Genomic DNA, 144179 nt, shown 5'->3' with positions numbered 1-144179 from the left:
GCCTCGATCCGAGGTCCAGTAGGTGGAAATCCCTTACCTGATACTTGGTTATGCCCCTCGATCGAGTCCACGCTCAACGGATCTACCTAACGAAAACACAAGGGTTTTAAACGACGATACTAGTAAAAGTCACCCTTTTAAATCATTCGAAAAAACAAATGTCGGCTTACCCAAGTAAAGGGAGCTATCCCCAAATGAACTTGCCGTGGGACCCGAAAACTGGAGCGTCAAATCCCTAATACCTTCAAGGAGTGAAGGATAGAACCAAGTCTTACTCCAATATTCAAACTCGAAACGGTTATAGCAACATTGGGTAAATTACCAAAATAATCCTTACCGAAGACTCACCGTGACCCGAAGTGGAAGGAGAAAAAAATGGCTTAGATGGCTCGACTCAGCTCGGCTCGGCTCACGACTCATGGCTCACGACTCAACTCGGCTTGACTCGGCTCGACTCAGCTCGCGGCTAGGCTCGCGGCTCGACTCAGTGTTCGGCTCGCGGCTCGGCTTGGCTGGGACTCACGACTCGGCTCGAAACACCCAACGCACAACGCGAACGGCTGTCCTTGGCAGCGCGCGACAACGACGGTGACGGTCTGCTGCTTAGCCCGGGTCTTCGGGGCTGCACTGGATGACACACGGAGGAGGGGATGCCACTTGCGGTAGGGACGGAGGTGGCCGACTGATTTATTGTTGTGTGAGGTCGAAAAGAGATCAGAAATGGATGGGGCTGCGGCGGACGAGCGGTGGAGCTGTGAAGTTGCCGACGATGGAGACGGAAACGGATGTGGAGACGGAGACCAGGCGGAGACGCGAACGGAGGAGGAAGATGAGGACGGGCGACGGCGGCGTGAACACGAGGAAGAAGAAGACGAAGGGATGAAGGGGGGCGCGCGCGTTCTTTAGGGTTTGAATAATAAAAAAAATTATTATTATTATATATATATTAAATAAAAATAAATAAAATAATAATATAAATAATATAAATAATAAAAATATTAAATAATAATAAAAATAAAAATAATATTAAATTATAACAATAAGAATAAATAAGAATAAATAATAATAATAATATAAATAATATTATATTATTATTATATCATTTCACAAAATATTAAGTTTAAAGAAATTCATAACCCTACATTTCTTTTTCTACCCTCTTCGAAGCCAACTAAGAATTTACTCCAAAATTTTAAATTTTCGAAAAAGAATTACATAAATGACAAAATTTACCTCGAAAATTTGGGACGTTACAGGTGCCCAATATACCAAAGCAATAAGCACTCAATTTTTGTTTTATCTCAACAAGAGAAAGATCCAACTAATGGCCTTTAGGGTTTTTGTAGAGGAAGAAAATAGTCATATTATAGCCATCAGTTTATAGTCATCATCAATTCAAAGAGATGGATTCTAGTATCAAATGGTATCAGAGCACGAATTTCATGTTAAATCGTGGGAATTTGTTTGTTTTCTATTGGGTTCTTAATTTAAGATTTGATTAAACATATTATGGTTTTAAGTTTAATTGATCTTGATTCAAGATTTGATTAATCTTGTAGTGATCATGTTGTAGTTTCAAGTTTTGATTAATCATATTGTGGTTTTAAGTTTAATTGATCTTGATTCGAGATTTGATTAATCATGTGTGATCATGTTGTAGTTTCAAGATTTGATTAATCATATTGTTGTTTTACGTTTAATTATTCTAGATTCAAGATTTGATTAAGATATTGTGGTTTTAAAGATTTGATTAATCATATCGTGGTTTTAAGTTTAATCATTCTAGATTCAAGATTTGATTAATCATATTAGGTTGTTTTTTAAGTTTATTTATTCTAGATTGAAAGATTTGATTAATTAATCATGTGTGAATTTAAGTTTGATTGATCATGTTGTAATTCAAGATTTGATTAATTATGATTATGTTGTGAATACAAGTTTAATCGTTCATGTTGTTAATTCAAGATTAACTAATCATCATGTGGATTAAACTTGAATGATGAATTTTGGGTACATTCACATGTTTATGTTGCATTAGTTAGTTGTATTTTATTGTACCCAATTATTGGGTGAACTTTAGTAAAGTTTATTTGGTGTTCTTCCTCCATTACTTTTTGCAATAATAAAATTATTATTATTGTATCTTATATTTTAGATTAAATTGGTCAAAATAATATGTTGTCAAAGTAGCCTATATTATCTAAATTAGTCTAATTCTAAAATATAGGACATGCATATTTATTGTTTTATAGAAATAATTATCAGCCTAAAAGAAGATAATTATCTGGACAAATTATGAGTATGCGTGTAGTAATGAGTAGTTGACAGTTATAAGGATTGCTCATGTGAAAAATAGTCGGTCCAAAGAAAGGCTAAATTTTTACAGAGTTTACCGTCAGTACTTTGATTACTACGTTGAGAGTACCGTTTACAGTTGATGTCTCTACCCAAAGGTTGAACATCAATGTTGTGTTAAGTATCTTATAAAAGGGGTCCACCATATATGTTAAATTATTTTGTCATATTTTATTTTATGACACCTATTAATTGTGAGTATATAATTTATTTGTTTTTTCTTTGTCCAGTTGGTCTTACTCAAATATCTGGTAATCTGAGTTTAATCCCTAAGCTAAATGGATCGAATTTTAAGATTCGGAAGGAAAGCCTGGAGATACTTCTCGAGTGTATGGATTTGGACCTTGCATTAAGGACCGGTAAACCTGCTGCTACAAAGGAACAATCTAATACTGCTGATGATTATTAAGCACTCCATTCCAGAGTCTGTTCAAGGTTCTATCACTGAAAGTGAAAATGACAAAAAGTTCATTATTGAAATTGAAAGATATTTTGCTAAAAATGAAAAAGGGGAAGCAAGTAGTCTTTTGACTACTTTAACTTCCATGAGGTATAAGAACAATGGAAACATCAGGGGGTATATTATGAAAATGTTCAATCTCGTTGGTAAACTAAAGGCACTTGATATCGAGATAAATGAAAAATTTACTCGTAACTTTGGTACTTATCTCTCTTCCTACACAATTCACTTAGTTTAAAATAAGTTATAATACTCAGAAGGATAAATGGAGTATTAATGAGCTTATCTCATGATGTGTGCAAGAAGAACATAGGATTAAGAGAGAAAGGATAGAAAGTGCTCACTTGGCAACTAACTTTCATGGTAAGAAGAAAAGGAAACCTACGGATGCTGTAAAAGGGACATCTCAGCAGAATAAGAAACAAGCTATGGAGAACCCTTGTTTCTTCTGCAAAAAGAAAAATCATCTCAAGAAAGATTGTCCCAAGTACGCCAAATGGCATGTAAAGAAGGGTAAACTTCTTACTTTGGTTTGTTCTGACATTAATTTAGCTTTGTACCTACAGATACTTGGTGGGTAGATTCTGGTGCTACTACTCACATAAATATATCTATGCAGGGTTGCCTTTGGAGTCGACCGCCAAATGATGCTGAAAGATTTATCTTTGTGGATGATGGCAAAGCAGTTAAAGTTGAAGCTATTGATAATTTTAGATTACATTTAAAAACTAGTTGTTTTTTAGATTTGAATGAGACTTTTATTGTACCGTCATTTAGACGGAACTTAGTTTCTATTTCACGTTTGGCAAATTTGGATTTTCTTGTTCTTTTGGAAATAATAAAGTTAGTCTTTTTTAAAACTCCAAGCTTATTAGTACCGATTCTTTAATTGATAACCTATATATGCTTGATTCTTATGTTTCATCTAACAAAGTCCTGTTGTCTAAATCATGTGGTATACAAAGCGTCAATTAAATCAAAATTCTGCTATGTTGTGGCACAAGCGTTTAGGTCACATCTCTAAACAGAGAATTCAGAGAGACTTGTGTCAGATGGTATTCTTGATTCCCTTGATTTAAGCAAATTTGATGTTTGTGTGAAATGTATTAAGGAAAAACAGACAAACATACTACAAGAGACGGGGGAACTCCCGACCCATGAAAACATCGAAAAAATGAAAAATACGTCACGAAAGGATATGTCGACGTATTTCACGGCATCGAAAAAATTGTCGGGAGAACTGAGTCGAGAGAGGCATTTCCGATGCCGTACCAACACGGCGTCAGGAGAGGCATTCCCGACGGACCTTATGCCAACGCAACGTATGGTGTCGATAATGCCTCTTTCGACGTCTGTTGTGTGTCGGGACACCCTTCCCCGACGTATCTTATGCGTCCTAGTCCCGACGTTTCATAGCGTCAGGAATTCCTATTTATATTTTTTTAATATTTAATTTCTAATTTTTTTCCTAAAATATTTCGCTCAAACATTCACAACGACATTTGAATTGCTCAAATATTTTTTCCGACGTTTTGGATTAAATTAAAATAAATTCAATATAAATTAATAAATTAAGAAATACAAACATAAATTAAAAAATATTTAAAATTAATAATACGAATAAGTTCACAAAATATTAGTAATTTTAATACAAAAAATGTAGTTTTCATAATACAAGAAAACGAAAGCATAACAAAAAGTCTCCCAACGAGGTGCGTACGTGTCATTCTACATCTTTGGTCCTAATATAAAAGTAACCAAGTTTAGTACATATATCCATATGTTCACTGTATACTATCATTGAAAAAACTTAAAAATAATGGAGACATATATACGTACCGCAAAGCTAGGGATCATGTGGTGGTCCCTATTGTGCACAAGTGAATTCTTCTATCAGCTTTTGCATTCGTTCCACTTGTGAAGCTAACGCTTGGTGATTTCTATCTTGGACTTCAATCTGTTCCGAAGCTTCATTAAGTTTAGCTTATAATTCAATCTCTTTTTGTGTGGACTGCGTACAAGATGTCAACGAACTGCTCACACTCGTTGTCCTGCGGGGCTTCGGCTTGGGTCCCCAACAAAGGCCTTTTGAGTAGCCTGGTCTTCTACCCAACACCTGATCGCATATCTCATCCTCAGAGATTGGCTGACTACCCTTTGGGGTAGACTAAAATTGGTGTTCCAGCATTTGATTCTGCAACAAATTTAAAAACTATGTTAGGTAACGCGCAAAAATATATAATGAAAGAGGATAATTAATAAGGGCATAACTTACATGTGCATCCTTTGCGGCCTGCGACACAAACGTCCTAGCTCGAACGTGTGTTTCCTGGAACAACTCCACACTATCGATCAACTCCTCTTTTCTCTCAGCGAGCTCGTACTATCGTTGTAGAAACGGCTTGGACCCTCTACTATGATTGTAAGGCTGCTTCTGTCTAGCAGCCTTGTTCGTCCGTGATTGCTCCTGCATGAAAAACAATTATGTTGTTTATTTCTTATACATATTAAAACTTGTTATCATAATTAATCATGAAAAATACCTGGAATGCACGGCCCATATAGTGGTCGTAGTGGAAGTGTCAATCCTCATGACGTCCAACCAATGCGTTTGGTGGGTTGGCACGAGCCTCCTCTTGGTCGCTGTACTTTTTGAAATGTCTGGGACAGTCGGCCCGGAACTCTTTAAAGGTCGTGAGCATATGATGCCCAACAAACCTATTCATTGCTTGATCATTGAAATCAAGTACAAACAATCGCTACACATTACAAACATAACACATTAGATTGGTTAAACTTAGATATGTTTGAAATGAAATCATAAATGTGTAGTGCACTTAATTACCTGGAGGTCGCCCTTGACTACCTCAATGTATTCTCTCCCAACGTCTGTCTACTTAAGGCAGCAGACAGGAAATGTCTTTCGCATGCACACGCCTATCGCCTGGCTGAAGCGAACGACATGTGGAGAAATAGGCTTCTCCGCTCCAGAGGCGATTGTCATCGAAATGCGTGCATTTATTGCAACGTGGTGCTTTAAGTCCAAGAGTCGAGACTTTGCACGTCTCCTATGAGTCGGAGTCATAGGTTGTTGAGAAGAAGACCCTACTTAATAAATCGATAATAACATATAATGTTAGAAAAAAGAACATGAAATAACCGTAAGTTAAAATGAAGAAAATTCTTAACTCACTCGTATTGTTACCCACAGACGACGACCCTTCCGCGATGTTATCTAAATCGTCCTCAAACTCGAGGAACATAGCGTCCGTCTCCATAAAATTATTTCCTTGATTTAACGGGGAGGATTCCCCTGAGGAGAAAGAAGGAGACCGCGGAGTGGGGTTAGTTATCACGGATAGTCTTAACGAATGCCAATAGGCTTGAGGCGCCTAAACCTTTCGTGGTCCGACCCGAATGCACCCAGCCCACGAAAGAAAGAAGGCCTTGGAATCAGGATGAAAGCAAGAGCTCAAACCGGAACTGCTGGAGCAAGGGCTCCTCCAATCCAATAGGTGCCCCAGAACGAACTGGCAAGATGGAAGTCCGTCCTCCGATCCTGGGTCCTATGCTCCTGGTCTCGCCCTTCGCCCTCTGACTTGTCCGGCTAAGGCTAATCGGTGGCTTCGCCCGGATATAACGATGACATAATGGTTGTGGACATAGAAAACAAACATTCAATAAGCAAATACGAATGCATAGCTAGAATAAAAATATATAAACTACATAAATATGTGGGTACGTGGTTTGTCACTATAATTCGTCCTTGCTTGCATGTGACAAGTGTTCATCCACATTGTCACTATTTTTCAGTAAACTAACTTCAAACTACAGAGGCTACCATAATTGCAAGATAGCCAACACAACCTAATTATTAACAACAAAATACTTCAAAATCTTTGCATCCTACAAACCCCTCCAAACTACAGAGGTTTCCATAATTGCAGGATAGCCAATACAACCAAATTATTAACAACAAAATACTTCAAGCTATTCTACTACCACCCCTTGAAACCATCCCAAACAGAAATAAATTCAAAACAAAAAAGGCTACCATAACTGCAGGATAGCCATCCCAAACATAAACAAATTCAAAATATAAAAGGCTACCATAACTGCAGGATAACCATCTCAAATCAACAACAAAAATATTCAACACAAACAGGCTACCATAACTGCAGCATAACTAAAACAAATCTTAAAACACATATTACATTTTCAATTTTCAATTTAACTATAACCACCCTCCCCCCCCCCCACCACAAAATTCAATTTTCAATTATAAACCCCCCCCCCCCCCCCCAAATTCAATTTTCAATTTAACTATAACCCCGTCCAATTCAATTTTCAATTTAAATATAAACCTCCTCTCTCAATTCAATTTTCAATTTAACTATAAACCCCTCTCCCTCCAATATAATTTTAAATTTAACTATGACGTTTCCCTCCAATTCAATTTTCAATTTAAATATGACCCCCCAATTCAATTTTAAATTTAACTATAACCCCCCTCCAATTCAATACAAAAATACATTTTACAAACAAAAAATCTATTTCAAAAGAAAATCTTAAAACAATTCTCTTAAAAAAAAACCCTAAAACATAAAGCTAAACAAAACAAACTTTATATTTAAACTTACCTAAGGTAGCAGACGGCGGCGGAACGGCGACGGACTGCAGCGAGCTACGGATGACGAAGGCTCTTCGTTTCTCTCTTCTCCTTTTCCCTTTCGTTTTAAGTTTTGTATAAAACAAAATTGAAACGTTTATAAAGGGGATTTCCCGACGCTGTCGTGCGTCGTCGGGAAATCCTCTATACGGCATCGGGAATAATGGTATTCTCGACGCTCATTAAAAGGGTTTTCTCGACGCCCTACGGTGTGTCGAGAAAACCCCTTATGCTCGACGTCGTTCCCAACGCACTCTGCATGGCGTCGGGAATAAGGTGTATTTTTAATTTAATTTGGCCTATTCTCGACGGTGGTTAGCCGACGCATGCTTCAGGCGTCGGGAATACCCTTATTCTGACGTTCTTTGTGTCGACGTCCTTTTTGGCGTCGGAAAATCTCCATTTTCTTGTAGTGATAAGAAAATTAGGTGGCAATAGATGTTCAAACGTGTTAAAACTAATACATACAAACATTTGTGGCCCATTCCCTACGACTTTTTGGAATGGACAACAATATTTTATTACGTTCATAAACGATTATTCAAGATATGGGTACCTATATTCAATCTATGAGAAGTCTTAATCTTTGGATGTTTTCAAGTCTTTTAAAGCTGAAGTTGAACTTCAACTTGGAAAGAAAATTAAGGTTGTCAAGTCCGATCGTGGTGGGGAATACTACGGTAGATATGATGGATCAGGTGAACAACGTCTAGGACCCTTTGTCAAATACCTAGAGGAATGTGGAATCGTCCCGTAATGCAGTATACAAGGGAAACCCAGCATGAACTGTGTAGCAGAAAGACGAAATAGAACACTTCAGGATATGGTAAGAAGTATGATTAGTCATTCTTCTTTACCAGAATCCCTCTGGGGTGAGACACTAAAGACTGCATCAATTCAAGGAGATGGATTCTGGTATGTAATTTATTCTTGACAATAGAATTTGGTATGTAACTTATTCCTGACAATTTGGCATGAATGATCTTAGGTTAATCTATTATATAGATTTAAAGTATTTTATTCTAACAACGACCTCATCTAATCAAACCTTAAATTACTTAAACGTCAAAATATAAAAAAATCACATGCATACATACAACTATACAACAACTTCAAACAACTTCTGCAAAATACCAACAATAAAAAATATTATAATATTAAAAAAATCAACTTGTATCAACAACTTGATACAAAATTTGTCCAACATCATTAACAAAATGAAAATAATAAACTTGTAATCAAAATTACTTAGACAACAACAACTATTCAAGTCTGAAACAGGTTCAAGTAACTCGTTCGAACTTGTCGTCATATATCTTGACGATTATATATTGTTTCTTTGTCCCTATTGATAAATGAATAAAACAAAATGTTATTATTATAATATAAATATAAAAACTAACAATATCACTTCAATTAAATTTGATAGCCAATTTAATTGAGAAAAGAAAGGTTAGACATAAATGCGATAGTAGAAAGTCTCAATTTACCTCTGAGGCACTTTCAACTCAAACTAAAAGAGAAAAAGAAGACATTGCCCTGTTATGTATCATAATAGTATATTATACTTATATAACATTATCAAGAAAATAGGAAAAATGAAGATAAAAGGATAGTAGCATAATACTATAATTCAATTATCTACTCTGCTCTCGAGTCCTTTGTGAGGACACTTTTTTAAAAAGTATAGGAAAAAATCCATAAAAAACTAAAAAACTAAAAAATTCAAGAATTCACTATTTAAATACAAAATTCTATTAAAAAAATATGGTGTGAAACCAAAGGAGTTGCTTGAATAAAAAGAATTGTAAGAATGCGATCAGTTGGCGGAGATCAAAGGAGAAAGTAAGTTCCAGTTGTAGATTATCACAACCTAAAATACATATTGTATCAACAATAAAAAAGAAGATTAGAAACTCTAATAAAAAATACTAAGAATCAAGATTACTATCATTACGAAACATAAATTGAATTAAGAAAATACAATTCAATAGAAAGTTGTAAACAAGAATTTGGTAAACCTATATGAAAGTATCAAGAACCTGGAGATGAAAATATTTTGGTGTTGAGAGAAATTGAATGCATGAAAAGAGGTAGGAAGAGAGAAAATTAAATCTAGGAAGAGGATAAGGGGAGCCAAAATAGTAGGTGTAAAATAGGGTGTTGTAGTAAACTATAGGTCTAAAACCAAGGTGTGGAAAGTTAGCATTTATCATTTACCTATTTTGTTAAAATTGTTAAAATATATATATATATATATAATTAAAAAATTTGAAGAGAACCGCTCTTTTTAAACTAAAATGGTAAATATCTTTTATGTAGAAAAAATGGTAATTAAGATTTTACTTTAATAATATAATATCAGTTTTTTTACTAGAAAAATAAAGTTACAAAGTATACTTAACACATAAAAGAAATTGTTACAACTAATGAATGGTATATATAATATAACATTTTTTTAAAATGTTATATTACTAAATAAAGGTATTTTTATTTATTTATTGTAACATTTTTAAACGTTATAAGTACTTGTTGCAATCGACTCTTGTAACGACCCAACTCTTCATACTAAGTCGAAGCCATTACTGATTTAAAAGATAAATAAGATTTGAAAAATTAAGATAAAAAAATAAAACAAAACCTCAAAATTTTCATTTAAAAGCATAAACTAAGTGATTAGAGATAAGTATAAAGATTAAAATCCTAACTCGGGCCGTATCTAATGTTAAAGAAATAAAATAGGAATAAAAAATTAAAATAAATAAAAAAATTTGAATACTGAAAGCCGACATGACATAAAGCGAAAGCAAAAGATCCCTATGGCTCGTCACGGTCACTTCTGGACTCTCGCCAGCTTGCTTTTGCTCTTACCTCTGCCCCTGCCTGAAAAATATAAATAGAAAGAGTGAGTATAAAGATATACTCAGTAAGGGACCCACTACTAGTCCTGCTAGGTGCCTGTCAACTTTCTATTAGAGTCTTGAAAATGGTATCCAAGAACTGGCACGTTCCCAAACACGTGTAACATGTGATCCCAAAGGAACGTAACTGGTCTTCGGTGATCCCAAAGGAACACCTCGGACAAACTGGTCTATAGTGTACCCGGAGGAAACACTAAGACAATCCGGTTGCGAGCAAACCCGTTGAATCACTCGAATCATGTCTATGTCAATGCCAGACTGGCAATCCCGTCGAACTACGCAGTCCTAAAAAGGTGGTGATCCCGAAGGACACCCATGCAGGTACGATTCTAATAAGATAAGCTAACATACACCCTAACCATAACATGCACATAACATATCATCATCACGTCATCAAGTCATATCATATCATCATGTCATATCATATCATCACTAATTGCCATTCCCTTAAGTTATCTAGTTGTCAATATGCACAACTAAAACTATATGCGATCTCTTAATTCCAGTCGTAGGTCTAGTAGTAGAATCTCTTACCTGGAGATTTGCTCAATCAAATTCTAAAACGACCAATTTACATAACTTAACCATCAAACGACCAGGGACCCAAGAATTCAGTTGAAATAACTTACCTGAGGTCGAGGTTGCAATAAATTAGCCCTTAACTGGAGAAATCCCACACTCCAAAATATTGGGTCCAACTGTCCTTTAAGAGAAATAATTTAATTTAATCTAAATCAAATTATTTAGGTCCAAAAATTAAATCTTTGTTGGATATGTCAAAAACCCAATCAACTTACCAAAAATAGGTGGGAAAAGAATCAAAAATAGGCTTGGCACCACAAAATGGTTGGCGGCTCGACTGGGAGTAAAGAGTTCGACTCGGGCAGACGCATACGGCTCAGGGCAATGCGCATGGCTCGCGCGCTTGCTCGACTTGGGGGACAGCTCGGCTTCCTCGTGTGTGGCTTGCAGGGACGCGCGTGCGGTTGACAGCTGGCGGCTCAGCTTCACGCAGCTTATGGAGGTGCACGGACGACCGGAGGCGCAAAACAGCTAGAGGCAGTACGGCTTGGATTTCTGAGTTTTTCCGTGGGTAAGTCGCAGCAAATGAACGGCGGTGGATGGGCAGCTACCGACGGTTGACGGCTCAGCGACTGAAATGCTGGCGAAGGAGAGACAGAGACGGACAGTGAAAAGTGGACGACGAATGGCGAATAGGCGCGACTGAAGTCGACGACTGTCGACTTGCTTAGGGACGGAACGGTGCAGACGACGACGAAATCAGCTCGGAGCTGCGAATGGAGGATGGTGTGGGGAAGGATGCGGCGGCCGACAGCGGCGGTGGAGTGGCAGCGGCGTTTAGGGTTTCTCTAAAAAAATTAGGGTTTCCTTTGTGCACGAGAACCAGTGCCTATTTAAACACAATTAATTAACCAATATTATTTTCTTTTTCCTTTTCCTTATATTATTTCAAAACAAACAAATCTTCTCTCTCCTTATTTAAATCTCACCAAATCTCCCTTTTATCTTCTTTTTATCTTTTCCCAAATAAAACACAATTATCTTTTACCAAATAATAATTATATTTTTCATTATATAATTATTATTTTAAATTTCATTATGTCTCTCCAAAATCTTCTCCAACACAGCTGAGCAACTTTCCACAAACACAACAATTGGATATTTTCCAATAAGATCCAATCTTCAAAAAATCAAATTAAAGCAACAAAGTAACACCCAAAATTACAACGATTTAAACTTAAGATAATTCAAGTAAATTACCTTAAATTTTGGGGCGTTACAATCTTCTCTCCTTTGAGGAACTTTCATCCTCGAAAGTTCTATTCCTCAAACAGCTCGGGGTACTGAGCTCTCATGTCGTCTTCTCTATCCCAAGTGGCCTTTTCCACTCCGTGGTTTCGCCAAAGAACTTTGATCGGTGCAATTCCTCGATTACGGAGTATCTTGACCTCCTTTACCAACATTTCAACAGGCTACTCCTTGTAACTCAAGTTCTCATTAATTTGCAATGGCTCGAAGTCAACTACATGCATCGGGTTTGCGACATACTTCCTCAACATGGAGACATGGAATACATCATGCACTGCAGAAAATGATGGGGGCAGCGTCAAACGATAGGCTACAGGGCCAATCCTCTCCAGTATCTCAAATGGTCTTACAAAACGTGGACTTAGCTTCCCCTTCTTCTCGAACCTCAGAACACCCTTCAAAGGTGCTACCTTTAGAAAAACCATGTCTCCCACATCAAACTCGAGATCCTTATGCCGTACATCAGCATAACTCTTCTGTCTGCACTGTGCTATCAACATACAAACTCTAATCTTCTGTATGGCTGTATTCGTGGTTTGCACTAACTTAGGGCCTAGCAGTCTCTACTCACCGACCTGTCCCCAACAAACAGGAGATCTACAACACCTACCATACAGAGCTTCAAACGGCGTCATGCCAATGGTGGCCTGATAAATGTTATTATAGGCGAACTCCATCAAATGTAAATGGGAGTCCCAACTCCCTGAAAACTCTAGCACACACGCTCGTAGCATATCCTCCAAAATCTGGTTCAACCTCTCTGTTTGACCATCAGTCTGAGGATGAAAAGTTGTGCTGAAGTCTAACCTCGTGCTCAAAGCAAGCTGAAGTCCTTTCCAGAACATCGATGTAAAACGAGCATTTCTGTCAGAAACGATGGATACAGGTACTCCATGCAGTCTCACTATCTCGGTCATATATAACTGTCCTCACTTACTGGCAGTGTAAGTGGATTTTCCAGGAACAAAGTGAGCTGACTTCGTGAGTCTGTCAACAACATCCCAAATGATTGTATAGCCCTTTAGAGACCTAGGCAGTCTTGTAATGAAGTCTATCGAAACGCTCTCCAACTTCCACCCTAGTACACTCAAGGGTTGCAATGACCCGGCTGACTTCTGCCTTGGTGCCTTCACCTGCTGACATACCAAGCACCTACTAACAAAGTCTGCCACTTCTCTCTTCGTATCTCTCCACCAATAAACACGTTTCAGGTCCTGGTACATCTTCGTACTTCCAGGGTGCATAGTAAATGGAGAACTGTGAGCCTCAGTTAAAAGCTCTACCTTGACTGCACTGTCTTCTGGCACGCACAAACGCCTATCAAATGTAAGGCCATCATCAGAGGATATGGAGAAATCCTCACCTTGCCCTACCTCAACCAAACGACGCTTCTCAACCAGATAAGGATCATTCAGCTGAGCAACAATAATCCTCTACCTCAAGGTCGGCTGCACTGACAACTGAGCCAACGGTGAGGTAACTTCCTCTACTGAGACTGCAATCTCGGCTCTCTCAAAATCCCTGAGCAAAGGAGCTTGCTTGGTGATAAGTGCTGTTGAATGTGCAATCTTTCTACTAAGCGCATCAGCTACTACATTTGCCTTACTTAGGTGATACAAAATCTCGCAGTCATAATCCTTCACCAACTCAAGAAATCTTCTCTGTCTCATGTTCAACTCCTTCTGGTGAAGAAGTACATTAGGCTCTTATGGTTTGTGAAAATTTGTATCTTCTCACCGTACAGGTAGTGTCTCATATCTTCAGTACAAAAACAACTGCTGCCAACTCTAGGTCATGGGTAGGATAGTTATGTTCATGACTCTTCAACTGACAGAAGGCATAAGCAACTACCTTACCTTGCTGCATCAAAACACAACTCAGTCCTTTCTTTGAGGCATCAATGTAGATCACGAAACTTCCAGATCCATCTGGCACTGTAAGGACTGGTGCAGACACAAGCTTCTACTCAAGCTCCTGGAAGCTACTCTCACAAGCTGGGCTTCAAACAAAAGGAGTCCCCTTCCTGCTTAACTGAGTCAAGGGACTGGCTATACGAGAGAAGTCTTCCACGAACCTCCTATAGTAACATGCTAAACCCAAGAAACTACGAACCTTGCTAACTGTAGACGATCGAGGCCAACTGGTAATCGCTTCGATCTTTGCTGGGTCCACAGAAACTCCCTCACTGAAAACCACATGGCTGAGAAAAGTCACCTTCTTCAACCAGAACTCACACTTGGAGAACTTGGCATACAACTTATTAGCTCGAAAAGTCTCCAAAACCTGATACAAATGCTCCTCATGCTTAGCCTCAGTCTTGGAGTAAATTAAAATGTCGTCAATGAAAACTATAACAAACGTGTCTAAGAAATCCTTAAACACCCTGTTCATCAAGTCCATGAATACCGCAGGAGCATTAGTCAAACCAAAGGACATCACAAGGAAGTCGTAATGCCCGTATCTGGAACGGAAAGCGATCTTATGAATATCACTATCCCTTATCCTCAACTGGTGGTAGCCTGATCGTAGGTCGATCTTAGAAAAGACGGTGGCTCCTTGCAACTGATCGAACAAATCATCAATCCTGGGCAAGGGATAGCGGTTCTTGACTGTCACCTTGTTTAGCTCTCTGTAGTCAATGCAAAGGCGCATTGACCCATCCTTCCTCTTCACGAACAACACCAGTGCTCCCCAAGGTGACACACTGGGTCGAATGAAACCCTTGTTCAACAACTCCTGCAACTGCACCTTCCACTCCTTTAGCTCAGCTGGAGCCATTCTGTAAGGGACCCTCGAAATAGGAGCAGTGTCTGGCTCCAACTCGATGGCGAAGTCTATCTCTCTAGGAGGTAGAAGTCCTGGAAGCTCGTCAAGGAATACATCAGGGTACTCCCTTACCACGAGTTCGGAGGTCAAGGAAACTTCTTGTTCTCTGGTATCTAATACGCTTGTCAAGATGCTCTAGGTACCCTGGCTGAGTAGTTTACTAGCCTTCATAGCCGAGATGACCTTGGATATACATACGATTCCAGCCCCCTTAAATTTGAAAGTAGCCCTAGAGGGAGGGTTAAAAATGACTTCCTTACGGAAATAATCTATACTTGCATGGTTAGTAAACAACCAATCCATGCCCAAGGATTACGTCAAAATCCTACATGTCTAACACTAGTAGGATCACATCTAACATTTGGTTTTCTATCTCTATCTGACATGCCTTTATCTTTTCTTTAGACAACAAAACCTCCCTAGATGGAGTAGAAACAGACAAAACACCACTAAACGATTCTACCTCTAAACAAACATGCTGAACAAACACAGAAGATATGAAGGAATGGGATGACCCAACGTCAAACAGCACAACAGCATAATGCCCCAAGATCGGGAGCGTACCTATCACCACTATACCAGCTCGCTCAACGTCCTGACGAGTAGTGGTAAAAACTTTTCCCTGTTGGGAAGCGGGATGCTGGTACGAGGTAGTCTCAATGTGTTTTTTAGGACAAGCATCAGCGGTATGCCCTGGTTGCCTGCACCTGAAGCAAACTCCACTCCCGGCCAAGCAACGACCTCCATGAACTTTTCTACAGCTATGACAAATAGGTAGCTCTCTCAAGGTTCTCCCGGAAGCTGCAAGCTCCCGACGATGCTGCTGGAAGATACCTCCTGACCTCAGATTTCGTTGCGGTGTCAAGTCAGGCTACGACTCAACCTTCCTATTCTGACCAAGGGCTAACCCTCTGCCGGAAGCCTTGGACGAATCAGCTCTCTCGTGCAGACTCAAGTCTAGTGCCAGGCGTAAAGCATCATGGGTAGTTAGTCTGAGGGCTCGAACGATACTCTGGAGATCTAGTCTGAGACCTTTGATGAATTTCTCGGTAATGGCCTTCTCATCCTTCACAACATCAGGGACAAAACGGGATAGCATGTCAAACTCAACGTCATACTGCTCCACCGTCATGTCGCCTTGCTCCAAGTTTAGGAACTTTTGTTGCTTCGCATACTTCACGTTGGAAGAAAAGAACTTAGCATAGAAGCTCTCCTTAAACTGCTCCTAGGTTATCTTGCTGACATCTCCACCCAGCATCCTCTCAGCAGTCTCCCACCACACGGTGCCTCTATCCTCCAGGAAGAAAACTGCACACTGAACCTTCTGGTCATTAAGGCATTTCATGTACCTGAAGATCTTCTCTATAGAGGTCAACCACATTTGGGCCATGGTAGGGTTGTCCATGCATCCGTCAAACGTTTTAGGATTGTACTTCTTAAAGTCTCTCAGATGTTTGGCCTATGCCGACAGTTGATCCAGCGCAGTCTGAGCTTCCACTAGGGCTGGAGGATGAGCGGTCTGGGCTTGTTGGACAACATAAAAAGGTGCTAAAGCAGCCTGTAGCATGTCCTGGTATCGTTGCTCCATCGCGGCGAGATTCGCCTGGGTGACAACTGCGGTAGGGTTGGCTTCCTGCACAGTAGGTTGCTCCTCCGACTGGGTACGTCAAGCTCCTCTACCTCTCCTACCCCCCCTTCGACGTGCACCTCTACGCGGCGACATTTTTTCCTAAATTTCACCAGTAGAAACTTTTCACCACACTAATCATAACGATCATACTATCTATTTTTATTCAGGCAAGGTTATGATCATAACATTAGCAAAGTCTTAAACATACCTTGCGAGTGACGAAGGACCGTATAGCCATAAGGGTAAAAACAAAACAAAGACTTACATTGTAAGTCAGTCTGCAGAACCTAAAACATAGGCTCTGACCCAACTCCTCATACTAAGTCGAAGCCATTACTAATTTAAAAGATAAATAAAATTTGTAAAATTATGATAAAAAAATAAAACAAAACCTCAAAATTTTCATTTAAAAGCATAAACAAGGTGATTAGAGATAAGTATAAAGATTAAAATCCTAACTCGGGCCCTATCTAATGTTAAAGAAATAAAATAGGAATAAAAAGTTAAAATAAAAAAAATGTGAATACTGAAGGTCGACATGACATAAAGCGGAAGCAAAAGATCCCTATGCCTCGCCACGGTCACTTCTGGTCGCTCACCAGCTTGCCTTTGCTCTTACCTCTGTCCCTGCCTGAAAAATAGAAATAGAAAGAGTGAGTATAAAGATATACTCAGTAAGGGACCCACTACTTGTCCTGCTAGGTACCTGTTAACTTTCTATTAGAGTCCTGAAAATGGTACCCAAGAACTAACACGTTTCCGAACACGTGCAACATGTGATCCGGGAGGAATATAATTAGTCTTCGGTGATTCCAAAGGAACACATAGGACAAACTAGTCTGTAGTGTACCCAGAGGAAACACTAAGACAATCGGGCTGCGAGCGATCCCGTTGAATCACTCGAATCATGTCTATGTCAATGCTAGACTGGCGGTCCCGTCGGACTACACAGTCATAAAAAGGTGGTGATCCCGAAGGACACCCATGCAGGTACAACACTAATAGGATAAGCTAACATACACCCTAACCATAAAATGCACATAACATATCATCATCACGTCATCAAGTCATATCATATCATAATTAATTGCCATGCCGTTATGCAATCTAGTTGTTAATATGCACAAGTAAAAATATATGCGATCTCTTAATTCCACTCGTAGGCCTAGTAGTAGAATCTCTTACCTGGAGATTTGCTCAATCAAATTCTAACAGTAAAATCACGCTTTCCAAGCAGCGAAGTCCTAAATAGCTAGAAACCACCAATTTCCATAACTTAACCATCAAACGACCAAGGACCCAAGAATTCAGTTGAAATAACTTACCCGAGGTCGACGTTGCAATAAATTATCCCTTAATTGGAGAAATCTCACGCTCCAAAATACTTGGTCGAATAGTCCTTTAAGAGAAATAATTTAATTTAATCCAAATTAAATTATTTAGGTCAAAAAATTAAATCTCTGTTGGGTATGTAAAAAATCTAATCAACTTACCAAAAATAGGTGGGAAAAGAACCAAAAATAGGATTGGCGGCTCAAAATGGTTGGCGGCTTTGCTGGGAGTAGAGAGTTCGGCTCGGGCAGACGCACACGAGGAAACGGGCACGGCTCGCGCGCTTGCCTGGTAGAGGGGACGGCTCGGCTTCCTCGTGCGTAACTTGCAGGAACGCACGTGCGGCTGGCAGCTGGCAGCTCGGCTTCACGCGACTTATGGAGGTGCACGGACAGCCGGTGGCACGTAACAGTAGGAGGTGGCGTGGCTCGAGTTTCTGGATTTTTCCATGGGTAAGTCGCGACAGACGAACGGCGGCGGATGGCAGCTATCGAAGGTCGACGACTCAGTGACAGAGATGCTGGCGTAGACGGGACGGAGACGGACGACAAAAAATGGGCGGCGGTTGGCGAATCAGCGCGGCTGAAGACGACGGTTGTCGACTTACCTTGTGACAGCGAGCAACGGGACGGCGCAAACGACAACGAAATCGGCTCGGAAATGCGAATGGAGAATGGTGCGGGGAAGGATGCGGCGACCGACGGCAGCGATGGAGTGGCGACGACATTTAAGGTTTCTCTAAAAAGAAATTAGGGTTTCCTTTGTGCACGGGTCCCAATGCCTATTTAAACACAATTAATAAACCAATATTATTTTCTCTTTCCTTTTCCTTATTTTATGTCAAAACAAACAAATCTTCTCTCTCCTCATTTAAATCTCACTAAATCTCCCTTTTATCTTCTTTTTATCTTTTCCCAAATAAAACACAATTATCTTTTACCAAATAATAATTATATTTTCCATTATATAATTATTATTTTAAATTTCATTCTCTCTCTCCAAAAACTTCTCCAACACAACTAAGCAACTTTCCACAAACACAACAATTGGATATTTTCCAATAAGATCCAATCTTCAAAAAATCCAATTAAAGCAACAAATAACACCTAAAATTACAACGATTTAAACTTAAGATAATTAAAGTAAATTACCTTAAATTTTGGGGCGTTACAACTCTATTGCAACCGTTGTTAAAATTCTTGCAACTTAAAATGTCAAACTTCGAAGATATATTGAGATATCGCCAGCAAACTTGAACTTTTTTGAAAAAACAAAATTGACAATACACTAGGCTTAACATGAGGGATGGACAATTACCAAACTTTAAATATTTTCTTTATTTTTTTAATTATTATTATTATTATTATTGTTATTTATTTATTTCATTTTATATTCAATATGCAAAATTGGTTTATGTCATAATTGTTCTTCACCAAAGAATGTAAAAAAAATGAAGTGGTTCAAAATTTTCCAACTCCGTTAAGAAAAGGAAATTTCCACAAACAAAAACTTTTATGAAAAATGATATTAATAAAATAACAAAATATATATGGCAAAAAGGAGGTGAAACAATTAATATAAATATTAGTATTAATTTTATATTTTTCTTAATGGTTTTTGCCCATGAACGAAGGAAACGAACATCAAGGAAGAGTTTTTGAAAGGTAGGCCTATCAACGAAATTCATTCCTTTGTCCGTCAAAGGAAACCAAATTGTTTTTCGACGATTTCTTGATGGAGAATGCCCATCAAATAATATGATATTTTTTATATGTGTTGTCCATCAAACAATGCTTTTCTTGATGGTTTTTTACCGTCAAAGAAACCACAACCCAAGAACTAAAGTATTTTACCATTTTTGCATATGCGTCCATAAAATACGGAATCTTTTCTTGATGGTTAGGACCGTCAAGATGACCATTGCATTAAGAAAAATATTTCTTTTTATGGTCTATTGCCATGACCATCAAGAAATAAAAATGTGTGTGCATCAAGAAAAGCCAAATTTGTAGTAGAGTGAATTTCAACTTTTATGCAATAATTTTTCCGATGGTTATAGCAAAATTTCATTATGAATGCAACATTATCCAGAAAAGGGAAAATTAATGCATTACATGCCGAATTCAAGAAGTTTAATTTTAGAACATCAGTGTCGATTGAAATGTGGAGGTGTATCTTAATTTTATATATGGTTAGTGCATTGTGCGTTGGCTATACTTTTCGTTTCTATAATGGCTGTTACCAATTATGTTTTATACATTGTTGAGCATGATCATTCAACCTTGAGTTATTTTGAATTTGTAGATTGTTTTCTTGTTTGGTTGATGACCTATCTTGGTCCGTATATTCAGTACTTTTCTACAGTAGTGACTATTTAGTTGATGATTTTCAATGCTTCAACTTTGTTGCTTATTGTGAGAAATTGGTGTTGGGTGGTTTGAAAGAGAGTTCCTATATATAAGTGGTGTGTATGTCTCATTCTACAAAATTGTGCTAAACAAGCGCTTGAATCTTTTAGTAGTCTCATTTACCTTGTTAGTCGAAAGGTGTTGATATTAGACTACAATTCTTTTTGTAAAACAATCTTTTCATATTATATATATTGACCTTTCTTCACATATTCTCACTTCAATTGATGTCATTGACTTCATTTTCACATATTTTAGCTTTAAAATTAACAACATCATCAAATTCCCCCCACTCCTCAATTAGCTGAAAACCTACAAAGTAGCCAAATGGAAACACTACAAGAAATTTGGCTTTTAATGTTGGGTGGAAAAAATGAAAAATGGGCTTTAATGTCGGTTTTCAAAAGGCAAACGTTTAATGTCGGTTTTAAACCGACATTAAAGAAGGAGCTTTAATGTCGGCTTAAAACTGACATTAAACGTCTGCCTTTTGAAAGCCGACATTAAAGCCCATTTGTAATTTTTTTAATTTTTTAATTTGGTAAAAAATCAAGTTTTCCTCTCTCTTACTTTACTATTCTTTCCCACGCATCTTTTCCTTTCTCTCTAGTTTTTCAATTTCCTTTCCTTCTCTTCTCAATTGCAGATCTCATGCCCTCTCTTCTCCGAATTAAATAGATGCGGCCACACCAATCGTGTCCAGACCTCGTGACCACCGTCCTCTTGTACAGTCCTCACCACCATCGTGCTCAGTCTTTACCACCATCCACGAATCTCCAACTCTGAAGACTACGACTACCAAGACCTGTCTAACCAAGTCGCGCGACCACCATTGCACCATCCCAAATCGTCCCAGATCTGGCGTTTCTTTGGTGCTCTGTTGTGTTTCTTTCGCAGATCTAGCTCCATCTTTTTCTCTATCGACCTCTCAAAGTTCATAGATCGATAAATCTAGTGTAGATCTTCACATTGATTGTGATAGTACAAGAGAAAGGGATGTATATATACATTCAGATTGCCCATAGAGAATGCTTGTCAATGATTTTTCCCCCATTTAGCTGATTCATATTTTTCCCCTAGAACTTTTCAATTTTTGTACCGTGTTTCACTTTGAATTTCTTTGTTTGTTTATTCACCAATAACTCAAAAATTCCTTTCATAAGCATGAAAACGATGATAAAGAGGATGAACAGTAGAAGCAATTACTTGAAGAATTTATTTTTGATGTTGAAGGAGGTTTGGTAGATGAGAAACGTTTTTTCTTTGCACAACAAGCACAGAAACGCAGAGGCAAGGATGGGCGGGCAAAAAATGTAATCTTTTTGTTGGACAAGGGACGATATATTAAACTAATGCTTCCAAAGGTTAGCCAACTTCCTAACCCTTTCATTCGAGATATGTGAATTTAATTTTGGTATTGAAGCACACTTTTCTATTGAGTGTCATATTTTGCAGAGGTCTGTTAAGAGGTTAACAGTTGATGAAACCCTTAGAGCAGCTGCTCCATATCAAAAGTTTTGAAAGGCAAATGATGTTTAAAATAATAGGAAAGTTTTTATTGAGAAGAGTGACATGAGAGCAAACCGAATGGCTAAAAAAGTAGGAGCATTCGTAATCAAACTTCAGTTTTTTATCAATTTGATCAATATATTTTAGAATAAGTATCATATAAGAAATTTAAGACATAGAATGAGCAGACATGAAATGATAGTTGTAGTTTTTATGGAGAAACATGAAAATTTAAAGCTTGCATTTGCTAAGGCAATTCTTCGACTATCTACGCAATGGGATGATAAGATACCATTAGTACCTTTCACTTAACCATAAAAACACCAGAGGAAAGTCCACAGAAAGTTTGTATTTCAAACTGCCATATTTTATCTTTTTAATTTCTTGATGTGGTCTAATTTCATATAAGGTAGTATGAGAACTTATTATTATCATCATCATGCTAAAGAAGAGGTTTATTTGTGAATCTAAGTTTAAATTGATGCTTTTGCATGTTCTGGTGTATTGTACATCACTTTTCCTCAAGCTGAGAAAGTATTCTTAAGCAAAATTCATCAATACATAAAAGACAGAATGTTGGATGCAAAATATGGATGAAAAATATGTTGTGGTTTTTTATTCTGTATTTGATTCTTAAACATATACTTCACAATTTTTCAGCTTTTTAACCTTCTCAATAGTGCTGTTCTTGGAAATTTATTGTAGGTTGGCATCCCAGTGTTTGTGACTGGGGGCATTGGAGGCGTTTATAAACATGGTGAACAAAGTAAAATACTTTTGTATGGATGAATGGCAAGCAATCCCTTTCAACAAACCCATGAATAACTTTTTTCTTGTGCTCTATTTGTTTTCAACTGCCTTTTTCAACAATGGATATATCTTCTGATCTCACAGAGCTAGGAAGAACCCTTGTAGTTGTCATCTCAGCTGGTGTAAAATCGATATTAGACATCTCTAGGACCCTTGAATATTTGGTACAGTCTTCTATTTTCCTTCAATAAACCTTTTTACACATCATGCAACTTTCTTTTTTTATTTATTCACTGGCCCAAAAATGTTATTAACACAGGAAACTCAAGGAGTATGTGTTGCAGCTTATAGAACGGCAAACGAATTTTCTGTTTTTTTTTCATAGAAACCAGTGGCTGCAAGGTAATGAATGCATAATTGCTTTTTGCCTTCTAGATCTCCACAAATATCTAATGGCTTGGTAATCTATTATATATCAAAGACAAAATGTTACTCCACTTTCTCTATTTAGTCTATATGGTACCAGGTATAGTTTCACTCATGTAATCTGCTTCTGTTTTTTTTTTAGAAGAAAAGTAGGAAGATAATGATTTTAATTGATTCCTTTTTTTGCAGCTCCTTATTCTTCGGTTATGGTGGTCGTTGAGCATATGGGAAATTATGGATTAGGTCTGCCACTTTTGAGAACAGTTTTAGAGTATTTTCTAATTTTACCAAACTAAATTTTTACGTGTTCTGAAGTCAAGAAGTGGAAATTGATTAAGGTGTTCTTTATTATCATTATTTTTTAGTTAGTTGTTTTATCCATTTTTCCTCGGCCAAAGCTAGGTATTTGCAAATGAATTTAACTTAATAGTAGCTAGTCAATCTAGTTTTGGAGGCTATAATTTACGAGTGTCGATCATCTTTTGTAATCAGGTCTCTTCTACAACTTGCTAAGAAGTTTGTTTTACAAATTTCATACATCGATGCTTCAGTTTCAGCCAAGTCTATGGAGGAGTGTTTCAAGCAATATTGCTTAAGGAAAGAAATATTGCTTGAAATACACATCATTACGGATTTTTAGATTAAAAAGTCTGAGGTAACATTAACTTTGATTATTAGATTCAACTTTGCAAAACCAAACCATGCGAACTGTAATAAATTATTTATTGGTAATTGAAATTTGTAACAAATTTAAATTTTATTTTAGAATTTCAGTTCATGTGTTCTTATTATACGTTTATATAAACATTATGTGTATGCATAATAGGTACCATGCATATTAGGGGTTAATTTATCATGATTTAGCGTTGGTGTTTCAACCCATGTTCATGCTTTGAATCACTGTTGGTGTTTCCCTTAGCGTTGTTTTCTCCTATTGGTTTATCACTGTCTCATCATTATTCTCTTTATTGGTTTGCCATTTTTTTCTTTTCCAACTCTTCAAATTTATGCATAACTATATGGTTTCTTCTTTTTTTGGTTGTTTAATTTGATTCACAGGGACTTTCTCAGGTCTTTCTTTTTCGAGGGAATTGAGATGTGGAAAGAATAAACCATTCTCAAGATTTTCTAATTGATTTTTTAGAAAAGTTATATCGCCTTGTTTGATAATTCTTTTGGTTCGATTCGGATAATTTGAATTCTTAGCTAAATAATCAAAATGAATAGGATAAAAGGAAAAAGGAAGATGGAGCTAGCTAAGAAATTGTTAATGTTTTGTGTGTGTGTGTGTGTGTTTTTTTTTTTTTTTTTTTTGTGGTTTTGCAGCATTGGTTGATGTTGAGGATGACCCACTGATTCTCGAAAAATAGAAAACAGAACTTCAAGTTGTGAAGGTCTCTTTCTGTATTTCTCTATGTTCTTTTAAGTTGTGAAGTTATTCATGAAATATGTTTATCAACTAAGACATAAATTATCATGTCTTTCACAGGGAGCTATCACTAAACAAATGACTGCAATAGAAGAAATCTACATTTGTGGAGCATCCTGACCGGTTATTCGTTGCAACTTTTGTTAATTTTTTTTGCAAAGGATGATCAATGTAATAAAACTTTTCACTTTCTTTGTGTTTGGAGCAAAGTTGTATATATAAAATATATACAATATTAAGATTTGATTTTGTATATATACAAGTAAAAGAGAAATATTATAGTTTCTAAAACACATATTGTTAGACATAACTCGAGACAAATAATATCAATTTTAAACAATTTGGCTACATAAAAAATGGATAATAATGCAAAAACTTTAATAAATATAAATTTGTAAAAATGGTCCCAAAAGACAACTTTAATGTCGGTTTTAAACGAACATAAAAGGTGTCTTTAATGTCGGTTTAAAAAACGACATTGAAGGCCTCTTTAATGTCGGTTTTAAACTGACATCAAAGACCAACTGACATTAAAGGTCTTCAATAACGCTATCAAAGATGTCGGTTTAAAACCGACATTGAGGGCCTTTAATGTCAGTTTTAAACTGACATTAAAGCCCAACTGACATTAAAGGCCTTTAATAACGCTCGTAAAGATGTCGGTTGCGAAGTGACATTAAAGCCCTTTAATTTCGGTTTTGCTACATTTCTTCTAGTGAAACGTAAAAAATTATAGAATGATCTTCAGTTAAGTTAGATTCGATAGCACATTTTCAATGCTATCTATATATATATATTTTGAGAATTAACATATGATAACTGTAACGACCCAACTCTTAATTTATACTAAGTTTAGGTCATTATTGAAAAGAAACAATAATAAGAGACACTTTCTTGAAAAGAGGAAGACTAAATTTTCATTAAAATCATAATACTGAAATACTGATACATAGACGCGGAAGCAAAATTGAGTCCCCGTATGTCTTGTCACGAATCCTTCTCTATCGCTCGCCAGCTTTCTTCTACATTTACCTTTGCTTTAAATATTAACCACGAAAAGAGTGAGTATAAACATATACTCAGTAAGGGACCCACTACTAATCCCGCTACGTGTCTGTTAACTTGCCACTAGAGTCCCGTAAGGAAGTACCCCTAAACTGGCGTATTCCCGAACACACGCAATCTATTGATGTCGTAGGAACACATCTGGTTTTCGGTGAACCTAAAGGAACACTTAGAACAAACTGGTCTTTAGTGAACTCGAAAGAAACACTAAGACAATCGGACTATGGGTAACCCCGTCGAGTCACTCGTATACATATCATCTCATACTAGACTGGTGATCCCGTCGAACTACACAGTCATAAAAAGATGGTGATCTCGAGGGACACCCATATGGGTACGACTCTAATAGACAAAGTTAACAGAACGTTTATCCATAGCATGTAATATATCATAAACATCAAAACATGGCATGAATATTAATCATAATGTCCTTAATCATGTGATTAATATATCATGCATCATCATCTACGTAAATCAATCATCAAAATAATATCAGTCATCATCATCAATCATCAATATCAACACATTATGCATCTTAGCTACATCAATGCATAATGGAAAAATTACATGCAAGCTCTTAATTTCAGGTCGAAGGTCTAATAGGAGAATCTCTTACTTTGAGATTTTAGCCAAATAAAGTACTCCCTAGCTGAGAGTAAAAATTCTCTAATTAATTTGGTCCTAATCATAAAAGGAAATTTCAATATCTTAATTAATAAAATTAGCAATTGACTTTCATCCAAAAAATTTCCTAAATTAGTTAACTTCCCAAAAAGAATACGATTGAAACCAATTCAACCTTGATTGGGAAAAATCCAAGATTTAAATCTTAAAAAATTAGTCAATTGAACTTTTAAAGAAACCCCAAATAGATCCAAAATTTAATTAATAATTAAATTAACAAATTATTAATTTAATTACCTTAGCTTATCAAGATTACTCAAATGGAAGTTGAAAAAAATTCCCTTATTCTTGATGAAAAAATTCATCACTTTTAATCTTCAAGCTTTGCCAAAGGAACCAATCATAACTAAAATTGGTGATACGGAGACAGCAGAGGGTTATCTTAGTGAAGAAGATGTAAAACCTTTTTATGTTTTCTTTTCTTTTGAACTTAAGCATTTCCAATACTATTTATAGGCCAAAATAATAACAATAATATTTATTGGTATTATTTCCTTTTCCTTTTAGGATATATATGTAATACCAAAATATACATATATATTTATTCTCATTATCTTTCTTGAAAAAATTCCTTAAATGCACAAAATCTTAAGCATTTATAACCATTAATAATAAAAATAATAATACTTATTTATTATTATCATTTTTCTCTCACCAAAATCTATAATAAACATATATATTTATTTAAATCATCATTCTTTCTCCTAAATAAATATATCTTTTCTCGTCCAATTAAATCAATCATCTCTCTCCTCATGGATTATCTTCTTTTCCAAATAAATATAATTGTATTCCGTTATATAATTAACTTCACTTTTTCATATTAATTATTAACACAAAACCAAATAATTAATAGGGGTCTTTTCAAAAATATAACAAAGCGGCAAAGTATTTACATAGAATAATTTTGAAAACGAAAAAATCCTAGAGACCCACCGTGTAAAATACCAAAAATGCCCCGTCAACCACGCCGTCAACAACGTGTGTGTAATATATTTGCTATAGTTTGATTTGGTTATTGTTTGGTATGCGATCGTTTAGATATGGTTATTGTTTTGTACGCGATCGTTTAGATATGACTACAATTTATTTTTTCAATTCTATCGTTTAATTTTGTTACACAATCGTTTAATTTGGTTATGTTTAAATTTGGTTATACAATCATTTAGATTTGGGGACCTAAATCTAAACGATTTTTTTTTTCAAAATTTGGTATACGATTTTTTTAATTCTTTTGGTACACAATCGTTTAGATTTCTCTAAACAATAATTTATTTTTTTACATGGTCGTTTACATTTGGCTACTCCAATCTAAATAATTTTTTTGAAAATTTTGTATACACGATTTTTTATTTTTTTTACACGATCTTTTACTTTTTTTACACGATCGTTTACTTTTTTTACACGATCGTTTACATTTGGCTACTCCGATCTAAATGATTTTTCTCAAGATTCTTTATACACAATCTTTTATTTTTTTCTACACGATTGTTTACATTCGGCTACTCCAATCTAAATGATTTTTTTCAAGATTCTTTATACACAATTTTTTATTTTTTTTACATGATAATTTACTTTTTTTAACATTATCGTTTACATTTGGCTACTCTAACCTAAATGATTTTTTCCAAATTATTTATACACGATTTTTATTTTTTTTACATGATCATTTACTTTTTTTACACGATCGTTTACATTTGGCTACTCCAATCTAAATGATTTTTTTAAAATTCTTTATATACGATCTTTTAGATTTTGCTATTTTTTTGTATATGGTCGTTTAAATTTGATTACCTAGATTTAGACGACGTAAAAAAAAAGAGAAAAAGAAGAAAGACGATGGAAAGAAGTCACAGCGAAAAAAAAAAAGATGAATAAATACGATGGAAAGATTAAACGATGTAAAAAAAGAATCAGAAAAGAAAAAAGACAATGGAAAGAAATCGCAAAACAAAAAAAAGAGAAAAAGAAGAAATATGATGGAATGTAATCGCAAGAGAAAAAAAAAGAAGAAAAAGAAAAAAGACGATAAAAGAAATGACACAAGGAAGACAATGAAAGAAATCGCAAGGAAGAAAAGAAAGATGGAAGGACAACCTTAAAATATTTAAAAAATGGCTAACTTTACGAGCTTTGTTACATGGGTCATAAATAATTTGTGTTTTGTTACCTTTATGAAAGTTTCCTAATTAATATCATATTCCACAAAAAAAAATCTAAATTATTAATTAAATATATATATTCATATATATATATACTCAATTAAATCCAATTCCACCAAAACCAATTTTTCCCTCCAAAATCTCAAATTAACTTAAATTCTCAATTCTTTTAATCAATCAAAACTTTTCTAATAAATCACTCATAACTTTCAACGTGAATTATCTTAACCCAACCATTAAATTCTAATTCCAATCTTTAATACAACATCCAAATAATTTAACATAAGTAATAAAAACTTCTTAAAATTTTGGGATGTTACGTTTCTATTCTCAATAATTATATTTCAAAATATAATTATCCATTTTTCCTTTTAATTAAATCCAATTCATTCTCTTTCCTTATTTACCCAATCATAACAACTTCTCTCCATAATCAAAATTTACGTTTCTCGAAAATAATTAATTATTTTTTACAATAATTAATTGTTATTTATCTTTCTTCAAAATAATTAATTTTCTTCCACAATAATTAATTATCATTTATCTTTCTCTAAAATAATTATCCTTTTACAGATAATTGTATTTTTCTAAAATATAATTATTTTCCTTTTTCTTCCTTAATAAATATCTTTTCTCCAAAATACAATTATCTTTTTTTAAAATAATTAGATTTCAATAAATATAATTATTTTTTTTTCACATAATAATTATATATATATTTTCACGTATACATATCATTATTAAATCTTCAATAAACACTCTACAATTTAATTAAACAAAATTAAGATAATTAACTTTAGGTTATCTTAATTTTTTGGACGTTACAATAAAAACAATAAAAATGTAGATATGACCCACATTCAAATGGGCCATATGGATTCGCATTAGTTATTAAACAAAAAGCCCATTATTACATTTTGAAGGGACTATTGTGTTTTGGGATTCTTGGAAAACACATATGCTTGGAGTTCATAATTCAAATTTCTGGCTTTCTTAATTTGAAGATAATATCTTATTAAATTAAAGGATCGAGGGGGTAAATGTCTTATCGAAAGATAGTATCTTAATTATATTTCTTGTGCACCAACTTCAAAGTTCAAAAGATTACGGATTTCTCAATTTTAAGTAGAGGAGAGGTTATAGATGGAGATTTTTTTTCTTCAATTTTAATTTCAGACAGGGGTTTTCTCTATAATTAAAGTACGTTTATAATTTAATTTATGTTAAATTATAAAAAATATTCTTAAACTTGATGATTTGGGTAAATAATGCCCTTAAATTTTTAAAAATAGTTAAAAAAAATGCTTACCGTTAGTTTTAGATGGAAACTATTAAAATTTTGTTTTGAAAATACGTCCGAACTATTGAAAAGTTTCATAAAAATCCTTAAACTTAAAAAAGATAAATAATTAAAAAAATTCTCTCATTACTCATACATTTACACCATATTTCTTATCAACCAAAATAAAAACTAAAAATTTAAGTTAAAACTATAGTTTTAAATTACCATCGATATCTCAATATTTCTATCAATATTTTCACATTTCTATGAAGTTCATGTAACACTCCAAAATAAGGTAATTTTTAATTTCATCATTTTGATTTAATTTTTAATTATGTTGGTTTTATTGGGGTGTTATTTTGAAATAATTTGAGAATTTATGGAAATTAGGATTTACTAACTATTTTGGGAGAATATTTAATGAGTTTGGGTATTTGGAATTTTTTGTGTCGTAAAGTTTTGATTTAAGTTGTTGGAGATTGGTGTTCACACGAGATTTCAGGAGAAATTTAATTCGTGGAATCGAAATTTGTTCACACGATTGTTCTATCGACTACACCGCATGGAGACGACGACGATTGTTCTATCGACTACACCGCATGGAGACGACGACGATTGTTATATCGACTACACCGCATGGAGACGACGACGATTGTTCTATCGACTAAACCGCATGGAGATGACGACGATTGTTATATCGACTACACCGCATGGAGACGACGACGATTGTTCTATCGACTACACCGCATGGAGACGACGACGATTGTTCTATCGACTACACCGCACGGAGACGACGACGATTGTTCTATCGACTACACCGCATGGAGACGACGACGATTGTTCTATCGACTACACCGCATGGAGACGACGACGATTGTTCTATCGACTACACCGCATGGAGACGACGACGATTGTTCTATCGACTACACCGCATGGAGACGACGAAGATTGTTTTATCGACTACACCGCATGGAGACGACGAAGATTGTTTTATCGACTACACCGCATGGAGACGACGACGATTTTTCTATCGACTACACCGCATGGAGACGACGACGATTTTTCTATCGACTACACCGCATGGAGACGACGATGATTATTCTGTAGACGACGATGATTTATCGAGTGTGCCGCATTGAAGAGGAGTTGATGATGAAGATCCTCTCGGTTGCAACATATGTGAGATGAAGATGATGATGAAGATCCTCTCGGCTGTAACATATGTGAGATGAAGATGATGATGAAGATCCTCTCGACTGCAATATATGTGAGATGAAGATGATGATGAAGATCCTCTCGGCTGCAACATATGTGAGAAGATGAACATGATGATGAAGATCCTCTCGGCTGCAACATATGTGAGAAGATGAAAATGATGATGAAGATCCTCTCGGCTACAACATATGTGAGAAGATGAAAATGAGATGATGATCCTCTTGACTGCAACATATGTGAGAAGATGAAAATGATGATGATGATCCTCTCGGCTGCAACATATATGAGAAGATGAAGATGATGATCCTCTCGGCTGCAACATATGTGAGATGAAGATGATGATGAAGATCCTCTCGGCTGCAACATATGTGAGATGAAGATGATGATGAAGATCCTCTCGGCTGCAACATATGTGAGATGAAGATGATGATGAAGATCTTCTCGACTGCAACATGTGTGAGAAGATGAAAATGATGATGATGATCCTCTCGGCTGCAACATATATGAGAAGATGAAGATGATGATCCTCTCGGCTGCAACATATGTGAGAAGATGAAGATGATGATTTTCTCGGCTGCAACATTTGTGAGAAGATGAAGTTGATGATTTCCTCCGCTACAACACATTGAAGATGAAGATGATGATCCTCTCTGTTGCAACACATTAAAGATGATGATGATGGTGAAGATCCTCCCAGCTGCAACATATGTGAGAAGATGAACATAATGATGAAGATCCTCTCGGCTGCAACATATGTGAGAAGATGAAAATGATGATGAAGATCCTCTCGACTGCAACATATGTGAGAAGATGAAAATGATGATGAAGATCCTCTCGACTGCAACATATGTGAGAAGATGAAAATGATGATGATGATCCTCTCGGCTGCAACATATGTGAGAAGATGAAGATGATGATTTTCTCGACTGTAACATTTGTGAGAAGATGAAGTTTAAGATCCTCTTGGTCGTAACGCATGGAAAGATCTTTGTCTGCAACACATCGAAGAGGAGTAGAGTTCGCTGGTCAACATTTTGGAGAAGAGGCGAACGCACCTTACGAAGGTAGACAATTAAACATCTCTGTTGTCACAAAAGAGGCCACCGAGGCGCTAGCTACGGTTCAAAAGAGCCTGAACGCTGCACGCGAAGAATTTAAGAACTTTAAGTGGAGGCTTTAACTTTGCCCCCTTTGCCCCCATTCTTTTTTTTTCTTTAGTTGTATTCTTGTAAATACAAGAATTTGTTGAATGGTGATGAGAATGTTCTTATTCTGGTGTGACTGCTCCTGAATTTCATTTTATATTGTTTACGCATCATCTACTATGCGCTTACATCATCACAATGAAGAATAATATTTTTTTTTTACGTGCGACTGAACTTAAAGTGAACTTTAAGCTGCCTACGTACCCTTTTTATAACATAGGGATCAAGTCATAACGTAGTTCAACTTTTTTTTTTTTTTTTTTTTTGCCATTCACCTTTTAATCTCTTGTGGGCTAGGAGCACCATGCAATTTAGGCTCTTGTGATAAGGAGCTTTACATATTTAACAGTTTTTATTTTCAACAAGAATTTGTTCATCTCCTTCGTTTGTAGGATTGGTGAAGATAATAAATCTTGGTTTCACAGTCAAGGAACCTTCTGTATTTATGTCAACAAACAACTTCCTCTTCATGCGTGACGGGACACAACTGTGAATCTTATCGTCATCATTTTCTTCACGAAATGGTTTTGCCTTCGAAGATTTCATCTCTCTTTGTTGTTGATCATTTGTCATCTTTAGACGATCAAAAGAAGATGTTGAAGGTCGATCTTTCTTCGATGTGGAGATACTCAGCCTTTTGAAAGTTGAAGTTCGAGTGTAAATAAACGTTGGACATTGGTTTTCCTCTTCTTTCGTGGCCATACTCAATCTTTGAAAGACTGAAGATCGAGTAGTTGAAGGCTTGATACGATCAAAGACAGAGGTCCTTTGATTAATTTCATTTGAATTGTTGACTTCTTTAGAAGATCCATAATTGTTGTCGACTTCTACTATGCTGGCAGCATGACATGCAGTGACTTCAAGTATTTCTTCTGGATGATCCTCAAGGGAACTTCTTGGGAGGAATTCTGCCAAAGTTATCGATCGTCGAAGTTGGAGGAAGTCTTCATCTTTTCCTTTTATGGGCTTAGGATTCCACATCTTCTTGTTCCTTCTTCCTTTCTTTTTATAGGAGATGCTTGCTTTTGCATACTTTTGATGGAATCGCGACTGCTTTTGAATGGAATTTGGTTGCCTCCCTTTTTGACGAGTGACTGCTATCCATCCTTCGCCATCATCTTTACCATGCGCTTCTTTATTTTGGGAGTTTATCGTCACGATCCTTTGTTGGAATAGAACAAGTATAGGTGCAGAAGTCCCAAATTGAATCAAGCTTTTTCTTTGATCATCAAGTTGTGTTAATGGCGGAACATTTGAAGTCATCTCGATCGCAACATGATTCGTCTGAGCTACTTCATCAATATCTAGCTCGATCTTCTTTTCACGAGCCAACTTTAGAATTAGCTCTTTCAACACGAAACACTTTTCAACAGGGTGACTAATGACCCGATGATACTTGCAGTAGTTAGGATCATCTACTTTTCCTGCTTGTTCTGGTCGTTTGCATTCTGGCAGCTGAATAAGTTGGTTCTCTAGCAACTGCTCTAACATGTCTGCAACATCAGAGTCAGGAAATGGATAAACTTTTTCCTGTCTTTCTTTAAGAGTTGACTGTCGCTTTTCATCGCCATCATGCTTTCTTTCAATTTTTGTTTCTTTTCTTTTAGAGAAAGATTTCAAAGGAGTTGCATGAACAACCATTGACTCTTTTATGACACTATTTGCAATCTTTTTAGTGTCATCAAGTTCATTCTTGTCACTCCTCGATTTTGGAATCAAGAAATCTTTTGCTCCTCTATTGGCGATACTCAATTCCATATCAGGGGCACGAGTCGCCAACTCTTCGAACGTGCGAGGTTTTATTCCCTGTAAAATATAAAGAAGTCCCCAATGCATGCCTTGGGTGCACATCTCCACTGCAGACAGTTCGGTGAGTCGATCCTTACAGTCAAGACTCAGAGCTCTCCATCGGTTGATGTAGTCGATGACTAGTTCTCCCTTTTGTTGTCTTGTGTTTGTCAACTCCATCATGCTGACGATACATCGGGTGCTATAGAAACGGTTGAGAAAGTCCCTCTCAAGTTGCTCCCAATTATCAATGGATTCAGGCTCCAGATCGATGTATCAGTCGAAGGCATTTCCTTTGAGAGTTCGAACGAACTGTTTCACCAATAAATCTCCTCGCGTACCAGCAGTTTCACATGTTTCGATGAAGTGAGCAACATGTTGTTTTGGGTTGCCTTTACCATCAAACTGTTGGAACTTGGGAGGTTGGTATCCATTCGGCATTCTGAGATTGTCGATCCTCTTCGTATATGGTTTGGAGTACAAGGAGAAAGTTTGAGCAGGTCCACCATATTGCGTTTTGATGGAGCTTGCAATCATCTCCTGTAATTGTTGAACAGACAACGATGCAATTGAGGTCAAATTTTGTGGTTGACTTTCTTGCATAACTGCCTTCCCTTTGTCAGTATTCTTGACAGTATGTTTATGACTTGATTCAGCAGCATCACGACTTTCAATGTGATTCTTTAGAAATGCAATCTCATAATCCCTTTCTTCCACCACCTTCGTGAGCATGTTCACCTTCTTTTCAAGCTCTGCCATTCTATTTTCACTTGTATCCACGTTAGTTACCATAACTGACATTATATTTGGGTGATGCATTTCCTCACTTGAGGGTTTAGAGGACGAGTAGTGTTTGTCAATCGCATGATTTTCTTTGATTACAATTCCACCTTTTGGTGGCTTGGAGATTTGCTCCCAAATATTCTTTGCAACTTCAAAAGGTGGCATATCTTCAGATGACTGAATCTCCCTTGAACGGCTACGAGTGTTTGGCCGTTTGCCGATGTCACTGAGAGCTTTGGAAGTGTTGCCTTGAGATGTCATGATTTGGATGTTCTTCAAAAAGAGAAAGAGATGAAAGGTAGAGATGGTCCCACCGGGCGTGCCAAATTGTTCACACGAGATTTCAGGAGAAATTTAATTCGTGGAATCGAACTTTGTATTGATTTATGTATTGTGGATACAATCTCTAATATTTACTCCTTTGATTCTTTCTCTCGAATACAAAAAAAATAAAATTTAGAACTTCGTGGTCTTCGATCTTCGAGAAGTTGTAACTACAAGTCAATTCAAGCTTCGATCTTCTGGAATTCAAGGAAAGTTTGATCTTCCAAGTCTTCGATCTTTCAGAAGGTTGATTTTGAGGTTGATGATAACTTGCGCGTCTTGAGAGTCTTCAGAAGTTTTTGTCTTCAATTCTTCAGAGCTTCGATTCTTCTCTTCAATCAAAGGTCCCCTCAAGATGAATGAGAAGGTCTCTATTTATAGAGAATCTCGATGGGCTTTAGGTGGGCTTGGGCCCATTTGCTTGTTGGGCGGGCTTAGGCCTGGGCCCATCTGCTTGTTGGGTTTGGGCTTGGACCCATCTGCTTGTTGGGCTTGAGCTTAGACCTGTTTTCTTGACAGGCTTGGGCTCGGACCCATTTGCTCGATCGATTTGGGTTGGATCCATTTGCTTGGTGGACTCGAACTCGGCCCACTTATTTGTGCAAGCTCGGGTCCATTATTTCTTTGGCGCAATTTTTTTTAGGGCCTTGAACTAGGTTGGGTATGAGAAAACTTGACTAACCAAATCCAATCAAATTATAATTATCTCAATTTTGCTGTGATGACGTGGCGTGATTTAATTGGTCAAAATTTCCTGTTCGACAATTGGTTAATTGGTGAGATTTATGTAATTAAATTAATTATATTTATATATAGATATATGGATATGTATATATAATTAATTTGAAAGGAATGATGGAATAATTATATTAAGTATAATATGATTATTAAAGATAAGTATATTATGGGATTTGGGAATATAAAAGTGATGATGTGATTGAGGAGAAAGAATATTTGATATTATTTTGGGAGAAAAGAAAAAGAAGATAAAAAGGAGATTTGATTTGTATTAAATGAAGAGAGAGAAAGTGTTTGGTTATTTTGAAAAGAATAAGGAAAAAAGAAAAAATAATAATTTTGTTATTATTATATTTCTTAAATAGATCTCGTTTAACCATGCATTACTATTCATTTCTTCCTCAAGAAAACTCTAATTTTTAGCTTCGCCAAAACCTTAGCGCCAATTAAGATTCGCCGCCATCCTTCTTCGACCACTGCCGCACACCAGGCGTCTCTAAATGCTCCCTTCACTGATAGCCACCGCGAGTGGATCCCTCCATTTGCAAGTCGTTGCACTTAGGTCCTCCGTTTTGCATGATCTTTGCCACAACGCTCTCCTCCAGTCGTTTCCACCACCGGCCACTGCATGAAGCTTTGTCACAAGCACCTGAGCTCCCTTGTGTGTGTAAGGTGAGTTGCGTCTTGCAGAGCCAATCGTCGCGCACTAGCCATCAGCAGCGAGCCGCCCTTCATCCCTTGTGAGCCACACACGAGCTACCACCCCTTTGTGAGCCGCACATGAGCCGTGCCCCGTTTCGAGCCAATTTCTTCTTCATTCGAGCCGCCTAGCCGTTTTCTATAGCCACCCGAGCCATTTTCCTTAAGTCGAGTCGCCAGCCTATGTTTTAGTCATTTTTTGACCTATTTTTGGACCTTTTAGTAAATTTTGGAGAAGTTATTTGAGAAATTTTGCCTGAATTTGTTTCAACCTCTTTCGTTGATAAGTTGGAAATCCTAATTAAATACTTGGTAGATATTGGTTAACAAAATTATTTATTTAATTTTGTTTGTATTTAGGACTTGATTGTTTGGGAAAGCTTGATGTTGCTGTTAGAAATATTTTGGTTATGCTAATCTAGAGGTAAGAGATTTTCTGACTAAACCATCGTATTTAAGTTAAGAGTTTGCATGTGATTTTTCTATTATGCATTGTTGAATGATAATGTATTGATAACGTACGTTGATGAATGATAGTATGACTGAGTTATGTTGATGATGATGGCTAATTATGTTAATGATGATGCATGAAATATTAATCTCATGATTAAGAACGTTATGAGTAATATTCACGTCATGTTTATGATGTTATGATGTGTTACATGCTATGGATAGGGTGTTTTGTTAACTTTATCTATTAAAGTCGTACCCATATGGGTGTCCCTTGGGATTACCACCTTTTTATGATTGTGTAGTCCAACAGGATCAGCAGTCTCATGAGATGTTATGTATATGAGTGGTTCGACAGGGTCACTTACAGCTCGATTATCCGTGTTCCTTCGGGTTCATTGAAGACCAGTTTTGTCTTAGATGTTCCTTTGGATTCACCGAAGACCAGAGATGTTCCTACAAGATCATTAGATTGCGTGTGTTGGGAACACGCCAATTTATGGGTACTTCTTTATAGGACTCTAATAAGAAGTTAACAGATACCTAATAGGACTAGTAGTAGGGCATTTACTGAGCGTATATCTTTCAGGTAGAGGTAGAGGTAAGGGTAGAGAAAAGCTGGCGAATGACAAGATGTGACCGTGACGTGCCATAGGAAAACTTTTTGCTTCCGCTTTTACTTTATAGTTATTATCTCGATATTTTTTATTCTTTGACTATTTTTCTTTAAAAGTAGATAGGACCCGTATTAAGAGTTTATTTTAGATTTATTTCTACATACATTTATTTATTTATAATTTTAATGAGCAATTGAGGTTTTCCGATAAATTTAGTGTTGTTTTCTCATTTTTTTAAGAAAGTGTTTATTTTCTTTTAGTAGTAATGATCTCAGCTTAGTATAAAGAGTTGAGTCGTTACAGTTCAATATCGATAGAAGGAGTGAATCGGTATTTCCTTTACATCTTTAAAGAATCCACGAAGCACAAAAAATAAATATCAAAATGACACTACTATAAATATAGTATAAATAATATACTTGTTTACTTATTATTAGAAAATAACAAAATACTTATTTAATAGTTTAAATTTATTTGTAATTTTTCTAGAAATATCCATTAATTGAAATCAACATTCCTGTAAAACTAAGACCCTTGTATATTCATCAACATCAATGTTTAAATATTGATTAAATATAAAATTATTCTATAAATTAAAGTCTCACACAAATCTAAAATAAAGATTTCTCCTTAAAACATACTAAAACAATAATTAGTCAAACAAAAGAAGTATCATACTGATAGATCTTTCAGATTCGTTGTGTGTTAATAGTCGTGAAATACATTTTTAAATTTATGTGACAATTAACCGTATGTTAATTCCAATAATAACTACAGAGGTTGGCTGTGTTCGTGATCTATCACTGTGTTTTAATAATTAAATAAATTTTAAGACTATGATTTTAACTTAAAACTTAGGTTTCTATTTCGGATTGTGAGAAAATTGGTGTAAATTTTAATTTGATGAGTATTTTTTTTAACTATTTTTAAACTCAAGGGTATATTTTGCGAAACTTTTTCAATAGTTCATGTGTATTTTTTAACAAAACTTCAATGATTTCCATCCAAAGCTGTATTTTTTTTTTTTGTCATTTTTTAAATGTTTAAGGATGATTTTTAACTTTTAAAAATTTAGGGATATTTTTTACCCAAACTACGAGTATTATTTGAAATTTAAACTTTAATTTAAAGCTACAATATGAAATATTATTATATTTGAGAAAGTGTATTCTTTTATAAAATTTATGTTTGTATTATTGAACACGTTGGATTTGATTTGTAACAGTAGTAGCTTCAAGAAAGCAACCGATCGTGTAAGAGAAATCTCAATTTTTTGTCATGTCACACACTTGTATTTTGGAAATAAAGACAAAATAAATTCTACGATCCTAATGCCAAAATAGAGTCATATTTTGTCTCATAGTTTTCAAACCAGATCATCTTTTTCACTATTTTTACGTTTTGTGATCTCATTTCCATTCTATCCTCGATTTCTCATATACTTCAATACTCTTTAGATCTTTAATAATCTTGACTATATTCTAGCCATGTGAACAAGTCCATTAATGTCTCTATTACTAGGAGTGGTTTAAAACGTTCAACCTTGCCAAACTAAAAAAAGTTCAATAAAATTAAAAAAAAAATCGATATAATTAGAAACCAAGATACTCATGTCAACATCAAATCCAACAAAGATACTCATTTCAATGTGGGCTTTGAACCTTTAAAATAGATTTAAATTTCAATGAGTTGTTAAACCAAAGTATAATGAGATCAATACCAATCTTTCTGCATTTGATTTAAGGAGACTTGGCTAATGATGAAATTTAACAACATAACACCACGTTTTTTATTTGGAAAAACCTTTCACTTTTACAGTAGGATTAAACAAATAATAATGATAATAATAACGGCGACAAGTATAAGGAAATAGAGAAAAAGTAACTGTATAAAATATTATTTTTATGAAAATAAATTGATTCAGGTCGGGTTTTTATTAATTGGGTGCAACCTGACTACATGAGAGATGGAAATAACTCGAATACAACCAAGTTTTTTTCGATAATTTAATTTGAACCCATGAAAATAAAAGGATTAACTTAAAATGAATCTAAACTTAATGAAATAAAATGATCATATTTTGAACTTATACATAAATTTCCTGGATGAGGGATATATATTCTCAAGTTTCAATTTAAAGTATTATAAGAAAATGAAGTTAAATATTAAATTAAACATTCCTTATAGATATGAATGTCGTACCATATAACAAGAACTCTCATACTCTCAGAGAGGAACAAAATTTCAAATAATTAAACTCTTATTTATTCTTTCATCATTAGTAAAACTGCATTTAAAGGGATGGTTCGTTCTTCTTTTATATTCTTCAAAGTATTGCACTAGCTCGATCAATGAAGGGCTTGTTCTTACTCATCCTGAGAAGAAAAAACAAAAAAAGAAGAAGAATAAATAATATAATCAAAGGAGAACTTGGTATATAAAATTTAAAATGAACAGTTTCTTATGCAATTTAAAAGTAAAGAAAAAATAATATAACAAACGAGATAAAGACATCGGAAAACAAAAAACTTTGGTTTTTATTGTTGCCATAAACCTTCTTCACAATTTTGAAAACACGTAATTTTTGAATAATGGAAAACAAGAAACCACAAGAAACCAAGAGCAGGTACAAAGTTTGTTTCATAGAGAGATTGAAAACCAGAAACGAGAAACATCATATCAAATAGGATGAAATTCAAACGACACCTCTTTTCCTCGGCAAATCATCATCGCTCGAGGTTGTTGGATAGGGAAAAGGGACATTGCCAGACTCGATATGTTTGACATCATGAAGGAGAAGTTGGTAATGCCTCTTGACTTCCTCTTCAGTTTTTTCACCAACAGCCTTAGCAACATTCACCCATCTTTCAGGAGTGTCTTGATCATACTCAGCCAAAGCCTTTTCAAACGTCTTGTTTTGCATTTTAGTCCATGCATTTGAGCCATGTGAGGACATTGAAGCCATTACTTTTGGTAATATTGAGCTTTGAATTGCCAAAACAAAACAAATGGGTTTTGAAAAGAGGACCAAAAATGGAAGAGTAATGTTTGTGTCAAAGAGTTGGGGAAGTGAGTGCAATTTATAAGAAAAATAAATGTAGGGTTTGTAGGTGTTGTGGCGGTTAATTTCCTATAGTTGGGGCAACGATATGAGAATTTTAGCGATTCGTATCTTTGAAAACTAAAAGGTGCACTAAGAACAAAAGAGATGGCACAAAGAATTTGGAATTATTTAGAGATGCAGAATCATCTCTCTCAAATTGTTTCTTCTTTTCCATTCCTCTAATAAACAAAAGAAGGAAATTGTAAATCTTACAAAATCAGAAAATGTCGAACTTTTTATTTATTTATTATATTTTGAAAAAAGAAAACCTTTTTCATCCCAAAGTTTTGGTTTCGTTTTCATTTTACCATTAGATTTTGAAATGATATACTTTTTTCATGATTTTTATATGTGATCCATTAGAAAAATGACAAAAAATATTTAAGAGCTTTTAAATGAATTTATCATTGAGGTAAAATTACAATTATTCTTCAATGACATTTTTGCAATGAATTAAACTTCTTCTTCTAGGTTATTAAAAGAAAAGAAAAGAAGAAGACTGTCAAGGAGGGGCAGGCGCACGCAAACACAGTAGAGAGAGAGACGACATATACCACTAGAGAGAGAGACATCGTTCGGCGGTGAATCTTCCCGTTTGGTGTTCGATGTGTTTTTGGTGAGGGCTCGGCACTTTTCCGGCTTCCTCGAGTTGTGGTTCTATGCGGCTTTTCGTGCGCGGGTTTAGAGTGGCGGCAGCGGGGTGGTTCTTCCAACGTCGTTTTGTGAGCGGTTACTGGCATTCATTGGCGGCGGTTTTAGCCGTGGTTGCTCTTCTCAACAGTTGGCTTCTCTTTGGTTTTTAGTGGGTACTAGACATGTGGGTCTCTGGTAAAAGGAGGGGATTTTCGGTTGGTTTTGGGTCTTGGTATTAGAGGCAACATTCGACACGTAGGTCTCTTAGTTTTTTGGTATTTGGTAGTCGGCAAAATTTACTTCGGCTGTAAAATTATAGATTGCATATTATTTTGTATATTGATATTGCTCTTAATAAAATCCCTTCAAGCTGGTTCTCAAAGTGGATGTAGACCGAATTGGTCAAACCACTATATATCTTTGTGTCATTTATTTTCTTTTATCGCTTACTTTATGGTTATATGGCTATTGCATTCTGGTTGATTTGGTAGTGTTCTCTAACTTAGTGCACAATTTCATAACAAATCCATATATTGCTAAAATATTACAGTGTCATTTTTTATTTTTATTTTTTGAGTTTTATCACAAAATTTATTACACTTTATTTTCTATGAAGTAGAAATATTTTGTTAAATATTGTATTTTTGACAATTTTCCTAAAGGAAACTACATGAAAGGAAAATAATCAAAAAGATGATTACTAATTAAGAAAAAAATCATAAACGAACCATACTTTTCTTAAACATAACCTGTGTTTGTGCATAATGGATTGAATTGACTTAATGATATAAATTGAAGCAAACTCCTAAATCAAATCACGACAGATTTAGGCTGGAGATGAAACCCAGAAAGAAATTAAAACAGAGAGAACTTTTGAGCTGGAGAGAGTAGCCACAAAGAACTTAAACTCATAGATAACTTTTGGGTTCGTTGAAAAGAGTACACATGAAGAACGTAACTAAAACACATACAACTATTGGGCTGGAAACAAAATCTCAAACTTTTGGATTGGAAATGGAGACCTACGTAATGGTCTTCCCACCAACTTTTGAGCTAAAAGATCTCCATAAAGATAAGAAAACAAAAACCACTAAATACTAATTAGATAACAAAATAGAAACATTGGACGAAGATCTAATTAAACACATAACAAAGGTGAAATTGAATCAACAACGGATTTCGTCGCCCAAATTTGTGCCAAATAATAAACTGAATCACACATCAAGGATTTAATGTACCAACCCGAACTTTTAAATTAAGCTAAGGTCATTACTCAAAAGATAAACATAATTTTTTTTTTTAATAGAGTATAACTAAAATCTTTATAAAATTGAACTGTGTCCCCATATGACATGTCACAAATCCTTTTTGTCGCTTGCTAGCTTTCCAGATCATCTACCTTTGCCTGAAATATTAAACATAGAAAAGAGTAACTATATAAATATACCAAGTAAGGGACCCACTATATGTCCCACTAGGTGATTTGTTAACTTCTCGTTAGGAACATAATCATAACATTATGTGTCAAATGGAGCACACCTGAGTGAGTGAGACCGTACGAACACCCCTAAATCGTGCGAGTGATCTCATGAGTACATTCCTAGTCGTGCGAGTGACTGAAAGTACACACTCCATAAACATATCTATAATACGTAGGTACACCCCTAATCGTGCAAGTGGTTTCGTTGGAACACCCTTAGTCGTGTGAGTGACCCCGTGTACACAATATACCCTTGAATCGTGCGAGTGGTCCCGTAGGAACACCCCGAGTCATGCGAGTGACACCATAGATAGGGTCACAATATAGGTGAGATAAGAAGAATAGACAAAGTTAACAGACACACCATAATCCAAAAACATGTCATATCATTATAAACATCATAAACATGACATGGATATTAATCATAACGTCCTTAAGCATGTGATTAATATATCATGTATCATAAACATCATAAACATATCAGTTATCATTATCAACATAATATAAATCATCATCTATAGCATTGTATTATGCATCTTAGCTACTATCAATACATAACCGTAAATTCATGTAGTCTCATATAAATTCAGTTCGAAGGTCCAATACTAGAATCTCTTACCTTGAGATTAGCTAAACTTACATCCAATTTGTCATAGTTAAAGCTTTCCAATAGGCAGAGCCTAAGCAGTAGAGAAGAAGTCAAATAACTTAATTAATAAGTAATGACAGTTTACTGTAGTCTTCAAAATCTCCAATTAATCAACTTACCCAAATTCGAGATTGAAACCAAAATTCGATCAAAGAAAATTCTATCGGTTAATTCCTCTAATTTAGCGAACTAAATTAAAAAAATAATCCAACTTTAAGAAAATAATTCAACTTAATCCCAAAAATTTATTTTAGTTAGACCAAGAATTAATATTTGATGGGCATACCTCAAACCCAATTAAAACTCACCAATAACTTATCCAAAATAGCTCAAATAGTTGTATGAAAGGCAGAAAACTAATTAATGGCTCAGCTTGGAAGGAAAACAACTAAGAAAAGGGAGTTGGACGACACAAGGATAGAAGCTGGGCTCACACTGAAAGTGGAAGAGGACTCAGCTCTCAATGTAACGCCCCAAAATTTAAGGTAATTTATTTTTATTATCTAAAGTTTACATTTTTGTAATTTTAGGTGTTATTTTGTTGATTTATTTAATTTATGAAGATTGAATTTTTTTAGATATTAGGAAAATATCTAATTGTTGTAATGTTTGGAGTTTATGAATTAATAGGTTGTATTTGAGAAAATTTGATTAATTATATATTTGATTGAATAATTAATTAAAATTTTGAAGGTAAAATAAGTATATTATGTGGATAATATAATTAGATAAGGATATTTATTTTTTGGGAAGATAAAGGTGTTTGGATTGGAGAGAGAGGGAAATTTGAGTTTAAAAAGGAGATTTTGTGGGTTTTAAATGAAGTGAGAGAAGATTTGTTTGGTTTAATTTGGAAAATAAGGAATAATAATAACAATAATAATAATAATAATAATAATAATAATATATTATTATTATTATTATTGTTATTATTATTAATAATAATAATAGTTTATTATTATTATTATCAATAGAGCCTCCAGAACATCAATCATCTTCTTCATTGAGAAAAGAAAAAAAACCCTAGCCATCCTCTTCCACCTCCGCCGCCGCCTCTCATCCCTCTGACTGCCGCCGCGTCCGTCACCTCCTCCGTCGTCGGCTGTCTCTGTCTCAATTCGCCATCGTCCATCGGCCCACAGTGGATCGCTTAGCCGCGCTTCGCATGTCGACCGAGTTGTGTCTTCAGCCGATCGCCCGACTTGAGCCGTTCTTCTCTTTCGTGCTCGCCGCTCGCCTTTCGCCAGTCGTCCGTCTCCGTCTCTGCCAGCATTTCTGTCACAAAGTCGTCGACCATCGGTAGCTGCCGTCTGTCATCGTTTTATCTGTCGTGAATCACACACGAAGCCCGAGTCGCGATCACCTAAACCCATGCCGTCGACTTTCGCTCCGAGCTACGTACGCGAGTCCACGCCCAATCGCGTTTCATCCTCAGCGCGCCCTTCAGCCGTCCTGCCGAGCCGAGCCGCACGTAAACCCTTACCCGAGCTGCCCCTACGTCCACGCGCCATCTGTGCCACTGTCTAGCTTAGCTTGAGCCGAGTCGAGCTGCCTGACCCTGTTTGGGCCGCCAAACCTATTTTGGCTATATTTTCCCTAAATTTTGGTAAGTTTGAGTGGGTATTAGTTATTGCCCAACAAATATTAATTTCGAACTCCAATTAGTTAATTATGGGATTAAATTGGCTAGATTTAACTAGAAACCGAGCTGGAAATTTTTCCAACTAAGTCTAAATCGAGTTCGGTCTCAATTTTTGGGTAAGTTAAATTAACTAGATTTTTGGATCCTTGAGCGACTGCGAGTTGAATTGTTTAAACTGAGTTAATTACCCTTGTGGCTTAGTATTCTTTCCCTTGAGAAGCTCGACCACGACTGTTAGAAAAATCTCGGTTTAACTAATCTTCAGATAAGAGATTCTACTACTAGACCTTCTATTGAAATTAAGAGACCGTATGTATTTATGGTTATGTATGGATTATAGTTAAATTGTATAACTCGATGCTATTGATGATGACTGACATTGTAATGATGATTGATGTTGATGACTGATGTTATGTTATGTCTAGTAGTATGTTGATGAGGACGACTGCGTCATGTTTATTATTAAGATATTTGATTAAGTATGCTATGATTGTTATGTTATGTCATGTATATGATAATGTTATGACACGTTACATGCTATGGATAGATTGCACTGTTAGTTTCATCTATTAGAGTCGTACCCACATGGGCGTTCCTCGGGATCACCACCTTTTATGACTGTGTAGTCCGACGAGATCACCAGTCCATTATGACATTGACATGATTATGAGTGATTCGACGGGGTCACTCACAACCTGATTGTCTTAATGTTTCCTTCGGGTACACTAAAGACCTGTTGTCCTAGGTGTTCCCTTGGGTTCACCGAAGAATAGATATGTTCCTACGGGATCACAGATTGAACGTGTTTGGGAATGTGCCAGTTTAGGGGTACCACTTTATAGGACTCTAATAGGAAGTTAACAGGTACCTAACGGGACTAGTAGTGGGTCCATAGCTGAGTATATTTTTTTACTCACTCTTTCTTGTTTAAATTTTACAGGCAGAAGTAGAGGTAAGAGGAGAGAGAAGCTGGCGACTGATAAGAAGTGACCATGGCAAGCCATAGGGATCACTTTGCTTCCGCATTATGTCATTTGATTTGATGCACTTTTTCTTTTATTTATTTATCTTTAATACTAGATATGACTCGAGTTAGGATTTTGTTTAATTTTATTTTTAAAACATTTGTTTATGAATTTAATAAGTATTTGAGGTTTTGTTTCATTTTCATATTTTTTTAAGGAATTTTATTATCTTCTTAATTAGTAATTACCTCAACTTAGTATAAGAAGTTACATCTTTACACTCAAACTGAAGTAGTGACTCGGGTCAACTAACGATCGTGTGCAGCTTGGCTTGTTCGGACTGGAGATGTTCAACACGGAGAAAAAGCCTCAGATTGGTCTTGGCTCGAAGATAGAGACGCTCAACTCAGCGGATCGGAGAATGCTTGAACGGACGATGAGAGACGCAGTCCGTGAACGAGTGGAGATCTATGCGCACGTGGCTTCACGATAGTTTGCGACTTGGAGTTGACAGACGGTTGGACTGTGATGATTGACGGTGAAGCTTTCAGCTGAGACAGTAAGATGAATAGAGAAAATGTTCTTTGGCAAGTGTGGTGGTTAGGGTTCAACCAAGGAAGAAGAAAGGTTGAAGATGAAGTGCACGAAGAACGAGGTAGTTTAAATATATTTAATAATAATATTATTATTATTATTATTATTAATATAATATCATTATTATTAATAATAATATCTTTCTTTTCCAAATGAAATAAAATATTCTCTTTCTTCATTTAAATCTCCTATCCAATCAAATTTTCTCTTTTCCATAATAATTATTTTATTACCAATAATTATAATTTCTAAAATCTAATTATTTTCCTTATCTTCTTATTTCTCAACAAATATCTTTTCTCCAATTAATTATCCTTCAACAATTTATTTATCTTTATTCTCTTTCCAAAACACAATATCTTTTCCTTAAATAATTATACTTCAACAAATATAATTATCTTTTCTTTTCTCATAATTATATATATATATATATACACACATATAATTATCAAATCTCTACAAAAATTTCCAATCCTCCAATTTAAATAAACAAAATTGTTTAATAAAATTTTAATTTCCACAAAACCTAATAATTTTTCATTAAATGAAGATAATGCCCAATAAATTAAATCTAATTAAACAAAACTAAGATAATTAACGTAGAAAAATTATCTAAAATTTTAGGGCGTTACATTTACTTTTAGTGGTAAATCTAGGTCGATCACATGAAGCACACTGAATTTTTCAAACAAATTAATTTACAACCGATGGGAACCAAAAGGAGGTTTTGAGTTAAAATTGTGCAAGTGCGTAAATTGCGAAGAAGAAAAGAAAAACGAAGAAAATTCTATTTTAAAAGAAGCCTAGCTTGGGTTATTCGATTTCTCCCTTATCTAAAGAAGTTATTCATTGAATTATCCTTACTTATTTTCATGCAATCTTCAACTAACCAATTTAATTGTAACGACCATTAAAATTGTCCTAAGGTTCTAATTGTTCTAACCTAATTACATGCAATATTGAATTTTCCAAAATGCATTAACTTCCAATTTAGGTGTAATGCCTAATTTTCCAACATCTAATTGACTTTCAATAGGTTCCATTCTAGGTTGGTTAGAATCATTGCTTGTCAAAAATAGATTAACATGCTAACATAGCCTATTGCTACTATGCAATTCTTACCTAAATGTCACAAATTCAAAGATTTAGTGTAAAGCGATAGTCATACGTTCCCCAATGTCCAACATATAACAAAATATCAATAACATTCAAAATTGAAACCAAAGATTACAATCCTTAAATATAAGTTCTCACAAACTCAATAGAATAAAAGGAGAGTCTAAGAAACCCAAGCTAAAAATGAGTACCTTAGCCTCTCTTTCACACGTTGGCTGATAAAGAGATGTTCAAGGACTAAAAGTACATGAAAAGACAAAGAAAATAGGGAGAATGCCGGAGAAACTCGATTGGAAATGAACTAGATTTAATGTTGGCGACACAACTATTACTATTTATAAAAAATGGCCCGACGGCCATTTACGCGAAAGGCATAATTCTTCTACCTTTTGGCCCTGCCTCTAGTGCCGTGGAGCGCCACACCACCAAGGTTCATGATGCCAAAGCTTCATATTTTGCTCTGTCAGGTTGATTCGGTTGATATCATATGACTCCAAATTGTTTAAATTAGCCTTGAAATGACATTAACTCCAAATCGATCTTATCCATGAGTTTTTCAAAAGCCTATTTCACAAGGAATTAAGACCATAAAATCACGAAACAAGCTAGCCTAAATTAAACAGAAATAGATAACACTATCACATACTTCCATGAACAAATTCTTTGGATAAGGGGGTCGTGACAACCCAAGCTAGATTGTTTCTCAATAGAATTTGTTTTGCTTTACTTTCCCTCGCTGCAGTTAACTTTTTTGTATCAATTTCAACTTAAATCTCCCCTTCGTTTACGTGGTTGAAAATTAGTTTGTTAGAGAATTAGCATGCTCCCTATGGTCGGCCATAATTATCACTAAAATTAGTGTTTAGTGAGTGAATTTGATTATTTATTTGACACGAATTTGTACGACGAAACCAAGCAACAAGCGATGGCAGCGTTCGTGCAAACAAATCTGAATGGCTCAGTGCAAGTGAGGTAGAGGAAATGTTGTACTGTGGTCTTTAAGGTTGTGCAAGATGATGTGGGCTTGGTGAATCTGATATGGGCAGAAGTCAGATGTTTATAAAGTGGTATGCGCCGAGGAGGAGGTTCGGCGGCGGAAGGGCTAGATCTAATCGACGATGTGTAGCGGGTCTGTGGCTGATCGTGCAGCTTGGTGGTGTGAAGTCAGTGACAGAACACAACTGATATGGGCACGATGACTCTATCTATGCATGGATCTCTCTTCGCTGACGGTCGTTCGACGGAGATAATGACCAGACAGTATTGTGGCCACTAGAGTTCGGTAAAACAAAATAACATGGAAATCATCGTCTAATTTCACTTTAATTTTGTGCACATTATTGAATAATTAGCTTTGATATGATAATCCTAATAAATAATTATGTATTAAGTAGACTGAAAAACCAATCAAAAAAAGAAAAATTATAATTTCGACAAAATATTTACGAAATATAGTAAATTTGATATCCTTGCATCCGTAATAGAATCCCAGCGTTCTACAATGATTTTTAAATATTTTAATTTATTTTACTATATTTAAAAATACTTCTAAACAAAACTATATATAGAAAATAATAGAAAAAGAAAAATAGTAACTACTAAAACAACAAAAATGGTAATTTTCTTAAAAGTCCAATTAAAAATGTTTTGAAATCTAAAAGACCAAATAAAAACTAACCTAAAAAATTTATGGACTAAAATAGAAAAAAAAAAAAAAGAAAAACCGAAAACTCAAGGATAAAAGTATAATAGTTTGAAATATTAGGGACTTTATATGAAAACTAGAATCTGATATCTAGGAATTAGAAACATATAGTAAACTATTTTAATAAGAGTAAGGTTTTAGATCTTGTGAGCTCGCTTTATTGTCATTTTCTTCTCCTACTTAATATTGATTTCACAAGTGATAAAAATATTAAAATGTTTATAATTAATTTACAGGTTTTTTAAAAAATATAACAAAACGACAAAATATTTATATTATATAGAATAATTTCGAAAACAAAAAAAATCCACGAGCTGCACACAATGGAAAATACAAAAAATGTCCCGTCAACCACGTCGCTAACAACGTGCGTAATATATTTGGTACATGATCATTTAGATTTGACTATTGTTTAGGGATCGTTTAGATTTGATTTCTTAGATTTGGATAGCCAAATCTAAACGATTTTTTTCAAGATTCTCTGTACACGACCGTTTAATTTGGTTACACGATCGTTTAGATTTGATTGTTTAAATTTGACTAAACGATTTTTTTCTAAATTCTTTTGGTACACGATCATTTATATTTGCCTACACGATCATTATTTATTTTTTTGTACACGATTGTTTAAATTTGGCTATCCAAATCTAAACGATTTTTTTAAGATTCTTTTATACACGATCGTTTAGATTTGACTATTCACTAGAAGAAATCTGGGCTTTAATGTCAGGTGGAAAAAATGAAAAATGAGCTTTAATGTCGCTTTTCAAAAGGTGGATGTTCAATGTCGGTTTAAAACCGACATTAAAGATCCACCTTTTGAAAAAGCGACATTAAAGCTTATTTTTAATTTTTTTTAATTTTGTAAAAAGTTAATGGTTTCTCTCTCTTACTTTACTCTTTTCTCTCCAAGCCATACGATCTTACAATCCCTCTCATTTTCTCAATTTCATTCCTATTTCTCTTAATCTTCATCTCATGCCTTCGATCCCTAATTCTACTCCGAACAACCGCTGCAAGAAATCCGTCAAGCCAACCCGTGCTCAGTCGTCGTTGAATCCAATACCGTCATCCGTTGTGCCCAGCCTTGTCGTCGTCGAACCACCACATGCCCAACCTTGTCGTCGTCTTTGTTATGAAAAAATTAATTAATTTTTTGCGCGCTCTACACTCTCTCCCATTCTCCTCCTTCTTCACACTCTCTGTTCCATATCCGCAAACAATTTCTCCTTTCCGAATTTCAACTTCTATAGGTCGATACTCCTATTCAATCTTTCTTTGTGTTAAAAGTTTTTTGTTCATTTAAAAATCGTTTATGGGTTGCTACTTCACTGGTTTTTTTCTATTTATTTTTTCATTTTTTTGCAATTTAAAAATCTTTTAAAAATCGCTTATCGAGCTATTGGGTGAACGAACAACAAATGCAATTGGGACCTCATCGACTTTATCAACAAATAACAACTTCTCAAGCTTCATCCGGCAGCTCAACACTTATGTAAGTTTCAAAATGTCTTCAATAATATTTCTAAGATCGAGTAAATTTAATTTATAGATAGAATGGTTAGAGGTTCTTATATAAGTTATAAGTTTTTCTTTTTAGTATTTTGTGTGGTTTCTCTAGTTTTGTGAATTCTGGTTTAGAGTTTCTTTAGTTGGGGTGGGGAGTTTTGAAAAGGAATTATGATTCCAGGGTTTTAGGAAGATTAATCCGAGAGATGGGAGTTCGCAAATGAAGGTTTCTTGAGAGGCCAAAAGCATCTCCTTAGAACTATTAAGAGAAGAAAACCACCAACCACTGACTCTTTGCCTTCCGAACAAGAACCCAGTGCTTGTATCGAAATTAGTCGTTTTGGACTCGATGTCGAACTCGACCGTTTGAAACGGGACAAGCAAGTGGTGCTGATGGAACTAGTTAAGCTAAGGCGTAAGCAGCAAAATACAAGAGCTTACATACAAGCAATGGAACAAAAGCTGCAAGGGACAGAGATGAAAGAACGACAGATGATGAAATTCTTAGCAAGAGCAATGCAGAATCCAGACTTCATTCACCAATTAATCCAGCAGAAAAAGAAAAGGGACATTGAAGAAGCTGCAACAAAGAAGAGGAGAAGGCCTATTGACCAAGGACCAAGCAGCTCCAGAAGTAGTGAAGAAGAAAGAATCTCAAACATTAAGATTGAGCCTATAGAATTTTGTGGATATGAAGTATTTGAACTTGAAGCACTTGCTTTGGAAATGCAAGGATTAAGGAAGGCAGTTAAGAAAGAAACAGAAGTAAAGGAAGAGATGCAACAGGCTTCAGAGAGTGGAGGTACAGAGTTGGATGAGGGATTTTGGGAAAGTTTTTCAGTGGAAGAATAAAAGAAGAAGACGAAAACGACGACATGGTGGAAGCCTTAAGCGATCGCTTCGGCTATTTAGGTTCAATCCCCTAAAGTAAGGTAGCTGGAAAACACAAATCTGACATAGCCATTTTTGCACTTTGGTTCACTTCGGATCTCCATTTCTTCTAGGTAAGAAAATACAGTTTTTGTTTCTCACATCCCACTTTGTTAGGACCCGTTTGGTAACTATTTGATTTTTGATTTAAAAAATTAAGCCTATAAACATCCATTCAACTTTTTGTTATCTACTTTTTACCAAAAGTTTTCGAAAACTAAAGTCAAAATTTGAAAACTAAAATTAAGTAGTTTTTGAAAACTTGTTTTTGTTTTTAGATTTTGACTAAGAATTCAACTCAATAACTTGACAAAGGCAAAGTTATTTTGTAAGAAAAGAAATAGGCTTAATTTTCAAAAACAAAAAACGAAATGATGATCAAACGGGCCTTAATGACATTAAATCAAACATTCCTCCAAAACCCATTACTCTCTTCTGATTTGTCTGGAATTAACAGGATGGGAAATCTTGGCAAGCACAGTATTAAAAGGGAGATTGTCTTTTCCTCTCTCTTTTCTTTCTCTTTGACTTTCATTTTCCCACATCAAATCACCCCCCTTAATATTTTTTCTCTTGGCTTTATTGAGTTGCAGGCAAATTTAGGTGGAGAAGGACAATGGTAGCCACAAGATGAATGTAAAATGAAGGTGTGTTTCTCATTGAAAAGCCATTACCACGATATATTTTTTTGTGACTTTTGTAGGAATAAAAAGAAGAGTAATTTGTGGCCAGAAATTGAGGAAAGTTGCAGCAGAAGAAGCCAAAATGGAAGGGGACCCAAGTTGGTTTTTTTCTCTTTAAGCAGTTGGTAGTTAAAAAGTGTGGGTCGGTCTGATTCTTTGTTTGTTTTTGTGTTGTCCATTTGTGAGAGTTGCTTTGGAATGGTCGGTGTTGAGCTTGAGTTTTCATTGTCATCTGTTGAGCTTGAGTTCTTTGTTAAGCTTGAGTTCTTTGTTAAGCTTTTAAGAATAATGACTCTTTCTACTTGGCTTTGAGATATTTTACAGCATGGCCAATCACTTCAGACTTTCGTCCTAGTAAAGATGATCTCATTTGTGCTCTTCTGATATTAGTATCGAGATCAGGTACTGGAGCATTAAAAGTGGTAGTTGTGTTGGCATTTTTACGGTATAAACTCAAACTCATGCTTTAATTCTGATTTCTTCATATTAAACTGCACCTGGTATTATTTATAAAACATCACCTCTGCATCGTAATGTACTAATATGTTTAACAACTAAATTAGGGTGGTGCGACAAAGTCTAAATAATGGAAGAATGCTTGTTGTAGCAGCAGAAAAAGTTGTTTCCATAATTGTTATAGAAACCCAAGTTTGCAGACTTAAATTACAAGTTTGTTTATGTATAGTTTACTCTTTTGTGACTTGAGTTCCCTTATAAACTTGGAAAATAAAATTTGAGTTCCTTTATAAACTTGCTTGATATTACATTTGCTCGTGATGTTGGATCTCAAGATGATGTGTTTTTTAGAGAAGCTGCTTGAGAATTAGGTACTAGTTTAGCTGCTTCTCTTCATTTTTCACCTGAATTCAAATGAAAATCTATGTCTTTTTTAATGTTTTTGCGATTGTAGAACAAAGTGAAAGCAAGAGTATAATAGTTCTAGTAGTTTTGTCAATCATATCAGTATTAATCTTCTTGGCTTCGAGCAACTTTTTTATCATTAGAAATGTAAGAAGAAGAGCTAAAGGTATGTAAAGCTTTCCTCCTCATTCTCTTGAATCATAAGGTTTTTGTTTCCATTTTTATTCATCTTAAGTATCAGCAGATAATGAAGTTACTATAACTGAGCATCTAATAAATGAGAGTCAACTTGATGTGCCGATTATGATAACCGAGCAATGAGTTGAAAAGGAAAGCAATCATTTTTATTCACTTTCTTGATCCTGATAAGTCCAATAGTAAGGATGATTTTATTCATAATTACAAGAATCTTAGAATGGATTGTTGGTTGTTGATTGTGTATTTTGTGTTGATATTTTTGTTATGAAATGCAATGGTAGGAAAGGGGAAGACCTTTAATAACACTAGAGTGAAGCATAAAGTGAAGCGATCGATTAAGGTGCCCACGATTAGTAACAAGCTAGCAGATATGATGATTATTCATGGAGGAAATATGGCCAAAAGCCAATCAAAGGTTCTCCACACCCAAGGTATAAAAATATGATTGCTTTACTTTTCAACTTATTGTGTTGATGTTGCTTATTTCTTTATAGATTGATATTGGTTTTCATGATAATGTTATGTAAAAAAAATGTTGATTATTCATTTGGCGGGCAATATTATGAGCTAATCAATTACAAAAGTTCATAGGTTGCCACATAAAATGTTTTTTTTTTTATTTGGGAAAAGGATTGTATATGATTGCATCTATGGAATATTTCTAATAATAGATTGAAGAGATTTAGGAAAGCCTAATGGATGAGGTAGACTAAAGAGAGTTATGTGGATTGGGGTGTGGATATAAAATCTTAAAAACTTTTCATCCTTCTCTGCAATTTTAGTACTTCAAACAGCTTTGTTATTCTATATAAAATGGTTTATTTGGATATTGTTTGTAGATAATTGAAGTCATATCGGGTTGAAAGCTAAGCGATTGTGCAGAGATTGCCAAGCGACTGTTGAAAATTGAAGACTGAGAAGGCATTTAGGATTTTTAATTATTTAATTCTTGTATTAGAATCTTTTTTCATGTACTATTGTAGAAATGTATATATAAACATAATATTAAGATTTTATTTTGTGTATTCAAATGTAAAAGATAAATATTATAGTTTCTAACATAATATGAATTTCATTGATTTGTTGGCGTGTGAAAAACATATTTATCTACATTGATCCAATGTCGGTCTATAGGACAATAATGTAACAATTAAATAAAAATAAATTTGTAAAAATGAATCCAAAAACTAAGCTTTAATGTCGGTTTTAAACCGACATCAAAGTTCAACCGCTTAAAGGGCTTCAATAACACTATCAAATATGTCGATTGAAAACTGACAAACCGACATTAAAGAGGCCTTTAATGTCATTTTTAAACCGACATTAAAGCCCAACCGACATTAAAGAGCTTCAATAACACCATCAAAGATGTCGGTTGAAAACTGACATTAAAGGCCTTTAATCTCGTTTTTAACCCGACATTAAAGAGGCCTTTAATGTCGTTTTTAAACCGACATTAAAGGCCAACCGACATTAAAGGCCTTTAATAACGCTCACAAAGATGTCGGTTGCCAAGTGACATTAAAGACCTTTAATGTCGGTTTTAAACCGACATTAAAGGCAAAAATTCTTCTAGTGATTTTTGTACACAATTGTTTAGATTTGGTTCTATATCTAAATGACATTTTTTTCAAGATCTTTTACTAGATTGTTATATTTCGTACACAATCTTGAACAACCAAATAACAATTTGAAAAAAATAGATTTTTTACATTTGATACACAATGTTGAAACAGATAATAGTTTGAAAGAATAAGAAAAGAAAGAGAAGAAAGACGATGGAAGAAAAAAAATCGCAAAGGAAAAGGAGAAGAAAGACGATAAAAGGGAATGACAAACCTAAAATATTTTAAAAAAAAATGGTCAACTTCAACGTGGTTTTTCATTCTGTTACACAGACAACAAATATTTTACCCATTTATTATATTTATGGAAATTTACCTATTGCCTTAACTTTTGGATTTAATTTATTTAATAAAGATTAATTAACATCGTACAAAAGCATAAATCTTGCGTTGAGAACCTTAATTAACATTGATAATTTCCCACTTGTTGAATCCTACCCCATAAGAGAAGGTAAATATTTATATAATTAAATGAACTTGTTTAAGATTTTGGTTGGTCCGTGATTTATTATTGAAAAGGGGATCTCTCTTGCCTTAGTTTAGTATATGGCAGAAAATTTCCTTATTTAGTTAGTTATTGAAATTTTCTTCCAAGTATAAGTAAAATATTCCCTCATCACGGACAGATATGAACCTCGATATTAAGAAAGATAGTATACGTATCAATTGCGTTTTCAAGTTATACTCATTTTGACTTGTTTGAATAAAGATATTATAATATTCTATGTGGACCAACTTCAAAATTTTGTATAGAGACTTTTCAATTTTAAGTAGGGGTGGAAATGTGGACCGAGAATTTTTCTTTCTTCTTCCATTTCAATTTTAGAGATAGGGATTCCTTCTACTGAACTATCACTTATAGTATAATTAAAACTACTATGAAATTGAACATTTTATTGATAAAAATTAAAGTATTTGAAGATGTTCTATTTGATGCCATTGTTGCTAGGAGTGGTTTAAACTTAAATGTTTACCACTACAACCTAAATTGTTGACCCTGCAACCTTACAGAAAGTCAATAAAAATTGGAAATCAAAGATGCTCATGTCAACATCTGCAGAGCCAAGAAAGATCCTCATTGCATCATGAATCCTTAAAATAAGTTAAGATTTTAATGAGATAAATTGAGTATAATGAGAATATAATGAGATTATCATATTTATGCATTTCATTTGGAAGACTTAGCCAAGGATGATTTGATAAATTAACACCCATCTTTGTTGGGAAAAAAACCTTCAATGTTTTGCTTCAGGAATATAATTGAGAAATAAAGAAAAAGAAGGTGAATGGGGAACACAGTAATTTGTGAAAAAAATCCCAATTTCAATCAATAACCATGACCTCACTAGAAAGAAATTAACTATATGAAATCTTTTAGAATTTCATAACAATATTCTTTCTTCGATCTCAATTATTAAATTCTCTCCAATAAACTTGGTATCAATCACACAATTTTCTTTACTCTCAAACTAGAAAAAATATATAAAAAATTAATTAAATAGAGTTAGAACATCGGAAGTTTAAAGTATTTCTAACTAGATTAATTTAAAACCAAAGTTTTTTTTAGTTAGAGTCTATTACTTTCTTTAATCCACTCCTTATATGCGTATTTATTTTTCAAGTTGAGAAACATTTATTAAGGTATAATTATATTTTATACAAGGAACCTTTTGCATGTTACACATATGATTGGGAAGAATTCTGTCACATTATTCGTCTTAGATATATTCCCTACCTACAAATGAAAATGACACTTCTTCGTGGCCTATATATATGCTATACTCTAAGTATATGTTTGTTGGAATATATAATAGGCTCTATAAGGAAACAATGACACAGAAGATCATAAATTATGCCCATGCCTTTATGCTACACAACTTGGGCTAGGTAGGGCAATCCTCAAGAAAACGATGGTTTGATTTGTTTAACTTGTGATTGTCGTTACGTGCTCATGCCAACATGGAGCAACCACATCCTAAAAAAGGTTTAATTAAAAAATAAAACAAAAAGAAGTTGCCACGTTTTTTATGGTTTGATTGGACAACAAAATAAATTAAATAATTTTTAAATAAATAAATTAATAAAAAAGTTTACAAAAAACTAGAATTGAGTTCGGGAGTCATGACTTAACAGGTCTAAAACTAACAAAGTCACGTCTAACACATGATTCACTATTTCTATTTGACATGCTTTTATCTTTTCTTTCGATAACATGATTTCTCCAGATGAAGTAGAAACTGGTAACATACAACTCAAAGGTTCTACCTCTAAACACATATATTGAACACATACTAACGATATAAAGGAGTGAGAAGACCCAAAGTCAAACAACACAAATGCAAAGTGCCCTAAGATTAGGAGCATACCTGTCACCACTGTGCCAGTTTGCTCAGCCTCTTGACGAGTGGTGGCAAATACTCTTCTCTACTGGGAAGTGGAAGTCTTGTTCGAGGCAGCTCGAACAGTTTCTAAGGACGAAAGTCAGCTATATGCCATGGTTGCTTGCATTTATAACATACTTCACTTCTTGCTATGCAACGTCCCCCATAAGATCTCCCACAGCTACGACAGACAGCTTTCAAGGTCTTACCTGCTTTAACAATCTCTTGGGGATGCCACTAAAAAACATCACCTGACCTTAGATTCCTTTGTGGCGCTACAGTAAGCTGCAGTGTGTTGATCCTTTTCTTGTAGTCTTGGATGGGTCAGTCCTCTCATGTAAACTCATATCCACTTTCAGGCGCAGTGTGTTAGTGTGGGTGGCTGGCCTGAAGGCTCGAACGAAACCCTAAAGATCTAACCTAAGACCTCTAACAAACTTGTCAGCCCTAGCAGCCTCAGTTGCTACCATCTCAGTGCAAAGTGGGACGACATATCAAATTCTGCATCGTACTGCTCCACAATCATATTGCCTTGCTGCAGTTTTAGAAATTCTTGTTGCTTGGCATCTTTCAGGCTGGCAGAGAAGAATTTTGCACATAAATTCTCCTTGAACTGCTCCCAAGTTATTTGATTGACGTCACCACCCAACATCCTCTTTATAGTCTCCTACCAGGCGATGCCTTTGTTCGTCAATAAGAAGACGGCGCACTGAACTTACTGGTTGTTAGGGCACCTCATATACTAAAAGATGATCTCCATAGAAGCTAACCACATATGGACCTTGGTGGGGTCTTCCAAGGATTCGTCGCATGTCTTAGGGTTGTACTTCCTGAAATCCCTCAAATGTGTGGTCTTTACTGACAACTGATCTAATATGCTCTAGGGTTCCACTAGGGTCTCAACAGAGGTTGTGGGATTTGCTGGAAAACTTGAAACGGTGCCAACGCCTCTCTTAACATATTTTGATACCTCTACTCCATTGCAACGAGGTTTGCCTGAGTGATAGGTGCAATGGGGTTGGTAGCTTGCACGACAAGTTGTTCTTCAAGCTGGGTACGTTAAACTCCTCTGCCTCCCTTACCACTTCTACGGGCACCTTTACGTGGTGGAATTTTACCTAAATCTACCACCAAAAGCCTTTCACAATACAATCATAACATTCATACTTTATCTAGTTTAATTCATGTAAGGTCATAGATATATGCATGATTATGAATCATAAAACATACCTTACGAGTGATGAAGGACTGTATTAGCCATAGAGGTAAAAGCAAATACTTACACCGTAAGTCAGTCTACAGAACCTAAAACTTAGGCTCTAATACCAACAGTAACGACCGAACTCTTTATTCTAACATGAGGTCATTACTATTTAAAGGAAAATAAAATTATCTTAACAAAATAGAAAATAACACTAAATTTTATAAACAAAACCTCAAATACTCATTTAAAATTAAAAATAATTGAAAGTATGTAGAAACAAGATCTAAAATAATAAAGTCCTAGCTCGGGCCCTATCTACTTTTGGAAGAGAAATAATGAAAGAATAAAAAAATACAGAAATCAAAATTGTAAAGTGAAAGCATAAGCAAAAAAGTTCCCTATGGCAAGTCGAGGTCACTTCTTGTCATTCGCCAGCTTTCCTCCACCTCTGCCTGAAGAATTAAACATAGAAAGAGTGAGTATAAACATATACTCAGTAAGGGACCTACTACTAGTCTCACTAAGCGTCTGTAAACTTCCTGTTAGGGTCCTGTAAAGAAGTACCCCTAAATTGGTGTGTTCCCAAATACACACAATCTAGTGATCCCGTAGGAACATCTTTGGTCTTCAATGTACTCAAAGGAACACCTAGGACAAAACTGGTCTTCGATGAACTCGAAGGAACACCTAAGACAAACTGGTTTTCAGTGAATCCAAAGGAACACTTAAGACAACCAGGCAGTAAGTGACCCCGTCGGATCACACAGTCATAAAAAGATGGTGATCCTGAGGGACACCCATATCAGTACGACTCTAACAGATAAAGTTAATAGAACACCGAATCCTTAGCATGTAGCACATCATAGCATCACAAACATGGCATGAATATTAATCATACCGTCCTCAATCATGAGATTAATATTTTATGCATCTTTATTAACATAAATCAGTCATCATCATCAACATAACTTAATCATAACATACGTCATCAATACATTATGCATTTTAGTGACATCAATGCATAATAAAGAAATCACATGCAACTCTTAACTTCAGTATGAGGGTCTAGTAGGAGAATCTCTTATCTTGAGATTAGCTTAACCAAAGTATCCTAACAGTCATGGTCAAACTTTCCAAAAAGTCAAGTCCTAAACAAAAGAGAACCCAATAACAAAAAGTAATAATTTTAATGGTTGATAAATAACCCAAGAATAAATTTAATTCAACTTACCCAAAATTGAGGGTGAATTCCAATTCAACCTTAATTGTGGAAAAATAAAAGCTCTCATTTCTTTCAATTAGATCTAACCAAGCCTTTATGAAAATTATAATCCAACTTAAAGGAAATTCCAATTTAAATCTAAAATTAAATTATTTAGAGTCCAAAATCAATATCTCATGGGTATTATCTAAAACCTATTAAAACTTACCAAAATAGGTGGAAAAGGACAAAAAACGGCTCAGCTAAAAGGAATCTGCTCGGGTGGTTGCTTGGAGTTTGTGTGCAGCTCGGATAGAGGAGGTCGACTCGTCTTCGAAGGAGGTAACTCGACTTACACCCACACAACTTGAACGAAAATGGAGAGATGGCTTGGGCGGCTTGCAAAGGAGAACCGACTCGAGTGTTTGCTTTGGTTACCTTCTACAGCTCGACTTGTGATGGCAGATTAACGAAGGAGAGTTTGGTGGGACAACGAGACATGACGGTAGAACGACGTGGCAATGAATGAAGAACGGTGCTTGAATGCGACCGGTTCACGGTGGCCGATGAAGAAAATGCATGCGATAGAGATTGACGGAGACATAGACGCGTCGGACGGAGGTGGTGGTTATGAGGGCAGTAGTGGCTAGGATTTTGTTTGAGAAAAACATGAAGCTAGGGTTTCTTTGAGGAAAGAGATGAATAGTGGAGCACACATCCCGAGGTCTATTTAAGAAATAATAATAATAATAATAATAATAATAATAAAATTGTTATTATTTTTCTTTCCTCTTTTTCCTTATTCTTTTCCAAATAACCAACGAAAATATCTCTCTCCATTTAATTACCAATCACATCATTATTTTCTTTATCCAAAAATAAAACCAAATAACTCTTATTCTCTCTCATCATTCATTCCTCCCATCACATCATCTTTTTAACTTCCCAAAAACAATATATTAAACTTAATAATTATATTATCCATAATATAACTATTTTACCTTCCTTATACTTTAATTATACATATATACATATATATAATTAATTAATCTAATTCCTTAAATCTCACCAAAACCAATTAACTTTAATAATATAAAATTTCAAATCTCCAAACAAATTAAATATTCTCCCAAAAATATTTAAATAATCCTAATTTTCACAAAATCAAACAATTCCAACAATTAACTCATTTAACACCCAAAATAATTTCAACATGGTTAAAATGAAACTTAAAGTATTTAAAATTAAAATTACCTTACTTTGGGACATTACATCATCACTCTAATATTTGAAGAAGTGATTCCACAAAATAAGTGAAGAGCATTCCATCAATTAGACTATATTGAAGAAAATTCCTCATCTTAAGAGCATTTCATCAAGTAGGAGGTGTCAAGAGGTTAGCCATGCAAGGAGGAGGTTTAAAAACACAAGTAGAAGGTGTCAATTGGAAGCTATGCAAGGACCACTATATAAAGGAAACTTTGGAGGAGAGATTTTTTCAAACCGCCCGTGCCAATTGTGTAATTCCAATTGTAAAAACTCTCAAATTAAGTCTAGTTCATAGTGTAGGGCTGCTCGACTGAAAAGAGTAAGGAAATAGTTCACCTTCTGAGCTAAACCACTGATGGTTATTTTTCAGGCAAGATTGAATGATGTTGAGTTATTGAGAGCTAAAGATTGCATTATGTGGAATCTTAAACTAAAATTGAATGGTGTTGAGTTATTGATACTAAAGACAACTCTAAACAACTTTGTAGAATGAAGTTTTCTCATTTAAGTTATGGAAATTTAGTTATTAACCTCTAAAGTTAGAATTAGGATCCTGGACATAAACCTAGTTTTTAGGCATTTAACAAGGTGGGCCGAGCGTTAGGACACAAGGGTTGTGCTTCGCAATCAGAAGGGTAAGGAGGTTATTTTATCGGGGTTTAGATGCTGAAAGGTGTGGCCAAAGCACGATCCGATGGTGTGAGGCATGCACTTAGGCTATGTGGGATTCCATGCACGTGGGACAAGCAATGACCATCCATGCACGCTCAAGATACGTGATGCAACATGGAAAACAACCAAGGGATGAATGCGACTTGCACAGATGCACAAGGTTAGCACGTGACCAGGGGCTCAAAGTTTTGTACGTGCGTGCCAAGCCTGTTGCTCACATGCCATATTTTGGTCTTTTTTTGGTATTTTGGCGATGTTTTCTTGGAGTGGGAATATTTTCTGGATAAAAGAAACTTATTGAAGATTAAATATGATTATTGTAGGATAAGAGGAGTTTGGATGATTTTCCAAGCCAAGGGATTGACCCACAAGTTTTTGAGTGACTAAATGCATTTAAATGATTTCAAAATATGCATAAGATTGCCAAGTTTGTGATTTCTTGCTTGACTAGCAAGCGACTCGCAAGCATGTATGTGAATGATTAAATGCATTTAAATATTTTCAAATGTGCATAAGATTGCCAAGTGTGATTTCTTAGTTTATTAGCAAGGTATTAACAAGAATGTGTGTGAATGACAAATGCATTTAAATGATTTCTAATATTTGAGTTAAGCATGATTTATTTAAGTAAGACTTCAAGGTTTCAAAATCAAAATTTTAAAGCTATTTACAAACATGTTCTCAACTAGATTATCTTGAACATATTTAAGTAAACTAAAGAAGATTTATAAGCATGCTCTGAGATTTCTAAAAGTGATATTTCTTACTGATTTAGAAAGATGTTTGCAAACCATGAGTTTGATAAATGAGTATATTATACAATGTTTATATGAGTTGTTTGCCCAACATGTGTTATAAAACATTAGGTTTGAAAGCTTTAATTCTAAGAATGTGATGAGTTAACTTTGAATTTGCATATATGTTTCCCATATTCATGTGAAGGTTTTTAGAGGGCCTTTATATGTTATGAATACATCAATGAAGGCTCTAATGCCTGAGGGGGAAAGTTCAACAAATGATGGTCTATTAGTTATTATCTATGGATGTTATAGTTGGGATGTGGTGACAGTCTAATGTACCTCAAAATTTATAAAATTATTGACAAGGTTTGCAAACAATATTTATAAGATGATGATGAGCTTAGAGTTGTATTTACATAATAAATTATGATATTTCATGAATTGTATGTTTGGAAGCTTAACATCAAGCATAACTATTATTTAGTAAAGCAAGTTTTAGAAATCCATCACTCACTTGATTTTTCAACTCATTCTTAATTTCAAAATGTTTTCTCATTTTCCATGTATCAATTGTGTGTTTCCTCGAGCTGAGCTTACTGCTGCTAAGTCAAATAGTCTGATAGGAGTCATCAAGGTAACTGAAATAGTTACTCTTAGTCGTGCAGTAAGTGTTGTCAACATATGACAGTGCTTGCCAACCCTCACACCCTCTTTCGGGATTAGTAAGTGGTGGTTTTGGAAGGGGGTGTGACACTTTTTGCTCTCTAACTTCTCTTCTCCTTCACCTTTCCTACACTACCAAGTTCTGCAAAATACAATAGCGAATTTCGATCCTGGAAGGATTGAGTCATATGAAGGAGGAGAAAAATAAGGAACAATAAATAGGTAGAAAACTCTTTTGCAAGAAAAATCTAGGTATTCCCCTACAATGGCACCAATTTGACAAACAAATTTCGAGTTGCCCAAATCCGTGCCAAATAAATTACGGAATCTCACACCAAACACTAGTTTTAGTGGTAAGTTTGGGTCGAACTTATATAGCACACTGATTTCTAAAATAAACTAGTTTTCAACCACATAACTGAAGGTAGGCAGGTTTTTGAGTTGAATCTGATTGCAAGAATGTAAATAGCATGAACGAAGAAAAATTGGAAGAGATTCAATGTCAAAAGAGTCTAGCTTGAGTTTGATGAATTTTTTCTATTCTATGCATTTGATCATACTTTTATCATGCTCAAATTTCTAAATTGATTACATCTAACCAATTAAATTGGAAAAGCCTATTGAATTGTCTCAAGCAGCTAATTTAAACTAATATATATAAAATCGATAAACACATACAAAATTGATATTAGTATTGATTGCACTATGTTCAATGGACAACTAAGGTGAATAATTAGTTTTTAAGCACCTAACTAAATATTCATGTAAAGTTAGTTCTAGGCTAGATTAATCAATGCATACAATAAGCAAACTTAACCTATTGCTTTGATAAAGCAAACAATCACCCAACGTTCAAAAGTAAAATATTAAAACGTTTAAATCAAAATTGGATTCTATAAATGAAAAACATCTAGTTCAAAAGGTCACAATTATTACAAAAGAAAGAAGGAAAAAATCATAAACAATAAAAGCTAAACAAAGGTACCTTAGTATCGATACATAGTCCAAAGCACTAAAAAATAATGTAGAAGGTCTTCAAACAATGGATCCAAAAGAGTCTCCAAAATTCTCTCAAGAGTGTTTAAAAAAGGGTGTAAGAATGTGTGTGTAAAAGTTGGTGGCTAGGGTAATATATGCATAAAACATGAAGGCGATATGCTTTTTCACGTGCACAATCTTCGTCCTTCAACTTCAAAGTGTTGTGGTGTCGGGCCATTTGCACGAAACTGATGGGTTCTACCTTTCGACACAGGACCTAGCACAATGGAACACCACTGCACCGAGTCTCAAATTCGTCGAATCTTGATTTCTTGCCCCCGTTGATGATCTAAATCTCCAATAATACTTGATTAGTCTTGAAATGAACATTATGGTCAAGACCTACCTGAATAATATTGAATATTTTATTTTATTTTTATTAAAAGCTTATTTCTATCCAAGACTTTTATAATTAGTTTTGTAATTACCGTACAAGAAGTGGAGGCACTCTTGATGCACAAAAACGTAGAAAAAGTGTAAATAACATCAGGAATTAAGTTCCTAATGTAGGAAGGGACGTTGAAAAGACCATCGGAACACATGCAATGGGAGACAAGTTCCAGACGCGTCACCAACACGACGTCAGAAGTATATTTCTCTCGAAAATAGCGTTACCGTTGTCATCAATGCATCAAAAACAAAACATTCCTGACGTCAACATGTCTGACGTTAGCTATGCATCGAAAATAATTATCTCCGACGTCCATATGTCCGACGTCAGCCATGCATCAGAATTAACCATCCCTGATGCAACGTTTGCACTATATTCCAGACGTATGTAGTGTGTCGTAAATATTTTAAATATATACTTTTTATTTTTTTTGAAATATTTTTTGTTCAATTAAAATATTTGCATTCGTTTTCGATTCAATTACAGAAAATTCACAATAAAGTGGTAAATTACAAAATACAATATCAAATCAAATAAAAAATCAAATATGATTACGTAGTAAAAAATTAAAAAGTGAAAAACATTTAACAAAGTTCATTATACAAATAAAAAATAGTAATCGTTCAAAGAAAAAGTGCACAAAGAGTCGTACAAAATAACGTACGTCTCCTAAAGATCCTCGTAAGCCATTCTACACCACGTGTTCTACAATGATAAAAAAGTGTCTAAGTTTAGTACATATGCATATCATCATTGAATAATGTCATTTCAAGAACTTAAGAATAATGGAAACATATGTTCGTACCACAAAGCGAGGGATCATGTGGTTTTCCTTATTGTGTCTGAGTCACGTCTTTTATGAACTTCCGCATTCGTTCCACTTCAGAAGCTAACGCATTGTCATTTCTTGTCTGTTCTTCAATCACTCACTTAGCTTCATCAAGCTCATCCCGTAATTGAAGCTCTACCGCAAATTGCGAACATGAGATCGTGGCACTGCTCGCACTAGCTGTCTTGCGGGCCTTTTGAGTAGCCTAGTCGTATATCCAACACCGTCTCGTATATCTCATCCCCAGAGAATGACTCAGTACACATTGGGGTAGGCTTGGACTAGAGTTCCCACATTTGATTCTGTAGTAACTTTAAAAACTAAGTTAGTAAGTAAAAAATATATTTAAAAACTAAGTTAGTATGAACGTCCCATCTCGAACATGTGTTTGTTGGAACAACTCGACACGGTCGACCGACTTCCTTCTTTTCTTAGTGAGCTCGTGTTGTCCCTGTAGAAACGACTTCGACCCGTCGCTATGATTGTAAGGCTATTTCTGTCTACCAGCCTTGTTTGTTCATGTTTGCTCATGCATGAAAATAATTATATTGTTTATTTCTTATACATATTAAAAATTGAAATCATATTTAACAATTAAAAAGATTTTAGTTGCTCACCTATAATGCATGGCTAATGTAATGATCACAGAGGTAGTGTTAATCCTCGTTACGTCTCACCAATATGTGTGGTGGGTTGGCACGTGCCTCCTCAGGGTCACTGTATTTTTGTGACTGGAAATATGTTAACAATTAGAAACCTACCTGGCGATGCTCTGTGTGTGGGCAAAAAAAGAAACAAATATTATGTACAGACAAATTTAACATGGGGAGAAATTTTCTTTTTGCCGATAAAAATCTTTTCATTGGCAGAAACAGGTTGTGCCCACGAAACAAGCATGGCCAAAAAGTTTGTTTTTTCGACCTGATGATGGTCGTGGCTAAAAATATCTTTTTGCCAATGTTTTTTTTCGTGGCTAGAAAATCTATTTTTATCGACGCGATGATGATCGTGGGCAAAAATACTCTTTTGCCGACGTATTTTTTATGGCTACAAATATCTTTTCTACTCACTATTTTAATTTGCGTGGGCATTTCTGTTGACACAACGTCAACGATGTGTGCAAAGGAAAAGACAATAGTGTTTCGGCCACACATCATGCCCATGTAAAAAAAAAACGTCGAAAAAAGCTCTGTCTACGTTTTTCATAAGAACTGTCCACATTTTTATGCGTCGACAAAGACGAAAGTTCTTTGTAGTAGGAAATAGGAACCATCAAATGAATAACACCAAACAGAGGTGTATGGAATTCCCCCACCTTACACACCTCCACAAATTACAACCTTTGTGTCAAAAAGAGATACCAATGGCCCAACTCTATGCACATTCCCTACCTAAAATTCAAATTTTTAACTAAAACAAAACTCAGATTATCGGTTCGATACAAATATAAAATAAATCTAGATTGTCGGTCAATATCTGTGTATGTTTCCGTGCACAAAAAATTTTGGGTTCAAATCCCAACCTCAAGTTGTTTTAACCTTCACAAAGGAAAAAAAGATTGAAGAACTCATTATTTTATCGTCATCATATTTTGGAAAGAAAGAATAGAACATAATTAACACGTTACATTTTCACAAATAATAATTTTGCATGCTTTCATGTGAAGAAATTAACAAAATAATTACAAACCTAATATAACATAATTGTAGCTTCGGTTGGTTATGACATATATTGCGGAAATAGAAGGTTTCATTTCTGATTGTACCCTTATATTTATAATCTTGTAAATATTTTATTGAACTATATGTCCAAAAAATCAAAGGAAATTAATTGACCAAAACTCTGGTTTGATAAGATAATTGCACTAGGGTTTGGGGACTGCCCTAGTACAAGTGGGCAAAAATAAAGCAATTGTAGGACAACCCTAGCTTTTATGATATGTTGTTTCCTAAGAGGTAGGTCCATATATTCCCATGGATATTTACTTGGAGAATATTATATGAAGTTGCAATTTTCTTTTCTATAGTTAGAGAATGTAGTATGAATATGAATGAAGTCTCCAATCATATACAATGTAAAAAGTTTGGTGTATATATGAAGCTACCAAATTATATTCTTCTCAAGTTGAATAGAATATAGAACCATTTTCCAAGAACGTCATTGTTATATAATATGAAAAAGGTCTCTAGCTAGTCAGCTAGGTACAAGCAGTTTTGAGGCATAAGTTTGGAATTAAGAACCCTAGAGGTTTTGAAATGGATGAGAATTGATTGGTTAGAATTACAAACTTTTAAAGAGGTATTCGTTGTGCTTTACAAAATAAAAATAGCGATGTTTAGATTTAGGATGAATGAACATCCCAAACCCATAACCTTTGTATGAGACAAGGGTTTAAGAAGCCTTAACTTTATGTCGTCTATCCTTTTTAATTATTGATACAAAAACTCTTTTACAAATTTTAATTAAAATCTTTGTGTAATTGCAAGGATCAAATTATCGTATAGAGTCATTAGACGAATCATCCTCAGGAAATCATAATATTTAGGAACGAACATAGCAAAATGTATTGCATCCATCTAATTGTTGATCAGTAAATGAGAAATAAAGCCTAAACCAAAATTTGTGTTAAAAGGAAAATTATAGTTTATGAATCATTAGCATTTTTCATTATTAGACGCTCATTTAACACTAATTTTCCTTTAACACTTAGAATACAAGAATTTAAGTTATTAGATGTTCCGATTACTATCATGTATTATTACTGTTTTGAAATTAGTTATTATTTGTTATCATTCATGTTATTCTATTTTTCTAAACGATATTGTATAAAAGTATTATAAATACTCTTAATTATCATCAAATAAATCAACCAGAAAATACCTTAGTTATTAACCATTGGCCATTAGCTTTCTTGGTATAAAAGCTTTTCTTACCATGTCTTCTTTTGCTTCTTTCGATCCTTTCTTCCACCATAGGAACCAAAGCAAGCTCTTCTTCTTCAACCTCCAAAGAACTATCATCACCCCTCTTCCTTTTAACAAATATATGCAACCTAATATCCATTCGACTTGATTCAACCAACTACACCCTTTGAAAGTTCCAATTTGAACCTGTGCTGAAAGAACATAAGTTATACGGCTTAATTGATGAATCCATTCCTACACCTTTGAAGATGATTTCGAGCTCAATAACTGCAAATCCTCAGCAACTACTCGGACTACTTTGTCTTCAACAACCGAAATCTCAGTAACCCTTTATGCGAAGACTCGCAAGAAAAGGACCAAGCTCTAATATCCCTCATTGATGCTACCCTATATGTCGAACCACTAGCATATGTGGTTGGATGAAAGTCTTCGAGTTAGGTATGGAAAACACTTAAAAAGCATTACTCTTTAAATATTGGGACACACATTATCAACCTAAAGTCAGATTTACAATAGATTTCAAAGAATGACTCAATTGATTTGTACATCAAGAGAAGCAAAAAATTGAAAGACAAGTTAGCAAATTAAGAACCTATTGTTATAGATAAAGATCATCTTGTAATATATGCCCTAAATGGCATTCCAAGTGAATACAGTGCCTTTCGCACCTCAATGCGAACAAGATCCCAATCAGTAAGTTTGTCTAAACTTCACATGCTTTTAAAGGCTGAAGAATCTGCAATAGAAAAACAAACCAAACATGAATACATCTAGTTTAACTAATGGACACAATGCTTGCAAATCAAAATACCAATTCACGAACACTTGGAAATTCACCCCAACAAATTCATCTCAGAGGAAGAGGCTGTAACACTGGTGTAGGCCGATAAAACTTCAACCAAGGGAGACTTCGTGGATAATCTGATTCTTGAAACCGTCCATTCATTCAATGCCAAGTGTATGTAATCGACCTGGTCGTTTTACACTTGATTGCTACAATAGAATGAACTATCATTCAAATACTTGGCTTGCAAATTATTCAGGGTGCAATGCTCATGTTACTGCAGATTTCAGAAACCTCTCTATAACAAATTAATACAGTGGTGAAGATAACATAGCTGTTGGCAGTGGTCAATCACTTCCCATTACTCACACAGGATCAGGTAAACTCCCTTACACCTCAAACTCCTTCTTTTCACGATAAAATCTCATGTATGTCCCAACCATCTCCATAAATTTACTGTCCGTTCATCAACTATACAAAGATAACAATTGCTTAATCACCTTTGATACTAACAAATTTACCTTTTAGGAAAAACTACTGGCAAGGCCTTAGTGTGAATGGTTTTTATCCAATCACTCCATATGTCTCAAATCAAAAAAAATTCTCCAACTGCTCATACTGCAATATAGTCATCCTCCGAGATCTCCTTCATCCTATGGCATAACTGACTCAGTCAACCTCACACACAAGTATTAAACAAAGTTCTACATTCCTTAAACCTTCCCTCTTGTACAAAAACTTTCATATGCGAATATTGCTTGTGTGGAAAAATGCATAAACTCCTTTTTCCCCACTCATATTCTACTACCACGTTTCCCTTACAAATCATTCACACTGATGTATGGGGCTCTGCCCTTGAAATATCAATAAATGGCTTTAAATATTATGTCTCCTTCGTTGATGATCTCTCCAAGTATACTTGGATTATTTTTCCATAGCAAGAAAAATATGATGTAACTAATGTCTTTAAACACTTCAAACCACTAGTAGAAAATCATCAAAAGTCTTAGATCTGGTGGAGGGGGTGAATTCATCAACCAAAATCTATCATCCTTCCTCCCCATAAATGGTATATCCCACCGAAAGTCATGTCCCTATACCTCTCAACAAAATAGTGTAGCCAAAAGAAAACACCACCACATCATAGAAGTAGCCATCTCTGGAATGACCCGTACCTCCACCCCAACTAATTTCTGGTCCTTTGCCTTTGTCACAGTCATATACATGATAAACAAACTCGCCGCTCAAAACCTTAAGAATAAAACTCCCTTTGGATGCCTATTCAATCAACCGCTGACTATAAACATCTAAAAATATTTGGTTGTGCCTCCTACCCTTTACTAAAACAATACAATTTTCATAAACTCCAACCAAAAACCTCTCAGTGCATCTTCCTTGGCTATCCTTTAAACTACAAAGGTTACTTGTGTTAAAATATGAGTATGGAAAATTTTTCATATCTATACATGTTAATTTTGATGAGATTGTGTTTTTCCCTTCTGAATAACCCCACAAAACAGCACCGCAAAAGATAACCATACAAAACCCACAAAACCCCATCAAACACCTTTATCTCTGTTCCTAAAAGACTCCCCACCTATTCTTAGTATGAGTAATGAAAGTTTTATGCCATCTATGCCAACAATCAGTTCTTCACAAACATGTGAGTTCTATCTAAACATTCAACAAAATACTAAAACTGAAGTGGGAACGAACGCACCCAACATAAACCGAAATGCCATCAAATGCAAACCATAATCAAATTTGGTATATCAAAGAAGAAAGTCTTTGTTGTTGCAACACATCTTCTCTAAAAAATCTGTTGATGAAAAAGAACCAAGCTCTTATACCCAAGCATCAAAGGATTAAGTTTGGCAAAAGGCAATAAAAGAAGAATATGATGCTCTACTGAAACAAGGAACATGGAAACTCACTTATTTACCATAACAAAAAGGGCCATTAGGTGCAAATTGGTATACAAAATAAAAATAAATCTCGATGGAACCATTGCAAGACATAAAGAAAGGTTAGTTGCCAAGAGATACCATCAACAAGAAGGCATAGATTTTAAAAAAACATTTAGCCCAGTTGTAACGAAGCTAGTTCTATCTTTAGCTGCATATTTTGAATGGAAACTAAGGCAACTTGATGTTAGAAATGTCTTTCTACATGGGAAAACTTGGTGAAGAATTCTATATGCAACAACCACAAGGTTTTGTTGACAAAACAAGACCAAACCTAATGTGCAAGCTCCAATAATCATTATATGGCCTCAAACAAGCTCATCGAGCTTGGTTTAAATGCTTCATAATTCACCTATTGACACTTGGCTTTAATGCTTCAAACGTCGATAGCTCATTGTTTGTTCGAAAAATTGGTAAATCTACCACTTATCTCCTACTTTATGTTGATGACATCATAATAATGGGTAACGACCAGCCATACATTGATGTGTTAATAAGTTAGTTGCAGCAGAAGTTTGATATGACTGACTTAGGAATGTTGAAATATTTTCTGGGGATCGAAATCCTGAGGAACTCATTCGGTATCTTTGTCACACAAATAAAATACACTAAGGATGTAGTACAAAGGTTCAATATGAATGGATGCAAACCATGTAATACTCCAATTTCTATACATTCATTTAATGAATAACTAGACAATCCATGTTCAAATGAAGTTGCAACAACCTATAGAACTATTATTGGAACCCTCCAATATGTTACCTTTACTCAACCAGACATCACCTTCTCAGTAAGCAAACCGCCACAATTCATGCACTCACCTGCCCATTGCCATCTTACAACAACCAAAAGAGTACTAAGATACATCAGTGGGACCACTTCAAAAAGCATATTCTTCAAAAAATCCACAAATCCATTCAGAGTAAATGCATTCTCAGATTCAGATATCGCAGGAAATAATCTTGATATAGAAGCTGAACCACGGGATTCATCATCTACATAGCAGGTGTCCAATATCATGGCTACCGAAAAACAATCCACTTTATCTAAGAGTTTAATAGAAGCTGAATATAGAGCCCTTGCAACAACTTCTAAAATTTTTTGGATTCGACAACTACTTTAAGACCTACATATATTTGGAAGAGAACCTCCTTGTTTATGGTGTGACAACAAGTCTGCCATTCAACATGCTCATAACCCTGTCTTCCATGGTCGAACCAAACACATAGAAGTGCACTTTCACTTTACAAAGGAAAAAGTTGTCTGAAATGACATTACACTGCTGTACATTCCCTCAACAGAATAGCTTGTTGATATGTTCATAAAACCTCTCACTATCGATCACTTCCACACTCTTTGAACCAAACTTGTGCCATAAGCTTAAAGTGCATCAGTTTGAGGGAGATATTATCATGTATAACTAATGTTTTGAAATTAGTTATTATTTGTTATAATTTATGTTATTCTGTTTTTCTAAATTGATTGTTAAAGAGTATTATAAATACTCTTAATTACCATAAGATAAATCAAAGAGAAAACACCTTAGTTATTAACCATGGGCATTAGTTTTCATTGATCTCACTTAAAGGTGAAATCGACTGTTCACTGTTGTTACCATTAATCTTCAGCATCGAAGAACCTCTAAAATTTCATTCATATCGTTTTCCCTTGGCTTCTAAAATTCTAAGACTCCATACTCAAATAGTTGTAAACCTTAGACCAAACCACAAAAAAATATTTTCAAAAGCTTTTTTTATTTTTATCTCTTCCAATGCTCCCAATTAATTTTAATCTCTTGAGCTTGTTACAAAACCAAATACATCTAAATATAAACCATAATATTATTTTAATTTGGATAATTTTATTAACAATATTCTCAATTTTTTTAGTTAATCAACTTTAGGGTGCGTTTGGAGTGACCTAAGAAAAAAAAAGCCTTGTTTAAAAATGCATTTTAATTTTGACATTTTTTTCCTTCTAAAAACTCCTTAAAATAAAAACATTTATGTGTTTGGTAACTTGTAAGGTGTTTTTAGATAAAAAAAATTGTTTGATTTATTATATACTAAACTTGTTTTTATAATTTCAAATTATTCGTGGAGGTTTTATTAGGTTATCATTGAGTATGGTAGTTGAAAAGGATCGATTAGGGTCACTCTAAAACAATAGTAGAGGTTGGGGATAGCGTCGTCGAGAGTCGGTCAACAATGATCACTGAAAAACAGTCAAGTGAAAGTTGGTCGATAATGGTCACAAAAAAATGGTTAACAAAAGTTGATAGGCAACTAGTCGATGAAAGTTGATAGGCAACTGTTATTGAAAATGATTAACGATAAAGTTGGCCAGCTATGATCACCAAACAACAATGGACAAAAGTTTGTCGACATTGATCACCAAAAAACGGTCATCGGTATTTGGTTAACAACTATTATTGAAAAACAATCAATAAAAGGTTCTCAAAATGGTCACAAAAAATGGTCAACAAAAGCTAATTGAAAAAGTCAACAACAAAAGGTTAAAAGAATGTTTTCCGACAACGATCAACAAAAGTTTGTCGACAACGATCGCCAAAAACGATCATTGATAGTTGGACAACAACTATTATAAAAAATGGTCAATGAAAGTTTCCCTTCAGTGCTCATCGAAAATGGTCACCAAGAAATGGTCGACGAAAGTTGGCCAACAACAGTAAAAATGATTGACAAAAATTGTCCAACAACAATAACTAGTAAATAGTCCATAAAAGTTCATAGATAATAGTAACCAAACAACGGTTGACAAAGGTTTTCAAGAAATAATCATAAAAAATGGTCAATAAAAGTTAGCTAGCAACACACATCAAAAACGATCAATGAAAGTTGTTGACAAACAACAGCCACAAAAAATGGTTGACAATAACAATAAAACGATCGACAACAATCATAAAAAATGGTGGACAAATGTTGGTCTGTAATAGTCATAAAAAATGATCAATGAACATTGGTCAATAGCAATCACCAATTATCGATCAATGAAAGTTCACAATAATATTCATCAAACAATAGTTGGACAAAGGTTCATCGACAATGATCACTAAAAAATAGCCAACAAAAGTTTGCTAGCAACAATCATTAAAAAAAAACATTTAACAAAAGTTAGTCGATAACGCTTGCCAAAATAATCGACTACAGTTGGTCAACAATGGTCACCGAAAATGGTCAATAAAAGTTGTTCGACAACAGTCATCGAAGATGATAGATGAAATTTGGTTGTCGACAGTTACTAAAAATGATTTTCAAAAGTCGATTGGCCATTTTTGTTGAAAAGCAGTGTTAGGGCTATTTTAGACCTAACATTATTAAACTAATTTTTCCTAACCTTTATCCACTTACTAAAATATCATTTTTATGCAGAGTATGAAACTTCACCCCGATATGAGTCCAACTGTAACGCCCAAACAATTTGGAGCTTAATTTATCATCTTAAGTGTAATTATGGGAACATTGGATGTAATTGAGGAACTTGATTATTTATATTTTGACTTTGTGATTAACTAAGTTTTGAGGAATACAATTATTTTATTTGGATGATAAAATATTGGTAGAAATATTGTTTGTAAATAAAGAGGTTTGGTTGGTTGGTTGAGGAGAGAGATGTGATGATTTAATTGGGAAAAGAAAGAAAAATTAATTAAAAGGAGAGAAAAAGGGGAATTTTGATGAGATTTGGAGGAGGTGAGAGAAGGTTGGGTTATTGGGTGTTTAAATGAGGCATAGGGACCCGTGCTCCATAAAAACCCATCATTTTTTTTCAAAAAAAAAGAGAAAAAGGGAAGCTAACCCTATCATTTTGTTGAAAACCCTAGTCGCCGCCGCCATCACCGTCGACCGCAGCCTGTCGCGCCGCTGAGTTCTTCCGCTAGCGGTCGCGTCTGAGTGGAGGTTTGCGAAGCGCACACCACCCGCAACCGCAGTCGACCCGCATTCTTGACCTGCGCCTCTCCAGTCGCCAATCCTCGCAGATCAGAACCGACCCGTGTCTCTTCAGCCGCATCCCGATTTCTTCCGCGCGTTGCCTCCATCCGTCATGCTACAGGCAAACGCAGCCACCGTGAAGTTCTGTCGGTCGTCGATGTCTCCGTCGCCTATCCAGCCGATCGTCCCGAACGAATCGTCCGTTGGACCCACACCTCCAGCCGCCCGAATCTGGAAACCCGTGCGCTGCGCCTCGTTCACGCGTGAATCTGACCCGACCGTGCCTCTTGCTCCGTGACCCGAGCCGCATCCATCCTCGTCGAGCCATACGCGCGCTACGCCTGCACAGCTAGCCGAGCCGCATCCATCCGCTAGTCGAGCCGCACGCGCGCAGCGCCTGCACCGCTAGCCGACCCACGCCTGCGCCCCAGCCGAGCCGTGCCGCACGTCTGTTGGAGTCGAGCCGCGCCACGTCTCCTTCTGTCCAGTCGAGCCAGTAAGCCTTTTTGAGCCACCTAGCCTTTTTCGGTCCTTTCCCCACCTATCGTTGGTAAGTTTTTGGTAATTGGTTGGGTTTTTGGCATACCCAACGAAGAGTAATTTTGGTTTTTTAAATAATTTAATTTTGGATAAATTAAATTATCTTTCTGAAAGTGCCGGTTGGACCAATTGGAGTTTGGAGCGTGGGATTTCTCGAGTTAAAGGAATTTATTGCAAGTTGCTTCAAATAATTCTTGGACTTTGTCCCGTGAAGGTTAGGTTATTAATTGTTGTTTATAACCATCTAGGACTCACGACTTGGGAAGCGTGTGTTTTACTGTTAGAATTCAATTGAGCAAATCTCCAGGTAAGAGATTTCTACTACTAGCTCTACGACTAGAATCATGAAACCGCATGCATTCCTAGTTATGCACATTGAGGACTAAACTATATAACGATATATCAATTAACGAGGGCATGATGTGACTGATGATGTGATTTGATATGATGGCATGGTATAATGTGATGACGTGGCTTGTTATGACTTTATGTTTGGATATTGTGATGAGATGTGATATGATGATTAGCCGTGATATGATTACATGATGATGTTATGCTATATGTAGGATGTGGTTAAGGTGCATGTTAGCTTACCCTATTAGAGTCGTACCTGCATGGGTGTCCTTCGGGATCACCACCTATTTAGGATTGTGTAGTCCGACGGGACCGCCAGTCTAGCATTGATACAGAGATGATTCGAGCGATTCGACGGGATCCTCGCAGCTCGATTATCTTAGGGCTTCCTCCGGGTACACTACAGACTAGATTATCCTAGGTGTTCCTTCGGGTCACTGAAGACCAGATTTTGTTCCTACGGGATCACATGTTGCACGTGTTCGGGAACGTACTAGTTCTTTGGTACCATTTTCAGGACTCTAATAGGAAGTTAACAGACACCTAGTGGGACTAGTAGTGGGTCCCTTACTGAGTATTTTATACTCACTCTTTCCATTTCATGTTTTTCAGGTAGAGGCAGAGATAAGGAAAAGGGCAAGCTGGCGAGCGACCAGAAGTGACCGTAGCGAGCCATAGGGATCTCTGCTTCCGCTTTACCCCCCAGTTTAAACTTTTAGTATTTGAATTTTTATTATTCTTTATTTATTATTTTGTTTCTTTAAAAGTAGATAGGGCCCGAGTAGGATTTTAATATTTGTATACATTTCGCACATTACCCTGATTTGGTTTTTAAATAAATAAAATTTTGAGGTTTGTCCGTTTTAGCCAAACTTTATAACTTTGTTTCTGTCATTTACATTTAGTAATGGCTTCGACTTAGTATAAGGAGTTGGGCCGTTACACCAACGCCACTGAAATCACTTAAATCGAATTTATAACAAAGAGGAACGGTAAAAATCAAGTTCAAGGGCAAAACCGAGAAATTGGACAAGATCGGACAAACCAGATCGCACCACGTGGCATCACCAGATCACACCACGTGTCTGCCTGAAAGTCGCGTGTTCGAACCCAAGGCGCTCCACTATTTTTTCTTTCATTTTTCGCGCGACCCAAAATCCGACCTGGCAACCCAATCTGCGAACAGGTTCGCGACCCGCACCTAGTCCACCACGTGTCGAGCCCTCGTCCGCGCGCGTCTCTCCCCTGTCATGAGTTCGAAACTCAGTAGCCGCGTTTCCTTTTATTATTTTTCTGTTCAATTGGGCCAACCCAAGCCCATTCGTGACCCAGTTCATTTTTAACTACAAAATTAACTACAAAATGGTAGTTTTTAATCTAGTTCCATTTTTATTCTCCCATTTTCTCTTCTATAAAATCCGTCATATTTTTTTAAAAAAAAAAGTCGAATGTAAAAAAAAAATCCTCTTTCTCATTCAATTCTCGTAGCAAAATTCTTTAAACTTTATCGATAAAAGATTACTTTTGTCAAAGAAATGGATTCTTTCCTCAACAACTCTTCAAGAATTTCATCAATCTTCATGGGCTAAGGTAATCTTTTAAAACTTTTTCTCGGGTTAAATTACCATGTTTTCTTTGAAAATTAAATTCTTTTCTATATCTTTTCAATTATTTATTTGATTGCTTGTTTCCCTTTGCAATTTCTTTTGAAATTTCAATAAAATAAATAAGTTTTTCCATCAATTTTTCATTGAAAATTTCTTTACAAACTCTTAAAGTGCTGAACTTAAATTTTTATTTGCAATGGTTTGTTATGAAGAATTAATTGTTGAGATTGTCTTTAATTTTCTACTAATTGATTCTTGCATAACAAGTTTGAAGTGAGCATTAATTTTGCTAAGGGTAGTGGCTATCCCCTCCATAGCAAATCTTGAATAGGATGAATTTTGCCTCAATTTGAACATGCTTTGGTTGTTGAGATTGATCATGTTTTAATAGAGATATGGTTACTTTCTTTTTGTAAAAATTTCATTCTTGCATATTCAAGAAAAGATTAATTGATCTTCTTTATTTCTCAATGATAAGAAACATGGTAATTGCCCAAGAAAAAGTCCCTCTACTAAACTTGAAGGAAAAACTTTACTTTAATTACTTCTTGTCACTAATCATCCCTTAATGCTTGTTCTTTACTATAGTTCAAGAATTACTTCCACAAACCCCCCGCCCTTTTTGTGTTTCTAATTTTCTTTTAGATCCCAAAGCTACTAATCGACCTTGTTTGTAAATTTTGAAGTTTTGAATCCTAAGTGCTCTCTAGGGTTCGACACCCTTCTTCCCCATACTAGTCTCAATTTCCACAAAGGTAAGAAGGGTTAAAAAGATAACCTTAAAAGGTAATTGAGGTAATCCCTAACCCTCATATTTCATCTAGTCTTTCTCTATTCTTGTATTCTTTTATTTTAGACTAGGAATAAATTCTTGTTTTGCATACTTACATCCATAACAACCCATCATTTTGATAACGACTTACCTCAAGAAAAATTTCATCATTTCAAAAATGGTGTCTTTGCTGGGGAGCATAGTGTAGTTTTCAAGACTTTTTGATTTTAAACTTTCTTTTAGAGCTTCTTGATTCTTATATTTATTTTGTAAAAAAAGAAAAAAATATATATGCATAAAGAGGTCGTGTAGAATTCTTTGTGTTCTCTCTTCTCCTTTCTTGCATGACCCGTTCGTCAAATTTAGAATTTCCTTACTTTGAAGATTTAAATAAGGAGGTTCGTAGAATTAGAAGAGAAATGAGAGAAGAGAATAGCATCCCCAATCTTTCTAACCAAGAACCTTTAAGAGGTTTAGAACCTAGCCTAGATTCTCCTTTAAATCCAATCTTGGTGCAAGGAATATGGTGAAGTTAGAGAAAAGACCCTTAGAGAGTTTGTCGAGCCCGATGAAGACCAAAGACCTCTTTATATAGACATACCCTCAACCACTCAACCTTTTAAATTAAAATTGGGACTTATCCATCTTTTGCCCATCTTTAAAGGAACTTCTGGAGAGGACCCACACAAACATCTTAAGGATTTTCATATGGTTTGTGATTCTATGAGGCCTCACGGCATCTCGGAAGAACAACTAAATTTACGAGCCTTTTCTTTTTCCCTTACGGATGTAGCAAAGACATGACTCTACTACTTAGAACCGGGTTCCATAACCACTTGTGGTAGTCAAAGAAAGAAATTCTTAGAGAAATTTTTTCCCGCCTCTAGAGCAAACAATATTAGGAAAGAAATTTATGGGATAAGACAAGCCTTTGGAGAATCCCTCTCGAAATATTGGGAAAGATTCAAAGAGCTTTGTGCTAGCTTTCCTCACCATCATATTTTTTACCCTTCTTTAATTCAATATTTTTTCTCTGATCTTTTGTCTTTCGACCGAAATACGATAGATGCGACGGCGAGAGGAGCTCTAGCTGACAAGACGCCCATTGAACCACGGGAGCTCATTTCAAGAATGGCAGAAAATTCTCAAAGCTTTGGGAATAGAGCATCGGAGCTTGACCATTCTCTAAAAAAAGAGGTAAGTGAATTAAAATAAAAAATGTTAAATATGACTACTCTTCTTACTTCTTTTGTACAAGGTACTCCTCTTAAAGTAACCAAGTGTGGAGTTTGTGGCTTGGTTGGTCATCTAAATGACAAATGTCCCGAGGTGATCGAGGATGTAAACATTTTTCGAAGATATGACCCGCACGGTAATACATATAATTCGAGGTGGAGAGACAACTCAAACTTAAGATGGGGGAATGACAACCAAAAGCATACACAAGCACCACCCACCTCTTCAAACCAAGGTACGAATCTTGAAGATATTATCAAAGCTTTGGCAACTAACACTCTTTCTTTTCAACAAGAGATGAAACAACAAATGACTCAACTTACTACCGCCATAAGCAAGATGGATGGGAAAGGCAAACTTTCGGCTCAACCGAACCATGCAATGTAAGTGTCATTTCACTAAGGAGTGGTAAGATTCTTGACACCCCCACCACCAAAGAGAGAAAGGTATCTTCTAAACCCTTACCTCTTAATAGTAAGAATGAGTCCAAGGAAGAAAAGGTTGAAACAAACCCCTCACCATCTAATTCTAAAAATGATAAATCTCCTCTTAATGATTTTACTCCTTACATACCTAAACATCCTTTTCCCTCTAGGTTGGCTTCAAAAAAGAAGGAAACATCCAAGGAGGAAGAACTCTTGGAGATGTTTAGAAAGGTGCAAATCAACTTGCCTCTTGTCGATGCAATCCAACAAGTCCTGAGGTATGCAAAGTTTCTAAAGGAGTTGTGTACCGACAAGAGGAAAACAAAAGAAAGAGCGATGGTAAGTCAAAATGTTTCGGCTCTTCTAAAGAGTAATATTCTAGAAAAATGCAATGACCTCGGTATGTTTTCTCTACCTTGTGTAATAGGAAATAGGCTAATTTCTCATGCAATGCTTGACTTAGGAGCATCTATAAATGTCATGTCATACAACGTCTTTAAAGATCTAGAACTTAATAATTTGCAAAAAACTAGTGTATGCATACAACTAGCAGATAGATCTTTTATTTCACCATTAGGAATAGTTGAAGATGTCCTTGTGAAAATTGACAAACTAATTTTTCCGATGGATTTTTACATATTAGAAATGAATGAAGCATGCATAAAACCATCTCACTCTATTTTATTAGGAAGACCTTTTCTTAAAACTGCAAAAGCCATTATAAATGTTGATAAAGGTTCTTCAAGTGTAGAGTTTGATGAAGACATTGTCACATTCAATATTTTTGAATCCATGAGATATCCGGATGAATGCTTGTCTTTATGTTCATTAGAATTGCATGATGAAGTTGATGAATTGTCTATACATGATGAATTTTTTGAACAAGAAATGGTTGAAAATAGAGAATTGTTAGAACCCAATGTTGACTATGCTTTAGAAAAAAATAATTGTGATAATCTTTTCTTTTCTCCATAGAAACTAGAGATTGAGCTCAAAACTCTCCCACCACACTTGAAATACATATTCTTAGGAAAAATAATATGTTTCCCGTAATCATCTCAAGGGAACTAAACCAAAAACAAGAAGAAAGACTTATCCATGTCTTGAAGAAGAAAAAGCATGCCATTGGTTGAACTCTTGACGACATCAAGGACATATCTCCCACTTTTTGCATGCACCGTATTATTTTGGAGGAGGGAGCAAAAGACAAAATCCAATCACAAAGAAGACTTAACCCAACATTGAAGGAAATTGTCATGAAAGAGGTACTAAAGCTAAAATGCCGAAATTATTTACCCCGTCCCGGATAGTACATAGGTAAGTCCAGTTGATGTGGTCCCAAAGAAGACCGGGATGACCGTTGTAAAGAACGACAAAGGTGAGATGGTTCCGATGCGAATGCAAAATGGTTGGAGAATGTGCATAGATTACCGGAAACTCAATAAGGTAACAAAAACGGATCATTTCCCCTTACCTTTTCTTGATCAAATGATAGAACGCTTAGTGGGTAGATCATATTTTTGTTTTTTAGATGGATTTTCTAGTTTTTACCAAATTCCTATAGCATGTGAAGAACAAAAGAAAACAACTTTTACTTGTGATTATGAAATTTATGCATTTAGGCGTATGCCATTTGGTCTTTGTAATGCATCAGGCACATTCCAACGTTGCGTGATGAGCATATTTTTCGACTTTATCGAAAAATGCATTGAAGTTTTCATGGATGATTTCACAGTTTATGGTGATAGTTTTGATGCATGTTTAGCGAGTCTAGAATTAATTCTAAATAGATGCATAGAAACTAATCTTGTCTTGAATTATGAAAAGTGTCATTTCATGGTGTCTCATGGTACAGTTTTAGGACACTTAGTGTCTTTAAAAGGAATAGAGATAGATAAAGAAAAAATTGACGTTATACAAAAATTGTCATATCCAACATGTTTAAAAGATGTTAGATCCTTCCTTGGTAGTGTCGGCTTTTATAGACGATTTATAAAAGATTTTTCTAAAATTGCTTTGCTTCAAACTAATCTCTTGCAAAAAGATGTACCATTTCTGATTGATGACAATTGTAAGAAGGCATTTGATGATCTCAAACAAAGGTTAGTCTCTACCCCTATCCTTCAATCTCTTAATTGGAATTTACCTTTCAAAATAATGTGTGATGCAAGCAACTTAGCATTAGGAGTTGTTTTAGAACAAATGATAGATAAAAAATTGCATGCTATATACTATGCATCTAGGACCCTTAACCAAGCATAATCTAACTACACCACAACTGAAAAAGAATTTGTTGCTATCGTTTTTGCTTTAGATAAGTTTAGAAGCTACATTATTGGCTCCCCAGTAATTGTTTACACTGATCATGCAGTGGTTAGAAAAAAGAATCAAAACCAAGGCTTGTTCGATGGGTTTTACTTTTACAAGAATTCAACCTAACCATCAAGGATAGAAAATGAGCCAACAACTTTGTAGTCGACCATCTTAGTCGAATTGTACAAAAGCAAGAAAGTACGCCAATTTGAGAAGACTTCCCTGAAGAACATCTCTTTCAAACAAATCTTCAAGCACCATGCTACGCCAATATTGTAAACTACTTAGTCACGGGTAACTTTCCTTCGGACTTTTCTTTTTCACAAAAAGCCAAATTACGTAGTGATGCTAAAAACTATTTTTAGGAACCACCATGTCTTTGGAAATATTGTTCTGACCAAATCATTAGGAAATGTGTTCCCGAGCATGAATATGAATCAATTTTATCATTTTGTCATGATCATGCATGCGGAGGTCACACTACAGGAAAAAAGGTCTAAGATAGCTCACTAAAAATGCTATCGTAGACATTTTATAGCGTTTAACAAAAAATCGTGTCAGCCCACGTTATTAAAAGTCTGAATTTTTAATAACGTTTTTTCAAAGCTATAAAAAGTATGCATTTTGATAGTGTTTTGTGAAGGTTATGAAAATAACTTTGTAATAGCAATTTTCTATTTATATCATTTATGATAGTGTTTTCTTAAAGCTATGAAAGCTTTTTTACAGTGTCTTGTAAAAGCTATGAAAAGTGTACATTTTGATAGCGTTTTCTTAGAGCTATGAAAAACTTTTTATAGCAAATATAAATTGTTATTTATTATTTGTAATAGCATTTTAATAAGTTTAAACTTTTAGTCATACCTTTAGATAAAAGCTTTAATAAAGTAGTATTTTCACATATTTTTTCTATAATAAACTTTTTTTAATATCAATATTCAATTTCCAACATCAACATATAAAATCATCCCACTTATGCGAAGAAAATATATTTCAAATGCTATGGTTCATGACTCATACATAAAAAATCAAGTAACAAAAAATGATTCTTACATATTGCCGTGCGCAAAATACAACTCAAAAGATTTATAATGCCCTGTACAAGATGCTATTTCTATGGTTAAGTATTCTCACAAAAGATAGTCACTAATATATCATGTAATCCAACACGATGATCAACCTATACTATCCATTAGTTATAAAAAGGTAATAGGGTTTCATACAATTCTTGGCCATCACATTCTTGGGCTTTGTACAATTGTTCTTTCATCAACCTACAGAAAAATTATGAACAAAAACTAAATGAATAATTAAGTTTATACACAGATTTTAGTTGAAAAAGCTAGATAGAAATTAATAGTTAAAGAAGGTACATACTAAGTTTCAACTTCCTAAACTTTGTTAGTAACACATAACTCATACGTTTCTATAAAAAAAAACATATATGGACAACATAAAACTAATAAAGGACTCTCCACTACCTGAACAACATAAGTAATGAAGTTAACATTCTACATTTATCTAGTACTTTATCCAAACACAAATTAGTCCAATGTTATAAAAGTCGTGAACAAACTATAAAAAAACATACACTCATAAGTTTTTGCAGTAATTCACCCAAAATATCGACATACTGCAAAGATTAGTCGAAACAATTTAAGAATTACAGGAAAAGGAAGAGAGCTCTTCGACTATAATACCGATACTCTCTCTTATTTCGACGGCCGCACATGTACACAAAAATCGATCCGCATTCAAAAACAAAATTCATAATACATTCCAATGCTTGTACAGGCGATAACTAGACTGAGATTCAAAATTTCACGGCACACAAAATTTCACAAGTACTCTCCATGAAAAGATTGTGTAAAAGCATGATGATAATTAAAAATATGACGAGCAACCATTTTGGACAATAACAATAATAGATAGTAGAAGAAATAGATTTGAGAATATGTGAGAAAAAGAGAGACACTGCACACAGAGATGGGAAACAATTAGATACTAGTGTTGCCCAAAACACTTCAATCATATTTGAAGACACTTGAACAAGAGTGCATAATAAACGTGAGTACAAAATAGGAATTAGGATGGATACTCTTAACTCAAGTGCATAATAAACGTGTGACATTGACAAATACTTGTTCATATTCATAGTTGAAATTTTCAAAAACATCTTATCAACATATCTAAAATCCAAAAAATGAATCTACCCAAGAACATGAATTTGCAAGATTAATAAAATTAAAAAGAAAAAGAACTGAAACCATGAGGCATGATAAGTTCATCCTATGCTGAAAAGCACTGTACAAAGAATCAAAATCAGAATTGTGATCTTGAAAATGTGACCATTTGGGCGATACAACACAAAAATACACAAACTTAAAAATAAAATAAAATGAAAGGTTAATTAAAATAAAAACCAAAAAATCACTGTACAACTGGAATAAACTCTCATCGGAATGTAAGACATATCGAAGCTATAATTCCACATAAGCACATAAAAAGGAAAATCTAGCTTTATAATAAAACAGAATGTTACAACAGAAAAGAATCAGGGAGAGAAGTTCATAAATTTGTCAACTCAATGAGATGGACATAAATGTTACATACTTGCACATTTCACTGACAAAGCTTAAACCTCCAGGTCCAATGAGAGATTCAGCTAACAGGTATCCAGTAAAGACCTGCAGATTTCAGAACACCGTAAGTACCATTTACAAAGAAGAAAATTTTAGGTCTTTTAAAAGAATTTTGAGGCTTATGTCCCGAAGCTCAACCTCTCAAGGTAAAGCAAGGTTCAATATAATAAAAGAGAATTACAATAGTAAGAAGCAAAATAAAGTTAAATAGTAAGAAAGAAAACAATACACAATTGGAATGCGATGAGTAAGATTTTCAGATACAGTTCATTTTTAATAACATCACAGCAAAACAGAATGGAATTTCTCGAAAAACATTCAAAATCAAGGTTAAAGCTAATAGATGATATATAAAATTAAAAAGAAACCAAAAAGTTTAAGAAGCATACTTAAAGAGGGAGTCAACAATGGTGTATGTGAAGGCAAAGTGGAGGAAGGCAGTGATAGATTTGATTTAAAGCGATTGAAGGAAGAAGAAAAAGGGGGCGTACCACAAGATTTAGCCTAACTATTAAATCTTCAACAGTTCCAAAATAGGGAGAAGCTCAGCAAACTTTCAGATAGAGGAAGGCAAATAATTAAATTTGAGGATTTAGTATATGTTTTAGAGTGAAATGAAACGATTAAGAAAAAAGAAGAAGGGGGTGTACCACAAGATTTAACCTAACTATTAAATCTCCACCACTCGCCTTTAACAAAATAAAGACACTGGAAGAAGAACCAATCGAAGCTGAAAAATGCAGAGAAGCTTGAAAAGATCGAAACCTCAAGAAGCATGTCGAGAACGGCGTATAGAACAACGCTTGACCTTCATGTTCGACTGAAGAAGTTTGGAACGAATGAACGTTCGGCTGAAGAAGAACGCTTGAAACGATGGCGACAGAGCGACCTTGACCAAATTGAAGAAGAACAACGCTCGGTGATGGAGCAATGTTCGACGGACGGTTGAACAGCCATCGAGAGAGGGAGGAATTTTTTACTCTGTTTTTCGGTTGAACGGTCGTCGTTGGTAGAACGACCGTCGTCAAGAACGCCCGTCGGCAGTAGAGAGACGAACAAAAATCGTGAGATCCAAGGACGAGGGTTTTTCGTTCTTTCAGATCGGCCCCTTTCGTTCTTCATACCCCTTCAGACGGACTAGAGCATTGCGGAAAATGAAAAAGAGGAAACGCGCACATATTGCCCCTTTTTTTCCCTCTTTTTCTTTTTTTCTTGGGCGGGAATTTTTCCCCCTTTGTTTTCTTTTTAATAGCCTATTGAAAAGGGTTATCCTCCAAAGCAATTAAAAGCCCATTTTCTTGTAGTGTCACTTTAGTCCTAAAAGAATGGCTAGGAAAATTTTAGATAGTGGATTCTTTTGGAAAACGTTATTTATAGATTCTTTTTCATTTTGTAAATCATGTGCAAACTGACAAAGAACCAGATCTCTATCTAGAAGAAATGAAATGCCCCTTCACCCCGTTATTACTTGTGAAGTTTTTGATATTTGGGGCATGGATTTTATGGGTCCCTTTCCTTCTTCTTTTGGATATCTTTACATTTTATCAGCCATTGATTATGTATCAAAGTGAGTTGAAGCAATCCCCACTAGGACTAATGATTCTTCTGTTGTCTCAAGATTTCTAGTTTCTAACATATTTTCTAGATTTGGCATCCCAAGGGCAATCATTAGCAATCAAGGAACACACTTTTGCAATCGGACTGTTGAAGCCTTGATGAGAAAATATGGTGTTCAACACCGTATTTCCACACCATACCATCCTCAAACGAATGGACAAGTCGAAACTTCTAATCGAGAGATAAAAAATATCCTAGAGAAAACCGTCAACACAAAAAGAAAGGATTGGAGCCTCCACCTCAACGATGCACTTTGGGCATACAGAACAGCCTATAAAACTCCAATTGGCACATCTCCATTCAAGCTTGTGTACGGTAAGCCTTGTCATCTCCCTGTAGAAATAGAACATAAAGCATATTGGGCAATTAGACAATGCAATTTATCTCTCTTAGAAGCTGGTGAGAAAAGATTCCTAGATTTACTAGAATTAGAAGAATTGAAATTAGAAGCATATGAAAATTCTAGGATTTACAAAGAAAAGACTAAACTTTTGCATGATAAAAAAATCCTAAGAAAAGAATTTGAAATAGGGCAAAAAGTTATTTTATATAATTCTTCTACTAAACTCATGCCCGGAAAGTTAAAATCTAAATGGCTTGGTCCTTTTGTTGTGATTGATTTCTCTACTTTTGGTGTAGTTTCCATAAAAAGTCTTGACACAGGAAAATTTTTCAAAGTGAATGGGCATAGACTGAAAATATTCCATGAAGGGCAATCCGTACAATAATGTTCTATAGAAACATTTTCTCTCCCCCTCTACACATAAAGCCAAAGCACGGTCGAGCAACCGACCTTAAAAAATTTTACGTTTCTTGGAAGCAGTCAGACGTCAAGATTTTATTGCTTTCTGTCTTTACTTTTCTTTAATTTCTGTCTTTTTAGTTTTTCCTAGATTAGTTTTGCATTAAATAAAATTGAGAGAAATTTCCTTTTTTAATATGTAGGGCAATTTCACTTGAAGAAATCAAAGAATCATAAAAGGAAGCAACCATTTCGCTTTGAAGCAAGCTTTAAAATCAAAGTCCTCAAATCCAGGGAAGTTTTCTGTTCCTCGGTATTTTCATACATTTTTACTTAAAAATGCTTTGAGGACAAAGCAAAGTTTTAAAGTTGGGGGTGGGTACTAGTTAAACTAGGTTGCTATTTTTTTTTTTTTTCTTCTTTTAAGCATTTACATGATTTAGGTAGATTAAAATTGACCAAATTTTTTTTTAGGATTATTCTGAATGTATGAATGAAATGAATGTTGTTTGCTTGAATGAATGCTTGCAAAAGAAAATGCATGGATGTTAACTGTTTTGCAAAGTTTCTTATAATAATTTGCTATGATACACCTCTCTTAGCAATTTTTTGTTTTGATTTTAAATAGAATAAATAACCATTTATGAAATTGAGGTTAATTTTTAAACTTTTCATCTCTTTGAATCATGAATTAGAAAAAAAAAACCCCTTTGTCGAGCCATGACGAATCTAGAAGTCTTTAGAAAAGGATAGAATGCTTAAATTCATTTGTTGTAACCTCGAAAGAACGGTCAATCATAGAACCTAATAGATTAAATCCAAGATTAGAGTTAGCCAAGCCGGAGCTAAGCAAAAAGCTTGCTACCAAAAATAGAATCCAAAAAAAAAAAAAAAAGAAGAGTACAATTATGTTGAACCTTAGGATTTTTTTTCCGTGATAAGTTAGGATTACTCGATGTTAGTGAGGTACGAATCCCTACAGAAAAATTCTATCCTTTGCCTTAGTAAAACCCATACAATTCTATCTTGGAATTTTCTAGCTAGTTTCAATGTTTTGATCGAGGGTCGAGTTTAAGGAGGGATCCTTCCCGCTTCAGAGTAGAGGGAAAACAAGCATAGGGCATTTTTTAATTCTTTCGAAGCATGTCTAGTGAGTCGAAATAGCAAAACTTAGATGTTTTATCTAAACATGATTTCAATAAATGAACTTTATTAAAAATCAACCTCAAATTGACTACTTACTTCTCTTGAATATTTAATTGATAATAAAATATTACTTTGTTGAATTGTTAAGGCATGAGTAACATCCTTGGCATATTTGTTTGAAAACATCATAAAATTTTTTGCATGATTGTTTGAATTTAATTCTTGAAAAATAATATGTGAATCCCTTGCATGATGAATGACTGAATGTTAGCACATTTTTAATTATCTTGCTTGGGACGAACAAGTCTTAAGTTGGGGGTATTTTGTTAGGGTTATTTTAGACCTAACACTATTAGACTAATTTTTCCTAACCTTTATCCATTTTACTCACTAAAATGTCATTTTTATACAAAATATGAAACTTCCTCCCGATACAAGTTTAATGCCACTGAAATCACTTAAACCGGAGTTATAACGAAGAAGAACGGTCAAAAACAAGTTCAAGGGCAAAACCGAAAAATTGGAAAAGATCGAACGAACCAGATCGCACCACATGGCATCACGCCACACGTCCGCCTGAAAGTCGCGTGTTCGAACTCCAGGCACGCCCCTATTTTTCCTTTCTTTTTTCGCAAAACCCGATCCACGAACCAGTTCGCAACCCGCGCCTAGTTCGCCACGTGTTGAGCCCTCGTCTGTGCGCGCCTCTCCCCTATCGTGAGTTTGAATCTCAGCAGCCGCATTTCCTTTTTTTATTTTTCTCTTTAATTGGGCCAACCCAAGACCCAACCCCAAGCCCATTTGTGACCCAGTTCATCATCTTCCCTAAATTTAACTGCAAAATGGTCGTTTTTAACCTAGTTCCATTTTTCTTCTCCCATTTTCTATTCTATAAAATCCCTCATATTTTTTTGACAAAAAAAAAAAAGAAATTCGAATGTAAAAAAAAAAATCCTCTTTCTCATTCAATTCTTGTAGCAAAATTCTTGAAACTTTATGTAACGCCCAACAATTCGATATCTCTTTTGGGTTTTGTCCATTGTCATTAATGTTAAGTGGGGTTATGGAAATTTTAGATTTATTGGAAGAACCTTACCATTTGGATTTTCTTGAGTAATTAAAGTTGGGAATTCTCATTTGTTTAGGATAATAAGAATCATTTTTCCATTTATTTATTTATCTTATTATTTTAATTTTATTTTGTTGGAAATAATTAGGGAAGCCCATATTAAACAAAAATTGGTTGTTTTGGTGAGATTTGGAGAGAGAGAGAGAGAGGGGTTGTTTTGGGTTTTTAAAAGGAAAGAAAAGAGTCATTTTTTTTATATAAAAGGGCCTTGGGACTCGTACGTAAAGAGGGAGAGAAAGAAAAAAAAAAAAAAAAAAAAAAGGAATTTTTTTTGGAAACCCTAGCCGCCGCACGCCGCCGCCGCCGCCGCCGCCGCGTACCCGAGCCGCCAAGCCCTCCTCCTTCTGTTCGTCAGCTCAGCCGGATCGTTGCAGCCGCCAGCCGTCGCGTGAAGCCTCGTTCTGCTGCGTCGTCGAGCAGCTCAGCCGAGTCGTTCGCAGCCGCCAGCCGTCGCATGAAGCCGCGTTCTGCTGCGTCGTCGAGCAGCTCAGCCGGATCGTGCGCAGCCGCCAGCCATCGCGTGAAGCCGCGTCCTGCCGAGTCGCCGAGCAGCAGCAGTTGACGATCGTCAGCCGCGCGCCTCCAGCCGTCGAAGCCGAACCCACGTTTCGGCCGACGCCCGAACCCGAAACCGATCCGCGCCCGCTCGCCCGAAACCGACCCGCGCCCGCTCGCCCGAAACCGAACCCGCTCCACGCTCGCGCACGCCCGCTTCGAGTCGTAAGCCGAGCCCGCGCGCGCCCATCCCACGCCACGAGCCGCGCCGGTCTGCACCACAAGCCGCGCCGCGCCGTGCTTCTGCGTAGCCGAGCCGCGTCTCCCTCCTGCTGCAAGCCGAGCCGCACGCGTAATCCCTGTGCCGAGCCGAGCCGCGCCTGCGCCAAGCCGAGCCGGTCCCTGTCCTCTTCCAGCCGAGCCGTCAGGACTAATTTGGCTCCTTCCACCTAATTTTTGGTAATTAAATCAATTATTTTGGCATTATCCAGTAAGATTCAATATTTTGGGCACTAGTTAATTTAATTTGGAATTAAATTAGATCATTTTTCCTTAAGGGACGTCTTGGACCAAGTAACTGCTGCAGCGGGGGATTTCTTCAGTAGGGGCTTGAGCACTGCAATCTCCTTCTAGGGTAAGTCATTTCGAATGAGTTTTGAACCGTTAATCGTAGGCGACCTAATTACGAATTTTGGCATATTAAACAGTTAGGACCTCGTCGCTTGGAAAGCGTACTGCCTCGCGGTTAGGACTCGTCAAGTAAATCTCCAGGTAAGAGATTCTACTACTAGCTCCATGCTTAGAAATATGAGATGATGTATACTCCAATTTTGCATGTTGAGGATTGGACGGTACGATGCCTGAAATCAATATTAGTATGATGTAAATGACGGTATGGTTATACTATAGCCTGTTATGTGTGGCGAGAGCTGTTATAGCTATACGACGAATGTCGAGACGGAGAGGGCAGAGATGATTTATATGATATGTTATATGCTGATGCCATGTGTATGTATACTGCACTTAGGGTACCTGTTAGCTTGATCTGTTAGAGTCGTACCTGCATGGGTGTCCTTCGGGATCACCACCTATTGAGGACTGTGTGGTCCGACGGGACGCCAGTCTAGCATGGATATAGATATGACTCGAGTGACTCGACGGGGTCCTCGCATCCCGACTGTCCTAGGTGTCCCTCGGGACACCGAAGACCAGAGTTACGTTCCTACGGGAGCGCATGATTGCATGTGTTCGGGAACGTGCCAGAGATTGGGTACCAGTTATCAGGACTCTAACAGGAAGTTAACAGGCACCTAGTGGGACTAGTAGTGGGTCCCTTACTGAGTATTTTTATACTCACTCTCTTCGTTTTATGTTTTCAGGTAGAGGACGGGGCAAGGGCAAGGGCAAGCTGGCGAGCGACCCGAAGTGAGACCGTGGAGGGCCATAGGGACTACCGCTTCCGCTTATTCTTATTTCAGATTTTCGCATTTGAATTTGAGTACTTTTCATCACTTACCATCTTTTATGTAGATAGGGCCCGAGTAGGATTTCAGAACGCTTTTACATTTTTGCATGACTACTTTGTTTAAATTTTATAAATAAAATTTCTTAAACCGTATGCATTTTGAAATTTTTTTATGACTTAAACCACTTGTTCTATATTTGGTAATGACTTCGATTCAGTATAAGGAGTTGGGTCGTTACAGTTGGTATCAGAGCACAGTGTTTTAGGTTCTGTAGACTGACCTACGATGTAAGTCATTTTTTTTGTTTTGGTTTTACTTCACCCTATGGCTATACGGTCCTTCGGCACTCGCCAGGTATGTCTAAAGCCTTGCTAATGTTAAGATTACAATTTTGCCTGAATAGTCTAAGACCTAGATATAGGGTGTTAAGTTCTTGTGGTGAAAAGTTTGTTGGTGAATTTTAGGGAGAATGCCGCCACGTAGGGGTGCACGCCGAGGAGGTGGTAGGGGAGGCAGAGGAGCCGGTCGTGGCCAGCCGGAGGCGCCACCTGTTGCACCGGCAGTCGACCCAAACGCACCGGTCACCCAGGCGGATCTCGCCGCGATGGAGCAGCGTTATCAGGACATGCTGCAAGCTGCTTTGGCGCCTTTCCTTGCCGCCCAGCAGAACCAGGCCGCCCCTGCTCAGGCCCAGGCCGCCCCTGTTCCGGCTCAGGCCGTCGCTCCTCCAGCCCCTGAGGAAGCTCAACCAGTACCAGTTCAACTGTCGGCCGAGGCGAAACACTTACGGGATTTCAGGAAGTATAATCCCAAGACCTTTGACGGATCCATGGACAACCCCACAAAGGCCCAAATGTGGTTGACGTCCATAGAGACTATTTTCCGGTACATGAAGTGCCCAGAAGACCAGAAGGTGCAGTGTGCAGTCTTCTTTTTGGAGGACAGGGGCACCGCCTGGTGGGAGACCGCTGAGAGAATGCTGGGGGGCGATGTCAGCAAAATAACTTGGGAGCAGTTCAAGGAGAACTTCTATGCTAAGTTCTTCTCTGCAAATGTGAAGCACGCCAAGCTGCAAGAGTTCCTAAACTTGGAGCAAGGCGACATGACGGTGGAGCAGTACGACGCCGAGTTCGATATGCTGTCCCGCTTTGCACCCGATATGGTAAGGGATGAGGCTGCCAGGACGGAGAAATTCGTTAGAGGACTCAGGCTAGACCTTCAGGGCATTGTCAGAGCCCTCCGCCCAGCCACGCATGCCGATGCACTACGTATAGCACTGGATTTGAGCCTGCCTGAGAGAGCCGATCCGTCTAAGGCTGCCGGCAGAGGGTCAGCCTTGGGACAGAAGAGAAAGGTGGAGACGCAGCCTGACGTAGCACCGCAGCGAACACTGAGGTTAGGAGGTGTCTTCCAGAGACACCGACGGGAGCTTGCAGCAGCCGGGAGGACTCTGAGAGAGCTACCCGCTTGTACTACCTGCGGGAGAGTCCACGGAGGTCGTTGCTTAGCTGGAAGTGGAGTCTGCTTCAGATGTAGACAGCCGGGGCACACTGCTGATGTGTGTCCTCGGAAACCCTTTGAGACGACACCGCCCCAGCCTTCTGCTCCCCAACAGGGGAGAGTTTTCGCCACCACCCGGCAGGAGGCCGAGCGAGCTGGCACAGTGGTGACAGGTACGCTCCTAATTTTGGGGCATTATGCTTTTGTGCTATTTGACTCTGGGTCATCCCACTCGTTTATATCCTCCGTTTTCGTTCAGCATGTGGGTTTGGAGGTAGAGCCTTTGGGTAGTGTTTTGTCGGTTTCTACTCCATCTGGGGAGGTCCTGTTGTCCAAAGAACAGATAAAGGCATGTCGGGTAGAGATAGCGAATCGTATGTTAGACGTGACCTTGCTAGTGTTAGACATGCAGGATTTTGATGTGATACTAGGCATGGATTGGCTGTCAGCCAACCATGCAAATATAGACTGTTTTGGCAAGGAAGTTGTCTTTAACCCTCCCTCCGAGGCTAGCTTCAAGTTCAGGGGGGCAGGCATGGTATGTATACCCAAGATCATCTCAGCCATGAAGGCTAGTAAACTGCTCAGCCAGGGAACTTGGGGCATCTTGGCAAGCGTAGTGGATATTAGAGAGCCAGAAGTTTCCCTATCGTCTGAACCAGTGGTGAGGGAGTACCCCGACGTTTTCCCAGACGAACTCCCAGGACTTCCGCCTCCCAGAGAGGTAGACTTCGCCATTGAGTTAGAGCCGGGCACTGCCCCTATCTCGAGGGCCCCTTACAGAATGGCTCCAGCCGAGCTAAAGGAGTTGAAGGTCCAGTTACAGGAGTTGCTGGACAAAGGCTTCATCCGGCCCAGTGTGTCGCCTTGGGGAGCCCCAGTATTGTTCGTGAAGAAGAAGGATGGGTCGATGCGCCTTTGTATTGACTACCGAGAGCTGAACAAGGTGACAGTCAAAAACCGCTACCCCTTGCCCAGGATTGATGACCTGTTCGATCAGTTGCAGGGAGCCACTGTCTTTTCCAAGATCGACCTGCGATCAGGCTATCACCAGTTGAGGATTAGGGACGGTGACATTCCCAAGACGGCCTTTCGATCGAGGTACGGACATTACGAATTCGTTGTGATGTCTTTCGGCTTGACTAACGCTTCTGCAGTATTCATGGATTTGATGAACAGGGTGTTTAAGGACTTTCTAGACTCGTTCGTCATAGTCTTCATTGACGACATCCTCATTTACTCAAAAACTGAGGCTGAGCACGAGGAGCACTTACACCAGGTTTTGGAGACCCTTCGAGCCAACAAGTTGTATGCCAAGTTCTCCAAGTGTGAATTCTGGTTAAGGAAGGTGACGTTTCTTGGCCACGTGGTTTCCAGTGAGGGAGTTTCAGTAGATCCCGCAAAGATTGAAGCGGTGACCAACTGGACTCGACCGTCCACGGTTAGTGAAATTCGAAGTTTTCTGGGCTTGGCAGGTTACTACAGGAGGTTCGTGGAAGACTTCTCACGTATAGCCAGCCCGTTGACCCAGTTGACCAGAAAGGGAACCCCTTTTGTCTGGAGCCCAGCATGCGAGAGGAGCTTTCAGGAGCTCAAACAGAAGCTAGTGACTGCACCGGTCCTGACAGTGCCCGATGGTTCGGGAAACTTTGTAATCTATAGTGACGCCTCCAAGAAGGGACTGGGCTGTGTCCTGATGCAGCAAGGTAAGGTGGTTGCTTATGCCTCCCGCCAGTTGAAGATCCATGAGCAGAACTACCCTACCCATGACTTGGAGTTGGCAGCTGTAGTCTTTGCACTGAAGATATGGAGGCACTATCTGTACGGTGAGAAGATTCAGATTTACACCGACCATAAGAGCCTGAAGTACTTCTTCACTCAGAAGGAGTTGAACATGAGGCAGAGGAGGTGGCTCGAGTTGGTGAAAGACTACGACTGCGAGATCCTATACCACCCAGGCAAAGCAAATGTAGTGGCTGACGCGCTGAGTAGGAAAGTGACACATTCAGCAGCGCTAATCACCAAGCAGACCCCCTTACTCAGGGATTTTGAGAGAGCCGAGATTGCAGTCTCAGTAGGTGAGGTTACCGCACAGTTGGCTCAGTTGGCAGTTCAGCCAACCTTGAGGCAAAAGATCATTGCTGCTCAGCTGAATGACCCTTACTTGGCAGAGAAGCGTCGTGTGGTAGAGACAGAGCAAGGTGAAGACTTCTCCATATCCTCTGACGATGGCCTTATGTTTGAGGGACGCCTGTGTGTGCCGGAAGACAGCGCAGTTAAGACGGAGCTTTTGACTGAGGCCCACAGTTCCCCGTTTACCATGCACCCTGGGAGTACGAAGATGTACCAGGACTTAAGGAGTGTCTATTGGTGGAGGGGCATGAAGAGGGATGTGGCAGACTTTGTCAGTAGATGCTTGGTGTGCCAGCAGGTGAAGGCACCTAGGCAGCATCCAGCAGGGTTGTTGCAACCCTTGAGTGTGCCAGGGTGGAAGTGGGAGAGTGTGTCGATGGATTTTATTACGGGACTGCCCAAGACCCTAAGGGGCTACACGGTGATCTGGGTTGTGGTCGACAGACTCACGAAGTCGGCCCATTTCGTGCCAGGGAAATCCACTTACACTGCCAGTAAGTGGGGGCAGCTATATATGACAGAGATTGTGAGACTACATGGAGTACCCGTATCCATCATTTCAGACAGAGACGCCCGTTTCACATCGAAGTTCTGGAAAGGACTTCAACTTGCACTAGGTACGAGGTTGGACTTCAGCACGGCATTCCACCCTCAGACTGACGGTCAGACAGAGAGGCTGAACCAGATTTTGGAAGACATGCTGCGAGCCTGCGTACTAGAGTTTTCAGGAAGTTGGGACTCCCATCTGCATCTGATGGAGTTTGCCTACAACAACAGCTACCAGGCTACCATCGGTATGGCACCGTTCGAGGCTCTGTATGGCAAGTGCTGTAGATCCCCTGTCTGCTGGAGCGAGGTTGGAGAGCAGAGGATGCTAGGCCCCGAGTTAGTGCAGACGACCAACGCAGCCATACAGAAGATCCGAGCTCGTATGCTGACAGCCCAGAGCAGACAGAAGAGTTACGCTGATGTACGACGTAAGGACCTCGAGTTTGAAGTGGGAGATATGGTCTTTCTGAAGGTTGCACCCATGAAGGGTGTTCTGAGGTTCGCGAAGAAGGGGAAGCTGAGTCCACGCTTCGTAGGGCCGTTCGAGATATTGGAGCGGATTGGCCCCGTGGCTTACCGCTTGGCGCTACCCCCATCTTTTGCTGCAGTGCACGACGTGTTCCATATCTCCATGCTGAGGAAATATGTCGCAGACCCAACACATGTGGTGGACTTCGAACCACTGCAGATTAGCGAGAACTTGAGCTACGAGGAGCAGCCTGTCGAGGTCTTGGCAAGGGAGGTCAAGAAGCTTCGCAGTCGAGAAATTCCACTGGTCAAAATCCTTTGGCAGAACCATGGAGTGGAAGAGGCCACGTGGGAGAAAGAAGAGGATATGAGAGCCCAGTACCCCGAGCTGTTCGAGGATTAGAACTTTCGAGGACGAAAGTTTTTTAGGAGGGAAGATTGTAACGCCCAACAATTCGATATCTCTTTTGGGTTTTGTCCATTGTCATTAATGTTAAGTGGGGTTATGGAAATTTTAGATTTATTGGAAGAACCTTACCATTTGGATTTTCTTGAGTAATTAAAGTTGGGAATCCTCATTTGTTTAGGATAATAAGAATCATTTTTCCATTTATTTATTTATCTTATTATTTTAATTTTATTTTGTTGGAAATAATTAGGGAAGCCCATATTAAACAAAAATTGGTTGTTTTGGTGAGATTTGGAGAGAGAGAGAGAGGGGTTGTTTTGGGTTTTTAAAAGGAAAGAAAAGAGTCATTTTTTTTATATAAAAGGGCCTTGGGACTCGTGCGTAAAGAGGGAGAGAAAGAAAAAAAAAAAAAAAAAAAAAGGAATTTTTTTTGGAAACCCTAGCCGCCGCACGCCGCCGCCGCCGCCGCCGCCGCGTACCCGAGCCGCCAAGCCCTCCTCCTTCTGTTCGTCAGCTCAGCCGGATCGTTGCAGCCGCCAGCCGTCGCGTGAAGCCTCGTTCTGCTGCGTCGTCGAGCAGCTCAGCCGAGTCGTTCGCAGCCGCCAGCCGTCGCATGAAGCCGCGTTCTGCTGCGTCGTCGAGCAGCTCAGCCGGATCGTGCGCAGCCGCCAGCCATCGCGTGAAGCCGCGTCCTGCCGAGTCGCCGAGCAGCAGCAGTTGACGATCGTCAGCCGCGCGCCTCCAGCCGTCGAAGCCGAACCCACGTTTCGGCCGACGCCCGAACCCGAAATCGATCCGCGCCCGCTCGCCCGAAACCGACCCGCGCCCGCTCGCCCGAAACCGAACCCGCTCCACGCTCGCGCACGCCCGCTCCGAGTCGTAAGCCGAGCCCGCGCGCGCCCATCCCACGCCACGAGCCGCGCCGGTCTGCACCACAAGCCGCGCCGCGCCGCGCTTCTGCGTAGCCGAGCCGCGTCTCCCTCCTGCTGCAAGCCGAGCCGCACGCGTAATCCCTGTGCCGAGCCGAGCCGCGCCTGCGCCAAGCCGAGCCGGTCCCTGTCCTCTTCCAGCCGAGCCGCCAGGACTAATTTGGCTCCTTCCACCTAATTTTTGGTAATTAAATCAATTATTTTGGCATTATCCAGTAAGATTCAATATTTTGGGCACTAGTTAATTTAATTTGGAATTAAATTAGATCATTTTTCCTTAAGGGACGTCTTGGACCAAGTAACTGCTGCAGCGGGGGATTTCTTCAGTAGGGGCTTGAGCACTGCAATCTCCTTCTAGGGTAAGTCATTTCGAATGAATTTTGAACCGTTAATCGTGGGCGACCTAATTACGAATTTTGGCATATTAAACAGTTAGGACCTCGTCGCTTGGAAAGCGTACTGCCTCGCGGTTAGGACTCGTCAAGTAAATCTCCAGGTAAGAGATTCTACTACTAGCTCCATGCTTAGAAATATGAGATGATGTATACTCCAATTTTGCATGTTGAGGATTGGACGGTACGATGCCTGAAATCAATATTAGTATGATGTAAATGACGGTATGGTTATACTATAGCCTGTTATGTGTGGCGAGAGCTGTTATAGCTATACGACGAATGTCGAGACGGAGAGGGCAGAGATGATTTATATGATATGTTATATGCTGATGCCATGTGTATGTATACTGCACTTAGGGTACCTGTTAGCTTGATCTGTTAGAGTCGTACCTGCATGGGTGTCCTTCGGGATCACCACCTATTGAGGACTGTGTGGTCCGACGGGACGCCAGTCTAGCATGGATATAGATATGACTCGAGTGACTCGACGGGGTCCTCGCATCCCGACTGTCCTAGGTGTCCCTCGGGACACCGAAGACCAGAGTTACGTTCCTACGGGAGCGCATGATTGCACGTGTTCGGGAACGTGCCAGAGATTGGGTACCAGTTATCAGGACTCTAACAGGAAGTTAACAGGCACCTAGTGGGACTAGTAGTGGGTCCCTTACTGAGTATTTTTATACTCACTCTCTTCGTTTTATGTTTTCAGGTAGAGGACGGGGCAAGGGCAAGGGCAAGCTGGCGAGCGACCCGAAGTGAGACCGTGGAGGGCCATAGGGACTACCGCTTCCGCTTATTCTTATTTCAGATTTTCGCATTTGAATTTGAGTACTTTTCATCACTTACCATCTTTTATGTAGATAGGGCCCGAGTAGGATTTCAGAACGCTTTTACATTTTTGCATGACTACTTTGTTTAAATTTTATAAATAAAATTTCTTAAACCGTATGCATTTTGAAATTTTTTTATGACTTAAACCACTTGTTCTATATTTGGTAATGACTTCGATTCAGTATAAGGAGTTGGGTCGTTACACTTTATCAATAAAATGTTACTTTTGTCAAAGAAATGGATTATTTCCTCAACAATTCTTCAAGAATTTCATCAATCTTGATGGGTTAAGGTAATCTTTTGAGACTTTTTTTCGGGTTAAATTACCATGTTTTCTTTAAGAATTAAATTATTTTCTATATCTTTTAAATTTTTATTTAATTGCTTATTTCCCTTTGCAATTTCTTTTGAAATTTCAATAAAACAAATAAGTTTTTCTCATCACATTGAAAATTTCTTTACAAACTCTTAAAGTGTTGAACTTAAATTTTAATTTGCAATGGTTTGTTATGACGAATTAATTGTTGAGATTGTCTTTAATTTTCTACTAATTGATTCTTGCAAAACAAGTTTGAAGTGAGCATTAATTTTGCTAAGGGTAGTGGTTATCCCCTCCTTAGCAAATCTTGAATAGGATGAATTTTGCCTCAATTTGAACATGCTTTGGTTGCTGAGATTGATCATGTTTTGATAGAGATTTTGTTACTTTCTTTTTGTAAAAATTCCATTCTTGCATATTCAAGAAAAGATTAATTGATCTTCTTTCTTTTTCAATGATAAGAAACATGGTAATTGCCTAAGAAAAAATCCATCTACTAAACTTGAAAGAAAAACTTTACTTTAATTACTTGTTGTCACTAATCATCCCTTAATGTTTGTTCTTTACTATCGTTCAAGAATTACTTCCACAAACCCCCTCCCCCCCTTTTTTTTGTGTTTCTAATTTTCTTTTAGATCATGAAGTTACTAATCGACCCTGTTTGTAAATTTTGAAGTTTTGAATCCTAAGTGCTCTCTCGGGTTCGACACCCTTCTTCCCCATACTAGTCTCAATTTCCACAAAGGTAAGAAGGGTTAAAAAGATAACTTTGAAAGGTAATTGAGGTAATCCCTAACCCTCATATTTCATCTAGTCTTTTTCTATTCTTGTATTATTTTATTTTAGACTGAAAATAAATTATTGTTTTGCATACTTCTATCCATAACAACCCATCATTTTGATAATCACGTACCTCAAGAAAAATTTCATCATTTCAAGCAGTTGATGGGGATTGGTCGGTAATAACGATTGAAAACAACGACGAGAGGTTGACAACAACAGGTGATAAAGGTTGATGAAAATAGATGTCAGAGGTCGAATGACAGCGATTATCGAGAAATGATTGGCAAAAGTTGGCCGGCTATACTCACCGAAAAGTATTTGTCGAAGGTAACTGACAGTGGTTAGGGAGAAAATGATGCACATAAGTTGACCACCTACGGTCCAAAAAATGCAATTGCCAAAAACACGTTCTTTTGAAGTTTGTCGATTATGGTCCTTGAAAAAAATTGTTGAAGTTTGACCGATGTCGACTGAGGAAATAGTAGACAAAAGTTGGCCACTAACAGTCGATGAAAAGTAGTAGCCAGAAAAATAATGATTGGTGTGTTTGGGGTGGGGTTTTAGGGGAAAAAAGATTAGGAATGTTTTGGCCCAAGGAATATGATAAATGATCCTAATTCCTAAATAACCCTATCTTATCCTCTTTTTACTTTCTTACAACCCTACATTACACTACCCAAATAACCCAATCTAAATTCTATTATTATTTTTTAAATTACTACAATCATAATCCTTCCCCTAAACACATATTATTATAACACTACTATCATAATCTCTCCCAACTATTATAATGCTACATTTTATATTTTTTCCTCCAAACACATATTATGATCATAACACTAGAATTATCATAATCCTAGAATTATTACAATCCTTTTCCCCCATAACTCTTTCCCTCCCCCAAATGCACCCTAAAGGTTTTTCATGACGATCAACAGTGGTAGTTGTCAACTGACTCTCACCGACAATAGTCACTAAACAATGGTCGGTAGTTGTCGATGACGATCAACAGTCTACCAAAGTAGCTGCCAACTGACTCTCACCAAAAATCAATCACCTAAAATTTGACCGACAATAGTTAGTTAGTGGAAAAATGATCTTCGAAGGTTGGCCAGAAGAAAGTAGCCGAAAATTGGCTACTCATGATGCCGTGAAAACGGTGGTTAAAGTAAAAATAAAAACTCTGACCAAGTTTTAAGATTCGTTCGTGATTGTTTTTGTTTTAAATGTAGTCTTCACGTTTTTGTTTTCCTTTCATTCTCTCTAATATTCATTTATGATTGTTTTCCTCTTCTCCTTCCCCAAGTTAAATTAATAATTGATAAATAATTACAAAAAAAAAATATTTGGATTAAAAAAACAATATTGACATCAAAATTGTCCGTAAGAGACCTAGAATAATTATAATTTTATTTTCTCTATAAACAATATATCAGAATTTTGTTATAACTTTTAAAATACAAAATAATCTAAATGATTATAGGAACTAAATTGTTAACCGAATAAAAATTAGAGAAACTAAATTTATTATAAACAAATATTTAGAACCTAAATTGTTACTTGAAATTCGCACTGTTTCGTAACCTAAAAGTTAATTATGTATGTGTTAAGTTTTATATTCTGTACGAAAACCCAGTAACAAAATGCAAATAATTGATTTGTTGGAAAGTTCCATTTGCACTTTGTGAAAGCAAAAAGTACAAAAGAAAAACTAGCTCTTTAGGAGGTCCTGATTCTCCATCTCCAATTGTTTGGTGTCTTTTGTCCTTTACAACATCTTGTGGTTTCTAAGAACACAAATCATCAATATTCACTTTCAAATTCAAAAGATTTCCCCACTGCCCCAAATTGACACAATATAATGAACAAACCCTTCAAGCCTTACTCCTTATAAATACCACACTCACCCTTTGTGTTCTTCGCCACACATATCATATTCTTTTACGTTTATTTTTTCTGTTTTGCCAAAACATATATAGTATTAACCAAATGGCTTCAATGTCTGCTCATGGGTCAACTCAATGGACTGCAATTGAAAACAAAGCCTTTGAGAAAGCTTTGGCAATTTATGACAAAGACACACCTGAGAGATGGCTCAATGTTGCAAAGGCCATTGGTGGAAAAACTGAAGAGGATGTCAAGAGGCATTATCAACTTCTTCTTGAGGATGTTAACCATATTGAGAATGGTCAAATTCCTTTTCCCTATCGAAACTCTACGAGGTCGAGTCGCTGACTGCTTACGACACGAGGTAATTTATATGTAAAATCACTGTTTAACTCAAACAATTCATGTTTTTCACTCTTAAATAAACCGATATTGATCCAAATAACTTCCGTTTATGGGTTACCATACGTTTAATTTTTCTTATTCATATTTTAACATCTTTTATCACTTGGACTAATATTAATTATGCAGAATAGATCTTCTTGATTATTGTTCGGGATTAATATTGAAGGTTAAATTATATTAAATATATCTCTAAACTTTGCATACTTCGGCTCAACATTAAATACTATTGAACTTTCAAAAGTTCAAAAAATACTCTCTTAAATTTTCAAATCAAAATTAAAAAACATCCTTACCATTTACTTTGAACAGACACGATTAATCTATTATTTTAAAAAATACATTTCAACTTTCAAATGTTTTAAAATGACCCTTCAACATTAACAATTTCTGTTTATATTTTAAGAGTATATAAGGATATTATTCTTATATTTTCTGTATGGATTTTTTTATTCAAAAAAAAAAAAAAAAAACTTCTACAATTATTTTAAAGGCATTTTTTGAATAAAATATTAACTGTTTTCAGACAAGATCAACGGTAAGGTTGTTTTTTTAACTCTTTTTACAAAAGTGTAGAAAATTTGCAACGATTAAAAGTTCAAAAATATTTTTGAAATATTATACAAGATTATTGAGTTTTTTTTTTTTTTTAATGATTTGACCTAATATGAAAGAGTTTAGATAGGAAACATCTTACTTTGATATTATTTTATGCTCAAAAACGTAAATTTATGGGTCCACAAAATTGTAATAGATTTGACCATATCTATATACATGTCCATCAAAATTTAAACAATCTAGTTAAGAGGTTGGATGCATCCTCGATCCTCTCTCCTTTACTATCTTGTTAAAAAAACACATGAAAACATTTGAACTATAATAAAATAGTTAAAACACTATGGATGCTTTCAAATTTTGAGTTTGTACATTTGTCACAACCAATGGAGAGTATAAAATGAAGTAAAATAATTTTCAGATATATCTTAACCGGAGGTTTTAGGTAAATAACAATGATGCAAGTATAAACATTTAAAATTTATTTTTTCAGGCTCAAAATTACTCTGAATATATATATTCAAAATATACTTATTATTGTTGTTATTATTATATCATAACCGAATATATTTTTTTGCTTCAGAATGGGAGAAACATATGAATAGACAAAATGAGACAGCTCATCAGAGTAAGGAAGAATAAAGGAAGAGGAAGAATCATTTACTCTCTATTGTACTTTGTAATGCCCCTTTAATCTAACTGTAAAAGTATCAATATTGAAAGAATAATAATTTTTGGATTTTTCTTTTTTTTGGGGTAAAACTACAACTCATCTTCAATGTCTTTAACACTATAGATACAACTAGTTGTTCCATCCATATATTCAGATTATTATTTACCAAGAATACATGTGTACGCACACATACATGTCCATAAATTTTGAGTGCATGTATCTACTTTTTCTATAGGTTTAAAGTTTCGATCTTTCCATATTTTCACTTGTAGTGTTAAAAAAAAAAAAAAAAAAATCGTTTGTAGAAGAACTAAAGGTTTAATAATAACAAGTATTGTTTGCCGGTGAATCTCAATAGCACCATGGTGATTAGGGGCTATATGTGAACTTTTCAAATATTTGTTGTGAGAGTAGGAGCGCAACCAATATACTACCATCATACTTTGATTAAAATAAAGCATTATTTAATATATATCGTAACCTGACACTTCAAAGTAAATATTAAAATGAGGAATTATATAGATATGTAAAAGAAAAGAATTTTCTTTTGTTTCCTCTTCTTCTTTATTTGTTCATACTCTGTCTCCTAGCGTTCAATTCCTATTTTATACATATTTGAAAGTTTCAATTAGTTACTTATAAGACCCAAAAGTCTAGTCTAGGGGAGTTGAAAGGCGGGAATGGCCAAGATTCATCTCAGATACAGTACAAATAGAATTCGATTCTCTTTTCATATTATATTTCTTCATTTCACCCTATGTTACATCAGATGATAACAAAATTTAAACAAAAAAACAGTAATAGCACCTCTTTTTTGCATATTGCAAACATGACAAGTAATTAGATATATGAGACGACTATCATAAGACTATCAAATGACTAACCACTTTTAAATTTGCTACTTTTGCGTGACATGAGCTCTATTATCATAAATGTTTTTTGATATATTAGACGACTATCAGAAGACTATACACTTTTAAATTTGCTACTACATGGGCTCTATTATCATAAAATCTTTTGCTATTTTTGCAAGATATATTAGACGGAAAACTATCCACTTTTAAATTTGCTACTACATGGGCTCTATTATCATAAAATATTTTGTTATTTTTGCAAACGCCGAGCGGCCCCTACAGTGCCCAATGAGTCGTTCTCTCTTGAGAATTTAAATGCTTAGATTTAAAACCACACACATTTGTATGAATTCTAAGGATGAACAAAACATACAAAAATCTATTTCTATATAAGAGCCAAGTTTTGATCTTGGGACTTGTGGGTTATGGGCCCACCACGCTTCCACTACACCACTTTGATTATTGAAATATGAATGAGTTATTAACCTCGTAAGTTCATGGTGAGTATTGTTTGGACATAAGGCTCGTTATTGGCCACAAGTCAGCCATCTGCATGGAGTTTTTCTGAAAATAATGGTAGGAATAGCAAAATTGTAGGGAGTAGCTAGGGTTTTGGCAAATGTGGTGATATGAAAGACATGAAAAATTAACAACAACAATGGAACATGAGCCTCAAATGTGATGATATAAAAGTCAAGGAAATGAACAGCAACAATGGAACACGGGCCTCAAAGAAGGTATGAATGGCATGTGGATGGACAACAAAAATATTGGAAAAAAGGCCGTAGTATGCAAATGGTGACATGAAAGGGCATGAAAATAAAGAACAAGTACCATAGCATGGATCATAACTTCAATGAATGACAAATGCATATATAGGTAGGCTGTTGAGACTAAATGAACACACAATGGAACACAAACAGCATGTAGATGCATATACATACCAAAGAAAGGGGAAACCTATGCAGATGAATCGAGGATGAAACACACATAAAGTAGAATGACATAGCAAGTATATATCGACAGAAAATGGAAGAAGTAATGATGCATTGAAGACCCCTACACGAGAAATCTGAGCATGAACTAATGACAATGGAAAAGACAACACACAATAGATTGGAAAAGAAAAGTTAGGTAACCAAAAAAGTTGGTTAAAGTTAAAATGCAGCAGACCTACCACAATGCACATGGTGTGTATTTACATTGATGAAGGGACAAAAAGGACAGAAGCCTCAGAAGCTCAAGGAAAGAAAATAAACATACTGCAATGGAAAGTACACAAGTATTCATGGTATACCAAAGAGTAGGAGAAATGGCATCAGCTATGGGTATGCAAATCGGATATAGACAACAGCATCAAAATGTACAGAAGTAGAAAAATGAGGATCTTCAGCAACGGATATATATAGATTAACAAAAATTTAAAAAAAACATATGTTTAAATGCATAAAATATGATCATGAATAAGAAAAATCATGAAAATGGAGACCTCATCATCGCTAATTGCAAAACAAAATAGGGAAATTGAACATCTACATCACCTCCTTCCCTACCTTGCTTAGCTCAAAACAATATCGAACGACATGTAAGACCAATTTTTATCGGTAATGGGGAACCCCAAACAGTAATGGAAAAGGCAAGCGGTAAGCAGAAGTTCACGCGTGAAGGGGCTATCCATGGAGCAAACCTTTTCAAGCAACCATGCAAGGAACCTAAATGTTTTACGGTAAGGGTTCGGAGGCTTTGATCATTGAAATTGAAGTTGGTCAACAAAACTCAAAAAAAGATAGACGGCAAAGCGTTTTGGAGGCAACGCGTTCGAAGGCTTCCATCAACGAAACACTTCACTGATCGAGATCTGCATTTGGAGGAAAAAAATAGGTTGGGTTCTAAAAAAACGAAACCAACCATCGAAAGGAGAAGAGGAAACGTAGCATTTGAAAATGGTGAAAAAGGAACAAACCTCCGACTAGTGAAAGATGGAGCAAAATATGACAAGGGGAAGCTGAAATCATCACTGTGAGGGATGGTGTATGAAAAATGAAGAAAGAAAGAGGGAAGGGAAGTTTCAGGGAGTTAGGATGGATAGTGGTGGGATTTTTGGGGGCTGAGGCGAAAAGCGAAAGGAATGAGAAGGGAGAATGAGAAGGAATGAGACTGATTGAGAAGGAAAAAGAAGGGATTAAAACCTTAACCCTTTCCTTCCCCTAATCCTTCCTCCATGGAGGTCCTTTCCCCCCTATTTCTTTCCTTCCCCCGACCACCGCTATGGGTTAATAAGATTTTTTTTTTTTTTTTTTTGCAAAATATACACCATGCACATGTCATAGTTTAAAAATATTTCTGTTTGGCCCCTATTCTAGGTATAGCATATTGATTGAATATAATGTATAATTTTTGTATCATTTGTTTTAATTAGGTGTGATGTGGGATATCAATTGTTGATTCAAACGACCTATCGAAAAAATCAATAGATAAATTAGTCGAATTAGTTAAATACAAGGTATTTTTATTCATTATTATGAGATTGCTATCTAACGGATTCAAGAGACAGAGAGTTGAATTTTTCTCCTATTTTGATATTTGAGAATTGATGGTTTTTACATTAGATTTGATTTGTTTAAACCATTTTGTGAAAATATTTGATTTAGCCATCTTTCAAAAACATAAAATTTTTTATTTGTTCATATTTGATGTATCTAATTCTGGAGGTGCTTGCTTATTCCTGACCCCAACATTTTACGTCGTTCACAAAATTAATTGTGTTTGCAGTTATATATTTAGTATGTCAACTTTAATTTCTTTCACATATATCATATTTGTAACTATTAATATTTTAAAGTAGTGTCTGACTCTTAGATTTCGTTTTTCTTTTTTTTTCTTTTCTTTTTTTTTTATTTCTTGAGTTGGTGTGTAACCTATTCATGAAATCCTCGTGGCTTTGACTCTCTTTCTTATATTATTCTACTATTTTTTTTTGTAATAATTCTTTTATATCGTAAGATTGGGTCTTTTTTTCGAAGGATACGAGGTTGTGGTATTTTCTTGTACCCAAGTAATATCAATTCTTTGATTCACATTATTTTTGTATCTTTAAACCAATAACGACACCTTACCTCAAAAATCTCTTTCACTGATTGAAGTTGTTTTGACTTATTTTAAGCTTGGATTAAGAAAGTGATTGCCCGAAGTATAACTACTTTCAAGAGTTTAAGCTTTATATATAGTGTCAGTTAAGTACAATCTATTCGTTAAACTTATTTGGGTTTTAATAAGTTTTTTTTTTTTCATTTCTATAAGCATCCATGAGTCTCTAATAAGTAATCATAACTATTTGACTAAATAATACGCAAAATTACTTGTTTTGAATTCACAAGTTTGACCAAAAACGTTTATTATTGACGATGAACAAGGAGCGGATCAAACTTAGAAACTAATTATCGGTTGACTATAGAGGAGTGTCCAAATTTTTAGAGGTATACTTGACGGTTGTTTAGTGTCAAGTAATCTGACTATACTTGACAATCAATTACTTGGTGTTTTTAAAAACGTCAAGTAATTCAATTTCTATAGTAGAATTTAAAGTCTTAAAAACTATGTAATTTTTGGGAAATTTCAAAATCAAAGAGTTTAGGGAAAATTTAAAAAAATTACCTAAATAAGTTCAAACAACAAAAAGATAGGGTAGACGTCGATGACGGCTAACAGGGGTGGTATAATAGGGCAGCGACAAGTGAAAAAAAAAAAGTTGACAATAGCAACAAGTAGAATAACACATCAAAAGGCTGTTGACAATAAAAAAAATAGAAAAACAATCACAAATTTAATAATATTTATAATCCCTAAAGCAAAATAAAGAAAAAAAAGAAAAGGAATAATAATGGCTTACCGGCAGTGAGGTGCGGCAGGAATTTTACTAAAAAATCGATAACGCTTTCCGACCAAACTACCCTTGAACCGACACCTTGTCGGCACGAAAGTTGGAAAACCGGCTTCAGCCGCCGGTTCCAAGAAAACTAACCGGTCCAACCGTCGATGGGTTCGGTCAGTATTGTCGGGTTTTTTCTTTTTCTTCTTCTTCTTCTTCTCCCTTTCCTTTCCTTTCCTTCTTCTCCCTTTCCTTTCCTTTCCTTCTTCTTCTCTCCTCCTTCTATGTTTCTTACTTTTTTTTCTTTTCCTTTTCTTTTTTTCTTTTCCTCCCTTTCTTTTTTCCTTTGTTTTTTTAAATGTGAAATATATAGATTCAATTTCTTTTATTCTTTGTTCTTTGAATTTCTTTTTACAAATATTATGTGGTTTATGGTTGGAGCAAAATTTTTTTTGATAAACGATTTTAAAAATTAAGAATTGCATTATTTTATTTTATTTCTCTTTTTAAACCTAAACTTATAATTATATAATATACTATATATATTATTTTAAAAAAAATTACATGGTTCAGTTCAAACCGAACGACCGACCGACATCTCGATTTTTGAGTTTCTAGAACCGAAAATCGATCGCCAATTTTACTATTCTGACCGTCCAACTTCGGTTCATTCGATTTCAATCGCTCGTTTCGTTTTTTCGGCCCACCATGCTCACCCCTAGCGGCAGGCGAAGGTGAAGACCAGATGGCGAAGACTAGATGGTAGACGGCGACGGGATTCCGAAATCTCTTCCTCTCTCTCGTTTTCGGCTGGTATAGATCTGAAAAATGGGTTTTTTAAAGGGGAACTCCCGACGTTAGTCGGGGTGCATTGAGAGTTCCCGCATCAACCTCGATGCCATGCATAACAACGTTAGAAGAAGTTTGTAACTTTTTTATTAAACTACCTTATCCCGACATTGTATTATGTCGCGTCGGGATTGTCAACCTTTTTCAATGGAGCTTAATTCTACGACGTTGGGAGAAGCTTTTTCTTCCAACATCACTTATCTCGACAGAAGGGAGCTACCGGTAGAAGGTAGAAATTGCAGTGCAAAGTCGCCTTGGAATGCCATCAAAAAATGGAAGGACTGGTTTGAATCAAAAATCAACTGGATTCCCAACGATGGCTCCTCCCTATCCTTTTGGCACAGCAACTGGCGAAACAATATTCCTCTCTCTCCCACCAAATTCCTAGACTATATGCTCTTTCGAATCTACAAACAGCCACTGTTAAGGAAGTTTGGGACCGAAGCACTGATGGATGGAACATTAACCCAAGGAGACCATTAAATGATAGGGAAAAACAAACCTGGGAATCCATCAAAATTAGCTTGCCTCAGATTCACAGCAACAGAGGGACAAGTAAGCCTTCTTGGAGACCAAGCGATAGCAACGGTTACACGGTGGTATCAGGAAAAGAGCTCGCTTTCAAGGAAACCTCAATTCCAAGGGAGACAAACTGGGAAAATGAACTCAAACATCTCTGGAGGTCACACATTCCACAAAAATGTAAATTCTTCATTTGGACCATGATTCACCAGAAGCTCAATACTATGTATAATATCCAAAAGAGGAACCCAAGCATGTGCCTCAACCCAAACTGGTGCATCTCCTGTCGATCCTCAAACGAAGACATGAACCACTTGTTCATCCTCTGTCCTAAAGCTCATAGGCTTTGGAATCTTTGGAGCTCTGAAACAGGCATTCCTATGACCAGCACAAATGTAAAAGACCTCTGCCTAAGCCTATGCAGGTTAACAGGCAGTAGTGCTAAGAACATCATCAGCTTCAATGCAGCCATAGCTACCTTATGGACAATTTGGATAGGGAGAAACAATCTTATCTTCTCAGAAAAAGTCTCAACCTATCAAAACTCTTGGGAAGATATTTGCACCCTTACTGGAAGTTGGTCCTCAAAAAGCAAAAGTTTCAAAAATTACAGTCAAGCTTCAATAGCATTAAACATTAATGCTTTCTGTAATGTACCTATGTAAAAGAACCTTTGCAACTCCTTTTGGTAATAAAATTTGTGATAGGGCAGCTCTTCTCTAGCTCCCTTCACTAGTATCCTTTCAAAAAAAAAAAAAACATCACTTATCTCGGCATCCATATTGTACGTCAAAAAATACATAATTTCTTATAGTGTTACCGTTTAGCATTGCCACCCATCCCTCTCTACAATTTAGAATGGAGATGGAGTAAAAACGTAGCATAGGGGATAATGAAAGTCTAAAAGAAAAAAGAGTTAATTTTGTAAATTTTGGGTAAAAGGGAAACCAGAGCTAGGGGAAACCTATTAAAAAAAAAATAAAAATCGCGCTTTAAACTTTTTGGGCCATTTTTTTCTTTTATTTGGTAATCTTGGCGTAATATAAATTTCATTTCTTGATTGACAATTTATGATGATAGTAAATGATTACATTGTATGTCTGTATGTATATATATTGGTATGTACTCCACCTCTCTCGTACATTAATTTAATTTATTTGGACATATTGAAAGCATTATCGATGTGTCGATCTAGTTAGTTGTGTTGTTGCAGTATTTCTTCTAGTATTTATTATTTCTATACTTTTTTCTAAGAAAATCAAATAATTATCAAATATAAAACTAGTTGTTTTGTTCCTTGTACTAATCTTTTCATTCTATATCTTTATTTTTCGAATCCTAAATATATACTCATGTTGGAATATATAGGCAAGCCTAGGGGAACAAAGGCATCAGGATCTTAGGCAACCACTTGGGCTACAGCAAGGCTTGTCGCACTTGACTTTATTCTTCTACCGGAAGAAAAAGAAGGATTCACTTCAACATCGAATCCATAAATTTTGTTTCAACATATTTAGTATATTGAAGAAACATTGGAGAGGGTTTGAATCTAAAATTTATTGGTTAGTATAACAGTAGTCTTGATTATAAAATGATATTGTAATTAATTAAGATCTAGCTACTAGCTTATGGATTTGATTATGTTTTTGAATTAGCTAGATTTATTTCATATTCTAATTTGGATTCACTTCTAAGGTTTTAGATTACTATTTTTTCTTTTATTTGTTTAGTAAGTAGCTAGATTGTTAGGCTAACAAGTTCTATCAAATGAATTAAAACCATTTGTATTAATTTGGTTGGTGGCAAATATGGGATTATATTCAAAATATTAGCATATACGGTAACATTTTCAAAAGGAAAATTGCATCAGATAAAAAAAAAAAAAAAAGAAAAAATAATAATGTATAACACCTCTTCTTTGCATTTTGTAAATATGACAAGTAATTAGATATATCAGACGGCTATCAGATGACTTGATAATGACTATCAAACGACTATCAGAGGACTTGATAATAACTATCAGAAGGTTATCCACATTTAAATTTGCTACTTTTGCAATTTAGAAAATGCAGTAACATGAGTCATATTACCATAAAAGTTTTTGCTATTTCTGCAAACGTCCCTTTTAAAATTGTACAAATATACCAAAATTCTCAAAGTTTATCAATGATACAAGTCTATTATTAATAAACCAAGTTGTAAAATATTTGTCTATCATTAATACAGACTTATAAGAATCTACCACCGATAGACTTTGCTATAATCTTCCAAACTCATACATCAAGAAATCGCATTGTTTTCTTATGATTAAATAGAAGAACATACAGTTGGTTTTTCTGGATTTATACATTTTTTCAAAACTTAGAAAACACTTCTCATTCATATGCTTATCACAAAGATAACTTAATTAGTTTTTTAACTTTAGTGTGTAACTATTTGATTAATCTTTACGCTTTTAAATTTATGAATATTAAATAGTCCTCCAACTTTAACAAATAAAAAATTTAGTTTTAAAACTTTAGTAAGTAATAATTTAGTCAAATTTTACGATATGTAACAATTTAGTCCTTATTATTATAAAAAATATTATTAAGCTTTAATTTAATGAAATTTCTTTGTCATTCAGATTGATAAAGTTATAACGAATTAGTCGTTATAAAATAAAAATTTACATTTATTTTCAATAAAAACTTTTGAAAATAGAAACCAAATAGTTATAAATTTGAAAGACAACTACTTATTTATCAAAGTTCAAACAACTTAATTGTTACAAAATATTAAAGTTTTAAAGACAATACCATCACTAACTAAAATTTAAGGAATAAATTATCTTTCCTACAAGTTCAGTGAGAAAAATGTATTTAACTTTTGTGTGCCATTCAATTCTTCGAATCACTTATATAATTAAAAAAAAAAAAGAAAAAAGGTTAGTAGAGAGATCTGAAATATATATTGGAGTAGAGAGATATACATGCCGACGAAATTTATGCGTCAACATCGTGGCATATAGGACAGATGAAAAGAGCCCCATCTCAACAAAATTTTCTCAAAATGATGAGAGAAGCCCACTTCTTCCAACAACACCTTTGACAACACTTGGAGAAGATTCTTTCCACACCGTCAGGAATGCGGTCAAAATCTCCTAATCATCAATTAAATAAAAAGGATGATTATACATATATTAAACGAGGAAAGAACATTTTGATCCATTGGTATGAGAATCTTTAAAGATTGTATCAAAAGTAAATTTTGTAGGGTTTATATCTAAGGTGGACAATACTATATAATTATATGGAATTAATATTTGAAGCATTCGTTGTCCTAGCACACACGAATAAAAAACGTTAGCAGAATTACACACTTTTGAATTTTAGAATTGGCATTGGAATAGTCTTTTCTTCTGATGTTCATGGACCAGAAATGTACTTTCTTTTACATATATATTTTGATAGTTATTCACCGCAAGGGTAAACATGAGTGTTCAATACTAAATATGTGCACAAAACAAACATGGAATCAATGTTGAAATGTATAGAATAAACTCAAGTGTGACCAAGATATTCCGTTGAAGGGTTGGGAGTGTCCTTAGGCAAGTTGGAAGAGTAAAATAGTAGGACAACCTTGCTTTCGCGATTCTTGTGCCTTTATTTCCCCCTAAGGCCTATTTCATATTCCAAAAGATATTTAGATCACTACCCTACACCTCATGGAATTGTTTCCTTTTGTTTTCAAGGTAAGAGAATATAGTGTGAGTATGATATTAAATTCCCTCAATCATATATACAACTCAAAAAGTGCGCAATATAAATCAATAAATTATATATATATTCCCGAAAATTCAATAAAGTATCAAACCTTTATGAGGAAACTATATATTGTTTTTAATATTTCACAGCTTGCTAGTTTACTTTATAAGAAAGGAAAAAGTTTATTTATATATTCTCATGTGACTCTATAACTTCATTCATATCTTAATTTATCTTTAGGTTTTGTATGAACTAATTATATTACAATACCAACCCTTTTTCAAGTATCTCATTCTCCCTTTGACATTCTTCTTAATAATTATAAAATTACCTTTTTGATTGGACCCTCTTTTCTTTTTTTCTTTTTCTTTTCTTTTGTGCTTTGTCAATCTTTTATTCCCTATATGCATCCAACAATTATATTTAATATATTTTAATTTCTAATTATTATTATGTGTTTCTTCAAAATAACATTGTAAGGTTACTTGGATGGATGTTAAAGAAGAAAAAATCAAGAAACCAAACAATTGTAAACATAAAAAATTATTTACTCTTCTATTTATTAATTAGTTTTGAGATAAAATTTTACATGTTATTTAATATGGCATCAAAGCCATGAAACCTAAATGAGTATTTGGAGTAAATAATGGGGTCTAATCCAAGAAAAATGAAACCAAATTAAAAAGGCACCATCTTGAGGTACCATGTGTTAAAGAATGTCATTTTGGAAAATCAAGATATGTTAAGAAATTTGTTAGAAAATGATACAATTGGGTAGTATAACCTTACTTGAACAAGATATGTTAAGAATTAGCAATCGTGGACACAACAAATAGAAAATGTAAGTAATAGAGATTTACTATGGACTAACTAGCGTGTGTTAGGTTCATCTCCACGGGAAAGAGAGAGAACAATTTATTATTTGAGGGAAAAATATTAAATATCAAGAGGTGCCTCTACTGTTAGGCGTTTATCAAGCGCACATAATATAATTCTTCTAAATCCTAAAACTAAAATTGTAAAAAAAAAATATATTGAGACTCGATACTAGATTATTTGAACTTCTATATCATATATTTGAAGATATTTTAACAGAATAGATAGACTATTATTGTCATTGTGGGTTGTTTTTGTGATGAAAAACTCATGCATGATAAGAAAAATATACTATAAATGTGTAAATTAACCTAGTAAAAATACAATGATAACCATTCACTTCCCTGTATTCTCAATGAAGTACAATGCTAAAACTCATTTTGTTAACTTCATTGCCAAAACTCATTTGGTTAAAAGTGTAATGCCCCAACAGATTAGGGTTTTCATTTGTTCATCGCAAGAGTAAATTTGTAAATTCGAAATTGTTATGGAATTGGATTATTTTTGACCTTATACTTAATTAAGGTTAAAGAGTTACTTTGGTTGATTATTTAATTATTGAAGTTTAAGGATAAAATAAAATAATTAATTGTGAAGGTAATAAAATTAATTAATGTCTTGGAAAGGGTAAATTGTTGGGTTTAATGAAGAGAGAGTGGATGGTTGTTATTGGATTAAAGTAGAAAAAAAAAGGAGAAAAGGAAGTTGTAATTGTTATTTTTTATTTATTGTTTCTTTTAAAAAGGGGCATTGGGAGGCGTGTAATTCATCACCTTCCCAAGAAAACCCTAGCCCAAATTTTTTCTCCACCCTAGCCGCCGCCACCCTCCTCGCCGCCGCCGATCGACCGCCGCACGCCACCGAGCCGACGCCATCCTCCCAGCCGCGTCGGAGATCCGTCCAAGCCGATCTGCGCACGCCGAGCGTCCGCCGCACAGCCCGTCTCTCGCAACCGTCACCCAAAGCCAAACCACCCGCGTCACCTTTCGCGTCTGCAAGCCGAAGCTTCGCCGCGCCGCTTCGATCCGAGTCAGAGCAGCCGAAGCTGCGTCGCGCCGCTTCGATCCGAGGCAGAGCAGCCGAAGCCGCGTCGTGTCGCTTCGATCCAACGCTGAGCAGTCGAAGCCGCGTCTGCCAGCCAGCCGCGTCCGCCTCGTCGACGTCCGCACTTCGAGCCGTACGCGCGTAGCTCCGGCGTCCGAAGTCGAACCCGCGTTTCGGCCGACGCCCGAACCCGAAACCGACCCGCGCCACTCGCCCGAACCTGAAACCACTCCACGCCCGTGCACGCCGCTCCGAGCCGTAAGCCGAGCCCGCACGCGCCCATCCCATGCCACGACTCGCGCCTGTCTGGACCACGAGCCGCGCCTGTCTGCGCCGCGAGCCGAGCCGATCCCCAACCTTCAAGCCGAGTCGGTCCCTGTTCTTTCCAGTCGAGCCGCCAAGCCTAGTTTGGCTCCTTCCATCAAATTTTTGGTAAATTAATTAATTATTTTGGCATTACCCAGTAAGACTCAATGTTTTTGGACACTAAATAATTTGATTTGGAATTAAATTAAATTATCTTCCTTAAGGGACGTCTTGGACCAAGTAACTGCTGCAGCGTGGGATTTCTTCGGTAGGGGCTCAAGCATTGCAACCTCTTTCTAGGGTAAGTCATTTCAACTGAGTTTTGAGCCGTTAGTCGTTGGTGACTTAATTATGAATTTTTGGCGTATTAAACAGTTAGGAGCTCGTTGCTTGGAAAACACACTTGTCTTGCGGTTAGGACTCGCCAAGTAAATCTCCAGGTAAGAGATTTCTACTACTAGCTCCAGTCGTGCATGTTGAGGACTAGACTGTATGATGCATGAAATTGATGATAGCATGATGCAATTGATGATATGGTTATATTATGGCATAATATTGTGATGACGAGAACTGTTATGACTGTATGACGGTTGTTGAGATGGAGAGTGAGATGATGATTAATCTGTTATGATTATATGATGATGCTATGTGTATGTATGCTATGGTTAGGGTACTTGTTAGCTTAGCCTATTAGAGTCGTACCTGCATGGGTGTCCTTCAGGATCACCACCTATTTAGGACTGTATGGTTCGACGGGACACCAGTCTAGCATGGATATAGATATGACTCGAGTGACTCGACGGGGTCCTCGCATCCCGATTGTCCTAGGTGTCCCCCGGGACACCGAAGACCAGATTTGCGTTCCTACGGGAGTGCATGTTGTACGTGTTCGAGAACGTGCCAAAGATTGGGTACCAGTTATAGGACTTTGATAGGAAGCTAACAGGCACCTAGTGGGACTAGTAGTGGGTCCCTTACTGAGTATTTTATACTCACTCTCTTCATGTCATGTTTTTCAGGTAGAGGCCGAGGCAAGGGCAAGGGCAAGCTGGCGAGCGACCAGAAGTGACCGTGGTGAGCCATAGGGATTTCTGCTTCCTCTTATTCTTGTTTTTTACGTTAGTACCTGAGTTTTAGTCTTCTTCACTATTTACTATTTTTTTTAAAAAAAAGTAGATAGGGCCCGAGTAGGACTTTAGAATGAAATTTTATTTTTGCATATTACTTGATTGGATTTTGATAAATAAATTTCTCAAATTTTATTCGTCTTTACTAAATTTTATGACTTAAACCACTTGTTCTACATTTAGTAATGACTTCGACTCAGCATAAGGAGTTGGGTTACAAAAAGTTTGCTTCATATTTATTGTAAAGGAAGAAATAGGGAAAAACACTAAAAAAGAAAAAACTGATTCCCCATTTCCATCTATATCTTTTGTCCTCACTACATCTTGTGGTGAGTCAGAATACAAATCATTAAAATTCCCTTTCAAACAACAATACAAAAGATCTCCCCCTTTGGCCCCCAACTTGTGGTTTGTTACCCCTCTAGACTTCCTCTTATAAATACCAGCAAATATGTCTCCTCTTTTCCACAAATCCCATTCATATCCTTTTTCCTTTAAACACAAACGTTGAATTCTTTTTATTCTAACTCATTCTTTTTTTTAAAAAAAAAAAAAAAAAAGTTTTTCTCTCTCCATTATTTCAAACCCAATTAAAGTTAGAAATATACATTTAAGAAAATAAAAGTATGGCTTCAATGTCAGCTCATGGGTCAGGTGTATGGACTGCAAAGCAAAACAAGGCATTTGAGAAAGCTTTGGCAATGTATGATAAAGACACACCCGATAGATGGTTGAATGTTGCAAAAGCCATTGGTGGAAAAACTGAAGAGGAAGTCAAAAGGCATTACCAACTTCTTTTGGAGGATGTTAAGCATATTGAGTCTGGCAAAGTTCCTTTTCCTTATAGAACCTCAAGAGGCAATTAAGTGCTACTAACATATGATCAAAAGATGGAGGTAATTTAATTTTATTTCGTCTCCACTTCATAATAATTTTTTACGTAATTTTTGATGAAACGTTTTTTATATTGTACGTATAGAAAATTTAATAAATATTTAAAAAACATAAATATATATATATATATATATATATATATATATATATTAATAGTTTTGTGAATGTGAGTTTATCTCAATAATAATTATCAAAACTTTTTACTCATTTTGTTATTTAAAGATTTAAAAACTCACTTATGCTGAGAAAACAAGAAACAATATATGAGAAATAAGAAACTTAAACATTACTAGATAAACCATTTTTTTTCTTTTTTTCTCTTTTCATTTTTCAAAAGATTAAGCTTGTTGTAACAGTTCCATCCATTTGTGTTTGTTTACTACTCTTAAAAGAAAATTTTCCAAAAGAAAAAAAAAAAGAAGAAAAGAAGAAAAGAAGTTTTAAAGTTTTTTTTTTTTTTTAAATTTAAGTGATCGGAGTTTAAATGTAATTTTAGAGAATGCAAAAGATATACAATAAATATTTTTTGAAATTAAAACAAGAAAATTGGAGTCTTATATTCTATGAAAAAGCCTATCTAACCATTTGACTCTTTATCTTATTCTGAAGCCACAAATATTGTAGCCTTTAATTTATTCATACATACTGCAGAGCCATAGTTTCATTATCAGTGAACAGTGACCTCATTTCTCATAGATTTAAAGCCAGATTCAGAAACAAAAAGAAAAGACAATAAAATCTTTACTAATAATTGAGAAAGGACAAAATTGTTTTCGTTTTTTTTTTGTATCAAAGTATTGATATAATTAAATTTATCTCTATTTCTTTGACCTTTTTTCAGGATGAGAAACATGAAGTTGAATGAAGCCAGGTGCACGCAGTACTGGAAGAATAAAAAGGACAGAGCCATTTTCTTGCTGTTGCATACCTTTTTTTTTTCCCTATTTTATCTTTTCAAATCCAATTGCAGTAGGTCAAATGAATAAGCTTTTATGAATTTATTATATTAAATCAAACCATCAATATTATCATTTATATTGACACTGAAGAGGCCTTTAATTTCTTAGAAGAAAAAAAAGTAACTATAACATTGATTAACAGTAAAGACTTTATATATGTCCTACAATTCTACTCCACAGCTAAATATCAGTTATATATATACAAACTAATACTTTAAGACTTTGAATATTTAGAAATCAACAATTAAATCAAACGATACCAATAATGTGATTTTTGGTGTGTCTTTGTGTGGACTATGATTCCAGATTTGGATTTGGCGCCAAGTACTATAATAATTAATGACCGGACAATTATTTAATTAAGAACTTAAATAAGCGTTATGATTCATGGCAGGCAAACAACCTTTTACTTACTATTTGGCAAATGCGTGATCAACTCCTTAAATAAATAATAACTAAATAGAATATTATTGAGAAAAATATTTTTAAAAAAATACTTATTTGTAAGAACTATTCAAATTCAAATATTTTTTTATGGATTCTACTTCACACTTTATTGCTTTTTCAATACAACATATCAATTAATTGTTGTAGGAAAATATAAAATTCACACCGTAATTAACTTTAACATCAACCTACCTAATTTAACTCAAATACTAATATATATATATATATATAAATATATATTCTTTTTTTTTTTTAAAAAAAAAAAACCCTTTCTTCACATATAAATTTTCTAATTAAAACAGGTTCTAATTTCCAACATCTTCCCTTAATAACAGGATTTCTAAAAACTATTTTAACTTGTGAAACACATCAACTTTAAGTGGTTTCGTGAAAACATCTGCAATTTGAACTTTAGTTTTCATATATCTAATTTGAACCTCCTTTCATGAAATACAATCTCTAATAAAATGAATTAGATCTTGTTTCAATGTGTTTGTTACAATCATAAAACACATGATTCTTCGCTAAAGCAATTGTAACTTATTATCTACACATATCATAGTTGCATCGTCCTACAAAACTCCAACTATATCTTTAACAAGTTTCTTAATCAAACTGCACCATAGACCCATGAAGCTGCACAACATATTTTTCCTCACAAGTGGATAATGTCACACTATGTTGTTTTTTAAAACTTCAAGTAAATACAGTATTACCAACAATAAGAACATTCTTACTCTATGCTCTTTCAATCATTAGCATCTCTAACCTATCACGATTGCCTTTAAGCTTGAATTTTGTAGATGAAGGATAAAATAGCCCATAGAAAAGCGTAGCTTTGAGATAACGAAAAATTCTCTTTGCCACTTTCAAATGAGTAATTGTAGGATATTCCATGAAAGAGACTCACTAATCCAACGCTAAAAAGAATATATGATCTCATACTCCCAACCAAACTTTTAAAATATGAAGGATCGACTTCTTCTTCATCATATTTTGATAGTTTTTTCCAATTTCAATTGGAGTTGTGATAGGATTAGAATTGATCATCTTGAACTTCTTTACAATTTCTCTAGTATATTATTCTCAAAAGATGAAAATACATTTTCCTCCGGCTACTTTACTTGAGTGTCACTACAATAAATAACATATACGATAGCTAACGGAAAAGCCTATAATACACTTTTTATAGTCTTTCTCGAAAGTCCTGACAGTCTTTGTTATTAAAAGTCTATGGCTTTTTATAGCGTTTTTCTAAAACTATAATGCGTGCTATTGTAGAGTATGAATATATAGCTTATATACGTTGCTATAAAAACATTTGATAGCATTTTTTATTAAAGCTATATAGTAAGTTTATATAACTTAAATAATGTGCTATCTTAACATATAGTAACATTTTTTCAAGACTATAAATATAGTATTTACATCTGCAATATTAAGCTATAATATAATGTTACAGTCGTAATATTAAGCTATAATATAGTATTTACAACTATAATATTAAGCTATAATAATGGTATTTAATCTTTTTCAATTATTATAATAACCTTTTGAAGGTTTTTGTTTTTGGCTATATGAATCTTTCTATAGCTTTTAACTTATGTCTATAAAAGCCTCACAACTTCCATCTACAAGATTATTGCCAAAACCTTGGCCAACAGTTTGAGACTTTCCTTATGTGATACTATTTTTGAAAATCAACTTGCCTTAGTAAAAAATCGCCAGATTACATATGTTATTCTAATGGCAAACAAGGCAATTAATTTTTGGAAAGTTAAAAAAACAAAGGGTTACATCTTGAAGCTGGATATTTAAAAGGCTTTCGACAAGCTAAATTGGAATTTTATAGATTTCATGCTTGAAAAGAAGAATTATTCGAGCACTTGGAGAAATTGGATCAAAGTGTGTATAGGCAAGGTCAATTACTCAATTATCATCAATGGCAGACCCCAAGGGAGAATTCATGCTAATAGGGATCTTAGACAAGGGGATCCTCTTTCTCCTTTCCTCTTCGTTATAGCCAGGAACTACCTCTGCAGACTCCTAAATCACTTAGAGGCATCTCGGTCTATCAAAGGGGTTACTTTCATTGCAATCTGACTCACATTTTGTTTGCGGATGACATTCTCCTTTTTATTGAAGACAAAGATTGCTATCTTAAAAATCTTCAAATGGCCTTAAATCTCTTTGAGAAAGCCTTTGGACTAAAAATCAATATGGCTAAATCAATTTTTTGCTCTATAAATGTTCCCCATCACAGAACCAAGAAGATTGCTCAAGGTTGGAGCATTTCTTGTCAAAGTCTTCCTCTTTCTTACCTAGAGACCCACCGTATAAAAATGTACCATCAACCATGCCGTCAACAATGCACGGGTAATATATTTGCGATCTACAAGTTATCTTTTCAATTATATCGTTTAATTTTGTTACACGATCGTTTAATTTGGTTATGTTTAAATTTGGTTGCACGATTATTTAGATTTGGGGACCAAATTTAAACGATTTTTTTTTTCAAAATTTGGTACACGATTTTTTTAATTCTTTTGGTACACGATCGTTTAGATTTCTCTAAACGATAATTTATTTTTGTTACACAATCATTTACTTTTTTTTACACGATCGTTTACATTTGGGTACTCCAATCGATTGCTTTTTCAACATTCTTTATACACGATCTTTTATTTCTTTCTACACGATCGTTTACATTTGGTTACTTCAATCTAAATCATTTTTTTTCAAGATTCTTTATACACGATCTTTTATTTGTTTTACACGATTGTTTACTTTTTTTATGCGATCGTTTACATTTGGCTACTTCAATCTAAATGATTTTCTTAAAGAGATTTTATACACGATCTTTTATTTTTTCACACAATTGTTTAATTTTTTTACACGATCATTTACATTTGGCCACTCCAATCTAAATTATTTTTTTTCAAAATTCTTTATATTCGATCTTTTAGATTTTGTTATTTTTGTATACAGTCGTTTTATATTCGATCTTTTAGATTTTGTTATTTTTGTATACGGTCGTTTAGATTTGGTTACCAAAATTTAAACGACGTAAAAAAATGAAAATAAAAAAGAAATGGAAAGAAATCACAGCAAAAAAAAAAAAAGGAAAAGAAGAAATACGATGGAAAGATTAAATGACATAAAAAAAAAGAAGAAAAAAAGAAGAAAAACGATGGAAAGAAATTGCAGCAAAAAAAAAAAAAGAAGAGGAAAAAAATAAATATGATGGAAATAAATCACAACAAATTGTAACGCCCCAAAAATTTAGATAATTTATTGGGCGTTATTTTGAATTCTTTTAATGAGAATTATTGGATTTATGTGGGAATTGAAATTAATTAAATATTTCTTAGATGAATATTTAATTAATTAAAGGTTTTGGCATGTGGTGTTTGTTGAGTTCTTGATTAAATGGTAAGTTAAGAGAATTAAGTAAAGTTGTGGATTTTTAGCGTTGTTGAAGTTGAATTTAGTTAAATAATTATGGACGTTATTTAATTAAATTGTAGAGTGAAAAGTTTGTTGGAGATTTAATAATTATATGTATATGTGGAAATATATATATAATTATTATGTTAAAGGAAAAGATAATTATATTTGTTGAAGTATAATTATTCAAGGAAAAGATAATTGTATTTTGGAGAAATGATACTTAGTAAGGGAGAAAAAGTAAAATAATTATATTTTGGAAAAATATAATTATTTGTAAAAGGATAATTATTTTAGATAAAGATAAATAATAATTAATTATTGTGGAAAATAATTAAATATTTTGGAGAAATATAAATAATAATTAATTATTATGTAAAATAATTAATTATTCTGCAGAGATAAATATTGATTCTGGAACGAAGTTGTAATGGTTGGTTTAAGATAATTCATGTTGGAAGTTATAACTGATTTATTGGAAAAAATTTGATTGATTAAATTAGTTGAGATTTTGGAGGGAAAAGTTGGTTTTGTTGGAATTGGATTTAATTGAGTATATAATTAATAATTTGGAAAAGTGTAGTTAATTATATTATGGAATATAATTATATTTGTTTGGAAAAGAAGATAATCCATGGGAAGAGAGATGGTTGATTTGATTGGACGAAAAAGATATATATTTATTTATAAGAGAAAATATTGGTTTAAATAAATATATGTTTATGATAGATTTTGGTGAGAGAAAAATAATAATAATAAAGAAGTATTATTATTATTAATGGTTATAAATACCTAATATTTTGTGCATTTAAGGCATTTATTTAAGAAAGATAATGGAAATAAAGATATATGTATATATTTGATATTATATATATATATATCCTAAAAGGAAAAGGAAAATGAAATAATAATAATAAATATTATTGTTATTAATTGGATCTATAAATAGAATTTGAATGCTTAAGTTAGAAAGTAAAGGAAAAAGAAAAAGGTTCTTCATTTTCTTCTTTAAGATAACCCTCTGCTGTTGCCGCCTCATCAGTTGAAGTTAACAGGATTTAAAGTGATGAATTCCATCAAGGATAGGAGGATTTCTTTTCAACCTCCATTTGAGTAACCTTGGTAAGCCAATGAAATTAAGTTAATATTTTATTAATTTAATTTTGAATCTATTTGGAGTTTCTATAAGGGTTTAATTAGCTAATTTTTAAGATTTAAATCTTGGATTTTTCCCAATCAAGGTTAAATTGGTTTCAACCCTTTTTGTTTGAGAAAGTTAATTAATTTGGGAGAATTTTTGGATGTTAGCCAATTGCTAATTTCATTAATTAAGATACTGAGTTTTCCTTTTATGATTAGGATCAAGTTAATTGGAGAATTTTACTGTCAACTAGGGAATACCTTTGTTTGGTTAAAATCTTCAGGTAAGAGATTCTCCTACTAGACCTTCGAACTGAATTTAAGAGACCGCATGTAATTATGATTATTCATTGATGGTAGCTAAAATGCATAACTTGATGATTGATGATGATGACTGATGTCATGTTATGACTGGTAGTATGTTGTTGATGTTGATGTTGATGCATGATATATTAATCACATAATTAAGAACGTTACGATTAATACTCATGTCGTGTTATGATGTTATGTTGTGCTACATGCTATGGATATGGTGTTCTGTTAACTTTGTCTATTAGAGTCGTATCTGCATAGGTGTCCTTCGGGATCACCACCTTTTTAGGACTGCGTAGTCCGACGGGACCGCCAGTTTGGCATTGACATAGACATGATTCGAGTGATTCGACGGGATCACTCGCAGCCTGATTGTCTTAGTGTTTCCTTCGGGTACACTAAAGACCAGATTGTCCTAGGTGTTCCTTTAGGTTCACCGAAGACCAGATATGTTCCTACGGGATCACAGATTGCACGTGTTTGGGAACGTGCGAGTTCTTGGGTACCACTTTTCAGGACTCTAATGGGAAGTTAACAGACACCTAACGGGACTAGTAGTAGGTCCCTTACTGAGTATATGTTTATACTCACTCTTTCTATATTTAACATTTTAGGCGAAGGTAAAGGTAGAGGAAAGCTGGCGAGCGACAGAGAAGGATCCGTGACATGCCATATGGGGACTCAGTTTTGCTTCCGCGTTTATGTTTCAGTGTCTTAATATTCCGTTTATAAAAATTTAGTCTTCCCTCATTTCAAAAAAGTGTTTCTTGTCATTGTTTCTTTTTAGTAATGATCTCAGCTTAGTATAAAAAGTTTGGTCGTTACAAAAAAAGAAAAGAAAAAGAAGAAAGACGATGGAAAGAAATCACAGCAGAAAAAAAGGAAAAGAAGAAAAAGGAGAAAGAAATCGCAGGAGGAAGACGATGAAAAAAAATCGCAATGAAGAAAAGAAAGATGAAATGACAAACCTGAATATTTAAAAAAAGGCAAACTTTATGGACTTTGTTACAAGGGCCGTAAATAATTTGGTGTTTCGTTAAGAAAGTTTCCCTTCAAAATAAATAAATATCAAATGAAATTTTCTAAATTTGTAAAAAAAAAGACTACGAATATTGTAAAAAATTTAGTTTTTAATAAATCTTAAATTTAGTCTATAGAGTACTAGTTTACCTTATATTTTTTCATTACTCTTTTTTAAAACTATTTTCACTCTTTGTATAAAAATTATTAAAATTGTTTAATCAATATTAATAAAAATCCATTTTAAATGACTAAATTTAAGATTTACTAAAATTATAAAACTAAAATTGAATATTTAAAACTAAAAATATGATTAAAATTGAATAAATTTGAAATAGATGAATCAAAATGGTATTTTAATTGTTACAATTTTCTGCTTTGGTTTACTAGTTTATTGACGTTGTTTCAAGTAAACATATTTTGTATGAAATTCTTGTTTTAACTTAATGTATTAAAAAGTTCGAATTAATTTATTTAATTGATCCAGAAAAAACTTAAGTAGATGTAAATAAATCATGTTCGTCTTTTCCGGTGTCTGTATATTTTAAAGCAAAGGCAAGTGAAGAAGAAAAATGCCCAACCAATCAACTGGCAAACATTTTGAATATGATAAAAGCTGTGGAGATCTAAATAATATATAATTATCTTGAGGTTGGATCCAAGCAGTTTAGCAATCCAGCTTACACATATATAAACTGATCATCGAGGCTGGTCATCCAACCTTACATTGATCATGAAAAAGATCATTAAGTCTAAAAGTTCGATTTTGAGGTTAACAAGTCAATCACTAATCCAAGAAGATTATTCAGCCTAGCTAAGGGTGATGATCATCATGCCTAAATGTCAATTATTCAAGAATATCTCAACCGTTTTCAAAATTGAAGTTTATTTTTTCGAAAAAAACATCAAATTATGTATTAGATATTTTACTCACTTCACTGAAATGAACAAAAATACAAAATTCAAATTTCATGAATTAAATTTGTTTGAAATCCCATTCAATATTTATGAAAAAACGTATAACAATTTTGAAAATTTCAAACAAAAATTTCAATTAAATAGTGTTCTTAAATAAAGAATTATATCTTTTTAGTATTACAAAATATGGAATTGGGTAGTAATTAAACAAAAATAAAATACATAAAAGATAATGGAATTTGTGTTATAGTGTTATATCAGAAAAGTTTAATAGATTATAAACCATGTGTTTAGAATATATGTTTAAGTATTTAATTTTAAAAAATAAATTATATTACAAAAACAATTATAGAAAGCACTCCAGATAACTTTAAAATTATATTTTAAACTATTTTCATAAAAATAAGTTAAATATAAATGAGTTTTTTAAAATAAAAAATTGGCTGTAAATAAATAAATATGACATAAAAATTTATGAACTCTAAAGTAATTAACAATTACGTTTGAAAATAAATATAAATTTTGATTAAATTTCGTCCATTCCAATTCCAAATATGAAAACGATTATCTAAATATAATTTCAAAATTCTAAAAAAGAAAAAGATAAATCCAAAAAATTAGTTTTATAATATAAATAAAGCAAAAGTTATATTAGTTTGAGAAATTAATTAATCACCAAAGAAAAGTTACCTTATGTGACATTTCATTACAAGAAAAATTGGGAGGAGAGAAGAAACAATTATCATAATATGTCAAAATGCGCTTTTTTGGTGGAAAAAGACGTTTTCGAAAATTATTTTTTGTGACAGTTATTTTGTGTCATAAAATGATACAAGGTTTATTAAAATAATTTATTAAAAAAATCCCCAAATTTATTAAAATAATTGATTAAAATAGAAATTCTCCAAAAAATTTCTCCCATTTGCGTCCTGTCCAAACTGCCAACTCAAAATCCTTGATTTCTCAAAATCCCCAAATGTCTCACTCTCACACCCGTTGCGATTCGTAACCCCCTCCGTCTTCTTCTTCGTCTGGCGAGTATTCGATGTCAGGCTAGTCTTCGACGTCCGGCCACCGTTCGACTTCTGCCCAGGTTTGAGTTCGTCCCATGTTCGACTTCTGCCCAGGTACGACTTTTGCCCCGATTCGACTTTTGCCCACGATTTGACGTCCGCCCACGCTTCGACGTTCGCCCAATCTTCTGACCGTAATTCCTTGTTGGAGTTCACCGTCGATGAGTTCTTTATCTTTGTTTTGACTGTTCTCTCCCTCATTTTATCTTTTCCCCTGTGCACAGTCCCACAAATTACCTTGATAAATTCACTGCATCTATAACTGTTAGCCTGGTTGTAGGGTTGTCATTTGTAAATGTAAATGTTTTGTGGAAGTTTTTTAGATGAAAGCATTTTTAGTATTTCTGATAAGTTTGTTGGGAAATTCTGTTTATACATCTTTTCATTTGTTAATTTAGAAAATGAATTCTAACATATACTTCTCATATGTGTCATACTTAATCATGATTTTTTCTTTTTGTTTGGATCACTAATCATGTGATGCTTGTAGCTTTTATAAAAGCTTCTCTATTCTCATCTGCTTGTTCTTCATTGACATTTTACCGGAAATGGGATTACTGGAAATAAAACATGGTTTCCTTTAACTAGCAGAGTTTTTAAACTTTCTTCGTAGCAATGCACATCTTATTCACCGTGCTATATCTCCGGAGGTATCAATTTTATTTCAACATTTTTTTCTTTTTTTTTGGTAGTTTAAAACTTTTTATTAAGTTTCTTGGGAGTATTTGGAGTTTTTTCTAGTGGTTCATTTGAGAACTGAAGTGTTGAATGATACAAACACCATACAAATGGAAAGAGAAATTACCCCCCACCCTCTACTGCAAAATAACAAAGAAGATCGATTAGTATCAATTGAGCAATAGTTGTTACTACGTTGTGAGTTCATTATCTACTGGTTGCTTGTTAATTTTAATCATCGTAAAATGACAATAAGGGAAACAACTCATTGGTTGGATGATGCCTTTGTCAGGGATTTGAGATCTGAAAAGGAGGTTACCTCTTTTTGATACAGAACTTGCAATTTATTCGAAATTTCAGTCTTTTATAATATTTTTCTTCATTTTATTCACTCTCTATAATCTTGTTTTGTAACGACCCAACTCCTTATACTGAGTTGAAGGCATTACTAAATGTAAAACACATGGTTTAAGTCATAAAGTTTAGTAAAAACGAATAAAATTTCAGAAATTTATTTATGAAAATCAAATCAAAGTAATATGCAAAAATAAAATTAAATACTAAAGTCCTACTCGGGCCCTATCTACTTTTAAAGAAATGAAATAGTAAATAGTGAAGAAAAAATAAAACTTAGGCACTGAACGTCAAAAACAGGTGTAAGCGGAAGCAAAAATCCCTATGGCTCGCCACGGTCACTTCTGGTCGCTTGCCAGCTTGCCTTTGCCCCTACTTCGGCCTCTACCTGAAAAACATGACATGAAGAGAGTGAGTATAAAATACTCAGTAAGGGACCCGCTACTAGTCCCACTAGGTGCCTGTTAGCTTCCTATTAGAGTCCTATAAATGGTACCCAATCTCTGGCACGTTCCCGAACACGTGCAACATGCGCTCCCGTAGGAACGAAAATCTGGTCTTCGATGTCCCGGGGGAGCACCTAGGACATGCTGGTCTGTAGTGAACCCGAGGGTAACACTAAGACAATCGGGATGCGAGGACCCCGTCGAGTCACTCGAGTCATATCTATATCCATGCTAGACTGGCACCCCGTCGGACCACACAGTCCTAAATAGGTGGTGATCCCGAAGGACACCCATGCAGGTACGACTCTAATAGGCTAAGCTAACAAGTACCCTAACCATAACATACATGCACGTAGCATCATCATGTAATTATAACAGACTAATCATCATCTCACTTTTCACCTCAACAACCAACGTACAGTCATAACAATTCACGTCAATATCATGCCATCATGTAACCATATCAACAATTACATCATGCTCTCATTATTTACACGTGTCATACAGTCTAGTCCTTAACATGCACAACTGAAGGTGTATGTGTTCTAATAGTTCTAAACATAGAGCTATTAGTAGAAATCTCTTACCTGGAGATTTACTCGACGAGTCCTAACCGCAAGACGAGTGTGCTTTCCAAGCAACGAGGTCCTAACTGTTTAATAACGCCAAAATTCATAATTAAGTCACCAACGACTAGAGGCCCAAAAACTCAGTTGAAATAACTTACCCTAGGTCGAGGTTGCAATGCTTGAGCCCCTACTGAAGAGATCCACGCTCCAAGTCAAATTGTCTAAGGTGGTCCTTAAAGAGTTAATTTAATTTAGTCCAAATTAAATTATTTAATGTCCAAAGATTGAGTCTTGCTTGGTAAGCCAAAACAAATAATCAATTTACCAAAAATTAGGTGGAAAAGAGCCAAACTAGGCTTGACGGCTCGGCTGGAGGAGTAGGAACCGGCTCAGCTTGGGCTTGTGGCAGGAGGGAGGCGCAGCTCGCACGCGGGCGCGGCTCGGCTCGGTACAGAAGCTACACGCGTGCAGCTCGTACGCGGGCGCGGCTCGGCTACGCGGGTGCACGCCGCGCGGCGACGGCGAGCGGCGGCTAGGGTTACTTCTCTTCCTTTTCTCTTTTCTTTTCCCTTTTTTTTTGATTTTTCTTATGCACGGGTTCCAAAGTTCCTTTATATAAAAAAATCTCTTTTCTTTTCCTTCAATTAATTCAAAACCAACCACCTTCTCTCTCTAAAAAATCTCATCAAAATTTCCTTCTTATCCTCAACTAGGTCCTCACATCTCTCCCTTAACCAACCAACCTTTAATTTAACAATAACTTCACCAATTTTATTTCCAAATAAAATACTTAATATCTAAACAAAATAAAGATTCTAAACCTTATTTAATCGCAAATTTCAAAATGATAAGGTTCTTCCAATAAATTCGAATTTTCCAAAACCACACTTAAATATTAATAACAAATGGGAAAATCGAATTTGTTGGGGCGTTACATGTTTCATTGGTTTGTAAAAAAAAAAACAAGAAGAGAGAGAAAACCTGTTTCAATTTCATGCTTCAACCTACAATTTAGACATAACTTTAACATCCTATTAGTGTGTTTTATATTTACAAATAAGTTTGCAGCTTTAATCCTTTGCGTTAATGTACGAGCCATCTTTGTATAATTTTCCTATTCTTTATACACATTTGGCTCATACAATAATATGGTATCAATTGAGGATCATCATTACCAGAATTCATTTTCTTTTTGTAGTTTTGGACTTCTTCAACCACTTTTCAGCTACAACTCAAGTCATTTTCGGTAAGTTTTGTGTTAAGAGTTTGTTTAGATCAATCAATTAGACATTGCACATTCACTAGAAGAATATGGCCTATGTGTTTTGGAATCTACATGAACCGATTTGAAACTAGGTACGCTTTTGTGAACTAGTCAATTCAAGAACTTAGCTATGCTTTGGTTCTTAAGAATTCGTTTAGTTAAGACTTTAACGAATGAGTTTTGTTGATGTATTGAAGCAGGAGAAATTTATGCGGTAAGGTAGGCATTTTGTATTATTATATAGAAATCATAGTATAGTAGGTGTTTATGGATCATGCGTGTGTTTTCTTTTGGGCGTTTTGTATTTATGTGTTGCCTGTAATATGTTTTGTTTTCTTTAATACATATGTACATTAATTTTTTTGACAGAAGGAGATTTAGCTAAGACCCTTGCAGTAAGTTCTCATTTTTCACCCTTATGAATTGATGTTGGTTTCTATCTCTCTCTCCCTGGATGGCTTATAACTTTTTTTTCTTTTTGCTTTCCATTTTCAAACTCTGTTTGTAATTGTTTTATATTGTTCACTTTTATGGCTTTTGATTATCAATTGCATTCCACGATCTTCCGTTCTTGTTCTATAGTTTGTACATCTGGGTCATTATTAAGAAAACCTTCAACTAAAGAGTTTCATAGGTCATTGATATGGTTGAGCCGAACTGCGAAAATATATACATGAACTGAAGTAAATGTATCAATAAATAGGATTGCTTTTGATATTCGAACAACATTCTTGGAAATCTGAATGATTTCAACTAGATCTGAAGAAATCTGAGGTAATGAGTAAATTATCTAACGTTAATGTTTTGCTTTAATTTGGTAAAACAATCTCTTTGCAAGAAAGATTAGATCACTTTAAAGATTGTAAGGTCTGTTGTACTCTTTGCCCTTGTAAATGGTATCATTTTGTTTTTTGGATTATTGGTGATATTTTATATTTTTTTCCATAAATTTAAGTAGCTAAAGTTTGTATTAATAAGTTACTGCGATATAGTATTAACTTTTTAACTTTAAGATAGTCATAATTATTCTTGCAATAAGGAGTGATGTTAAATAAAATATGAGTTGCTAAATTTCAACACCTATTACATTAGTTCTTAATGTGGATAAAGTCTTATCTTCTTATGGGGTGGATTGTTGAGAATTATATATATGTCTATGTATTGTAGGTCAGGCTCGGTTCGTTTGGATGCTATCAACTAAACATGGAGTCATATCTTTGGTAGGAAACTTCTTTGTGGAATTATATATAATATTATATAGTGATAATTTGGTTTATTTTTAGTGGATTTATAATAAGGAAATTGTGATCAAGGAATTTTGATCTAGTTTGGGTACTTCTCATTGCAGAGACCTTGTAAATATTTTTGGAAAGTTTCTTCCAAAAGTTAGTGCTTGTAAAGTATAGCAAGTAATTATTCCTCATACTTCATTATATATATCAAGGTGTGTTAGGCATAAAACTTTTTAGTGCACATCAATGAGCTTTTAAATCCTCTCACTGTGTTATAGTTTTATTGCCTTATAATGTAGTTTAGTTTTATTGTCTCATAATGTAAAGGTGTTGAGAAAGAAGACTTTGAAGAAACTATAATATTAAAACTATTTGTGTTATAGTTTCAACTTGAAGTGGCTAGGAAGGAATGAATGACACTTTTGTTTTGACTTTTTAAATTTATTGCTATTTTTAGTTTACTTTTAGGTTTACTCTTGATGATTAGAAAACCTGAGTCTTTGTTGCACAATACTTTTGTGAAAAATATGGTGTGACACTCAATTTTTCATCTCTATCGGCTATACATGCTCGTAATTATGCAAAGCCCATTTTTAGCTTTGAGTTTTGTTATTTGTGTTGGAATTTATGTCCTAAAACTCGTATTCTGTTATTTGATTCAATAAAGTTTATTATTGAATGCTATAATCTTAAAACCAATAAGTATTAAGGTCCCAAGGCTATTTTACTAAGTTTTTCAATATAATTGAATTTTATGTAGAAACATAAACATGGATTAAGTTTGAGTTAATAGCCCAAATAGTCTATAGTGTATGAATAAGGTTGGGCACCTTATTCTGGAAAAACACTATGGATGCGACTCGCTACATAATTAGTACAAACGATATAATCCTGAATTGTTCATGTAGAGACATGGGAGTAGGGGCGTTCTATGTAAATGGTTTGCATAAAACTGGAACCACAATATAGTCACTTTTAGTTATAACATCGTAAACTATAAACTGACTATTTGAATTATGATGGCCTAGGTAACTTGATATTAATCCTGAGTTAACTATGAACTTCTGTTCATTAGGTAATATCCTTAGATCTACATAGGTGAGGGCAGCTCATCATCGCTGGCCCAATAGGCCTCTTATTTCAGGGATAAGATCGAGTGGATAGCTAGGGACATAGCGTGCAAGACAGAATGCACTCCTACCCACTTCTAGGATAATAGATAGGTTGTTCCCTTAAGGACTGAATCCAAGTCTTGAACAAGGGGCCCCACCTTCTCATTGGCTCGAGAAGGATTCAAGTTTAAAGATTGGATCTTAAACCAATTGTTCAATAGTGGATCAGTGAGTCTTAAGGAGCAAGATGTAATCTCGGGAGTAAAACGGTATTTTGACCCAACTAAGATAACAAACAACTTGTGAAGAATCGACTTACTCATCATGGTTATATCAGGTGGACATAAATATATCTATAGTAAGGGGAGTGGAACTATGAGTCTTTAGTGGAATGACTCATTAGTTAACGAATGTTGATTAAGCTTGGTTGAAAAGAGTTTAGCTAGTTAATCTCGAACCGTTGGAGCCCATGATATATAGGTCCATTAGGTTCCCCTACTAGCTCATATGGATTCAACTAAAAATAATATATTGAAGTAACTCTAATTGTTCGAATTAGGAAAAGAGAGAGAAACCGACAAGTATATATGATATAAGTCGGTAGATTTAAACTTTAAGCTTTGTGTTTAAATATTATTTATATAAATATGAATATAGGTTCATATTTAAAAGCTTGGAAAGTTTTGGAAGGGTTGAAGTTGTAAAAGTCAACATGTTGACTTTTGACTTTGAAAAACAAAACTTTGACCGAAATTTATATTCAAATATGATTTGAATTTTAGAAAAATGAATGCGGGTTCATACTCGAAAGGTTACAATTAGTCAAGACGAGTAAAATAGTAAAAAGTCAAAATGTTGACTTTTGACTAAGAAAAGTCAAAGTTTGACTTTGACTTAATTGGTCAAATGACCAAATTACCCCTTTGATTAATTTTCTTATTAACTAAATGTTAGTGGGAAATGTGGCAGCTTATAATGAATTAGAAGCCACTAATTCCATTAATAGTTAATGGATTAATTAGGTGTTGAATTTATATGAAATAAATTGCATGCATTTCGCATGTAATGTAACGCCCCAAACTATTTGGAATTTAATTTTTATATCCTAAATGTGGTTATTGAAATTTTGGTTGTAATGGAGGAAACTTGATTAAGTATATTTTGACGGTGTAATTCATTAAGTTTTGAGGATAACATAATTATTTTATTTGGATAAATAAATTTGGTTAGTTATTTGTTGAAGATAAGATAATTGAGTTGAGGAGAGAGAAAAACTTAATTATTTTGGTTTAAGATAATGTGATATTTTATTTGGAAAAAAAATAAAATAAAAAATATACATATATATCTATAAAAGGGAGTGTTGTGATTGATTGATTTTTGAAATTAAAGGAGATTGGGGAGTTTTAAATGAAGAGAGAGAGATTTGGTTGTTGTGAAAATTTTTAGGAATAGGAAAAGGAGGAAAATAATAATAAAGGCATTATTATTATTGGTTAAATAGGTCTTGGGAAGTGGGTCATCTTCTTCACAAAAAGGAAACAAAAAAAAAAAAAAAAGAGAGGGAGGAAACCAAACCCTAGCGCCGCTGCCGCTTCCCTCACGAAGTTGCCGCAACCACCGACGTAGTCATACCGTGCGTCGCTACATGTCGAGCGTCACCTCCGTCTCCAACCGTCCGCGGGCGTCGAGTCGTCTCGCCAAGGAGTAGTCGTCGACCCGCAGCCGCCCCGCAACTGCCGTACCCCGCCGAACTCCAACCGCGGTTCAGCCGGATCGTCCCCGCGCCAACCGTCACGTGTGAAGCGAAGCCGCGTTGCTCAGCCACTCGCTCAGCCGCACCGTCGCACATCGAGCACCGTTCATCGAAGCTTGCAAAGCCGAGCCACGGCCGCACCTCTGCAACCCGAGTCGCACACGTGCGCCCGACCTGAGCAGTCGCTCTCTCGCCTCCGATCCAGAACTCGACCCGCGTCTCCTCTTCGCTAGTCGAGCTGCACCATCTGCTAGCCGAGCCGCACGCCCGTGTGAGCTGCGCCTTCTATCGTAAGCAACGTCGCGTTCCAGCCCAGCCGTTTCACTTCCAACCGAGCAAGTCGAGCCGCCAAGCTCCTTTTGCCCTATTTTGAACCATTTTTTTTTGTAAGCCTCGGTAGGTTTGATTTGGGTTTTAATCGATCTAGCTAAGGTTATTCTTACCCTAACTAAGTTGATTGTTGGATTAAATTGACTATAGTTAGTTGAAAGCCGAGCTGGGAGTTGTCCAACTAAGTCCAAACAAGTTCGGTCTTGATCTTAGGTAAGTCACTTCAAGTGGACTTTTGGACCTAAATTCTTTAAGGGTTAAATTATTAATTTGTGGTTTTCTAACCATTTAGGACTTCCACTGCTTGCGGAGCGTGTTTTTATTGCTAGGATCAGTTGAGCAACCTTTAGGTAAGAGATTCTTCTACTAGACCTTCGATTTACATTAAAGAGACCGCATGTTTGAATTTATGTGTACGTATGAATGGTAGCTAAGTACCTAACTCAAGGTTGTTGAGAGAGAGAGACAGATTTTGACATTGTGCCCGCTGATTGACTCTATGGTTAGTGTGAATAGTATGTCGATGCTACTGTCTTCGTTCTAGAGATAGAGTGGTAGTTGGGGATGACTGATATGATATGTTAAGGTTGGTACATTATGGTTTGATATGTTATAGCATGAATTGACGTAATTATGACATGTATGATAAGTTACGATGTGATTGATGAGATGTTGCGTACATGCGATGTGTAGGGTGTATGTTAGCTTCTTATTAGAGTCGTACCCACATGGGTGTCCTTAGGGATCACCACTATTATGACACAGACATGATGGAGAGACCCGACGGGGTCGCTCACACTTATGACTGCGTAGTCTGATGGGATTACTAGTCTGACATTGACATTGACATAGACATGACGTGAGTGATCCGACGGGACCGCTCACAACCCGAGCGTCTTAGGTATTACCTTGGGAATTACCAAAGACCAGCTTGTTCCTACGGGGGCACAGATTGCCGTGTTCGGGGACGTGCCAGTTCAGGGGTACCACTTTTCAGGACTCTAATAGGAAGTTAACAGGCATCTAGTGGGACTAGTAGTGGGTCCCTTACTGAGTATTTTATGCTCACTCTTTCCATTTTTATTTTTTCAGGTAGAGGCAAAGGTAAGAACAAGGGCAAGCTGGCGGGTGACCAGAAGTGATCGTGGTGGGCCATAGGGATACGCTTGCTTTCGCTTATGTCAAAATTTTGATTTTAGTATTGAATTTTCAGTTCTTTCTCTATTGGTTATTTTATTTCTTGAAAAGTAGATAGGCCCGAGTTAGGACTTTGTTTTATACTTATTTTACATTTTCTTTGTTAAATACTTTTTTTTTATTATTAAAAAATTTGAGGTTTTTGGCTTATTCTATTTTAAATCTTTACAAACTTATATACTCTTTCAAATAGTTGGGTCGTTACATGTAATTTTTCTACATCAACTTCACATTTCAGAATGAGAAGAGGATGTTGATGATTCATATAAAAACAACCTAAACGATACACCTACCTCCATCTTTCTCTCAAAAGATTGACTTTAGAAAAATGAGTCCCACAACTCGGTTCTTGGTCCTGAGATTAGTAGGTCAACTTAGTGGTTGTCCTTTGCTCGTGATCTTTAGGAAGAGAAGTTTTCTAAAACGAAGAAGAATTTGTGAACTACAAAGGTAAGCTCATCGTTTACCTTTTATACTCTTCGTTTAGGTCTATCGTATAGTAGTTGCATGTTAATTTCTAAATCGTTTAGATGCATATAGAGTAAAGCATGATCCTTAGTCTTCCGCTACATGCTTCTCTAATGTTTTTATTCCCATCATGTGGTATCAGAGCATGCTTAGTTTTACTTATATGCATATGGTGGGTTCTTACAATTTATATGATAAATTGTTACGGTTGAACTAAAATGGATTAGTTATGGATTTGGCTGTAAATTAAGTTGTTTATTTGCATTAATTATTGTAATTAGCCCTGTTGGTGGCTTAATTTATTAACTGCAAAGAGTTGCTAATTTATTGGAGTTATTAGAGTTGAATTTAGGTTGTAATTACTTCATTAAGAAAGAAGAAATGTTGTTTTGAAGCTCAGACCCAAGAAGAAGTTATTTCAGACCTATCGTTCACCCTCTCAACGATCGCGTATGATACGCGCATCGCTTGTGTCAGTGAACGTCGCTCTCACTTGCTAAATGATCGCGTATCGTTTGCACAAGACCACATTGTTTACTTGCTAAACGATCGCGTATGGTACACGTATCGTTTAGATAAGACCCCATCGTTTACCCGCTAAGCGATTGCGTATGGTACGCGTATCGTTAACGCTTGAATGATCGTTTACATGCTTAGCGATCGCGTATGGTACGCGTATCGTTGGCACCTATAAACGATGGTTCACTTAAAAGCCTTGTCGTTCACCCGCTTGGCGATCGCGTATGGTACATATATCGCTTATATCCGTGAATACCATCTATCTGCCCAACAATCGTGTAAGGACTATCAAGCGGTTTTCTAGCCGGTTCGAAGTGCTCAAGAGCGGTTCATTTACTCCATCAAATTATTATTGTAATAATCTAGTTTTAACTTAATTTAGAAAGCAAAAACCAATCCATTTTAGGGTGTTTTAATTAATCTTGCATGTGATGTATGTTTTAATTATTACTTAATTTGTATGTGCATATTGCATGACATATAGTTTTAAAATGCCACCATAGGTTAACATGTTCATGCATGTTGAGAAAATTAATATGGAAATTAATTAATATGATTAATTAACTGTCAAAATTGAAATTAATATGATTAATTTAAAAATTAATTGAATTAAATTTATTAAATGTGATTTAACAAAATTAATCAATAATTGATTTATTTAAAAGTTAAATAAATAAAAAATATCATATTAATTGTTGTGATCCTATATGAATGTTATAGGTTTATCTAAGAGTTTTATAAGTGTTATAAATTAAATTAGATTTTAAAATTTTTATAAACATAAAATGCATGCTCACTTAGGTTAATACCATATCTTTCAAAATTAGATTTAGGTCGATATCTTGTAAAACTAGGTTACAAGAGGCACACCTGATTCGATCTTGTCAAAAAGTCAAATAAGATGACTAAGGAGTGGAGGTTTTTAAGTTGACAGTTTACGGAATACCTCCTACTTAGAGATCATAATCAGTTCTTGAGCTTAGTTAACCTAATTTTGGAAGTGTTCAAGAACTGATTACGATCTCTAAGTAGGAGGTGTTTCGTAAACCGTCAACTTAAAAACCTCCACTCCTTAGTCATCTTATTTGACTTTTTGACAAGATCGAATCAGGTGTGCCTCTTGTAATTAGTACAAACGATGTAATCTTGAATCGTTCATGTACAGACATTGGAGTGGGGGCGTTCTATGTAAATGGTTTGCATGAGCCTGGAACCACAAAATAGTCACTTTTAGTTATAACACCGTAAACTATAAACTGACTATTTCAATTATGATGGTCTAGATAACTTGATCTTAATCTTGAGCTAACTATGAACTTCTGTTCATTTCGTAGTATCCTTAAATCTGCATAAGAGAGGGAAACTCATCATCGCTGGCTCAATAAGCCTCCCATTTCAAGGATAAGACCGAGTGGATAGCTAGGGACATTGGGTGCAAGATGGAATTCACTCTTACCCACTTCTAGGATAGTAGATAAGTTGTTCCCTTAAAGACTAAATCCAAGTCTTAAACAAGGGGCCCCACCTTCTCATTGGCCCGAGAAGGATTGAGGTTTAAAGATTGGACCTTAAACCAATTGTTCAAAAGTGGATCAGTAGGTCTTAAGGAGCAAGATGTAATCTCGAGGGTAAAACGGTATTTTGACCCAGCCAAGATTACGAACAAGCTATGAAGGATTCACTTACTCATCATTGTTATATTAGGTGGACAGAAATATATCTATAGTGAGGAGAGTGCAACTATGAGTCTTTAGTGGAATGACTCATTAGTTAACGAATGTTAATTAAGCTTGGTCTAAAGAGTTTAGCTAATTAATCTCGAATCATTGGTACCCATGATCTATAGGTCCATTAGGTTCCCCTACTAGCTCATATGGATTCAACTAAGAACAACATGTTGAAGTAACTCGAATTGTTCGAATTAGAAAAAGAGAGAGAAACCGACAAGTATATATGATATAGTCGATAGATATAAACTTTAAGCTTTGTGTTTAAATATGATTTAAATAAATATGAATATAGATTCATATTTAGAAGCTTGGAAAGTTTTGAAACGGTCGAAGTTGTAAAAGTCAACATGTTGACTTTTGACTTTGAAAAACAAAACTTTGATCGGATTTATATTCAAATATGATTTGAATTTTTGAAAAATGAATGCGGATTGATACTCGAAAGGTTACAATTAGTCAAGATGGGTAAAATAGCATAAAGTCAAAATGTTGACTTTTGACTAAGAAAAGTCAAAGTTTGACTTTGACTTAATTGGTCAAATGACAAAATTATCCCTTTGATTAATTTCCTTATTAACTAAATTTTAGTGGGAAATGTGACAGCTTATAATGAATTAGAAATCATTAATTTCATTAATAGTTAATGGATTAATTAGGTGTTGAGTTTATATGAAATAAATAGCATACATTTTGCATGTAATTTTCCTATATAAACTTCTTATTTCAGAATGAGAAGAGGATGATGATGATTCATATAAAAACAACTTAAACGATACACCTACCTCCATCTCCTCTCAAAAGATTGACTTCAGAAAAACGAGTCTCACAACTTGGTACTTGGTCCTGAAATTAGTAGGTCAACTTAGTGGTTGTCCTTTGCTCGTGATCTTTAGGCAGAGAAGTTTTTTGGAACGAAGAAGAAGTTGTGAACTACAAAGGTAAGGTCATCGTTTACTTTTTATACTATTCATTTAGGTCTATCGTGTGGTAGTTGCATGTTAATTTCTAAATCGTTTAGATGCATATAGAGTAAAGCATGATCCCTAGTCTTCCGCTGCATGCTTCTCTGATGTTTTTATTCCCATCAATTTGTTGCTGGTTTTGGACTTTGTGTGAAGTTTTGTAATTAATTTAGCTGAGTTTATGGGCTGAATTTGGTATTTGCGATGAATTTGGTGATTTCATTTTTAGTGATGTAATCATGCATTGTGTACTTAAACAGTAGCATAATTTTGTGACCCGTTTATGTAAGGCTTTCCATTTGAATACCCTCTACATTTCCAATACCAAGCTTAGAAGTTATAGAAAAGAATAATTTACTGCCAAGCTTAGAAATTACTATTGTTGAAGTGTGTATGTGCTGTGTTGTTGAAGTGAATGTGTATTGTGTTGTTGAAGTGAATGTGTTGTATTGTTGAATCAATTTTGTTTCCTTTTATTTCCTTACTAGGTTTTTCCAGAATCCAACGGAGCAGCGAAGCCATATTTGCAACAATTCATTGATGTCTATGCATTTTTGTAGGTTTGGTAGGAAAATTTATGGTTTAAATGTAGTTATTTAAATAGCTTGTTTGTAACAAACCATATATGTACCAACACTTAAAGTGATATTATAAAGTGTATGTTTCTTTATATTAAAGCGTTCACCGTTTCTTTCCATATGTGATTGTATTCATCTGTGTAATGGTATGTGTAATGGCAGGGCAACATGAAAAACAGTATAAAAAGAAAACGTAGTGCAAGAAAAACAGTGACTAAAAACAAAATCATGACATTTAAATGTAAAAAAAATAACTGTCATTGAAAAAGTTTTATTGACAGTTAATTAATGTCATGGAAAGTGAAATGATGACAGTTAATAAGTGTCATGAAAGATAAATAATGACATTTAATATTTGTAATACAATATTAACAATAATAGTTATTCGCTATCATAAAATGTAAACAATAACAATTATCCAATGTCATAAAATATAAACAATGATAGTTATTAACTGTCATTGAAAATAAATAATGAAAGTTATAATCTGTTATAAAATATTAAATTCGTGACATTTATTCTATGTCATGAAAAACCACATTTCGTGACAGTTTTGGAGAACTGTCATAAAATACTTTCCATGACTGCCGCATCAATGACTGCAAAAAACTGTCACGAAAGCTTTTAATGACAATATTTAATTGTCATCGTAGGCCATTTTTCTACTAGTGAATTCTTTTATTGATTTCCTACTAGAATTCTGATTTCTATAGCCTAAAGGGAATTGGAAAAGTTACTGTTATAAATGTCTTTCATTCTATTGTCAAAATTTCACTTCCCAATAATACATTGTTGCCACGTATTCGAGACGACACAAAGCGGTCGACGTACTTAGAAAAAAATTAATTTTAAAAACAAAAAAAAAATTAGTCGCCACCAATCTTTTTTACGGTGTGAATGGACATCAACAAGATAAATAATTTTAAATAAAATAAAAGATGGTCTGCGAAAAAAAAAACTAGAGTTAAATTTGGGAGTCATTTGTGTACAGGAAAGTTCTTTGTTAGCACCTCGTAACAACTATTTAGAAAACGACGGTGGCCAAATTTGATGTATTGAATAAAATTCATTTTAAAAAAAGACTTTTTTTTCTTATTTTATTGTTAGTCGCTCCAAATATTGGAGTAATGATCCAATAAAATAAGTAGAATACATTCCATTACTTACAAATTAAGCAAATAACATAATATTTTACTTTTTAAAAAAATATTAGGGATCGATCTCGGACTCCCAAAGAAATTGTCCACTCACCTCAAGAAGTTAGAAATAATGGACTCTCATATATTTCTAATTTCGTCATCAGATTTTTAAGGATAAAAAGTAAAGTGTAGTATTGTTAAAATAAATTCAATGTATGATATCAATGCAGAAGAAGAGGAAGAAGTTGGAATTAGGTACGCATGCAAAATCGTGGTAGAGGGAAACAAAGGGATCGTGGTAGAGGGAAACAAAGGGAAGAAGAAGAAGAAGAAGAACCTGGAATTAGGTATGCATGCAAAATCGTGGTAGAGGGAAACAAAGGGATCCCTTTCGGGAAGGCCACCATTGAAAGAAAGAGAAGGAACAGAGAAACCATAGAGCCTATTGGTAACGGGAAGATCCATCACCGCTTCATGTTTGGTGGGTGTCTCAAATGCATATAGTAAGTCCTTAATTTCTTCATTTCGTCTTGAAAATCTAATATCCCACAAAACGATTACTTCAAACATGGGAGTTTTGAGTGTGTAAATAAAAAAATGACTTGAAAATCGAGTTGGGTGTTCATCGATCTTTGCTGAAATTGGATTGGAATCAACACAATTTGGGTTCAATAAAGAAAAACAAGTGATTTTGAGTGTTTAGTTGAGAAACGAACTAGAACACATTTTTTATATATTAGAAAAATATACGTTCTATATTAGTTTCTCTCTCTCGTTCTCTCTCTCAGGCTTCCATTGCTCTTTCACTCTTCTCTCTAATCTACCTTGGATGAAAATGTAAGCAAAGATTTGATCTATTCAACAATTGTGGAATAGCGTTATATGACTATCAAATTATTTCACTCTCACAGTTTTCTCTTTGTATGTTACTTTCTCATTAAAAGTACTTTGATTTACTTTTTCATGTTCTGGTTATTCTACATCATGTGGACTTTTTTTGGTACTTCCATTTGGTAAAAAAAAAATTAAAAAAGACTTGACCCTATCTGACTCGATCCATTTCGACCTAATATGTATGTGGGTCAGTTGGGTTCTCCTACTTAATAAACCATATATTTAGAGTCGGGTTGGTTTTGAAGGAAATCTGATCTGTCCCAACCCAATTACACCCCTAATAATAACGATAAATAATAATAAAAAAAACAAACATTTTACTTATGCCTTTTTCTCTTTCTCTATCTTTTAGAAAGAAGAAAAGTCTAAAAGTTTTTTTTAAGAAGAATAAAAAATATGATAATGGTATTAAAAAAAAAGTAGCAAGAGAAATATATAAAATCCTCCTTATACATATTTTTTCTTGATTTCTTCCTTAAAAAAAGAGAAGAACAAAAATAAGGATTCAAATCTGAAAGGAAATTACTTGTGCGAATCATTGGGAGTAAATATCTATCTAATACGACCTCCAACTAAGTTTTCCTTCATAAGGTAAAGAAAAAAGACAAAATAAATAAATAAATAACAGCAATAAAACGAATAATTAAGAACCTATCTTTTGCAAAGAAATAAGTTTCTTCAAAGATTTTTTTTTGTAGAGAATCTCTCTAAACACTTTTTTTCCTCTCGTAGGGATTCTCTCTAAACCAAAATTTTCTCCCTTTTCAAATGACCAAAGGTTTCTATTTATAGACCCCGGGTGTACCACAAATTAGGAAAATTTAATAAATATAAAATCAAATTAGATATTAAGTGATTTTGTCGAAAATAAATTTATTTACTTTTTTCCTAAAATGATAAATAAAATATGATACTTTATAAAAGATTTTATATAAAATAAATTAATAAGTCAAATGCAATAAATTGATTTGATTTTTTTTAAAGATAGATATTCTAATTAATGATTTTTTATTTTCCCTTTAAATAAAAGATTAAAAAAACAATTATCATAAGATTTTATATCATTAAAAAAATTTACTTTTTTCTTTTTTTTTTTTTTTAAAAAATAAAAATCTTAGCGATTATCACAATGACTATTTATTTTAAAGAATAATAATAAAAGAAAAATGTTGTAGGATAAAATTAGGTTAAAAAAATAATTATCATAAGATTTTTTTATTATTACAAAATTTTTAATTTTTTTTTCTTTTTTAAAAAACTATATAAAAGTCTTAGGCATTGTTATAATTACTATATATTTTAAAGAATAACAAAAAAATGTTGTAGGATAAAATTAGATGGCTACACCCCTTTCTTTGTCTTACTGATCTACCAATTATTATGGTGAATTCAATATCGAGTAAGATACTGATGCTTTTATTAAGTTTATTTTGTTTGACCAATATGATCGTTAAATTTATAAATTTTTGTTATAACCACCTTCATTCTACGGTTATCAATCTTGTGTTCTAATGTTTCATTGATAAGAAACAATCATAGCAATAGACAATAAAGAAGTTAATTTCTACGTACGTCGATACTATAAACAATACATATAAAAGAAATCAAATAGAATAGATATGAGAATCGATGAACGAATGAAATACTGAAAAAATCTTGTGTGACCAAATTAATGGTGATTTTATACTACTTATAAAGAAATGACAGCAAATGATTATGCACAATACCTTCCTTTATAAGTGGTTTCCATTGTCATCTATGTCTTTTAATTCATTTTCCTTATTCAGTGTGTGATTTCTATGGAAGTTAGAGATCTTCTCTGGAATTTCGTTGTGCATGTTTGAAGGACACTTAGTCCCATAGATAAGGTTGGCCATTCGGTTTGTTTTTTAGCAATATTGTGTTATGTTATTGTAACTGCGTAATGTGTAAATGAAAGAGTATAATGCATCTTTTGGAAATATACTCT

At 35.3% G+C, this 144179-nt stretch overlaps 5 protein-coding genes and 2 long non-coding RNA genes across 8 annotated transcripts; 4 read left to right on the top strand and 3 right to left on the bottom strand.

Moving 5' to 3' along the window:
* Positions 1 to 12399: 12399 nt before the first annotated feature.
* On the bottom strand, positions 12400 to 16193 carry LOC127148472 (uncharacterized). The gene is made up of 7 exons (XM_051082196.1): positions 15945 to 16193; positions 15446 to 15539; positions 14984 to 15174; positions 14348 to 14452; positions 13519 to 13623; positions 13173 to 13368; positions 12400 to 12509 (listed from the first exon to the last, which is right to left on the bottom strand). Exons 1-7 carry the CDS (start codon positions 16191 to 16193, stop codon positions 12400 to 12402), a joined length of 1050 nt encoding a protein of 349 aa, XP_050938153.1.
* Positions 16194 to 39697: 23504 nt separating this feature from the next.
* LOC103489762 (protein RADIALIS-like 2) lies at positions 39698 to 40608 on the bottom strand. The gene is made up of 2 exons (XM_008449072.3): positions 40264 to 40608; positions 39698 to 39932 (listed from the first exon to the last, which is right to left on the bottom strand). The coding sequence occupies exons 1-2, from the start codon at positions 40520 to 40522 to the stop codon at positions 39928 to 39930; spliced, it is 264 nt and encodes an 87-aa protein (XP_008447294.2). The 5' UTR covers positions 40523 to 40608; the 3' UTR covers positions 39698 to 39927.
* A 10543-nt stretch (positions 40609 to 51151) lies between these two features.
* On the top strand, positions 51152 to 52784 carry LOC127148471 (heat stress transcription factor A-2e-like; the record flags this gene model as incomplete). The annotated part of the gene is made up of 2 exons (XM_051082187.1): positions 51152 to 51957; positions 52477 to 52784. A coding segment is annotated over one exon (654 nt), but the record flags the coding sequence as incomplete, so codon positions are not given.
* Positions 52785 to 79763: 26979 nt separating this feature from the next.
* On the top strand, positions 79764 to 81172 carry LOC127148470 (uncharacterized). Its single transcript, XM_051082183.1, has 2 exons — positions 79764 to 80155; positions 80368 to 81172. Exons 1-2 carry the CDS (start codon positions 79764 to 79766, stop codon positions 81170 to 81172), a joined length of 1197 nt encoding a protein of 398 aa, XP_050938140.1.
* Positions 81173 to 83489: 2317 nt separating this feature from the next.
* LOC103489760 (uncharacterized) lies at positions 83490 to 86390 on the bottom strand. 2 transcript variants are annotated; one of them, XR_007818752.1, is made up of 3 exons: positions 85803 to 86390; positions 85124 to 85705; positions 83490 to 83784 (listed from the first exon to the last, which is right to left on the bottom strand). It is a non-coding gene; the product is annotated as an uncharacterized LOC103489760 (long non-coding RNA). The 2 variants fall into 2 exon arrangements; XR_007818753.1 differs by having other exon boundaries at positions 85124 to 85197; positions 85918 to 86390.
* A 15508-nt stretch (positions 86391 to 101898) lies between these two features.
* On the top strand, positions 101899 to 103655 carry LOC103489577 (protein RADIALIS-like 1). Its single transcript, XM_008448804.3, has 2 exons — positions 101899 to 102314; positions 103491 to 103655. Exon 1 carries the CDS (start codon positions 102053 to 102055, stop codon positions 102296 to 102298), a length of 246 nt encoding a protein of 81 aa, XP_008447026.1. The 5' UTR covers positions 101899 to 102052; the 3' UTR covers positions 102299 to 102314; positions 103491 to 103655.
* Positions 103656 to 117126: 13471 nt separating this feature from the next.
* Positions 117127 to 118701, top strand: LOC103489576 (uncharacterized). The gene is made up of 2 exons (XR_007819140.1): positions 117127 to 117668; positions 118508 to 118701. It is a non-coding gene; the product is annotated as an uncharacterized LOC103489576 (long non-coding RNA).
* Positions 118702 to 144179: the final 25478 nt, after the last annotated feature.

The sequence above is a fragment of the Cucumis melo genome, chromosome 1, assembly GCF_025177605.1.
Source record: "Cucumis melo cultivar AY chromosome 1, USDA_Cmelo_AY_1.0, whole genome shotgun sequence".
In the NCBI taxonomy this organism is placed as follows: domain Eukaryota; kingdom Viridiplantae; phylum Streptophyta; class Magnoliopsida; order Cucurbitales; family Cucurbitaceae; genus Cucumis; species Cucumis melo.
Note: the sequence above shows the minus strand (reverse complement) of the source record. Positions and strands in the feature narration are given on the sequence as shown.

Bases quoted from the DNA above. Each gene is read 5' to 3' on its own strand.
- LOC127148470 (XM_051082183.1), top strand. From the start codon at position 79,764: ATGACTACTCTTCTTACTTCTTTTGTACAAGGTACTCCTCTTAAAGTA. The intron at 80,156-80,367 runs GTAAGTGTCATT...TTTTCCCTCTAG, and splicing joins GCTCAACCGAACCATGCAAT to GTTGGCTTCAAAAAAGAAGG.
- LOC103489577 (XM_008448804.3), top strand. From the start codon at position 102,053: ATGGCTTCAATGTCTGCTCATGGGTCAACTCAATGGACTGCAATTGAA.
- LOC127148472 (XM_051082196.1), bottom strand. From the start codon at position 16,193: ATGACGGTGGAGCAGTATGACGTTGAGTTTGACATGCTATCCCGTTTT. The intron at 14,453-14,983 runs GTGCAGTTGCAG...TTCTGGTTGAAG, and splicing joins CTGAGCTAAAGGAGTGGAAG to AAGGTGACTTTTCTCAGCCA. The intron at 13,369-13,518 runs GTAGAGCTTTTA...GTATGTCAGCAG, and splicing joins CAGAAGACAGTGCAGTCAAG to GTGAAGGCACCAAGGCAGAA.
- LOC103489762 (XM_008449072.3), bottom strand. From the start codon at position 40,522: ATGGCTTCAATGTCCTCACATGGCTCAAATGCATGGACTAAAATGCAA.